Source organism: Chrysoperla carnea, chromosome X (genome assembly GCF_905475395.1).
Source record: "Chrysoperla carnea chromosome X, inChrCarn1.1, whole genome shotgun sequence".
Classification (NCBI taxonomy): Eukaryota; Metazoa; Arthropoda; class Insecta; order Neuroptera; family Chrysopidae; genus Chrysoperla; species Chrysoperla carnea.
In genome coordinates, this window is record NC_058342.1 from 27,505,793 (window position 1) to 27,649,971 (window position 144,179).

Here is a 144,179-nt window from a genome sequence, read left to right on the forward strand (position 1 = left end):
GTGAGTTCGATTCTCACAGGGGGCAAATTTTTTTTCATTGTATTTTTTTTACAATATTTTCTTTTATTTGAACAATTCATTCTATTGGTTGTTATAATATTGTTTTTGTGTTTATGTAATTTTATACAAGATATCCAATCTAAGTAATTGACATTCTTCTCAATTTAAATCAAACGCTTGTGTATGTAAGTATGTTTTAATAACACCTGTATGCAGTGGCGGCTTAAGCATTAGGCAGAAAACTGCATAAGTGCCCCGAATGGGGGCTAGGCTGTCCCCGAAGAAAAGTAAAAAAAAATAATTTTTTTTAAGTCGAAAAAAAGGATGGCCCGATAATTGTTAATACCTGGATGGCAGAGCTTTACTCTATATTTTTGAGTTAAAAAAGCACAAATTTTATCACTAATATAAGAACCATTTATTTCGTCGCCAACAGATGTCAGGAAGAGTCATATTTTGCAGTCAATATTTCAGTTTTTCCTGAAAACACGAATAAAAAGGCATTTTTAAAAAATGAAACCTAGCTAGATCGATTTTTCACCCCATAACCTCCTGCATACTAATTTTCATGAAAATCGTTGGAGCTGTTTCCGAGTTTGCTGATATATATATATATACATATGTACCTATACAAGAATTGCTCGTTTAAATATATAAGATTGCCAATGGGCCTCGGCAAGGGTTAATCCAGCTCTGCCTTTTTGGTATGAATTATTCACTTAAAAACATATGAACTTTTAACCATATTTACAAAATTCAAATTTTAATATTATTAATACATAAATGTAGAGTAATAATTAGCTAACAAAAATAAAAGAAATATAGCATCATAAATCAAATGTCAAGGTTCTATCTACTACAAACACGTATTTGATCTATTGCTAGCTGTTTTAACTTCTATTCCCGTTTTTGCAAAAAACGATGTAACTAGAAGTTATTGTAATCGAGGCAGGTAAAAAAATGTTTAACTTCCTCAAGCTTTGGGGTTTTACGTTTCAGCAGTGCGTAGATTACGAAAACGTAAAAAAAATTAGATTTTCTCCGAAAGAGATAGAAAGTTGAAAATTGGTATGTCGCTTTGAGTTTATTGGTGCCTTATTTCAGGTCAATACCATCTGATAATATTAAGCATTCGTCCATTGCGTGAAATTTCCGAACAGAGTTGGTCGCGTCACTGGGACCGCAATTCTTCTCTTATAATTTCGGGGTAAATCTCTGGAAACCTCAAGGCCTTAAATTGCATAACTAAGTTTCCAGAAGGTTTCTGGAAACTTAGTTTTATGCCAACTCTTTTTGATATCATTTAAGGGAGTGATTTTTCCAAGTTTAGTTTCCAGAGTTTTTTACGAAACTATGAAAAATAGGAGTTTGAAAATTTGTGTGAAGTTTTGGATAGTAGGCTTATTGGTCGTAATATTATAGTAACCATCTGATAGAAGAAATAAAAAATTGATATGTTTTAGAAGTTTGTGTGGAATTATTTGCAGTGTTTTTTTCTTCACTTCAATTTATTTATAAGCTTTTTGAAGGTGTTATAAAAATTAAGTGAAAGCAAAATATTAACTAACTAATTTTTTTCAGCTAAAATCCTGAGATATGTTCAGGCGTAATTAAATATTTTGGATTTTAATTAAACTAGCTTATAGATACTTCCCTGGACAATTTATGGTAAAGAAATATAGTTGAAACTAACCACGTTTACTATTGCAAGGAATTTGCAAAATTTACATTTCAATTGACGATTTTTTTTGTTTTGAGAACTCATGGAAAATTCCTCTAATAAATGCAATTTATCCTTATTTTCACTTCATAATCCCTTTCTCATTATTTTAGGTATGTGGAAAATAAGAGGTAAAGTTTAGATTTTGCATCGGAATGGAATGAACACGGTACATGATTCTAATTAGCACAAAAGCTTTAGTAGCCACGAAGGATTCCTACAAGTGTAAACTTGCTTAACTAATTACTACAATAAAACGAATTAAACAATTAGAAAATAATTTCAAATGATTGATTTAAAATTGGTACTCAAATGATTAGTTTAAATTTTGAATGTAAACATTATGATGTCGCCACAGTCAATGTACATTTTAAAAACAGTATGATTTATATACAAGTTATTAAAAAGAGAAAACCATATGCACATCAACATAAAAAAGATTTAGTATTTCATTTTATTTATACAAAATTGATCAAACTGTATTTCTGTCTGTTGACAGTCCCGAAAAAATTTTGGAAGAAAAACGGAAAAAACATTTCTGTTTATAAAAATGAAAAATCTATCTATAATTTATTTATGTTATTCATTAAGAACATTTTAAATGATTCCTTAAAAGAGTTGTGATTTTTTTTTTACAAATAATAATATGGGGTTGAAATTATGGTGGAGTTTATTTAGTTTAAGTCAAATTGTTTATATTGTTACGGCGAGTTTAAATATTTATTTAGATCAAAATGAAGTGAAACGACTCTTTGGTAAGTTTTTTAGTAATACTAATTTTTTTGACCTAGCTTTAAAACTTTATTTAGAGACAATGTTAAAATTTAAACCACGGGTTTGATTTAAGTTATAATTGTTCAATTTTCATACGTTATGAAGAAAAAGTTCGTAGAACATTGAGATTTTAACATTATAACGAGCTCCTGTAATCTCCACAGATGTTGTAATCTATCAAAAATTGGCGTAAATCATTTTTTTAATCAGTAATTTTATTTTCTAGGTTTGCCAGCGGAACTTTTCTATGTTCGAGAAGGTGTTTTGAACGAGTATGCTTTGAAATATATTGTACCGGTTTCAGCACAAATCGATGCGGTTTTCTTCAGTTGGCAAAGTTTAACTGGTCGAACAGTGAGTAATTTTCGTAGTTAATTTTTTTCAGCCACTAAATCATCGGATGAACATAATTCTTGTCTGGAATAATTAGAGGAAAGACATTTTTTGTCGTATTAATGTGAGGTCAGTCAATTGCCTATACAGGCTGTTCTATTTCGATGTTATTTTTTAATGTACTCTATTTTGGGGTACACTACGCATATGAACATTTTTATTCTACAGGTAAAAAGCTAAAAATTGGCATGGGTGGCATTGCTGTACACAACTTCAGTAAATCATGAAATTTTATCTAATTTGATGAGATTAAATTGGCTTTTATAGAGTCTTCCTAAACAATAAATTATTAATATCTCGGAAACGGTGATGGGATTACTAGTAAAAAATAGTTTTATATCTTTTAAAAGCCTCTAAAATCATAGAATTTCAGCACACCCGGAATTCTGTTAACTTTTCAAAACTTACCATCGGATAGAATATCTTCACTTAGTTCAGATTGTTATTCTAAAGTGTTCTTTATATCTTCTAAAATACAATTTCTTTTTCAGCTTCCCTACGAAATTACTATCGAAACATCCAACAATATAATCCTAAACGAACCCCAGTTAAATATTTCAACAGTTGGACAAATTCCTATTGAACCCGAAACATTCAGCGTATTTCTACCATGTTCCGGTCAAGCTGCAGGCGATGTCAACATCACACTCAACATAAACGTAACATTTAATCGTGCCACAAACAACGTAACATCCTTACATATTCTACGCCGTAAATCTTGCCTAAAACCCGACACGTTCCTAACCCAACAAAATAATCAAGTATTTATCGATGTTGCCCCAAATGAAACACTATCAACAAATATTTTTTATATGGCTGACGCATGTGCGATAGCACTGATATTAGTCACAAGTATATTTGTATGTGCGTATTATATGCGTAATAAAAAGAGTCAAAATATGAATCGACCTGGTGGGATTACACAGGAATCGATGGCTGTGGTACAAAATTGTTCGTCGGTGAATTCAGCTAGTGGATTAAATCGTCAAAATTTACATCAAACTACGTTCATGTCGACAGTAACACCGTTACCACAAAATTTGTTTACTGGGACATCGCCATTTTCGCATAAATCTGGTAAGTGTATACATATTTAGTCCATTAAAAATGCTAAATGCCAATAGTTTTACAGATTGATCCATCTAGGTGAATTTAGCTCCCCTAAAATACAATTTTTTATAATTTTTTCAGGTAGTAGTTATACAAGCTTCCGTCGTGTACCTGCATATACTCTCACCGATGAAGAATCAAAAGATCTTCAACAAAAAATCACTGAAATGACTGTACAACGTTGCCGTGTCCGATTACGTAGCGTAGTACTCGAAGGTACATTCGGTCGTGTGTACCATGGATCCTACACCAAGGAAGACGGTCAAGAAGAAGATGTGTTAGTGAAGACAGTCACAGACCATGCATCACAAACACAAATTTCCTTGCTCCTACAAGAAGGCATCACCATGTATGGATTGAATCACGATAATGTTTTAACGATATTAGGTGTGTCCGTAGTAAATCATGCAGCACCATTTTTAATATATCCATATAACGGATATACGAATTTGAAACGATTCTTACAAAAATGTAAATTGTGTGCGGAAGGTGTAGCGCGTACGTTAACCACACAGGAAGTTATTGATATGGTTTTGCAAGTTGTGCAAGGTATGCAATATCTTCATTCGACTTTGTTGAAGCATAAGGATTTAGCAGCTAGAAATTGCGTGTAAGTATTGTTATTAACCTCCGACGCAAAAAGATGGGTGTTATAAGTTTGACCGCTATATGTGTGTGTCTGTCTGTCTGTGGGATCGTAGCTCCTAAACGAAAGAAACGATTTTAATTTTTTGAAAGGTAATTTAATTGACAGTGCTCTTAGATATGTTTCGTGAAAATCGGTTCAAAAAATTCTACGAAAAAGGTCTTTCAAATATTGCTTAAACCTTTTCTTGTTGTACTGGGTGTTCCAAAAGTCAGCGAACCTTGAAATTGACTTTTATTGAAATATATGTCCACTCTTTTACGCTAAGCGACCAGAACTATGGCTTTTGATGCATGATATCTTTAATTGATCCAAGGTTTTCAAATAATCGGTTCACACAGTGGCTTTCAGATAGCCCTTATTAAAAAGAACTACATATGTTAAATTGAACAGTCCTCCGGACACTGGTGCCCGTTAAATAATCTTTCTAAACTGTAGCCCCAGTTCGCTAGTAATTCTGTCAGTGACCCACAATCGTAAAAGATATTTTATTTTTCGCACATTTTGTACATTTCTCATGCACATAACGGGTAGTGTCTGTTTAACCTTAAATTCATAAAATTATTTTATTTGTTTCAGTGTTGATGATAAACTACATGTCAAAATTACTGATAATGCATTATCACGTGACTTATTTCCAGCTGATTATCATTGTTTGGGTGATAATGAGAATCGTCCAATTAAGTGGCTGGCAATTGAAAGTTTACAATATAATTTGTTCCTATTTCAATCGGATGTATGGTCATTTGGAGTTTTGCTATGGGAATTTATGACTTTGGCTCAACAACCGTATGTGGAAATTGATCCATTCGAGATGGAAGCGTATTTAAAGGATGGATATCGTTTGGCACAACCTGTTAATTGTCCTGATGAATTGTAAGTACCGATAACATTGACTTTTTAAAATTATACCATACAAAAAACCCACCAGAATGAAATTATTGACGGGTATACCCAAGTATTATTGATGAAAGACATCGGGGATAATTTCTGTACTATTATCTCCAGTTTAATTTTTTCTTCTTTGGGCATTGTATCGAAAATCAATGGGGAAGGATGGGGATGTGACTTAAATCCATTTCATGTTCTCCAGAATGTATGGGTGTTTAGAGATACCTAATTTTATTTCCTCTTATAGCCCTATTTTAGATCAAATGAGCTGAAATTCGGTCTCTAAGGGGACAACCATTGTTTTCGACATTTTTAAGACTAGAATCATCAGTATAGCCTCTCAAAATTGAGTTAGAAAGTTGAAAATCGGTACATAGATTAGGTTAATGTCGAGGATTTGCTTCCCTTCCCCCTTTTTTAAGTCGTAATATTATGTTTTTTCGTGGGTTTTATGACTTTGAACATCTGTACAGCCTCTCTAAGTTAAGCTAGAGGGTTGAAAGTGTGTTTGTAAGTTGGATCAATGTTAATCATGTACCTTTTCGAGGTGTCCACTTTCCAGAACCCCCCCCCTTTCCGCTCAGATATTCATGACAGCCACATTACTGGAAAACCTAAAAATTTCAGGGAATTCAAATTCTACTGAAAAAGTCAAGGAATTTTATTAGTTTCGTTAAAAAAATTTTTTAGAATTTTTCTATTTAAAACCTGGAAAAGTCAGACAATTTATTTTGGGAAAAGAGTGCTCACCATGATATTTTAACAGTCATTATTTATTGTAGAGGGGTGTATTTCCTCGTGTCGTTTGAGCATCGGTAATATCGATAAATAGATTTTCACTTATTGTTTTGTTACAGATTTGCAGTAATGGCATATTGTTGGGCCATGCGTACTGAAGAGAGGCCTTCATTTAAACAATTACAAGTCTGTTTACAAGAATTTTATATGCAACTTACGAAATATGTTTGAAATCAAATCAATTTATGGATCTCATGTTTACAATATTTATATTAAAACAAAATGATATTAATTATTATAGAGAATATTAATTATTATATAAAAGAGATATATTTACACTGTAGCTCGAGTTAATTTAGCTAGCTAGATTAAAAGCATACGTTTAAACGTTATCTCTTATCAGGGTGATGATCGATGTGGAAATGTCAGGGAATTTAAGTATAGTTCAGGAAAAATGAAATATTGAGTCTCTAGTTTAATTTTAAAGACCTCATTCTCCATAGATTTCTTGGAATTTAGTGTTTAGTTTGGCTGCCATCTCGTTGGCCATTTATAGTATATGAAGTAAGAAGAGTTTTTATGGATGTTCTTATGCATAAAACGAAGAAAACAACACAGTAGTGCTGTATAGCAAGCACATAGCCAAGCAGGTTTGGTGTGTCTATTGATAGCGATCATACCTCATAGGAGATAGTGCCTTGAAGAAAGCATGACCATTGTGAATACACACCAAACCTGTGCTTGCTATGCAAGACTACTGTATTGTTTTCTTTATTTTATACATAAGAACATCTATAAAAAGTCTTCTAACTTCATATACTTTAAATGTCAAAATCTCACAAGAGCTTCATAGACCTGTCTAAAGCTCTATGAATCTTACTTATCTAGATTAACTCTAACTACAGTTTAAATATACCTTAAAAACGCCATAATGGAAGAAACTTTTTGATGAAATGATGTTTTTTGAATTATTTATATTTAAAAAAGAAAATATTGATGCTGCGCTGTGTATATATTATATATTTAAAAAAAACAATTTTTTGTAGCTTTTTAATTTATTTTGTAGTTTTTAAAATATCGAAAACAAATTAAAGTTAAACTTTAATAAAAATTTTAAATGAGCTCAGATTGAATTTTTATTAAATTTTCAGAAAGTACGTAGGTTAAGGATTTCAGGTTAATTCTTACTACACGTATATTGGCAAGACTGAAGCTGATACTTGTAAGATGCAAAATACTCAACTCAAATATGTAATACTTCTATACACTGAAATATAGAGAGAGTGGAACGCTCTCTGGCCTGCTGGCAGCGAGGAGACAGAGAAAGAAAATGACGGGTATACATGTTTTTCTCGTACAACAGTCTTTTTTGAAAGTGACTGACTATAAAGTTGTATGATTGTACAGACATGTGACAGATGAGCATGAGTAAAAGAGTTAGAAAGAAACACCTATACCCGCCCGAATCATGCTTCAAGGTCCTCACTTACCGCTCGTTGGGCGCTATAGGCAATGAGCGTTCCAGTCTCTCTATATTTCAATGCTTCTATATGGTCAGCCGAGAGCATAGAGATAATACCATAAAGCAGCAAAGTAGTCGCCAAACGGTTAATCGCAATAGAAAGAGAACAGATAATCGAAAGGTTCAGGATCCAAAAAAGCTGACCCTGATGTCCTGCAGGTTTCTGCAGATGCAAATAACATGATTGGAGGTTTCGTCATCCCCCGTACAGGCCGTACAAGTGAGATCATCAGAGATTCCCATGTTATGAAGGTGGTAGTTCAATCGACAGGGGCCTAGATGTGGTTATACGCAGTTTTAACTCCCGTATTGCCTGCGCAACGTCTCAGTAATCAAGATGGGCTTGTCGTAGCCTTTCCTTGATTCAGTAAATTACGGAATATTTTGTGAAAGTGGCGTTTGAGACAATCCCTCCCATACGAGTCCTCTGCTTCATTCCCTTTAACGTCAGAGTGGCTCGATATCCATATCAGACTGACTATGTTATTCAGTGCAAGACGATTCAGTTCGTCGAAGCATTCATTGACTATCCTCGACTGGAATCATGACACCTCAAGGGTCCGAAGAGCGGCCTGACGATCTGAGAAGATGTTGATATGTGCCCCATTGTAACCTTTCGTGTTACAGATGTGAGCATCTCTCAGCATGACGAATATTTCTGCTTGAAAAACTGGTTATGTAGGTAAATTCAAAGAATAAACAACTTTTGAAAACGCTTTAAAAAATTTGTATTTCAATAAAACAATACACTCTTTTGAAAAATATGTAACTTCAAAATATAAACTATATAACTATCAGACTTTTCCATAAACAGTTGCAGTTCGGCAAGGGATGTATACCTACGACAAAAAAAAGACCATGGACAATCTTCCAGAACCAAAAAAAGTTTTAATATTTTACTTACCAACATTCTATTTCTACGTCCTGCATAACCATCAGGAATAGTGAAATGCGGCACTTTATGATCAATACGATCGTATCCACCAAATTGTGAATCATCTGACGATAATACAACCTTGTATTCACCAGGTTCCTCAACACCCACTGCATAGTCGGAGAAACTTTGATTTGGATGGAAATTAAATACAAATACTAAACCGGCACGTTCAAATGCAATTACTTTATCTGATTCATGTTTCATTGAAACGTAACCCTAAAAAATATAGGACCATTTGATTATATTTACTCTAAAATTTTGGGTTTGTGTTAGGAGAAATTTTGGCAAAGTAATTTTTTAACGCTTTGTCACCTTGATCAGAAACTCAGAAAGCACATCTAAATGCTAGAGACCCGGTTATGGTACCTTCAATGCTCTCTCATTGTTTATTATTGGACCAAATTAAACCATAATTCATTTTTTCCCTAATTTTTTATAGTTAATTTTTTTCTCAATACAAGGTGGTCCAAAAAATGTTTATACTGACGAAGTTTCCAAGTATCAACGCGACTCACAATTACTCGTTTGCGGGGTAAGTTAGAAAAAAAAAGGAATTATTCAGAATGTTCTGAAAAACCATTGCGGAGAATACTTACTGGATTCGAATGAAGCCACCCATATTTCTCCTCCAAATGATTCATAGCTGCATCGAAGGAATTCAAATATTTATATTTGAGAAGTGGATCATCGGCTAAATTAAACTGACGTCGCGCATAATGATATGAATTATTATTGCCTTGTCGTGGAAAATCTAACCATTCAGGATGTCCAAATTCATTACCCATAAAATTTAGGTAACCTTCACCACCCAAACCATGTGTGATTAATCGTATTAATTTATGGAGAGCGATTCCACGATCAATGATATCCGATGGAGGTGATAATGTGGACATGTGTGTGTACATTTCTTTGTCCATTAACCAAAATGCTAAAGTTTTATCTCCAACAAGTGCCTGTAATTCAATAAATTTGAGGAATTAAATCTCACGCAATATTCTCGAGAAGATAATAATCTGTAGAGAAAAAGCAATAGTAATATGCACCAGGGAGGGGGGGTAGAATTTTTAATCATCATGTTAGGTCATAAAGTCAATTAACTTCGTCGATCCAGATGTCACTGAATTCATCGTGCAAAGTTTAAGTTAGAGGGGCGTTTAAGTTTGAACCGACAGACATGACGAAATTATCCCTTCCGTTTTTGGAATTTCAGCAAGGAAACACTAAAAATTAAATATTTTAAATAGGGGAAAATTTCCTTGCAATTTTCGACCATTTGAAGAATGTTAAAATTTATGATATTATTCAGTTTTTTTAGTTTTCCTGGATCACGTGCTGTCTTGTGAAGCTTCAACTTACTTGGTCATGAGATTCAGCATACGCAATAGTTTTCTCTTCCCATCGACGATTTGACAAAGTATGTACAATATTTCCCATATTCCATGCTTCATCTGTATACTCCTTAACCAATTCAATCCATTTATCAGGAATAGCCATTCCTAAACGATAATCAAATCCTAAACTTCCTTCGCTCACTGGTCTACATGTACCTGGCATTCCAGACACATCCTAAAAATATTAAAATTCATAGAATTCTGAATACTTGCAAAAATTGTCCAAAAATTACCTCAGCAATTGTAATCATGTTTGGGAATAGGTAATGTAAGATGTGATTGGCTAACATCAAATAAATAACAGCTTCTGTATCCACATTCAAGCCAAAATATTCATCATAGTTGCCACTGAATCCTTGGCCAATACCACGTGAATGATATAACATGGATGTGACACCATCGAAACGGAATCCATCGAAACCATACTCATCGGCATACCAACGTAAATTCGATAACAAGAAACGCATAACTTCCAATCTAAGAGATAAAAACAATTAGCTCAAAGATCTTTCGCCATCTATCGAAATTCGAGGTAAGCTTTTTAACTATATCTAAATAAATATAAATAACTAAATAACTAGTTTTTGAGCCATCGCCTGAAATGGCATCGAGAAAACGCTTTTTGAGCGGGCAAAATTACTTTAGAAACTACGTTTTTAAATCGATATTTTCTTAAATAAATTGATTATTTTCCTTTAGTAAATTCGAGAAAATCACAAGAAAAAAATCGCGGACGGAATTGGTTACGCAGTACGCTTAGACCAACTGAGTTACGAGAATTGACAAGGATACACATAAGTTTAGATAATTTCCACTCATTTAAAACAATAAACACGTTCACAGCACTTACTCGGAATAATTGAACAGACGACTGTCCCATAAAGAGTGTTCCCCTCGTGCTCCATCATGAAAATAACAGGAATTAGTTCCATCAAATTGATTTAATCCATCAGCGACATTCTTACTGGCATGCGAGTGAACAATATCTAACAATACAAATAAACCAGCTGCGTGGGCTGTGTCAACTAATTCTTTTAATTCTTCTGGTGTTCCATAACGACTAGATGCAGCGAAAAAACTGGTAACTTGATATCCAAAACTTGCGTAATATGCATGTTCCATTATGGCCATTAATTGAATTGCATTGTATCCTATATCAAACAAAAAATATCAAAAACACTGTCTTTCCGCCCTAGAAGCCCTAAGCATACCTAGGACTGGGCAGATTTGGATATCTACCCTCTCTGGGGCTGTTTTTACGAACGATTGATTTGTCTAAATTAGTGTTTATATAAAAATTATGTTGAATTTATGAAATTTAACCTCCTTGGAGGTCCCGGGGCCTATTCAGCTCTAATTTCGGCCCTGACTGGGATCAATCTCGGTAGAGAGACTGTGACCATTCCACGTTGCCTTTGTCTACATCCAGTTGACGAGAATTTCTCTTGAAAAGCAGATAGGTGCTAAGGACACGATAATCAATTAAACTTACCTTGTTTTACTATTCTGGGTACCACATTCTGTGCAAATTCCTTGTAAGTTCCAATCTTTGGATCAGGTGTTCCAATTCCTACATGGCACTCATATATTCTCAAACTTTTTGGACGTTGTGCTTTTGGATGTTTAAAGGTGTATCTCTAGAAATTTGGAAAATTCTTAAAATACATCGAATTTTCGTATATAAATTTTTCATACTTCAGATTTGGGTGGATTCCATAGCCGTTGTTTGAATGTGAGACTCTCGTGAAGTGGGGGTTGTAGCACGTATGATGCCCATGGTGATAGACGGTCGAGTAATGTACCGTCTGGTTTTTGAACAACAAGCTAGAAAAGAAATCCAGTAAATTTAAAATGATTTTGAAAACATTTTATGGAAATTTACTTTGACTTCTGATAAATGATTTATTGGACACGATCCATCTTCTTTGGCAGCGATATGTAATTCCCATTTACCAAATTCCAGTCTTTTATAGGGATGACTAGTGCGATTCCAATCATCTATTTAGAAAAAAAACAGAAATTATTTAAAATAATCAACTATTGTAAAGAAATAATTACAGCCGCATATAATATACACAGATGCAACACATATTGCCTAAGCTGTTTGGGGAAATAGCCACATTTAGGTTACTTTCTGTGGTTATATTGTCAATGTCACTAAATATAACTTCTTGATATTGAATTGATGAAAAGAAATTTAAAAAACATCTCGATATCTTCAATGGTTTTTACAAACAGGTCACATTTTATTAATATACAATTAACGTTTCGGTTTATAGATGGTGCAAACCTTAAATTTAAGCTCAATTAACCCGTTATTATATCTATAAAATATTTTTTTCACTTGTTTTATGAATTTTCAGTATTTAATAAATTAAAATAAAAAGTTTTTGCATAAACAATTCTTAATAATTACTTAAAACTAACGATAAAAGTGGTTAAGAGTTTTCATTCAAAAAACAAAAATCAAAATTTCTTAAGAAAATTTAAAACTCCCGGTATTTTCAACTTACCAATCACAAACCGCTGCGAGCATTGCAGAAAAAAAAAGACAATTGAAAATATTTAAAAAACAAAAGAAAACACAGTAAAATATTATAGAAAACAAAAGAAAAACATACTGAAATCTCCTGTTAAAAACAATTGTTGAGCGCCAGGAGCCCATTCCCGGCATGTCACTGAATTATCTTCATTAACATTCATACCGAAATATCGATAACCTCTCGTAAATTCTTGTACACCCCCATCTTGCGATTCAATTTTCTCAATTGAGTCCTTAAAACATGCATACCTTAAAAGAAAATAAATTTTTGGAGTTATTTATTCTTGGAGTTATGACATAATAATGTCCATACCTGCGTCGTATTTCTTTTTCATATGGACGTAAATAGCCATCACGTTCAAATAATTTATTTATTTCAGGTACTTCCACATCCATTGGGTCCATACTACTGTATTTTCCACCCATTTTTTTATGTAAATTTTTCTAACTATTGTTTAAAAATGGATTTATGTGATTTGATTTTTAAAAACAACTAAGCATTGTCCATTTTAGAACAGTGATAAAAAATTATAAGATCACTAACAAACTCGTTCTTGACATGTACTTGAATTATCTACATGACATAGGTCATACGACAGGGCTGTATTTTAATTATTCTTGTTTTTAATTAAACTTTTTTTAAAAATATTTTGAGTTGAAATATTATGCTTGCTTAATGATAATTTACGAAAAATTTTGCCAAGATTTTCAATTTCGTAAGAGATTTCGAATTAAAATACACATTTTGACTATCGTTGTAAAAAAAAGCATTTTGAAAAGTCAATAAAATAAAAAAACATTGTTAACGTCAAGAAATAGACAACTACTTCTGGATGGGAATCGAACATATGATTTCTAATATTGGTAGCCAACATTTTTCCTGCGCGCCTAATGGTGTAGTTACAGTGTGTATATTTCGACATTATCTGATGTCTGGCATTTATAAATTTGTTTTCAGTTATTTAGTTCTAAATTTCACCCAAAAAATTTGCCACCCAAAAAAAAGAAAAAAAGAATTTCGTAATTGCACTGCTTGCAAAATCTTATTGTACGTTTGATACAAACTTGGCAAACTTAAAATGACGATTTCGAAGATCAATTGTTAGATTATTTGAGCAAGTACAGTCAGCTAATATTGATGGAATTTGAAAGGAATTTTTGCCTTTTAAAGACAAACATCGGCTCCTTTTACCGCTTGAAGTAATCTCATTTCTTGACGAATCTTTTTTTTTTAAATGTATGCAATCATGATTACATCAATAATTTTGCTGTTGCTGTCATATATCGATGAATTTTAAAAAAAATTACATTCAGGGAAGTTGCGGACAAAAACTAAATTGCTATGATTGAAAAATTTTACTATCCTTTTATCTTTTCGAAAAAAAATTATTTATTTTTTTAAATAAAATATCTTTTTGAAAAATACTGCAGTTTTGTTAAATACGATCCTAGAAATTATTAGAATATATTTTATTGATAAAAAAAATAGTGGCTATTATCCAATAATAACTAGAGCTCAGGTATTAAGATATTATTTTGAAATAATATTTTATCAGCATTCTCATTTTATACAGATTCTTAAAAATCAAATATTATTACATTGATTGCAGGTCGTACTGGCGTAGGAGTGTGGAAAATTTTAGGAACAAAATTTTTTTTCTTAAAGAGTCAATGAAGATTCAGAAAACACATGCAAAGTTGCAAATTGGTCAAGTAACCTTCACCACTTTTTGATTGAATGGAAATACACTTTGTGCCCGACCGACCTGAAATTCGGTATATGTAATCTCTATTACTTAGGATTTTTTTTATTGAATAAAAAAAAGGTAGATGGCGCTAGGCTGTATTGCCTATTCCGCCAGTATTACTTAGGATATATTGCGAACTATAGTCTCGCCATCTGTGAGTGAATTAAACAAGTTATCAGAAATCTTATGAAAATCGAATGGAAAACAAGAAAATCACATTTTGATTGGAGTGAAATCATAGAAATGTGAAGATAGAGAACCCTAGCCTGTATTAAGTGGATGCAATATGCGAAGACTGCCAGTAAGTTCCTCTGTGTCCTTGTCTAATACATATACTTATTAATACATGTAATAAGTATATATGTACATATGATTATGACAAGGACACAGGGAAACTCACTGACAGTCTTCCCTCTCATTCATCATATCGCATCCACTTACAGGGTAGCAGATCCCTCACGTTCTCTATGTATAATTTTCTATGGGTTAAACAGAGATTCTAGACTAAATCCATGATTGAATCCCGCTTGAGTTGACTCAGTTACTTAAACTCGGTTTTTTTTATGGAGAAAAAAATGTCCAGATATCTACGGCCATCTATTCTTAGTCAAATTTTATTTGTTTTGAAACTTTGTAGAAAACTTTTTAGGTTCCAAATTTTAGATGTATGACTCTGTACTCCATTTAAAAAGGCATACAATTTAGAGATTCATACACGCCCCATTAATTTAAGAACAGTCTAAAAGTAGATCTTCTTTTATCAATTGAAATTGTAATCAGCCAAGGCTATTCAAAAATTGTTTTTGATATCTTAAAATAGATAAAATAATCGCTCTAATATATATAATTAGAATCAATATATTAATTCTGTATACAGGATGTTTTTTTTAACCAGAACCTCATGTGGTAATTTCTCTATTTTTTTAACCTTTCGTTTGCTGGATAGGGTTTAAACAGGACCGTTTTTAACATAGCAGGGATTAATAGGAAGAATTTGTGAGGACTCATACTTAAAGGCAGCGTTTTACGGTAAAACCAAAAACGGAATAATTTAAGGTGAAATTTTAGCACTGTAAATCCTTATTAATGTGAAATCAAGACGAAATACAGAGCACAGTTGAGATGGGTGGTGAGACTTTTGATAGGACACTGTCAACTGAACTACCACCTTTAGAACATGGGAATTTCTGATGGTCCCACTTGTAGGGCTTGTATGGAGGACGATGAATCCTCCATACATGTTATTTGCACTTGAGGAAACCTGCAGGGTTTCAAATTTAGAATATTTGGGTTCGAAACCTTGGATCTCGGTGGAGAAGCTGTGAGATTTATGCCTCGACAGAATCCTATAACTTCATCTGCTTAAAATAACACTTTTTACCCGGAGACATCTCAGTTTGGGGTACAAGTTGTTCTCAACGAGAGCAAACTACTTGGCCTAGGTGCTAGGGACAGTTTTTTTTTTACAGATTGGCAACGGAACCCTTAAAAATTAACATTAATGTTTGAATCTAAAATATTTATTTGAAAATATAGCAAGGTACATTTTATTTCTTTGAAAAGTACAAAATAAAAAAAAAACATAATTGAAAAATATACCAAAATTTTTCTACAAAAATATCACGATAAAAATATTTTCTTTACTCATTTTACAAAAATATTTTTCATTTTTTTTCTTCTCTAACAAAAAACTCTCTAAAAGATCAATTCACACAAACACATAATTATCCGGGTAGTGTGAAATAACCTCTATAAAAACATTATACTTTGTTCAAATTTGTTATTTACAAATTTTTTTAAATCACATTTTAAGACACGTTCAGTACACGATTTACCGATTTATAGGTGGTTTTTTTTTACTCTGATTTGTATGAAATATATATAATTCTGAGGGTAATTCGTGTAACCACGTAACGATTTTTGTTTGTTTTTATTGTAACTACCAAATCAAATATATACGATTTTTATATGTCACGATTTTTATAATTAAAATTACAGATAAATTACGCAATTTTTTTTTTGTCGAATTGAGTAAATTATCTGGATAAAAACATGGTTTACTAATATATAAAGAAAAAAGCTCAGAATAGCAATGTTTTAAATCCATAATTTAATTTGTTCAATTAATAAAAGTCAACAAGTGAAATTTACAAAATTTAAAAAACTCCCGACAAATTTTTCGGGTACGGAACCCTAAACTTGCACTTGAAACATATCTAAGAACTCTCTCCATTAAATTACTCTTTTCCTTAAAGCCTTTTTCAAACTGAGCCGAATTTTTTTTTCCTCGGGTACGAAATCTTAAACTCGCACTTGAAACATACCTAAGAACACTCTCCATTAAATTATCTTTCGTGCGAAACAGAAAAAATCAAAATAGATTCATCCTTTTGGACCCCACGATGCTACATACAGACAGAGAGACACATACACATAGCGATTAAATAATATCCCTTATTTTAGTTCAGGTTAAAAATAAGTATACAAAGGAGACTCCCTTCTAAATTTACAAAAAGTGGAAATCGAATTGGTCATTCAAAATTCCCTAACTTTTCCATGATGATAGCTAATATTCCCTGACCATTTTTAAGGTATCATAGTTGGAAATTTTTCTATTCGAAAACTACAAAAAATTCTCTTTACCTTGCATTTTGATACAAAAACATTCACTAAGATAAATGGAACCCAAAACAAAGTTGGCGGATCTTATGTTTTTAGACTTGCCTACCTCATTTTGCCTGCCATTAGAAAGATATTTTATTTTATTCTTTATCATTTTCCCTGACTTAGGCTATTTCAGATTTTTCAATTTCTCTGATATTTTCTACCTCATTTTCTAAGTTCTGCAGTTCTGCTACTAAGATCGTATTTATATTTTTCATATTAAAAGTGAGATAAAAAGTTGAAATTCCCAAAAGGCACTTATCTAACATTAACTCAATTCACAAAGGAATTTTCAACCTTTTAACATTAGCTCAATTTAAAAGAGCTTTAGAAATGCGTAAATTCTAAAAAACCGCCAAAATCATGTAATTTCTACACACTAAATCGTAGAGGTAGGAGAAAACAATTGACGGACTTAAAAGGAAGTTATCTAACACTGAGAACTCAAGTCACATAGGATTTTTTTTTTAGAGGAATATTAGAGATGCGCAAAATCTAAATAAAAACGATAAACAAACTCATTTAAAATACATTTCCTTAACTTCTCTAACTCATATTTATAAAGATAATTAACAAAAAATGAATTAAGCTCTCAGTTTTGGTCGAAAAAGAATTTCTAGCAATTTTTTCAGTTGACTTTTATTGACTGGTGGATTTAAGGAATATAAAATTTGCTGTTCTGAATTTTTATGTATAATCACAAGCGAAAACTGAATCGGTTTCTAATCACCAAATCTTTTTCATTAAGCCAACGAAATTCATCGTTTACTCGCATTAAATCCAGCTTAAACTGGAGCTATCTATAAAATACATGTCAATTTAGAATCACACATTAAAAAAATCATTTTCCCAATTCCCTGATTCGTCTCGTTTTTCTATTCCCCTTACTATAATTACGACATACAAATGCAATTCCCTTCCCTTAAAATTATATACAATTTTTAAAACATATGCCAAGACAAAAAAAAAATTGAAATTTCCCCGTCGATTTGTTAACTTGTAGATAGCTCCGTTGAATTTTCTAATATTTAACCAGTTCAAATTTTGATTGATTAAATCTAAAATTAACTCAAATTTACAACTATTATTAGTATAAGGCACTTTTATCTTCAAAATTCGAACACATCGAATAGGCCTGATAAGATCTATTTTTCTTCCCAAAAACCCCCTGCATACTAATTTTCATGAAAATTGTTGAAGCCGTTTCCGAGATTGTTGATATATACATACAAAAATTGCTCGTTTAAATATATAAGATAAGATAACAATTTAGTTGTGTAGTTTTTTATACAGAGCCTGAAGAAGCTATGAATTAAATAGTGAAACGTTGTAATTAAAAGTTTTCTGATTATTGCTTATTTCTTTGATCCAGAATACCTCTTATCCTGATAATAAAATTAATTTTTCGGATTTGGAATGGAAAGTAAAATCAATTGATAAACATGAAAGATATAAACGTCACATAAACAAGTTATGACGTCACAATGTGCTATTTTCCTCTGCTTCTATTTGTAAATTTAAATCCTTCATAATTTTAAAAGTTATCCAAAAATTGATTTCACACGATTTGGCTCGATAACGACTCGTTGATTGAAACAAAAAAAATAATTTTAGGATACAGGCCTATTCTAATTCTCTTTTCAATCAAAAACTAATTATCACAAAAATTTAAGTCATTATTAAGTATAACCAATCAAAATTAGAAAATGTTTTACAAAATTATTATTTTTTTAATTGTTTTATCGAAATTTATCATGTAATTTTGTTGTATTTTTTATTCCGATTTTTTATTCAAGTGAGAAAGAAGAACCTCTATAAGAGAAAGTCGTTTTCCCCTCGTAGACCACCATTATTGAGCTTACTACGTGCCTGTACCTTTACAGGCAACAGTCGAGCGTATTTAACATATGCTATTTTTTAATGATCCATTCTTTAATTTCGTGGAACTAATTGTCATTGTTTTTGTCTAACATAAGTGAGAAAAACTAAACTGGTTAAGTGAAAATCTCCATCAGCGAAAAAGAAATTACGATTCATTAAACTTTCGCTTATCCAGATTCGATTGTACATAAAAAAAATTTGCATCGAAGATCATTTTATCGATTTTGCTCGTAATTATACGATTTTTTTTAACAATGTTTTGCTAAATTTAATAAATTTTCTTCTTTTTTAAAAAACTTCATAATTAATATATACACAAAAATATAAACTTCCAAAGAAAACGTATAATTAATTAATTATCATTAATCAGGTTCAAGAATAATTGCATTTTAAAGTTGAATAAGGTAGTACGATCACGAAACCTTTAGAATTTAACACAAACAATAATGTTATTTTAATTAACTTTTATTTCTCTGAAATTCTTCGGTTGCTTTTATTTTTCATCTTCCATATTTTCACTTTGATGGAAATCATCAAAAATTGAGGCCGTGGTGAATCACGTTTTTATTTTTGTGAATTGTATTTTTATTTAGATACCGTGATCGTACTTCCTTAAATTATTTTATATTCAACTTGTATAGAAAGGCGTACGTTTATTTATTTTTTTTTTAAATACTTAAATATTTATACTATGATCAATAAATATATTAATTAATGGATATAGAAGAGAGAGATAATTATATTAATCGATATCATTAGAACAGTTTTATTTGGGATTTGGATCAAACTTTATTTACCGTGAGTTTTTATAAATTAATAGGAATTTAATAAGCTGGCATTCGTTTATGTTCAAATTTTATATATAGCATCGGGCATGATACCAAGGTGAAGATCGATTATACGTAAACTCTTACACGTAAACTTTATCCAGCTTAAAATATCTCTATTTACTTTTTTCTATTAAATTTATCCATAAAATAATAAGTTGTGACCAGCACACTAATTGTGAGTTATTGAATGAAGGACGGAATATTGAGATCTAACCTAAATAATTTGATCCAAATCACCAAATCAAAAAGAACAATTGCAAGAACAGACTTTTGTCATATATGATAAAATTTAAACTAGTGTTGACGTAGGCATTGAATTATTATTTTTAAGGTTAGAGGAGGACGCAGACGTTGATGACGTATTTATATGATTATTATTATTATTATTATTAAAATTAACTACTAATTGTTGTTGTCCATATGCAGCACTATTTGAATGTAGTTGATGACTAGTTTTATCAACAGGCACTAATGGTGAACTTGTAGAATATACTTTTTTATGTAATGTTGCTTTGTTGTTTGAACTTTGATCATTGTTATTGTTGTTTGAGTTGGGTGGAGTTACGACTTCAACGATGGAGTTCATCATACTTGATGGGGATGATGTCATGGTACGGTGGTTTGATAATCCATTGGGACTGCAAAAAAAAAAGGTTTGTTTTATAAGGATAATTAATTTGTGAGTTATTTAGAAATTAAATGAAAAATATAATTCCCAAAAATTTGATATCGATACGTTGACGATGTTTTCGTCGTTTATGATAGTTCCAAATTAAATATATCAGAATTCAAGGAACACATCAACGGAATTGGAGTCAAACACAACTTACTTGAGCCAGCCTCTCTTTGACGACCTCTCCGACCTAAAGTCAGTCGACGTCAAAGCCCTCCTGCTGTTCTTAAACAGCTCCAAATGGTTCATGGAAGCTTGGAAAATTATTAACTACGCTTTGTAAGTTGAGTGCGCGATTAGGAAGAATGAAACAGTTTAAATAAATGTGAAAACTTACTTATTATTATGATGGAATGGTTGACACTTCATTGGTTGCAACGGCTGATAAATCCCCTTGTGATAAACAACATTATTTACAGAATCTGTGGTATCAAAACCATTTTCTACACTATTTTCCACTATTTTATCCTCGTTCGTTTTATGAGTTTCGTTATCATTCTGCGTTGTCTGATTATTATTATTATTACGATTACGAAATTTCGTTGAATACTTATAAAAATCAGACATTTCAAATGGCTTTGTAACCTCACGATACGGTTTCCATTGACCCGGTTGTATCACCGTACAATTCTTTGGTGATTGTAACAATGGAACCGTGTTATTATTATTTGGAAATGTTGTAGAAGATGGTTCAACGGATAATTCTAAAGAAGGTACGCGAGCAGGAGGTGTTGGAGGTGGCGGATGCGGAGAAGGAGTTTTCGGGGACATCACCGAAGATTTCGTTGGAGTTGTTAGTGGTGAATGATGATACGGAGAATGTGGGGGTAACATACTTTCTAGGCTTCCACTATGATGTTGAGTATTCGAAGATGTTGACGCTCCAGAATTATCCAGCAATGGTGGAGCATCTAATGACGTTTCATACCACTTTTTCTGTTTGTATTTTCGATTACCCGTTGCCATTCGATCGCGATACGGGATAACACTGGCTGAATCCACTTGGGATGCTACATTCCCAAGAGAATGCGCTTGTAATACATTCCAGTTTTCGCTTAATTTACTTGCCGTATCCACAAACATCTCTTGTTGTAATCGCGAATGTTTTCCCAAATCTGGTAGGGTTTTTATGTGGGTGGGATTCACGTGATGTCGATACGTTTCATCGGAATCGATTGTCGATGGGGTACTCCATTTATGTTGTAACGGTCGTGTTTTCGATCGATCTAAACTACCAAATCGAGTCTCTCGTTGCCAATAGTTAGGTTCAACGGAACACCAAACTGTTTCTCCGGTATCTAGACACATCCAATAGCCACCTAAACCGGTATCGTATTGTTGATGGGGAGCTAATTGCACTTGTTGCGGTCTAGGGGGGTGTATCGCGGATGTGGTTCGTTCTAAGCGTTCGTGATGAATTATTCGTGGATTATGATCCCCAGCGTTCATGCTATGCGTCGAGTACAGCGTATTCGAATTACTGTGATGTAAAGCACGATTGTGATGATCTTTATCCAAATCGATGGTAGCCGGTCGCGGTTTTTTCTTATACTTCGTCGGTTGATTCGTCGATGATGTTGATGGCGGATTTAATGTTGGGTAATGTTGTTGACGTGCCTGTAATTGAGGTGATTGCATCTGTGATGGAGGTGTTTGTTGAGCTAATAATTGTGGCGAGTATTGCGGATGAATTTGTTGTTGCGGTGAAGAATTCGGTTGTTGGGTATTTGGTGATGGATATTTGTTTGGTTGAGATTGTGATGATTGCGGTTTTTGATCATTTCTTGCTGCCATTAAATATCCAAGTCGTTCATCCAACTCGGTTAATCGTTTTTGACTTTGTTGGTACACTAAACGATTTTTTCTTCGAGCAGCCTGTAAAGAAAAATTTTGTAGTAATAAAAATCTATACAACTGACAAAAAAACAACTACAGTAAAACCTTGTTTATCGGAATAAATGAAACTTTTAAATCGAAAACTTAAAAATTTTTCAAAATCTAAAATTCAACGCGGCTAAGTCGTGAGTAAAAGCTAGTTTTATATAAATTGAAGATGAAAGTTCAATCGACAATATCTTCAAGAAGAAATAGTTGATTTATTCAAGTTAAGTCTCACAGATAGCTCTGATACAAGATTCCTTCAAGTATTGCGCTTCGGGGAGACGAATCAACTAGAATTAAATAGCCCGACTGATCTGCGTACGAAGAATACGTACGTCTCCTGAGAAATTTTTTCTGAGTAAATTAGAAAACGGTGATAAATTACAAATAATTTTAATTACCTTGCTTGCAGCGCCATTATGGACTAAACCCAGCGCAGCTTCTGATATCCCAACTTGTACTTGTTTCTCCAATTCTAAGGCGGCAATCGATTCAACCTCATTCGTTTTTATTTTATTTATTAAATTCTGTGGATAAGCGTAACCAGTGCCAACCATTCGACGAAATGGTGGCGGCGATTCGCCTGGTTCTAATGGAACTTCTGGTGGCATTGAACCTGTTAATTCGGCTTCTTGTATACATAATCGTCGAAGTTCTTCGTTTCGTGCAGCTAATTCTTCTTGTAAGGCTTGTTTCCTGGCTTGTAAAGTGGCCATACGACCACTTGATCCTTCTGAGCATCGTTTTACGTTTACAGTATCCACTAAAACAGAAACAAAAAATCACAAATAAATTTTTTATTTCGAAATTTGAAAAATTCGTGGACAATTCCCTAATTTTTAATCCAATAACAGATAAAATTGCATTTGAAGGCGATTACAGTTTTTTGAGCGACAAAAAATTTCATAATGCTTATTTTCTAAGAAATCAAAACTTGTAAAACGGAGATTTTGAAGTTAAAATTGATACAAGATATGATAATTCCGAGATGAAGAATTGGGTCTTCAGAATTTAATTTTAAGGATTCATAGCATTATTTATTTATTTTTTATTATTATTTCCACCGATCAATCTCCTTACTATTCTCCGATTTTTATAGAATTCAAACTTCCGTGACATTTCCAGTTCGATCGTCACATTATTCTATTAACAGAATATATGAACTTAGTCGAAAATTTCTCGAAAATCGACAATTTCTAAGAACTTTCCACAATTTTTGCACTGTTTTTGTCATTTGATATCGCGGTAATTGACGAATTGGAAAAATTTGTGTTATACTAGAAATATGCACTTCACATTGGAAATATTATCATTTCTTCAAATTTTGAACATCAAAGAATTGACATTATTTCCAAAGAAATTCAAAAAAAATTAAAATAAACGACATCATACCACTCCTATGTTTTCTTAGATCAAAACTTCTAAGCATTTCTCATTACATTACAGAATTACAAAATATTAAAAAAACAAAGTTGATTTTAAAATTTCCTAGAATTCGTTTATCAGCAAACATTAATTTGTAAATATTGGCGAATTTAATACGTTTTGCAATAAGATTAGCCCTTAATTCAATTAGTTCAAATTCAATTAATTAAATTAAAAATAACTCGACTACATACCCATTTATATAAAAAAACCAAAATGAAAATTGTTAATTCACTTCAAAAAATTTAAAAAAACATTATTTATATGAAATTTTAAAAATTTCTTGAGCACTTCTTTTCGCATGTAAACACATCATTTAAAAATTTCTTTTAAATCCACAATCACGATATCAGGTTAACAAACAAACTACGATTAAATCGGTTAATTAATAAAATTATATGTTTTAAATGAAATGAAATGTGTTTAAAAAAAAATAAATAAATTACTTAAAAAAAATTATAAAATACTTTTATTATGACGCCTATATTAATGACATTTTGGACAATTGTACATTTTTAGTAAAATTTTTATTATTTCATTAATTTTTTTATAATAGAAAAATTCCCTAACATTTTAAATGAATAGTTCTATCAAACCAAAGTGGCACTGAGCAAGAGAGAGTGTAGATATGAAATCACATACATATATATCTCTTTTGCAGTGTCACTTTGGTTTGATAGAACTCTAAGTACAGTTATTTTAATACAAATTACTGTACATTCATACACAGGGTGTCCCACTTCTAAAAGTGTATGATTTTTTCTAATACAAAACTTTTGTACTTACTCTTTAAGTTATATTTTTCAGTAATAATCAAATTCTTGAATATCGTATTATAGGCTAAGCAAAAAATCAACACAGATTATAAATATTTTTCTGTTGTTCTCTTGTTGAAAGGTTGCCCTTGTGGAAATATTTCATACTTAAAAAACTTAGAAAAGAACGAAAGTTGATATAATAGGGAAAATAGGTAGCCTTGAAACAATATTACTATCGAGAATTGTCTTTGAGTGCATCTCCAGGAGCCGAACCTCCTAGATTTATATAGCCCGACTGATCTGCGTACGAAGAAATGTGATATGAATGACGCAACACATTCATTAACCTTCACGCCAGAATTTCAGTGTATGTGGACAAAATCGCAAAAATCTTGAATTTTCGATTCTGTTAGAGAGGATAATCGAAAATAAACAGGAAAATTCATTTAATTTGCAATTTAGCATCATATTTTATTGGAAAATAGTTAAACTTTCCCTTTAAAGCTTATAAATTTCACTTTGTTGTTGAAATACGTATTTTTAATTCACAATTTTTTGTGTATACCTATTTTATGTTTTTTTTAAATAGAATTAAAAGTTTAGATACCACCCTGTAGAGCTTTAACATGTACACATGGATGCGTTCTATGTGAACACTTAATCGAATAAAGGAGTAATTCTACGTTCTTTTACAAAATACCAATCTTATGTTTTATAATGATTGTACCAGATTAAATAATGGTCAATTCGACACGGTATGCAAAACTTTTTAAGTCCGTTGCTCTTAAGGCGAACGTTTCCAGTTACATTCCTTATACCAAAATGCTTATTCTGCTATACCTTATTATCCCTTATATTGTAGATCATTTATTAGTTGAAGCTACCTTTAAATTTTCAACTCCCTATCTTTTATAGTTTTAGAGAAAATGGACACCAAAATTTTGACCTAATTTGCGCCCTCACGGGTAAACAGTGATGTTATTGAAAAAATATTTCAAACAAAAGTTGTTAATTTTTTATAAGGAACATTTTTTGCATTTAAACTTTTGTTCTATCTCTAACGGTTTACGAGACCCAATTGACCTATGTTGTTCATTTACGAACTTAGACTCACTTTTTACGTCCTGGACACACTATAAAATTTTAGCTTGATAAATATTTTCGTTTTTGAGTTATTGTGTTAACAGACGGACAGGCAGACAACCGGAAATGGACTCTTTAGGTGATTTTATCAACACCTATACCAAAATTTTATTCGTAGCATCAATATTTTGAAATGTTACAAACTTGGGACTAAACTTAGTATACCTTGACATATATATATCATATATACAGGGTATAACCAAAGTATCGCAATAAGAAACTTCGTGTAAATCATTGCAAGTGATAAAAAACCACCGATCGAATTCGCCGTTTTCGAGACAGCACAAACGCAGATATCCAATATAATACCACTTCAAACCATATTTTTATCTGAAACTTATTATTTTGAGAATTCGTAAGCCGCTCTGAAATGTGTGTAAAAAATATTTGTAAAAATAAATAAATAAACCATTTTCTTTATTTTTAGTGAATTATTATTTTTAAATTAATAAATTGCACATTTCCGTAGAAATTTTATTAGCCAGTATAAAAATTTTCTTATCTCTAAATATTTAGAGTCTAAAACAACTAAAAAACTCCATAACCAGCCAATAAATATTTTGTCAAAAAAACACTTTTTCCAAAATTATAACAATAACTTTTTTTTTTTTTTTTTTTTTTTTTAAATATTTTTTATTATTTAAACTTTTTTTAAATATATTTTTTTTGTTATATTTTTTAATATTATTAATAAGGCACCCATTAATCTTTACTTTACGTTTTATTTTAAAATATTTGGGGTCTGTTAGGTTCCTGTCACACAAGCTTGATTTAAACGCAAGTTTTATGGACGTTTGTTAAAATTTAAGTGTTAAATAGAGCTGTAACTTAAGTTGAAATGGACGTTCGTGTGCATTAGTTCTCTTGTGTGATGGAAGCATTAAGCAGATTATACGCAATTAATGTGCTGGTAAAGGCAGACTACGAAACAATAAACTATATATATAAGTGGTATGTAAGTCGCCGTGTTTATTTCTTAAAAAATGCTTGCTAGTGTATGTTAAATAAAGCTATGCTCAAAATATTTAGAAATAAACCATAAGCGCCTTATATGCCCGTCAATGCATTTATAATCTACTCGACAGAACCTTTTTTGAGAAAATAATTGTAGTTCTTAATTGAAGATAAAATCAGAGAACCGTGACGTAAAGAAAATCAGATGTGACCGACTGACCCAGTACGCGGCAACATTCTACGACGTAAGGTGTCTATCGCTTGACTGACCTTATTTTCTTTACGTCATAAACAAAATGAAGTTTTTAGAACTACTTTTGGCGTACTTGCTGGATTAAAGCAATAAATTTCGAACAAGTATACTCAAAGATGGAAGCCCGATTTTCAGTTCTCTTATCTTGAGATATCAAGTTTAAATTCTCAAGATATTTGAAATTTATAAAATTCTAAAAATTGTACGAAATCTATCGTTTTTATCCATCAAGTTAGAATATTTGTTTTTGCTAGTCTTATTAAATGGAATTCGAATTTTCTTAAAAAAAAGAAATTTCTATGTATGAAATAATTTTTTCACTGAAATATATACCTTCTCTTAGCTGCCTAATTTCAAATTGGGAAACTTGCAACTATTTTTCTTTTTAAATTTTCTTTATACAGATTAATTTGTTATCTCATAAAAAAATTTATATAATTTTCAGACTAATTTATACACAGCCATTTTGATTTATCTTCATTATCTTTCTTAGAAATCGAAGTTCAAATGATAATTTAAAATTCAGGTTAATATTCTGCTAAAATCCAATTTTCATTTAAAATCAGAAACAGATATTAACGACTTCATCTCTGTTTTATTTTTATACGCTTCTCCAGCTAAAAATACGTCACAGTATTATAATTGCTCCTCACTTCTATAAATTTTATAATTTTTGGTTTATCAATTTCAATTCGTACGAGTTTTTGACGTTGAAGGTTAATTTCATGCCAAAAACAATTTTAATTTCCTTATTTTAGGAAATATCGTATGAAATTGTATACTAAAATAGAATATCTCAGAAACTATTTATTGAACACCAAATTTGTCTGCATGAAATAATTTTTGGTATCAAAAAAGCTCATATTTAACGGTTACAAGTTTCCCATTTTAGGACATCTATCAAACACATAATTAATACAATACCCATTTTTTTTTCAATTTTCTTTGGAAGTTAATGAAGTTTAAAAATATCAAAGTTCAATGACGATTAATGATATAAATGTCACAATAGACCTTTGTCCTGATGTCGATTTCAATTTGATTTTATTTTGAGTCGATTGGTGAAAATCCCATCTTTCTAGCATGTATAGAGGAAAAGAGAGCAAATTTTTTTTTCGCGCTCTCGTAACAATTAACTATCAAGCACTAAAAATTAAATTAAGCCAAATATTTTTGCTTAAAAGTTATCCAAATGTTATCCAAAAATTGATTTCACACGATGTTTTGTCTCGATAACGTCTTTTGAAGCAATAAAAAATTTCTAGGACAAAGACCCATTGATTTCAATTGAGAATTAAAATTTTTATGATTTATAAACTTCATTGATCCTCACACCAGGATAAAAGTAGACGAACGACAAATAGCGCAAACAGTTAAATCAGGACTTTTTGAATTAAAATTTCTCAAGAATATCGTCGAAGAAGAATGACATGATTTAAGGAATTTGACGAAAAAAATTCGTTTCGATATTTTTGAATTCGATGTACCATTAACGAGAAAAGCCTTTGCTAAGTGGATAAATTGTAATATATTTTATTTTCGATAGCTTTGCTTGTTTTACTTATCGGCATAGAATTTCATCCAAATAGAATTATCAAGACAATTATTGTAATTTCCGGAATCTGTATATTCGCGAAAAATGATCCTATCTTAATCGTCCAGGTCAATTGGAATCATGCAATTTCGACTTGTGGAAAATAAAGCTCAAAAGTTATTATCATCTTCTAACGTTTTGCCCTCGATGCAATGTAACAAAGGATGATAAAAACTTTTGAGCTAGATTTTTAAAAAGTTGAAAGTGTATACTTTCAATTGAGCTCTAAACTATCAAGATCGAATCATTTTTCGCGGAGATACAAATATCTGAAATTAAGTAAGCAATTGCCAATTCTTACTTAGCGATTTTTGTCGTTCGTCTACCCTTATTCTTAATTTTTCTTTGTAATATTAAACAATAAACATAATTAATAAATCTATTAATAATAAAAATATGAATTTGTATTGTAAATAAAATTTGTTTTGTAAGCGATTTTCCATTTTAAAAGACAATCGAAATCGATTATAAGAACAAATTAATTTTGCGTCGTATGATCACGTACACACACTCAGGGCTAACTGTTGTAAATGACAGTTATTCATTTTTTTGTAGGGAAAAATTATCCTTCGAAAGCAAATGAAAGCCCGGACGTCAAAAGACAAGCGTCCCAAATGGCATTCTAGCTTTTTAACGATCGGACTTTCATTTTTACTCAGGGAAGGATAGTTTTTAGTGAAAAAGTTATCAAATTAGATCATAATGGCATAGATTCAGAGATAAAATGTAAACTCGGATATAGCGACTATGGTTGAACATCTATGCAAATTCGTTTTTAATCGATTTTGACTATGACAATTTCAAATTATACTACAATTTTTTTTAAAATTTTTATACACTAAAACCTTAAAATCAATTTTAAAAAATCTTTAATATATCTACAATATTTTATTAAAAGATACTTTTGCACCTAAATAGTCTTTTGAATCATAATTTGAGCATAAAAATCCCTTCATTATATTTTGTCCGGAAATTTGGTGTCAATTCCGTAAATCGTAAATTTAAATATAAAAAAAAACACTAATATCAAAAAATGTTCATTTAAAAACTCTCATTGAAATTTTAATCGGTATGCAAGAACTTTTAACTAAATTTCTAGGAAATTCGATCGAAAAAATTTTTATATTTGAATTGTGCAGGATCCAATTCAGTTGAAAAGTTACATCGCAAAAATAAAAACGCGATACTTTTTGCTTCGTTAAAAATTACACAATATTTGCACTTTGCAGGCATGTATCTTTTGAGATCTACCAGAGCTTATTTAGATTACAGAAGTGAACTTCAATATGCTTCAAAATTGTCACGTTATTATTTTTGTGAAGTGTAATTTACAAAAGTCACATGATCGAATTTTATTTTTTTTTAAAAGTCGTTAAATGAAGAACATCCTAAATAAATATAAAAATTTTATGTACAATACAATTCAATAAAAATGAACTTACAATAATAAACAATCTTTGTAATTATAATATAACATTAGATATAAGATATATAAATATTTACTAATATCACATATCAAAAAGACACAACACAAAAAAAAAACATATATATATCGCAAAAATCTTACGCCATCCTATCCTACAGAATGATTCACAAAAAATCGGCAACCTTTACAGCAAGAACATATATAATAAGGACATGAAACCTGCTATTGCTTATTCAAAAAAATGATAGGTTGAAGCGTTTTTCGATCCAACTATTGTTATAAAAAAATATTTTTCTTATAAAGGGTGTCTCAAAATTAACGCAAACGACGTAAGTAATAGTGTGGTAATTTTTAAAGTTTTTAAAAATGGAAAGATACTTGAAAAAAACAATGCGTTTTCACTGATTACCGACCGATATTTAAAATATAATAAAGGTTTAGCAGGTTGAAATTTTCATACTACTCGTCAGAAAAGTAATTTAACTTACATCAAATTTGGAAAAAATCAACTGTTTTAAATTGACTGTTCAAATCATGACATTTAAAAATGGTAAATTTTTACTTTGAGATTTTTGAACTCGAATCGTTTGTTGAAAACTAGTGATTCATTTCAGAGAGGCTGAGAATTTTATAGGTATTAGCCAGCACTGCAGCTTTCTACCCCCTCCTCTTCTCGCACTGAGTCCTCGAGGTTCAAAATCTGAGCAAATCTTAATTAACCATCCCTGAACAGGAGGCCAAAGATTTATTAACTTCCATTAACTGTCGACTGGACTATAATGATAATTGAATTCCACTGCGTAAGAATACATTTAAAAACAAGTGAAAACAAACAATTGATTGAGTTACTTAGGTAAATACAAGACAAGTCTAATTAAGTGAATTTATGAATACCAATACCAAAATTTTGTTCGTAACATCAATATTTTTAAGCGTTACAAACTTGTGACTAAACTTAGTATCCCTTGATATATTTCATATATATATATATTTTTGAACATAGTGGCTTCGTTTTTTGTGAACCATTCTATACATTTTGGCAACAAACAAAAAAAAAAAAAGAAAATCAAAATAAATAATCTGAAAATTATTATGAAAAGAAACTCGCAAAAAATTGAGATCATTATATTCCTGATAACTTTTTAGCTCAGTAATTAAAGCATAAAAATGAACTTTAGCTTGTAAAAAAAGTAAATACTGGAAAGTTTCCCACTATCGTTTTTTTTTTTACAATTTCTTTTGCTTTAATTACTGAGCTTTTAAAAAAAACTTCTTTGATAGAAAAAAAACTAACAAATTATTATTTTTTTATGGATAAGCGTCAAATATAGGTGCAACCCTGTATTTTTGGAACAAGCAATGGTAGTTGGAACGAATGTTCTACATCAATTGGAGAGATGCCCTCACCTCGGCACCCTTTACAGCAAGAACATATAATAAGGACATGATACCTCCTATTGCTTATTCAAAAAAATGATAGGTTGAAGCGCTTTTCGATCCAACTATTGTTATAAAAAATATTTTTCTTATAAACGGTGTCTCAAAATTAACGCGAACGACGTAAGTAACAGTGTGGCAATTTTTAAAGTTTTTAAAAATGGAAAGATACTTAAAAAAAAAAAAAAAAAACAAAGCGTTTTCACTGTTTCTCTATTGTTTGTGCTACCGTGTTTTCTTTCAAAATTACTTCTCTTGCATTAATTTTGAGACATTCTGTTTTAATTAGAAAAATTTTCAATAATACATAATACAAAAAGATGTATTTATAAAAGTATACACAGAATTGCCAAATATGGCTTATAACAAAAATTATTTTGTAAATAATTATCTTAAATTCGAAATTTGTATATAATTATTAATATAAAAAAATATTTTTCTTATAAAGGTTGTCTCGTCTGAAAATTAACGCAAACGACGTAAGAAACAGTGTGACAATTTTTAAAGTTTTTAAAACTGGAAAGATACTTGGAAAAAACAATGCATTTTCACTGATTACCGACCGATATTTAAAATATAATAAAGGTCTGGCAGGTTGAAATTTTCATACTACTCGTCAGAAAAGTAATTTAACTTCCATCAAATTTGAAAAAAATGAACTGTTTAAAACAGCGATATTCCTTAAATTTTGAGGACAGAGTTAGTTTTTATTCTCTATTGTTTGTGCTATCGTGTTTTCTTTCAAAATTACTTCTCTTGCGTTAATTTTGAGAAAATTTATTAATTTCTAAATTAATTAGAAAAATTTTCAATACATAATACAAAAAGATGTATACAGATGTATAAATAAATGTATATACAAAATTGCCAAAAATATGACTTATTAATAACAAAAAATTATTTTGTAAATAATTATCTTTAACTTATATTTTTGTATAAAAAAAAAATGAAAGAAGTAAAAATTGAAATTCAAAAATTAATTTTGCAGAATTTCAATTTTAGCCCCTGATATACAGACTAGGCCATTTCAAGCTATGCATTTGAATATTTCGCCAGAGGCGCCACCTATTAAAAAAATGATCTAAACAAAAATTGTACGCTTCGATGGTGGACATCATGTTCTGACATCAGATTGCTTTAATATCCAATTTAGATTCTAAAAGGAAAGAGAGAATAACACTTTAAATTAGAAAGTTGATCCTCATGCAGAAAACTAACAATTTTTATTTAAAACATTATTTCGAAAAACGTTAGCTTTCGGAGGAAATGCGACATAAAAGTATGTCATTATTACATTTAATGGAAAGAAAATACGCTTAAGGTTTATAGATAATTGTAGGTCAAAGTCATGGACAAAGGCGAATGCCCTCTATTGTCCATGACTACTTTTTTCTACAATGAAAAAAATGTTAGTTTTTTTTTAATGAGGATTAAAATGTCATTCTATCTTTTACCGTTTAGGATCTAAATTGGCTATTAAAGAAATTCGAAGAAGTAGATCAAATCTGTCAGAACATGATGTTCCCATCAAACTATACAATTTTTGTTCAGGTCATTTTTTAATAGGTAGACCCTCTGACGCGATATTCAGATGCTTAGATTAAAATGGCTCACCCTGTATATAATATATTTACCTTTTATTATATATAAATTCTATTACAGTCAAAACCGATTATATCGTTTATAGTATGCAACGCAATCAATTTTGGTAGGAATTAATCATCAGTAATTATTATGTCACTATGGGTTAAGTTGGTAGCTTTTTTACTAAATTCACCCTTTTTCGTGAAACAAATATACTAAGTCATACCCTGCCATATCACAGGGTACTACAGCGCCATCAGGCGACATTGGTATAACGCCAAACGAATCAGAGCGGATGTTCTACGAACAGTCAGATGGATTGGCCAGTATTATTTGACCACTGATAGGACGAGGCACGATGCGATTTAAACAGCTTGATACCGGTACACACATCGACCCGGTCAAGACTTTTTAACGCCAGCGCCAATAATATCTGCATCTTGTAGGTGGTTTCGATGCGGTCTTTGATAAAACGCCGCAAATTGGCCACTAACTGGTTAATAAGATAATGTCTACAAAAGACAACTTTTGGTGTTACAACTTGTTTAGAGACATAAAATTGATTCTGTAAGATAATTATTATTCCATGTAGATAAAACAATCGCTTGGAGTTTGTTTAAACCAATGGGGCACTAAACAAGAGAGAGAATATGAATATTGTTAATATGAACACATACATATACATCATACAAACTATCTTGCTTGATGCCTCTTTGGTTTGAACGAACTCTATCATCGGATGTAAAGACCAGATTTCTACGATTCTTTCAAAGCAGGTATATCCGGTTTTGACTATAACTGTGTAAAAAAACCTGTAAAAAAAATTCTTAAAACAGACGTCTTCTTCCAAGAGCCGTCGTATAAAGACGTGTTTTATTGTAAACACTCTTTGGAGTTGTTGTAATCACGAACTCTTTTTTATCTTGTGTCTTCTTCCTTCGAGTAACTTGGCGATCCCAAGGGTGTGCTTGTACATCTGCATCGCTAAATAAGAAACGAAGAAAATATACTTTACTTAAAAACAACTTAATGAGTGGAGCAAGTTATTGTCGAATCTTGTTCTTATGTGGACGTATGGAAAAAACCCAAAAATTAAATTTTGGTTTTTTTTTTCAAAGATTGTAAAGAATAAAAGTTGTTTAGAATAACCATTTGCATAATACAAGGATGTCGGCAAGTAGGCAGCTGGCCTCTCTCCTAAATCTTCGAAAAATCGAATTTCGTAAATTTGTGACATTCTGCTTCTGATTTTTTCGCAAATCCTTCGAAAAGATAAATTTTTCGATATCGACTCAAAATAATGTCAAATTAGAATAATTTTTTGAAAAATTTTATTTCCCGCATTCTAATCCCCCGGAAAATCGGAAAAACTTCCCAAAATTACTTTTTTAAGTTCTAGAAACATGCAGTTTTTTTAAATTTACCCGAAATTGTTCGAAACTCACGGGGAAAATTAGAAAACATTAATTTTTTCTTTATAAGCTTCCGGCAAATCGGAATGTTTCAAACAAAAGTTGTTTATTTTTTATAAGGAAGATATTTTACAGTTAAACTTTTGTGCTAATTCTAACGGTTTACAAGATGGGTCCTACGGGCACAAGACCTTAACCTATGTTGATCATTTACGAACTCGATCTCACTTTTTACGTCCTGAACACGCTATAAATTTTCAGGTTGATATCTTTTTGCGTTTTTGAGCAATTTTTTTTAGCTCATTATTTTTATTTGACCGTACTTTATTCCCTGAAGAATAAGAAATTCCAAAAACATACCTTGTTATAGGTGAGAAATTAATGTTGATACTCAATGTACTTGAATGTCCAATACCGGCTGGAGTTGACGTACACGCCACCATCTCCTCTATTCCTGACGAGCTAGGAATCTGCAAATTAAATAACGAAAATTAAGTTTAATGAGTCTCTTTTCAATTTTTGGAGTAAAATTTTCATTATTAACGAGCACCAAGGCAATTTTAAACTTATGGTTGAAATTATTTGTATCTTATTTTCAACTTTAATGATGAATTTTGTTATAATTTCATGAATGTAGACGATAAAATAAGAAAAAAAATTTCGATATATGCCTTGGTTTTCCGCTAAATAATTAAACAAAATTTTCGATATTTTTTGAATTTCGTTTTATTACTTACTTGAATGTCATTGGATATGTCGTCGCTAATTTCCACCTGTACATTAAATAACAAAAGTTAAGTTTAATGACTTATATTTAATCTCTTTTAACCGAGTAGCAGCTAAGCTTATTAAGGCGTCTTAACTTGCTTTTACTACTGGCTGGGAAGTTGCGGGTTCGAATCCAGGCAGCAACAGTGTGAACAAAGAAAGTTAAGAGGGTGGTAAATTAATCACACTGTCGTTCGGATGTAATTTAAGAAATAAATAAAGATTAAAAATAATGATGTGTGTGGCATCTGTTATAGACGTGGTCTGAGAAACGGAGATTAAACCCCACTATTATTATTATTATTTAAATGTGAAATATTAACGAATTCAAGCCTGCCAAGGGGGGAGGGAGGATACAGGGTTTACACTCCACAGCCACCCATCTCTTTGAGATATATAAATCTTCAGGAGCCAGCTACGTCTTTTAAAGAGAATTCACTGACTTGTGGCCGTGTAGTTTGTACGTCCGTAAGTCCACGCGACGTACGAAGATCCGTCTATCTTACGAGTCAGGGGTAAGTTAGTCTATCTATACTTAGTCTTGGATGAGATATCCTGGAGTACTAAATCAGGCTTAGTAGCGGAGAGCTGCCTGGTAGTTGAGAACGAGAAATTCTCTTTACATTTTTTCGCGTAAAATTTTCATTATTAAGGTGGATTCACGCTTACAAATAAATGAGAAATTATTTTTGAAGATGAATAAGTTTGACGAAAATATTTGTAAATGTGGGTCCATCATTACTACAATTTTATAAATTATTATTAAGAATTTTGTTAATTACTTACGTTTATGACATCGGTGGAATGTTGATTTGTATCCGACGTAGACTCGCATGTGTCACATAAATTTATGATGTCCCGCTAAAAGCATTCACAAAAAATTAAAAAATAAAGAACTATAATTTTGAACTAATATTGTTAATTTTCACAATCCCTCTTTGAAGCCTTTATTTATATGACTTAACAGGATGAAAATCAAATTGTCCAGCTGAGACAGCTGGATAATTCGATTGGCAGTTTTCTACAAAATAAAGAACTATAATTTTGTACTAATATTGTTAATTTTCACAATCTCTCTTTGAACTCAGCTGGACAATTCGATTGTCATCCCGTTAAGTCATATAAATAAAGGCTTCAAAGAGGGATTGTGAAAATTAACAATATTAGTACAAAATTATAGTTCTTTATTTTGTGGGAAACTGCCAATCGAGAAAGAGTAGCGAGTAGGCAGAGTGTAGCTGTCGTAGTTCTTGTAGGAGATCAAGATATTTAATCCGTTTTTGCTCCTCCTTCAAGACTATGCCCGTTTCTGCGTCCGCAGAGAATTCAATGACATACATAGTCTTGAATGAGATATCCTGGAGTACTATATCAGGTTTAGTAGCGAAGAGCTGCCTGGTAATTGAGAACGAGAAATTCTCTTTACATTTTTTCGCGTAAAATTTTCATTATTAAGGTGGATTCACGCTTACAAATAAACGAGAAATTATTTTTGAAGATGAATAAGTTTGACGAAAGTATTTGTAAATGTGAATCTATTATTACTACAATTTTATAAATTATTAAAAATTTTGTTAATTACTTACGTTTATGAAATCGGTGGAATGTTGACTTGTTCCCGACGTAGACCCGCATGTGTCACATAAATCGATCACCTCTCGCTAAAAACATTCACAAAAAATTAGAAAATAAAGAACTATTATTTTGTACTAATATTGTGAAATTTTCACAATCCTTCTTTGAAGCCTTTCAGATTCTAATTAAAAATATTTACTACGATCAATTGAATCCAAAAAAAACAAAAAAAAAAAAGATTTTTTTTGGTTATAATTGATACAGAATATTTACATTTCGAGATATTGATGAAGAATTAGCTCTTCGTAAACAGAATTCAATTTTAGAGACTTAGAATATTTTTGAAATTCGTTTTCCTTAACCGATATTAAAATTATCTGACTTTTCTAGGATTTTCAGGGCGATAAGCCGTTAATACAACGGCTGATTAAGCTAGTGATCGAAAGTGTGTAGATACTTACTCGTTTAGTTTTTGAATCCTTAATCCTTTCCAAATTCAGTAAGTCATCGACCGTTGGTCGATTAAGATAGTTACTTGCCATCATTTTTTTAATAATTCCCATAAGTTCCTTTGGTACGTCTATAAAAATATTACACAAAAGTTTATTATTTCTGTTTCATGTCTAACAAGATTTTCTTCTACGAAAGGTTTCCTAATCCGGGATATCTCTTTCAGAAGATCCGGAAAATTTTCAATTCATTAAGAATAAGATAAATGCATTCATTTAAAGAAAACCACTTACTTTTAGTTGTTTCCGGGAATTTGTCATTCCTAAGTTCTTGCCATAAATCCCCATTTGATGGCAGGAGTAAATCGCACGATAATTCTAACATAACAATACCAAGACTAAATATGTCAGCAGCTTTGGTAAAATGACCACTTAAAAGTTCGGGAGCCAAATACTTTTGGTCTCCCTCAACGGTGTCAGGTTTGATCTAGAAAAAAGCAAACAATAAAAATTAAAAGGGAATTCGGTAAATCTACCCTAAAGGGACTATTAAAAAATACATCACGCAAAATACGTTACTTTTTAATATCCCCTATCTGCTTTTGTTACGATGCGACAGATTTACAGGAACTTCCTAATAAAAATGTGTACAAAGGCATTCCCGTATGACCTTTTTTGATCGAGTTAAATATTATAAAAGCAAAATAGAAATTTTTTACTTAAATCTTCTGTATCTCTAAAATAATTATCACACAGAAATCTTTCTGCTCGCCTCCTTGATTTTGTATCAAACATTTTTTTTCCTCTTTCAATTTTAGATTATAAAAAATCCCATTACTGTATTAAAAAATCCCATTACTGTATTAAAGCCAAATTTTTGCATCTTTAATTAGGAGATTTTATGAATAGCTATACCAAAATTTTGTTTGTAACATCAATATTTCTAAGCTCTATTTGTATATTTTATAAATTAACCCAGAGCCTAAATGGCCGAGCGGTCTAAGGCGTTAGACTAGGACCGTTCGTCTATTTAGATTTAGGTTGCGGGTTCGAATCCACACAGCGGCAATGTGAACAATTAAATTAATAGGGGCGGTAGAATTGATCACATTGTCGTCGCTTGAATAAGAACGAAGTAACCGAATCCACCCACATCAAAATGTAATTGTAAATATGTATGTAGTTAAATAAATAAAGATTATCAAATAATGATGTGGATGGCCTCTGTTATAGGCGTATATGTCAGGAAAACGGAGATTAAAACCCATTATTATTATTAAATTAACCCAGAGTAAAAACAAAGTAATAGTTTCAAAATTTCTTACCATATTTACGTCTGAAACCAATCCAAAATCAGCAAGCTTGCATGTTCCATCAGAGCACATTAATATATTTTCTAATTTGATGTCCAAATGAATTAAATTATTGTCATGGAGGTTTTTCACCGCCTAGAAAAGAAATTATAGTATTTAGTATGATTCTTAGCTAAAAATACCCGTTTATTTTATTTATTATCTCTTTAAAGTAGTCCGGTTGTTTGAGCAAACTCGGTGAATGTTAATTTTTTTACGGTAAATAATTTAAAGTCTCTTGATCACAATAAACTGTTTTGGGGCCTTTTACGGAGCTAAATTGTGAATTATTTCATTCTAAAATTGTGATTTTTAACACATTACCTTATGGATGAACTCACGATAATGTTAATTGTACAAAAAATAATCGGTGATTGAGCTACAAAAAAGTTTTCATCATGAAGAAAATTTATTACAGATTCTGTTTATGCAAAAAACATTATCTTATGGCGCTTTTCAAAAAAAAAAAAGCAAATTTTGAATAGGCATATTGAATTTATTGGGTTATTACAGGCTCCTCGTTTCAGGGTTATTGAGAAAATTGTTCTGGTTTAACGCTCTTTGCCTCAAAGGATCTCAAGAAATTCCATGATAAGTCTACCATCTTATTTTATTATCAATCCTTTGATCCAATCCCTCTTTTATGGTTTTTCTGATTGTCAATTTAAAATGGCGAAGAATTTACTTACCGATAACATGTCAGCTAAAATGTTCCATAACATTTCCTCGGAAATATTATGATTTCGGGATGCAAAATGCTCTAGTGAGGTGTTACAAAGCTCCAATTGTAAATATAAAAACCCATCCTCAACCCAAGATCTATACAGCTGCACACAGTTTGGATGTTTCGGTATCATTTCATGTTTTCGCACTTCTTCTAATTTCAATCGTTTATCGTTTTTGCCGTAAAACTTAGATTTGGATTTCTTGATGGCGTACAATTGACCATCTTCACGAAACCTAACACGATATACAACGCCAAAGGAACCTTGTCCGATTGTCTTGACGTCGTAGAAACATTGGTTGAAATAGGTTTTGCCGCAAGTTGGATCATAAACTATACTTAAATCTAAATTTGATTTTGTTAAGGAAAAAATTAATATCATTTTTCTCGAATTGGACATTCGAGATTTCAAAAAGATCTAATATGAATCTTAAATTTAAAATTTGTACTCCTTTTACGATTCCGTAATTATAAAAGATGCTCCTTTTAAGTAAATTTTCCACTTAAAATAACACACGTTTATATTGTATCGAGAGACAATGGAGACCAGAAGGGCGTTCAACGATCCCCTTTCGTTCAATTTTTCAAATGAGTTGGAATAAGGTATGTAGAGTATACTAGACGGAACAAAAGTGGAAATAGATTCCAGTAATTTGGAAGGGATTCCCAGAGGAAATTTCGCATTTGAGAGGACTTTCTCATTAAAAAAATTTCAAATAATCAATTTTTTTCATAAAAATGTTCTTTAGTGTCATAGAAATACATTTAGTGCAGTAAATCCGGAAAAAAATACCTCAATTCAAAAAAATAATTAACTTGTCCGGTTAATTAGGCGAAATGAAAATTTTGTGTAAATCTCGTTTTCTTCTATAAACCTTCGATGAATATCTGTTATTAAAAAGGATACTACTTTCTGAGGGTTCGATGAATGAAACACTCTCTGCTCCGGAATCATCAGGAACGATTAGACTTTTCTTAACAGGAGACTTTGGAACGACACTGGCTTTCAAAGGCAATCCTGCTTCAATACATTCCTGAAAAAAATTAACATATGATTAACAATTTCACAGTTAGAAACGTTTTAAAATTTACCTTTTTTGTAAGATAGACACTTGGTTGATTATTAATTAATGGAATCGGAGTTTTCGGCATTGTCAAGTTCTTCGTTATTTAAAATTGAATTGAGTTTAAAAAAATATTTCAGTTCGTATTTACAACAACGTATCTCTTTGCGAAGAAAGACTTGTAATGAATTAATAATATTCTAAATTTGTCCATAGCAACTAATTTTTTATAAACAAATTGTTTATAATATTCATTTATTTTTATTCTATTTAAATTATAAATAAAATATTCCAATTGTCACTTTGCAACATTTAGCAAAATAATATACAAGCCTTTCATTTTGTAACACATGCCACCTGCTATCGTTATTTTGTACTAATATTTGTGAACTTGACATATTCGTCTAGGGTTGCCAAATTTTGATATAAAAATCGGTGCTATGAATCATTTTACCTTACACTCGAAAAAACGAAATATCTGTCATCCGCTACCATAAAAATTACAATTTCCAAGATTTTGGATAGCATAAAATGAATTTGTTTTCTTTATTCAATTCTTATTTGAACATCCTCAATAAGTATGAGTTAGTTTTAAGCTGGCCAAGTAATTAAAAATTTCCCAGGTCCCTGATGATAGAAATTTTGTACAGGGAAAAGTTCTTAGAAACGTCTTTGAGAACAGTATATCAAATTTCAAGCCATTCAGCTAAAAAATAAAAGTGAACTACTTTTGACACTTTCTTTTATCTTCCTTCGTTAAAAGGACTCAAAATGGAGAATTAGCAAAATAAAAATATTTGACAACCCCCGTATTTACTCATTCGAAATTCATAAATTGGCCACGTGGTAATCTTTTTTTCTTGTTAAATTATTTCATATTATAAATTATAACTAAATAAAATATGATTTTATAAAATTTTACAAGATAATAAAAATATAGAATTGGAAAAGACTATTTTGGAAAAAAATCTTCATTTAGATTTGTAATTATTTGGACATGACTATATTAGGAGAAGGAGTAAGCTATTATATTTTTCAATAGAGGAAGCGTTAACTTTATATGATCCGAATTTGTAATAAGATAAATGAACCAAAATGTACCGTTAATTTTGTTTACAGTTCACGTAAACAAAAATATTTATTTATATTTAATAATAGCCGTTCATATAATATTTTATATAAAATTAGTACTTTCATTACTTCGTAAAAATAAAAGCGTTATGCCATCTGTTGATTTGTTGAATAAAAATGGCATGATTACTCTGAATGGTCTGTATATTTTGCAGTAATAACTGTTCCTGTTCTTGTTGACTTTTAATTAACCATATACCAATCGAATTGAATCTGTTCTATTTCGTAAGCCCTCTTGACCAAGTGCGGATTTAACGGGTGACTAACTGCCAAGAATTTCACTTTCCGAGATGAGATTTTAATTGAATTACCCAAAATGAAAACAAACAATTGACTGAGCAAATTGTTGAAATACTCTGTATAAACAATGTTGAATACAGAGTTTATATACACTCTATGATTGAATATGAGCATATATTATGAATAGTTTCAGCTTACTTAACTTATATATAAGAATATGAAATCTACATTATATATATTTGAATATTTGCCGCTTATCAATTGAAGTGAAGTTTGAAGTAGTTGATTGATACAGCAAACGCTAGAGGCGCTAAATATAAATTTAAATTTAATCTACAGTATCGATAATAAATAAATTTGAGCGCCAAAATAAATAATTTTTAAAAATTATTAACAAGAAAAATTTTACTGCTTCGGTTGCCTTTTGTGGTTTCGTGCCAACGTGTGCCATTGATTCGCCTTTCCGGTTTTGAATGTAAGTACAGATATGTAATAAAAATGCCTAACAAAAATAAAGTATTCTTCAATATCACTGTCCATTTCAATTCTCATGAAGCAAACCTCTTTGAATCATTGTAAAACAAAAGTAGCTTAGAAAAAATCTTAATTATTCAATTTTCTCATTTAATTTATGCATGAAAAAGCTTCAAAATAAGCGTAAATTTTTGAGTGAATACTTTATACTTTACTGCAATTTTCAGAAATGTATTACAAATTGCCGAACTAAAAAAATAGTATATTCTCGATAAAGGCAAATAAAATTTTATATAACAAATTTTACCGAAAAAATTTAACGACGAGAATAAACCAACAGGAGTGAGAGGGTAGGTGAATAAAAAAACAAATTTATTTAATATTTAATATCTATATTTTTGATTTGAATTGTAAATTTATAAATATCGGCATTGACTGCTCGCATTTTGTTCATTTTTTTTTTGTGGTTTTTTGTTCTTTTCTGAATACAATTTACATATTTATCTGAAAACATTAACATTTAAAAATTTTACAATAATAATAATATGAATAATACTGTTTTTCCTTAAAATTTTTCTTTTTTTCTTTTTTTTTTTTTTTTTTTAATTTTTTTGCTTAGACTAGGATGTAGTGGCACATAGATTAGAAAAAATTTAAAGTTGATTTTTTAAATGCAATTTTCTCCATTCTTCCGTACCGATTTTCGAATTGATGTGAAAAGTGGGATTTTCGGAAAAAAACTATCTGTTAACATATTTACCCCTTTTTTGGGTATGCTTAATTTAAGGTTAGTTGGAATTGACCATTGGTCACTGATTCTGTGGATCAAACGGGATTTCATCATATTTTGAGTTTAAAATTGTTAAGGCAATTCAAAGAATCGCATCTTTCGAGATATTAGCTAGAGCTGTTAGGAAATGCGCATCTTAGCTGATAATAGGTGCTGAATAAATTAATTATCATATTTTTTATTGGAAATTGGATGAACTATGAAAAGTCTTTTCATTTACTTAGCTGGCCGGATCAGGCATTGCCAAGCACATTAAAACGGACTCTATATTGTAGTCTATTTCAGCAAGTTTGCTGCCACATTCTCTTAAACGGCAGTATGATCTGGTATTCAGTTCAGATCAACTTGATTGTAGTTATCGATGCTCTAAAATACACTTTTGACTTTCGAATTGTTGTTAAAGGTTGAATGGTGAATTTTTTTCATCATGAATACGAGCTTAGAAGAAGCAAAAAGTCTCAAAAGTCAAAGTTGTCCAATATTCGAGATTAAGTTAACCAATAAAGAAGCTTTTTCAAGTGCAAATCCATCAAAAACGGGAAAAATTGTGAAATATAAATTCATAGAAGCGTGAAGCAAATATTCTTCTAGAATTACTCCAACCTGTCCCGTTTTGAGTAGAATAAATTTTAATAGTGGGTTATGTTTTGGCTGTTTTTAAAAATTATCGGTAGTTTTTTGGAAGACCGGTATTTCTTGAAGGATGGTTTGAAAGTTGGTCTTACACTTTGGAATAATATGCCGGTAAAAAAATATTTGTAGCACATATTTAACATGTAAAATTACGTAAAGCAGAAGGTGATTATTTTGTAGTAGGTAGAAATTGGTTAGTAAAAAATTTAAGTTATAAAATATTGTCTGAGTCAGTTTATATGTTATTTAAAAATAAAAACACCTTTTCTTTCAGGTTTTCCTACATATAAATACCCAGTAATGTTCATATATTCTCCAAGGCTCGCCTCACACAGTCAATATTATTGAGTTAGTCGATATTGATCAATAAATTGATCGGCTGAGATATCAATCAATATATTCATCAAATTAATATTGAAGAAATCGTCAATATACTTATATTGTCTTTGTTCAAATCACGATTTAAATCGGTCAATATTATTGACTTGCGTGAGAGCACTCGAATTCTATTATACATTAAGTCAATAAAATTGTGAGGTTAGGTGTGTATACTTAGTATTGAAGAGAAATAATTATGCAAACAATTTTTCGGAAGCCATAAGCCAATACTTCCTAGTCTAACCTTTATATTTCCATATAAGTTGATTTTAAGGTACTATGATAAAGGAGTTCAACTTATATGAAATTAACAATAGATTATTATATTTTTTAAACTTAAGATGACATATAATAAATTTTCGACTCTTTTTTTCAATAAATTTTCTTTATTTTAACAATCATAAAATTTTTCTAGTTTTATTTTGAAAAAATAATTTAATTAAAAAACTAATACGGTCGTCATTATGTGACCGTGAAAATGAAAAATGCCTGGTCCCTGAAACAAACTACAGAAAAATGAAGCACCATATTTTTTTATTGGAAAATTTTTTTTTTTGTCTCGTTATAAGAAATTTTTACAAAACACAAATAGAAAAGCGTTTTTTTTCTTCGTATAAATTTTGAGACCCTATTTATTTAGTTTTTTCTTTTTTGGAAATTTTCTTTTTTTACCTAATATTACATTATAAAAATTTAGCAAACCATTCTCAATAATGGGATTCGGACCCTGTTTTGATATTTAAGTCTAAAAAAAGCAACATAAAATTTCTTAAATCTATATAATTTTCAATTATCTATAGGTACAATATACGGAATTTAGGCCCAATTTTTGTTTCTTGAAACTATGAATTTGATTTATATATTTTTCTTTTTGGCACAGATACATTTTGAGCGAATTTTTTCGCCCGATAAGGACATGGGCGTAACTATATAAGGATTCTAAGGAGGCTTAAACTCCTTGGTCATTGATTTTTTAAAAATGTTTTGAAGACTAAATCACACAATACTCAATAATAGTTGGCTTCATAAATTAGTAATATTTTTGGGATCTACAAAAATCTGTCGAACATGTTAAGAGTATCTTTCTGCCTCTCGGTAATAAAATACAAGCCTAAGCATTTTACGCGATGATTTTGTAAATGTGTCCTTGCAAGATCAAGAGTATTTTTGCAAGGACGTGTTTACTTCATTAGATTTTCTTCAAAAAATTACTTTATACGTATTATAAAATTATTTTGTAGGCTAATCAAATATAATACATAAAAAGTGATTTGAGGAATTAATTTCCAGTAAGCTGGAAGTCGGTTTAATATCTTCACTTGATCCTAAATGCGTATAATTAGAGTTTGCAAATAACTAAGAAATTTTTACCCAATTTCCAGTTTTTTGCTTGCAGCACAAAAACGGTACGTTGGACGGAAAGTGTCATTCCATTCAGTAATAACGGATTCAATTCTAGGTCGAATAAATATCTAAAACTTAAAATTTAATTCAGTGGTTTAGTCGAAATTAAATGTTTGAAATCGGGAAAATTGCTGATTTAGGTGGAAACTTTACATTTTATAACTAAACACACCTCATATTTATGAAAATTGTGAAACTGAGAAAGAAAAAAAACCGATTTTGAATTAGGTTAGGTTTTGAAAAAGACTCAATTTGAAAATTGAGATGCCTATAACACGTTAAATTTTATTAAAATCGAACCGAATTTGAAGTTTTAGATACTCACTTGACACAGAATTTAGCCCTTTTGAATGGAATAAAATTTTTCATGGAACGTACCGTTTTCGAGCTACAAAAAAAAAAAAATTGAAAAAGGGCAAAAATTTCTTAGTTTTTGGGCTCCCAAAAGTTATACACACCTCCTGGAATTGCGTAAACTCAGATTGCATGCATTTAGGACTAAATGAAGATATTGAAACGATTTCCAGCTTGCTGGAAAAATTTTAATTTCATTGATCTATCAATAAAATATCAAAATTTAGATTTTTATCTATACATTGTCTAGTTGTCCGATCGATCCCTTGGCTCTTGAAAAATTACATGTTCTACTGTACCCATATATTACTTGATAAAATTTGGTCATGGTTTTTATGTCGCCGCTTTATACGAACAGAGTCGTGATTTAAGTGTCCTGCAATGAAGTCTTCCTGACTGGGATTCTGCTAAGTGTTGAAAAAATATCGAATATATTTTATTTTTAAAAGGATGGGAAAATCTCCTCAGTTACGCTCATGTACCCTATGACAATAAAATATTTACGGAAAATTTTTTTTCAAAAGGGATTAACAATTACTATAAATTTTTCTATATATATTTATATATAAATTTTTGCCATTCATTGTAAACATTTTTTAGGCATTATGGGTACGAAAAATTTGGCACACGTTTTTCACTACAAATTTTTTTTGGGATATACATTGTACATAAAATTTTTTGTTCTTTTTATAAAAAACAGGATATGACGACAGATTAAAATGGAAGATTTTTTTCATGAATCAGGATTTTTAGGGTTTTCGTGGATGGGGTCGGGAAAATGGTGCACTACTATGAAAAAATAGAATAAGTATAACTTAGCCGATTCAATTTGCCGATATAACACATATTTTTTTCTAACCGATTGTTATTTTTAAGAATTTGACTCGCAAAAATTTTGTTAATCATAACTTAAGCCCTGGGTAGGATGTGTATCCCTCTAAGGGGGGAAGGTTGTACTTCTAACAGTTAAAAATAAATGAAAATGATTCTTTGAGCATGCATTTTTTAAAGCCATATTTGAACATTTTTATGAGCATTCCCAGAAAAGAGGGATAACCTACCATAAGTTATAATTAAAAGAAATTTCACAATTCAAGTTAGACCATTAGAAAGAAACAGGTCAAAATATGGGCAAATTTACTACGCTTAAGTTTGCTTTATTTATTTTCGAGAGCTCAACAGTGGTTCACTGGCTGACATCTCGTCAACATTGTTATAAAATCGGACAGTGGGTGTTGCAATTCCACTATCGCGTTTTGGAGCCTTCGTTCCACCAGTTCCACGAACCAATGCCGGCTTTGGAATGGTTGGTAATTTTGGTTCAATCATTTTTGGCTCTTTGATTTCTGGATTTGTTTGGGTCATTTTATTATTTTCAATTGGTGGTTTTTCTCCGATTAACCAATAAGTGACCATTTTTCCTTTACCTTTCATTTCAACTTCTCCACGTCGTTCTAATATGAACGTACCAAATGTGTCTAAAATATCTTTTGTGGCTTGACTTACATGAATTCGAAGTGCTTCTCCGTTCGATTCCATGCGTGATGCTGTATTTACGGTATCACCAAACAAGCAATACCTCGGCATTTTTAGACCAACCACCCCAGCTACGCAAGGACCGGTGTGCATGCCAATACGCAGTTTGAGTTGTTCTTTGGGGCGATGTGGGATGACAAATTTGTGAACTGCGTTTAATAATGCCAACGACATTAGAGCGATTTCTTTAGCATGCCGATTTCCGTTACGTTCTGGTAGACCAGATGCCACCATATATGCGTCTCCAATTGTTTCAACCTGTTTTGGATAACGCAATTAAAATCTAATAAAAGACTTATTATTACTATATGCAAATAATTTCCAAATTATACTTGAGTTTGGCATAAGAGTTCCAGCCAAGTCAAATAGTACGAGCAAGTATAATACCACTTAAAAAAAATAGGCTAGAGAAATAATAATATGATTTAATTTTGTTCGTTATGCAATTTGCATATCGTATCTGTTATAAAAATGCCTATAAAGTAGCAAGAATTTTTTTCAAAATAAAAGATATTTTTATATTTTTTGACCAGTTTTAAGTAAAAAAGTACTCATGTGATTTTTTCTCTAAACGTTTAGTTTTCGAAATAAAAATTCTTGAAAAATAAAAAATGCAATATTCGATTTTAAGAAAAATGTGTTATTTTTTCCATTTTCTCTGAAGGAATTCGCTTAGCAAACGTAGCTCCTGATTTTTATGACTTTAGAATAAAAATTCAAATAATTCGTTTACTAACCTTGTAGACGTCGTAATTTTCGACAATCGCATCAAAGCATGTGTACAACTTATTGAGCAAATTTACAACTTGTAGTGGAGTACTTTCGGCTGATAACGAAGTGAAGCCCACAATATCACTGAAATAAATGGTGACTTGATCGAATGTTTCGGCGATTACTGGTAATCCTTTGATTAATTGATTGGCAACAGATCTAAGAGATAGAAAAAAAACAAAAATTAGTCGAGGTAATAAAGCAATATTTTTTCCAAATTTGAATTTTATTGGGATTTTTATATTGGACAATTCGAATAAATTTCTTTAAAGGATGTCTAAGCATGACAACATTTTTCGATTTAAAGGCTAAAAATTTTTGTGTAGGTAGACTTTTACTCAAAATGTTTCCAAAAAAAAAACAAAGTTTTCCCATCCATATAAAGGATGTATGAATTGTCTAGATTTAAGGTTGAAATTATTTTTATCTTATTTTCAACTTTGTTGATGAATTTTTAACTTCATGAATGTAGACGAAAAATAAGGATACAAAATTTCGAAGTCTGAATAATTAAAGAAAATTTTCAATTTTTAATATTTTGAAAATTATTCCACAAATTTGTATTTTTACTTTTTGCCTTTACCAAAAATTGAAACAAAAAATTTTTTTATACGAAAAATTTTTACGTACCGTGGCAAAACTTGATGTAACAAATCCTCGCATCGACGTTTTTCATCTAAATAATCCTTTGTACGTTCTTCCACCAAACTTTCTAAATTATTCGCATATTGTTCCATGCGGGACAACAAATTATCCAAAATATTTCCACTTTCATAATCTCTGTAAATTGTGTTAAAAATTAATAAAAATAGAACAAATTAAATTACGAAAAAATTGTTTTACTTGTTTAATTCACGTATTGTAGTTTTTAATGTATGAAAATCGGGACGATCCGCTGGATCTTCAGACCAACATTTCTTCATTAAGTTTGCAACTTCTTCTTTGCAAACATCAATGGTTGGCCGTAATGGAATTGGTGAATGTCCTTTTGCGACAGTATCCACAATTTCTAGATAAAAGAACAACATAATTAATTTTTATGGAAAATAATTTGGCGGTAATTTTTTTGATTTTTTGAAGCTTACTCATATATTTAAATCTATCCTCCAAAATTGTATTACAATGTTCACAATTTAACGTACAATGTGGTCGTCTTACTTCCAACAATGGACTCACAACACGTCTTGGAGGCTGTGGAGAATCACCGTCCGTTGGATACCCATCAGCCGAGGGTATTGTTAACGACATTGCCATTAAATTTAAATGAAAATTGTTATACACTTTAAAATATTTTCATGATAATAAAAATTTTACCGACTCCAAAAAAACTTTTCGGTAAAATTTTTTCGTTTAGTTTTACATGTTTTGACTATTGATAAATGCGTTTGGGACAATCATCATATCCCAATGGGGTAATAAAAATAAAAAGGAAATCTAATGAAAAATCAGGAAAGTTGAATGTAATTTTAAAAACGTTTATTAAAAAAAAAACGTTACGGAATAACTCGCAAACACTTGAATGCAAAAATATTCGAGCTGTCATTAAAATAGTTAAAAACACGTTTATTTTATAGCGTATAACAAGACATCCGATTATATTGACACAAGTTTTCACATTGAAAATTCTGTTTTCATGTTAACATGTATATGATAAAGATTATCCCGACATCAATACTCGGGAATATTCGTTCATAGTATTTTGTGTGCGGTTCCTGGAGTCGGGAGAGAAAGGCGCACGCGGAGAAGCGCATATACGAATACATACTGTCTACTTCGAAAAGGAAAATCATGTTTCCCAACTTGACGCCTACTTGGGGGTATGTTATTGTATAATATTCAACATACTTATATATACATATAATATACTACACGTAATAATTAAACATGTTTATACGATTTTCTGAAATGTTTCCTGTACAATGTCTGATATACCCACATATTATACAAATATTTCAGCCAATGAAATGTTCAAAAGCACAAAATATACTTGGCATCAGAAAAATCGCCCCTTTTAAAAAATTTTTAAAAATAAATAAATAAATAAAATAGTCTAATGGGGATCATTTTTTACTCATTCGAATGCTTCCATGTACCTCCTTTGTAATTTATGAATGCAGAGCTGAATATTTTTTTATCGCTTTCGACCGCCTTGTTTCGAGGGATAGAAAAATGAAAAAAGCTTTCTTATAATTTGCGTGCACGGGACGCAGAAATTATTTTGCAAGTGTATTTTTTTCGATTCTCTTTAATTAACCCTTCCTTACCATACCTCCCTGGAGTAAACACGCATACCACACCCGGGTCCTTAGGACCCGAACGGGGCAAATCGTCATATAAAAGAAACTATGGCACAGATTTAGATCAATTTTTTGAGACTTCTATAATACTTACTTAAAAAGACTATATAAGTTTAATAGCTTTCAATTAAATTTAAATATATGGTTAAAAAATTACCAAAGTTGAAAAATTGAGAAAAATGACTCTTTTTATTGAAAACTTTTTTAATTCTAAATATTAAGGCCTAAAATTTAACTCAGTTTTTACTAGGGAGCAAGTACAAGAAAAGAAGAAGGAGTTTAGTGGATCTTTCAAAAAGTATGTTTATTTTGGAGAAAGATGAAAAAATGAAATACTCGTTGTCTTCAAAATACTCCATTATATCAGTATTATAATTATTCAAATTCTTATTATTTTATTACATTTATAAGAAGTTAATATAAAAAAACAAATAAAAACAATCAATTGACTGAGTTAATTGTTGAAATACCATGTATAGACAGTGTTGATTACTCTGTCACATTACACATACATACATGTCACACATATATAACTGATATAGCCATAACATACATACTATACAATTTGAGCCTTATTTGCGACCTCACAGGTAAACAATGATGTTTACAAAAAAATGTTTCAAACAAAAGTTGTTTGAATAGAACAAAAACTTTTGTTCTATCTCTAACGGTTTACAAGATGGGTCCCACGGATCCAAGACCCAATTGACCTATGTTGCTGATTTACGAACTCGACCTCACTTTTTACTACTTGAGCACTCTGTAAAAATTTCAGCTTGATATCTCTTTTCGTTTTTGAGTTATCGTGATGACAGACGGACAGAAGACATCAACTTTAAAACAAAAAACAATTTTATAAATTGTTATCAGTCAATGGTCATACCTACACTTAGGCAACAAAACAATAAACATTAAAAATAATAACTCTAGAGTATAATCAGTCTTTTAATTATAAATCAGTCATCAGTCATTTGTACCTAATAAACTGTTAATTATCAAAAAAAAAAAAAAAAATGTCGTTTCATAATTGTGCTTGGTTTGACTGCAAGGAAGATAAAGCTAGATCATCTTCCGATTCTGAATCTTACTTAAAGTTACTCTTTAGTAACGAACTTTTTCTGACACGACACGATTTGAGGTTAGTATTAGTAGGTTTTAACTCTACTCCAATGCCATCAAAATTTGGGAAGTAGAAATCATTTTTGTATTGATATATATCATAAAAATTCACGTGATATATATCGGATATATATCGGATATATATCATGATATATATCCTCGAACCCTGGTAAATATCGGATTAAATTTTATTTTTTTAAATATATCTTTATAATTTATAGCTCATGTGTTATTCTGATGTATGCGTAACAAACAAACATCCTTACTTTCGCATTTATAATATATAGAGATAGTAGACTGAATTTCACAACTATGAATGTACAAAAAATTTCGAGCCGTACCCTTATCCGAACAAACCCTTATCCGATATGATTGCGCCGTTAATTTTTCCACGGATTTCACTTTCGGTACGTGTTAATACCTCTCATTTTAATTGAAACTTTATTCATCAAGTGTTGTGTAGATACGGTTTTAGTTGCAATCGATTACGTAATAAACAATTTTTCATATCCATAATCTCCTACGCTTGTTGGATAAATTTCATAATTGATTTCATTTATTTAAATAAAAGGCTACACAGAGATATTTTTATTAAATGTCTTCTCAATTGTGTGGATCTATTTTTTCCTTCATTGTATATTTTTATTAATAAAATAACATCTTTTGACATGTTTGACGTTGTAGAGAAGAAATTTATTTAGACTGTGCATTGAATCACCTTAAAGGTTCGAAGGTGAAAGAATATGTTTCTTCTTCAAGGTTCAGATAGATAAGAGGTTTCCCACTTGTTGATTTGTATGAGTATTCTGTACAGTCCGATAACTTTAAATTACAAAATTGATCCCGGAAGTCTATTTCCATTATTTATAATTTTAATTAAACGGCGGGAATTTTTTGGGTCATTTTCAGATTGTTGTTAACTCGTAACGTGAAAACTGTGCATATCAAGAGAGGTGGAGGCTATAAAGCGGTGTTTTTTACTTTTAATTCCTATGAAACAGGCGGGTATCACGCTAGTTATAAATAATAGAGAGACACTTTTGGGAGTGGGAATTTTTTATTGGAAATTTCCACTTCTAAAATATTAATATTTTTGAAATATTGGCGTAAAATGAAGTAAATTTTTTTTCATCTTTAATTGTTTATAACTTTAGTAATTTAAGATTTGCTGAAAAAAGCTTCACGCACATTTTTCTAAACATCATTCCGAATTCAACAAGCTTTCACACGTAATTTTACGACCATTATTTCTATATTTCACCATTTTGAGCTTTTTTACTGGACTACACACTCTCGTCTTGCTTTGCAAGTATATCATTGCTATGACTGACAAGTGTTATGAGTTGCTGCGGTAAATTAAAGCCACAATATCTACTTAAGTGCCCAAATAATCTCATGAATGTCGACGTATATACTCACGTACAAGCTCGGATACAAAAAAAGAACGCTTTTTTAGCGAAGTCGGGCAAAGCGAGGTGAAGACAGGTGAGACACCACAACTATTATCTTCACATTCTCGTTGCTCGCTACTTTTATTTTAGCGACGGAGCCGTGCTCCTCTGAAGTTTTTTTTTACTGTATGCTTAAAGTTTATTTATTTTCCGTTGTTACGTGGGCATTGTAGAGACGCGTTTTGTTTTTAACAAAGTTGTTTTCGTATAAATTTTTTGCTTCGATCGTGCTATGACATAGTTTTTCATGGTAAGTCTAAATGAATTTTCTTTCCTAGAAAATTTAGAATTTTATTTGTTATCATGAATAGTGTATCAATTGTGACAAAAAAGCGTGCACGTAGGCGTGAATTATCATAAAAAATCGTTCTAATCGTTCTCCTTAAGATAAACGCTTATGTACCGAATACGGCGAGGTCAGATAGGTAAAAAATTTTTACAGTCAAAGTGCTAGAATGATTCAAATTATAATATCATACGGTTTCCAAAAAAAAAAAAAAATTTTAACCGGAACCACAAAGTTAATCTTTCGTTTCGAATTTTCGGGAATAAACCTTATATATTGAAAACGGTAAAGTTTGGTAGAAATTGTCAATATCCAAAAAATGCTCGGAATCGTCCAAAAAATAATATCTAAAACGCTTTCAAAGTAAATTTTTGACCGAAACAACAAAATAATCTTTATTTTCGTTAATAATGAGTTTTGTCAAAAACCGGGTTCTTTTTGTCAAATGCTTATATCTCGAAAAGGGTGAGGTTAGGTAAAAATTTTCAATGATCAAAAAATGCTTAAAATCGGCAAAAATATATAACTCAATAGTCCTTTTAAATTTTGAATAAAAAAATGTGGTGTCTGGAAATAGAAAAACCTTTAGTTGGCAATTCGCATGAATATGATTTTATTGAGTCAGTGCCGGACCAAGGGTGGATCAACTAAAGCGTGTGCTCCAAGCCAAAGGTTGCAAGGGACGTCAAAATTCAAATGCGAAAACCAATTTCACATTTTAAATGTTGATTATTGAAATACAAGTTAATTTTTGAGAAAAAAAGCGCCCAAAGATGATCTCAATCTACCTTGAATTGCGGGTAGAACCAGGGCTGTATTGAGGACACACAGGTATCTGGGTCATATTGCTTTTTCAGTTTTATTTCCTCGATTAATAGACATAATTGTGCTGGAAGAGAATTAAAATAATCAACAGTACTGGAAGAGAAATTATTAAGTTATAATTACGAAATCTTTATAAACAAAATCGTTCTTGCCAACTTTGTTGGTACATGTGTGAAAAAGAAATTCAATGCTGTGAAGCGCTAATTAAACACTTTTCTTTTGTTGCGCTTAATATTACATTGAATATTCAATTTTTAATAATTAATTAGCAAGATATTTATAAAAAATATAATTTAATGTATTAAAAATTTATTAACAATGTATTAAAAACTTTTTCTAAAAGCCGAACAACCTTGAGAGTTAGAGCACTCACAATCAACGGACATCAAACGTTCAAAGAAAAGCTGTTCAACTTTCAGACGTATTAATTTTATAAAAATAAATTCCGTAGGCAATATAAACCGCTTAAGAATACAGGTAGTACTTTACAATAAGTGTTACAAAATAGAAAGCCATAGATCGGAAGATCATTTTTTCAATACAATACACGTGACAGTGCACAAATTCGGCATCCAATTAAGACTCGAGGTCTGAGAAGTAATCATTTCTTAAGCGTTTAAATCGTCTAAGAATGTCAGTGATAACCAAAAACCATTTTCTTCGCAATTCAGAATCTATATTGTCATGACATTGGAAGTATTAACTTTGAAATGGTCCCGACCTGACAGTTTTTTTTGCACTCTCCGAATTTTGCCACCTGATAGCCCCTCGTGCCCCTGGTATAGATCCAGCGCTGCTTATTTTGTATATAAAGGCATGTTTCCCAATTTTGGAGGGCCATAGATTCATAAGTACCTACCCTCTTATCTACCATTCTGACCACTTACTTCTGAAAAATATTTGTCTATTTTGCTGGCACTTATGGTACTGTGATCATCAATTTTAATTCGAGCCAATGCCTTTAATTATGAAAGTAACAAAACTCATACAGCATCATTTCGCATCGGATAAAACAAAAATCACCGTCAATAAACAAATATAATACACAACAGGTCTTTGTAAAATTAGTTCCATTACTTTTGTATTTAATTCTATTAGACCGGAAGATAATGACAGAAAACGTTCTCCCATTTTCTACTGCATGCCTTTTTAAGAATTAATAATTGACCCTAAAATATGAAAGAGGGTTTATTGACAGCTGCTAGCTTGCACGTCATAAGGCCTTTTTGAAAAAAATTTTAGTGGTTTTTAGTGATATTATATTGCCTGCCTTTGTAACATAAGGTAGTGCAAATAAAGTCATGCTAAAATAATTGATGGCATGCATTTTGAAAACACGGAAATGTCCTATTTTTTTCTCATTTTTACGTAACCTTTTGATTCCATTCGGCCGTTGTAAATTGCTTGCCATCAATTATTTTAGCTTGACTTTGTTTGCACTACCTTATGTTACAAGGGCAGGCAATATAATTACACGAAAAACCACTAAATTTCTTGACAAAAAGAAAAGCCATTTTCCTTGCTGCCAATAATTTCTCCATCTTTGATATTTCAGGGTTAATTATTAATTCTTAAAAAGACATGCAGTAGAAAATGGGAGAACGTTTTATGTCATCATCTCCCGGTCTATATCTACGTGTATTAGAATGTCAAGAGATATGTAGAAGAGTATTAGCAGTTGTTACTACTTATATGTAATAATAGTTGCATATATTACAAAACATTTTCAATATTATCAACAAAGATTATATATATATTTTTATTTATTTATATTTTATAATACGTATTACTAGCTGTACCCTGCAACGTTTCGCTATACGTACGTTTTATAGTTGAATTTTGCTTGTGGGTATACAATATTTTTTAAACGACATAATTCTAAAAATGATTCTTAAGATTAACTTTGAGCTTTATTGATTGTGCTTGTGAACGTCAATTGAATTGGGATTTGCAAATCTTTTAAATTAAAGTGGTGTATCAGTCGGGAATTCGAGGAATGATGACATTAGGTAGCAGTTTTCTCTAAGTAATGACAATGTTAACTCAGGATTATTCATTCAAAATAAAATAAGGGTGAGGCACCCCCGTTATTTGCTACCCTTAAAAACCATTCCTTTATATGCGGTCTCAAGAAAGTATATTTTAAAAATTTGTAGTTTCTCAAAATAACCTTTCCGGGACATAATTCTGAAAATGATTCTTAAGATTAACTTTGAGCTTTATTGATTGTGCTTGTGAAAGTCAATTGAATTGGGATTTGCAAATTTTTTAAATTAAAGTGGTGTATCAGTCGGGACTATGGGAATTCGAGGAATGATGACATTAGGTAGCAGTTTTCTCGAAGTAATGACAATGTTAACTCAGGATTATTCATTCAAAATAAAATAAGGGTGAGGCACCCCCGTTATTTGCTACCCGTAAAAACCATTCCTTTATATGCGGTCTCAAGAAAGTATATTTTAAAAATTTGTAGTTTCTCAAAATAACCTTTCCGGGACCAGTTTTCTAAAATATTGTAATGATAATCGGAAAATTTGAAAATCCTTTGAAAATTGTATAAATTTTTTGGAAAATATGGAAAAATTCAAATTTTAATGGCTTAACTGTGTGATATATCATTTTCATAGTTTCTTTCATTTCTGACCTTGAATTTGATTTGTAAAATGAGATACAAATAATTGTACAAGAAAATTTTGGGAAATTGGTGAAAAATGAGGGAAAATTAAAAAAAAAATTAATTCACTTCTACCTTTCTCAGTGTTACAAATTCTAATTTCCCTTTCCTAATTATATGTCCCAAAAATTGTCTTTTGTGAACACTATTTAATAATTGTTTTTTTAGTCCAACCTTTCTCCACACTTTATCATTCGAGGTATAAGTCCATTCAACACCGACCATAAGTTAACACTGACCATAAGACCACACACACGATTGTAGAAGTTTTTGTTTAGTGTTTAAACTTATCACTTTATCACAAAAAATTGGTTGTAATTTGTTGAAAGTTATTTTCGCTTGAGAAATGCGTCTTTTTATTTCGTTTGCACACCTTCTATCATTGGTTATCACAGTTCCAAGATAGATGTGTTTATCAACCATATTTAATTCTTCGTTGATTATCTTTGCACTAATTTGTATTATTTTAAGTTTTTAAAATTTTTTTAAAATCAAAATAGGAATTTTTGTTCTTATATTATTTAAATTTATGCTATCTAGGTGCGTTATAAATTTATAAACGAATTAAAAAAATTACACAAATATTTTTACAAAAATAAGTTTTATATTAAATAAAATATTATGAGGTTTTGTGATTGTTATTAATTAATTAGTCTCGTAATCGTTCTTATTTAGTAAATTGTTACGTGATGGCCTATAATTGTTATTATTTATTTAATATTATTTTTTTAATTATTAGATACTTTTTTATTTATGCTTAGACAATGTTATTATTATATCGGAGATGCCCGATGATTGTTGTTATACTTATTTTATTTTTAGTTCTAATTGTTATTAATTTTTTATTTATACTCAGGCAACTCCTCAGACTTTTGACCATTGAGTATTATCTTTTATTCTGTTCTGTTATTCTATTAAAATATTACATTAGCACTCAAGAAATCCGATTCATCAGATTTCCCAAAATTTTCTAGTACAATTACTTTTATCTCATTTTCCAAATCAAATTCAAAGTCAGAGACCAAAGAAACTATTATAAATTATATATCACAGATTAAACTTTGAATTTTTCCGAATTTTCCACAATTTTCAAAGGATTATCAATTTTTCCCGTTTTTAAGGTCATTTTCGTGACGAGAGGGTTAAAAAAACATAGAAAACGACATGTGTCTCGTAATAATAAAATTTTCTCGATTTTGCGCTTTTTATAACATTAATTTGGAAAACTTTGGCCCCGGATTTGTGTTCATCAACGTCTCAAAAAATCTATGGAAACCCATTTTCAGGCCAAAAAAAGGTTTTTTGAGAAACTAAAAATTAAAAAACAATTACGGAGATTCCCCCCCCCTTATTATACCATGTATATGAAATATACCAAGGTATACTAAGTTTAGTCCTAAGTTTGTAACGCTTAAAAATATTGCTACTATGAACAAAATTTTGATATAGGTGCTCATAAAAACATTTAATTAGTCCATTTCCGGTAGTCTGTTTGTCTGTCGTCTATCGTCTGTCCGTCTGTCATCACGATTACACAAAAACGAAAAGAGGGCGTAAAAAGTGAGGCCGAGTTCGTAAATGAGCAACATAGGTCAAATGGGTCTTGGGTCCGTAGGACCCATTTTTTAAACCGCTAGAGATAGAACAAAAGTTTAAATAAAAAATGTTTCTTATAAAAAAAGAAACAACTTTTGTTTGAAACATTTTTTCGTAAATATCACTGTTTACCCGTGAGAGCGCAAATTATGTGCAAATTGTATAGCGTGTATTATATGAGAATATCAGTTATATATGTGTGACATTGTTTTTTTTTTTATTAACGGGTTCTTCCCCCTCCTTTTATTGGCCTAGTATTTAAATTCTAGATTATTAAAAGCAAAAGAATGTTATATGTCAAAATACATTTTAAATTCATTCCTTAAAAATGCTCGCAATATTGTGACAACGTATAAAAATGGTACAGTTAAATAATTTGATTAAAGTGTAAATAAAATATTGGATTATTTTTTACTATTCGTTATTCCTTCCTACATTCCTTCCAGGTCAAATCAAAAAGATAATAAATTAAAAAAAAAAAAAAAAATGCGTCAACATATATTTGTGATGTTTTAAAAATAAAATTTTTAATAGAATTTAACATAATCTGTATATGGATAATTAAGTTCGTATGGAAAAAAGTTTTTCCTCGCTGATAAATGAAATAAACAACAAAAATAATCATAATAATATTAAATACAGTATATATAAACAAAAATAGCAACACAACAATTCGTAGCGCAGGAGTTGAGAAAACTAAACGAATTCTCATAAGATTATTATTAATAAAAAACTTAACACTTTTTACTTTCAAATAAGTGAAAACAAACAATTGACTGAGTTATTTGTTGAAATACCATGTATAGATTGTGTTGATTACACTGTCACATTACACACACATACATGTCACACATACATAACTGATATTTCCATATAATACATACTATATAATTTGCATCCTCACGAGTAAACAGTGATATTTACGAAAAAAAGTTTCAAACAAAAGTTGTTTATTATATCATAAGGAACATTTTTATATTTAAACTTTTGTTCGAATCCTACGGACCCAAGACCCAATTGACCTATGTTGCTCATTTACGAACTTGACCTCACTTTTTACTACTTGAGCACTCTGTAAAAATTTCAGCTTGATATCTATTTTCGTTTTTGAGTTATCGTGATGATAGACGGACAGAAGACAGACGACAGACAGACAGACAACTGGAAATGGAATATTTAGGTGATTTTATGAACATCTATACCAAAATTTTGTTCATAGCATCAATATTTTTAAGCGTTACAAACTTGGGACTAAACTTAGTATGTCTTGGTATATTTCATATACACATGGTATAAAAATTAGTTAAGTATATTTAATTGATACTTCGTGAAAAAGCTGCAGTTTTTATCGTTAAAATAGACACTATTTCCAGGCATGTTACTTTGTTATACTTAGTCCTTTTAGGTTCCACGCTAGCTCTTTTTAAAAAAAGTAAAATGTAAAAGGAAGAAAAGTTCAATATTTTCAATATATATTGTATGGATTGCATTTATGACTTACATTGAAAATTTAATATTATTGTCTCACAAATTTAAATAAATAATTATGATAATTTATATTTGAAAAATAATATTTGTACAATTTGATTTCTTATTTTCACAATTTTTAATGCATTAAGTTTAATTAATTCGTGTTTTTCAATAATTTTAATTTGACATTTTCTATAACATTAACATGTAAAGAACTGCAAATTAGTCATAACAGCCTCCTTTAACACCAAAACTTTTCACTGGAAGCGCTGGCATCGATTTTATTGCCCCTACCATGACTACGCACACAACGAATAAAGATTTTTAAAAATTTTTATCATAAGCGATATCTTCATTTCCTTAGAAGGAAATTCACTAATAATATGATCATGTACTGATAAACAATGATTTTCATGTGGGTGTTGTCGACATGACCTATGCCTCTATGGCTGGTATTATGATAGATATTATTCTATTGTCGTTCGTGATTATATTTAGGGTACTGTAACTTGAGAAGGAAATATGATACGGTTACTAAACATTTGCATGTCAGTGTTTAATTTCATCATCCTAATAGTACGACAGCAGACCGTTGTCTTGTCTTGCTTTTTGCCTGCCATTAGTAAAAAGTGGCGTAAAATAAATTGATCAACCATGCCTAGTTTTGAAGTATAAATTTTGTATTCTTAGGGTTTTGAAAATGCCTAATGAGATCATACACTATTATACTCAAATGATTTGGATCTCGTGATAATTGAGATTCGCAAATAATTCTTCTTTAGTGATATTTCCTACCCAATATCGAGCAAAAACAGCTAAGCGTGTATGCTTTAGTGACGTCAGTGCTTTCTTCAAGACATCGCATAATATAAACGATGCAGAGTTAAGGTCAATTTTTTGACCTCTTAAGTTTTCGAAAAGTATTAAATTCTTTCTTTTATTGTGTTTCTAACTATGTCGAGCAATGACATTTGCAGCTGAGTAACTTATCACGCTCGTATGACAACTTTTGCAAATATATTTAATCGTAGACTGTTTATTTCCGGCTTCCATTTCATTTGCAATTAATTCATTGTGCCCTGATTTGCTTTTTTTTCGGATTTATTATTTGTTTCAAAATACCAGTTGTAGTCCATAATGTAACTATAATAACAAACAAGTGCGCGTTCGTAGATTCGTAGGTGCCATTGGCTCGCCATCCCTGCTCTAGTTCATTTTGGGAGAGGGGGCTTTACAGACATGTAAATGTGTTTTTCTTCTGGAAATCTCTTCCAAATGGCTGATACGAACTCCTATTTTTATAAAATAGATTTAGCTAGGATACAATTCTACACAACGAATTTCCGTGGAAATGGAACCGCTGAAAATGTGCAACAGTAGCGAGACATCCCCAAATTCCCATAAATCGTGTACTAGGAGTTATGAACGATTCATATGACATCCATACGGCTCGACATTGACCTTGATTAAAACTACCTTTTTTGTTTAAAACTTGGTCGTAAAAGATTTTTAAGGGTCAACGTATCTCCGAGTCATAAAATCTGCACAAGTTGATTATCCATAATTATTAAATTAGTAAAAATTCTAAGGTTTTGTTGATAAATATATCACATGTATATCACCAAATATACTTTAGAGAAAAAAGCATGGTACCTTTTTTACATTTTTTCAGTGCAGATTTTGTGACGTGAGTCACAATCTATCTGTATGTACGGAACCATTAATGTATGAGCAGGTTGTACTGTAAAACAAGCTTGTATAGTTTTGTTTTGTTTATTTTTATTTTTTTTTTCAGTCACACTGTTATATGCGTTTCTGTGTTTTGTTTTGTTCATGACTTTTCGACGCTTTTCATCCAGGGATATATTCAACACGTATGTATACATTGTAGACCTTTATAATGTTAAACGCCCCACTGTGTACAAAACACAGCTACTAAAATACTAAAATAAAAATAGTTTTTGAAGTTTTTAACTTACGAAAAACCTACGGAGGAGGTTGTAAATTCGACGATATTTGTAGCTCTCGACCAATAAAAGGAGGGCGTATACCAATAAAAGGAGGTTATAAGTTTACCGTGTGTATCTGTGTTACTGTCTGTGGCATCGTAGCTCCAAGACGGATGAACCGATTTTGATTTTGTTTGAAAGGTGACGTGATCAAGAGTGTCAGTTTGGAGAGATTCTCAGGGAAAAAACCGCAAGTTTCGACGCTTTAAGAGCCTTGCTCGTCTCTTTAGCCCACCCCAAATTGAAATGAAATGCTACATCCATGAGTGTAAGAAAGTACATAAACATTAAGCAATGTGTATAAGAAAGATACTATTATATATATATTGTAAGCTTCCTTGAATATGTTTGTAGCTTTGCTCGGTCGCAGTTGTATGGCAAGCAATCCTATATCAAACATATAATAGTATCTTTCTTATACACATTGCTTAATGTGTAGTTTTTTGCCGGAATTCAAAACAAAAATTTAGTTAGATTCTTGCACGGTAATTTTTTTTATATAGATTTTTATATTTTAAATTGCTATTTCAGTAAAATAAACAAACAAAAAAATTATTTTTTATTTTACAAAAGAATTTCGCTTAAGGCTAAAAACTACGAACGTAGAGCGTAATAAAAATGACATTTTTTGTTTGTAATGTCAATAACCCCTTATTTAAAAGCATTGTTCGAAACGTCTATATAACATAAAAACGTATAACCTAAATTAAATGAACAAATATCGCAAAGTAAATAATATTTGAAAAAAATATTTTTCAAGTTCTTTTGTTTTTCTTTTATTTTGACGAAAATCAATTACTAAATTATTTATGAGAGTCAACTTTATTTTAGGATGTATTTTCAGGTTAGCAGTTTTGATGTATTTGAGGGACTTTACCGATTAGTTAAATAAATCATAGTCCTCAAAAGTAGGCATAAAGTAAGTTCAAGTATAAATATTAGAAAAAAATTATACATATTTTCAATTTTGATGAATTATAACTTGACGAAAATTGGCAAAAAGTACCAAAGACTACCGAACTACAGAACAATTTCATGCGAATCCTGAATCACTGAAAAAAAAATTAAAATAATGACAACCTCACAAGTTGGCCGTTTCATATTGAAATAAAGTAAAAATACTTTTAAACAATTGCCTAACGATTGGAACAAGTACAGCTAAATATTTGTATTTACAATAGAATGGGATTGAATTTAAAATATGAAATCATTGATACAAAATCACTGAAGTTAAATAAACAAAATCATTACTTCTATGAAAGAGAATGATTTTGGTTTAAAGTCATGCATTTAATTGATTGAAAATAAAATTGTACTTAGTTGGAATATATGTATAATCGTGTAAATAAAGCGAATATACAAATTAAAATAACATATTTTTACGTTTGTTTTAAATATAGAATAAGGTTAGTACGAAAACATATTTATCATGTCTAGACCATATGTGATTGAGACAACTTCATGAAGATTGTTGTTACCAGTTAACAGAGATTTTGAAATAAATTTGGTATATATGTAACAAGCGCAGTTGGTTAAGTTGTAGACTTAGAACACTAAAATCAATAGTAATCCATATGTCGCTGATTCAATTGAAATTTATTTTTTGTTTAAATAAACCTATTAGGAAGTATAAACCTATTTTTTTACCTGCTCGTGTAGTTGTGACAATCACATCAGTATTTTGTTATGATATTAATATAATTCAAAACAACAATATTTGAAATTTATTAGACAATATACTACTTTCATACAAACAACTCATACGTTTGTGTCAACTTCACCACTTAACTCTGTATGGTAGTTGGTATTAAGAATTTTTTTTCAGTGCAGATTTTCATACACCGCTCGTCTCCTTTAATCGGGTTGGGCTTGAGAGTTAATATTTTAATAACATCTCAGATCTACCAAATATACAAAAGTATTTTATTAAAATTGGTCAAGCCGTTTTGGAAGATTGCGACTACAAACACCGTGACACGAGATTTTTATATATGTAAGATTATTTCAAAAGCACAGTTTGTTTTTAAAAAAGTTCATAACATTTTTTAAATGTTTTTCACTGATAAAAATTTGTTATCAAAGCTGTTCCAATATATAAGCACAACTTCATAAGATTACTTATTCAATTTAAAAGTACGTGATTTTTTCCCTATTTATTCTTGAATTAAATAGTCCAGGCAAATTAGGAATTTGGTTCGTGAAAATCTGAAACGAGTATTTTCTCAACGTAAAGTTTTAAGTTTATAATTTTTTTTAAATAATTTTCGTGACCCATACACGTAAGTTTTTAAATATAGGCAATTTTTTCACACAAATATGTTGAAAGTAAACTAAAATTTTTAGAAAACTATATATAACCTGCAAGAAAGGTTTAAGAAACAAAGTTTTCTGAGTAATTTGTGGTTGAAATAATCCTTGACCTACAAATTTGTATCACTTTCCTTCCACAATTTCATTTTTTATATAGCCATTTGCGATATAGTTTAAGTTTGGTTAGGCTATTTTGGCTGTCCACGAAGGACGCACTGAGGCTATAGAGCCCATTGTGATACCATATATGTGTTTTATCACCTTTCCGCTGATAATTTCATTTATCAGCTCCTCAATTTCAAAGGTTGAGTGCACCTCCTTCATGCATAAACTTTAAGTTGAGAAACAGCTCATTTTAGAATTTAACGAAAATCAAATAATAAATAATTAATTTGCTCGGTCTAAAAGGTACACTTGCAATGAGAATGCGTTCGAGTTGCCTGTTATATATAAGTATAATTATGTTTCTTAATACATTTATATGAAAATATATAAAAAAAAGTTTTCTTCAATTTTCCACTAGATATAATATTAAATCTAGTACCTACTCTCTTATGATGAAGGTATTTTCTTTTTATAAATATTTCAATTTTCTTTTTATTATTTTATTCAACCCTATCGCATGAACATTTTCCCTCAATTGAAAATCAAAGCTTAGATGTATAACTACTAAATTATTTTACTCGATCTTAAACTTAAGATTTCGTAAGACTTTTTTTTTTTGGATAATTTTAGATACATATGATTTTGGATAATTATGTCTTGTCAGACGGACAGACGTGGTATCGCTTTAAGCATGATGATTCTCCTGAGGGCCCGTCCTGCCCAGGAGTTACTGAAGATGCATAGCACTTTTGCATTGTGTGCCCTCGTTTTAGCCTTCAGCGTGACGAATTAGAGACAGTCCTGACTAGGAAAATTCAACCAGAGACAACAGTAGAAGCAATGCTGTCATTAAAGGCGGCCTGGAACGCAATAAACACTTTTGCCATAGTAGAAATTACAAAGTTGCGGTCCATAAAGAAAAGAAGAGCGAATGACGCCAGTTAGAAGAGTAAGAAGAGTAACATCTTAGCTACCAGAAGGAAGAGCAGTAGTTAGATCCTCCCCATGAAGTAATGCCTAACGGCGGTTTCCGTGGGGATCAAAGGTTGGAGGATAGCGGAGGTTTTTAGTCGGTATTAGCATTGACAGATCTGCCATTCAATGTTCGAGTCCGACATATAAAGGCGAAACACCTAAGCCTGGAATACGTAAATGTATTTTCCTCCGCTACAAACAAAAAACAGACTGACAGACAGACAGACAGGCAAGCAGGCAGGCAGACAGACAGAACAGACAGACGGAAGGACAACCGAAAATGGACTAATTAGGTGATTTTATGAACACATATTTCAAAATTTTGTTGGCAGCATCAATATGAGTTACAAATTGGGAATTAAACTTAGTATACCTTGATATATTACTTATATACATGGTATAAAAATGAATGATTAAAAAAATAATTCTTGGAAGCTTAACCGTTTCCTGTTGAAATTAACAACGACGCAGAATTTATATATTTAGAAAAATAAAATTGTTGATATCGAATTTTCATATTATTCGATTATTTATAATTAAATCAAGAGCTCCCTACAATTTTCAATGAAACCTAATTGCTTCCGGTTGGATATCGGTATGTCAAAAATATTTATTATTTAAACTATTTTAAGCTATATTACCTAAATAAAATGAATGGCAGTCTTATTTAAATACTTCCTTTTCATTTGCTTCTATTTTTATAAATTTGATAAATTATTATTATCTTCTTAAAATTTGTTGTATGTGTATTATATACAGGAAGTTCAAGACCTCCCCCCTAAAGTTTTAGAAAATAATGACTGAAAATGGTAGTTTTGGATTTGAGCTTAACTTTGACCATAAAGACCACTTCAAAGCCAAGTGAATTTCAGCAATTTTATTCTAATACTTTTATACATATAGTAAATTCATTAAAGTTAGTGTGGCAAATGATGGCCTGGGTCCTATCATAGCCCACTTTTAAAAAATAAGTATGTAATCACTAATTCATTTCATATTTCATGGGTATCAGTAAAAACTATCACATTCAAAAAGGTAATCCCACCTAGACACAAGTATACCGCCATTTTAACGTTGACGCAGTACATTTTCATACCAACACGTTTGCACATTGAATGAAAGTAAAGTTTCTGTTTTTATTTGATAATTACTTTTTACCAGGAATTTATTACAATTGTTTACGGTTTCGTATGATGTCCCGGTAATGGAGGTCAACCCTGTAAATGGACAAACGTGGCTTAGAGAAGTCCCTCAGTCCCTCAGACTTCTGTATCTACAATACGAGTAAGACTGAGACAACCTAACCAGTGACAACCAAAAATACGAGTTACACAGAGAGACAACCCTTTTTTTTCTACCTATCTCATTACTATAACAGAAACTGAGATAGGTAGAAGAGTCGTATACCAGTCTCGCTTCCTCTTCTATGAGCAATGCGAACTTAGATAAAGAGACACACAATAAAGTTTATGGCACACAATAAAGTTATAACAATGGTGACTTCGACTTAAAATAACTCGTCCATGCTTGCTGTAAAACAACATCTATAAAAAAAAGTAAATACAATGCAATCTTTAAATAACGTATCTCAATATAACGAATTCCTCGATTTAACGAATTTTTCGTGATATCCTTGAATTGTTAAGAGTCAATCTAAAATATACCTTCATATTGTTTTTTTTTTTTGCAAATAACCTCTTTATAACGAATTTTCAACTATCAAAAACAAAAGGTAAATATTTTTAACCACCAAAAACAATTCCTGCCAATAAATGACCGTTAACCCCATAGTATATGATTCATGTCGCGACAGGTTCCAACCCGTTTTTTTCGTAAAACAATCATTGTTTTTTGATAGAAAGTAATATAAACACTACTGCTTGTCACTATTGTTAAAGATTCAAGTTGCAATGGCTCAGAAACGTAAAAGGTGTTCCTTATCAGTTGCAGAAAATCGAAACATCATTAATTACCTCTTAATAACCAATTTAGACTAATTTAACCTCAATATAATAAATTTCACCTTAACGAATTATTTTATATAACGAATGTTTGTTATTTCGAGGTTGCACTGTAATTAGCATACATACAATAACCTCAAGAGAGAGAAATGTGGTAAACGTTGATTAAATTCCCATAGCTTGAAGAGAAACGTACTATAACTTGCTGTTTTCGTGTTATCCTCCAAAACTCCGGAAACAATTTGTAAGTAAGAATATCTTCCAGGAAAGAAAATAACTTGGTGGAGCCAAATGGTAAGCAAAATAAACGTTATTATCTCCAACTCCGGAAGCAATTTCTCAGTAAGAATACCTTCCAGGAAAGAAAGAAACTTGTTGGAGCCAAAAGATAAGCAAAATAAACGTTATCATCTGCTAACTCCGGAAACAATTTCCCAGTAAGAATACCTTCCAAGAAAGAAAGGAACTTGGTGGAGCCAAGAGGTATAAAATAAACTTCTGTAAACAAATTAAACTAGTGACCCTTGAACTATATACCTATTAAAATCTGACTCTTGTATAAAAACTTGTTTACAAGTTGATATTGTTTCTTTGAACTATTTTTATCACGTAGATAATTTTCTTTGGAAAGAAATCATGAAAACAGATGAATAGTTGTATACCTAACATAGGTAATGAATACAAAATAGATGTATCAAAAACATTAACTGAAGCGCGAAATCATTGAATCAAGAATGCATTTTTCTTTGAATTTCACTATAATTAATGTTTAAACATTCCAAATGATTCCACAAGTTCTATTCCCGTTTTGCATTATTTTAAATTTGTAAACAATTTTCGGTTTTAGAAAAGGTATTCGTTGTGTGCGTAGTCATGGTGGGGATAATAAAATCGATGCCAGCGCTTTAAGTGAAAAATTTTGGAGATAAAGTGGGCTGTTATGACTAATTTGCAATTCTTTACATGTTAATGATATAGAAACTGTCAAATTAAAATGATTGAAAAACACTAATTAATTAAACTTAATGCATTAAAAATTGTGAAAATAAGAAATCAAATTGTACAAATATTATTTTTCAAATGTTAATTATCGTAATTATTTATTTAAATTTGTGAAACAAGAATATTAAATTTTAAATGTAAGTTTTCAATGCAATCCACACAATTATATATGCATCCATTAATTCTATAATTAAAGTAGTGTATCGTTGTCATGGAAACGAAATTCACGCTCGGAGCGAATATGCATTTACAAAAAACATATCGACTTTATTTTTTTTGTACCATGTATATATGTAATATATATATCAAGGTATACTAAGTTTAGTCCCAAGTTTGTAACGCTTAAAAATATTGATGCTATGAACAAAACTTTGGTATAGGTGGTCATAAACTCACCTAATTAGTCCATTTTCGATTGTCTGTTCGCTTGACAACACGATAACTCAAAAACGAAAAGAGATATCAAGCTGAAATTTTACAGCGTGCTAAGGACATAAAAAATGAGGTAGAGATGGATCCGTAGAACCCATCTTGTAGACCGTTAGAGATAGAACAAAAGTTAAAGTGTAAAAAATAAAAAACTTTTGGTTGAAACAATCAAATCAAATTTTATAATATATATTATATGGGAATATCAGTTATGTATACTCTATGTCAAAAAAAATGCTCGTTTTAAAACATTCTAAGTGTTACTATTATAACATAACATTTGATGAGTACGCTTAGAATGTTTTAACTGTGCGATTTTTATGGAATCAAGTATATGTGTAATGTGACAGGGTAATCAACACTGCCTACACATGGTATTTCAACAATTAACTCAATCAATTGTTTGTTTTCACTTGTTATATTTATTCCCTGTAAATTTTTTTGTTCCTAGGGATTGTTTTTTAATCTCTATGTTTTAAAACTAATTTCAGGACACATTTGCGCGATCTAAAACGAATGGAAAAAAAAAACAAAATTTTTGCTATAAAACAAAATTCAATTTTGCTATAAAGCAATAATTCGAAGCTCTCCACAAAATTGTAACCAATACTTTTGAAAAAGACCCTCCGAAATTAATCTAGGAAAAATAACACACTTACACCGTCTTAATATTTTCAGAAAGCTACATAGGTACTGACTATCAACCGTCTTTCATAGTTTCGGAGAAACTCTTTCGAAACCAAATAACCAAATTTCGCAATTGAGTACCTTGAGGTTTCCAGAACTCTTATCGAAAACTATAAAAATTCCCCATTAATAGAGAAGTATAAATTGGCTTTTAATTGTGTTTAATTTCATACCAACAACTTTTGTGAGAAATCGAATTTCATCTTTCAGCCCTTTAATATCATCAGATGTAATTGGCATAAAATTATGCACAATAGATGAACAAATTAAAGACGCGAAAAAATTTCTGTGTACGCTGGAGAGAAATTTCGTTACGTTTTCGTAATCTACGTGCTTTGAAAAATGACGCAGTTAAAATTTTTGATTCTTGTCTCGATTACAATAACTTCTATTTATCGATTTTTGTTTTTTTTTTCAGAAACGGAAATACAAGTTCAAAACTAACAAGCAACATATTTCTCTATCTAAATAAGATAATTTTTCATTTTCCTTGAATTTTATTTTATATGTACAAATGCTTACAAAAAATGCACATACTCTTTTTAATCAAATAATGTGAATAAATGTAGAAACCAACCATTTATCGAAATTTTTCAGATTGTTAGAGACATTGTCACTCAGAGTGAAAACAAAATAATTCAACATATAGCATAGGTCTAATAGATGCAGTGAACAATCTATGGACCATTTTGGCCAGTAAGCCGCACTGTTTTCCAACTCTTTTGCAGTTATAAAATGTCCAGTTGCATCCCTTCTTTCGAAAACGACTTCACTCATTTCGTAAATCATTTACTCGCTGACAAAAGAGATAAGATTAAAAAGTGTTCCACAGAACGGTCCTTCAACTAATCAATTGTTTTGTCAGCGAATAAATGAGTGACCTTTCGCTTTGCATATACAGAAAAACTGATAAAATTTGTTTTTTACTTTTTACATATAACCCTTTTTTGGCAGGACAATTTATGTATTAAATTTTTATTAGCCTCAGGCGTCGGTAAACGGCGTTGACACGGAGTGCACTTTCGCTCTCCTGACATAAAAGAAAGCACAAATAAAAAGAGAGAATTCTTTTTTTTAATATTAAGCTACGTTTGGGTCCAATGTTTTTCGACACCTTGTCAAATATATCATCATATCAGTGTCTTCTCGTTATAAAATAATGTCTTGCAGATGAATTCATCCCTCCAAAAGTTATAGGGAAGATGAGTAAAAGAGTCACAGTCCTTGACTTGTTAAAAATAGATAAATAATATACATAATTTCTATAAATATAGTTTTTATAGAAAATGAATTGAATTTGTATGTACCAAAATTATTTTTTCTTGGCCCATGCTGAAGTGAAAATTTTCGGACAGAAAATACATACACATTCTCACCCTTATACCGATTTTCAAACCCCCGGATAAGTCCAAAAGTAGCGATATGTAATACAAACCATACCTCCCTGTTGATTTTCGATGAAGTGCCATAATCTTATGGAAAATATGACTAAAAGTCTAAAAAAAAAGTATAAACCCATCATTTTTTTCAATTACATAAATTAAAGTTAAATAAAAAATTTTTTATTTTTTCTTCAAGTCGTATTCTTCTTATTAAATTTTTAACAGTTGAAAGAATTTTAAATATTATATAAATATTATTTTTAAAGAAAAATTTAATTATAAGAAAATTTATGATTAGAGAAGTGAGTTTTCAGTTTACATCATCGCGATGACGTACCTAAAGATGTGAGGTAGTTACTTCGTAATATCTTCGTAACAAGCCAAGGTTCTAGTTGGAGTTGAGTAAGCAAAGCACTGAGGTATTTACATTTTTTATTTAATTTCATATCATTTTCAGGCAGTTTGAGACATCGATGAACGAAAACAGAGTTTATGAAACGCGTTGCGGTCAAAAAGCTACTATTGCCGAGTCATCCTCTGAATAGTCGGACTTAAAATTGCTGGGGAAAATGTATAATTATACGGTAAAATCTGTGAAATCATTCAAAGAAATATTTTTCCTCGGAGAGTAGGGGGGCTTAAGCAGTTACTTACATTGCCTAATAGATAATTCGCCCCTGCCTAAGAATACCGTTGTAACGCCCTCTAATGAATTCGACTACTGAATTTTTGGTACAGTAGGTAAACCATACCTGATTTGTTTCCTCTAGCCTTCAATTCTATTCGCACTTTCCTTCAACCCCATGAGGGATAGTTATCTGTGAGATAAAGAAGTCACTGCAGTAACGGTTAAGCATTCTAAGAAGGAAGTTTATTTCTTTACAGTTCTTTCCAACAAGGAAGAGCCTTGTACCACTCTTATTAGTTATAATTGACTTGGTTTATGCGTGGCCAACTCCAGTAATTAATTTCCCATGCAAGGACTAATCCACTCAGTTCATTTCAGGTAGTTGGCTTGGTTTGGGGATAGAGTTAGAATCTCAGAATATTTTAAATATTTGTGTAATTATTAAGGATATCATAATACAAATTCCATCAAAATTTTAAGTCGATTGACCGTCTCTAACTTGAGATAAACCTAATAAAATTTTGGATCAATAACATGAAGAGCATTGGAGAGGTTGTGTTTTTAAAAACTTTTTAATTCTAGACAAAAAAGGATTTATGCGTAGAATATGATGAGGTTTACCACGCCATTCGTAGCAACAAATATATAATTACCCTTTTATTTTAGTTTGCTCAATTCCAGTCAGTGTCTAGTAAAATTTGTAGTATACCGGATGTAATAAATTATGTAAGGAACGGCAACTTGAAAAGAGTTAATATTATTTAATATTTTTACGATGAAATCGATTTGATAATTTTTCATATATAGCCATGGAAATAAAATTTACTCTGAAATAAAATTAACTGTATATTTTTATAACTTTTAGATATGCAGAAAAATGCAATTATAGGAGTAAAATGACCTTTGACATAATTTTTGTAGCACAGAAAATAAAGTCAAATATTGACGGTCAGATAAATAATTAAGAGAAGAAAATGAAAATTTGGTTATAGATAGTTGATAGGATAGTTCCTTTTAAGAATTTTTTTGTTGGTTTTGGTTAAGACTGTTTAGGTAGTATCATTCAATTCGCAGGGTTTATACTGCCTAGAATTAATAAGCGTTTTCTTTTTTGAATTTCGGGGAGCGATATATCAAAAACGGTTTGAAGTATGGGTGAAGTATGTTTTTGCAATAATCAAAAGAACCGATGGGGAAAACTGGCCAGGCGGACGAGTTCTACGACCAAAAACATAGGAAAACTCTTACACCTCTAAACACCAACTAAATATTTAGAGTTCCATTGTCAAACAGTAAAAACAAAGAAGACGTCCTGGGATCCCGCTCGCCACTTGGAGTTTCAGGTTTAAACCTTATTATCTTTTGCATAGAACCGCTCCTGATTAGTTCTACAAACGCGAGCGCCTGTATTTTTCTAATATGTAATGGAAAATCTATTATAATTTCTAATTAACATCTATTCAAAGCTGAGCTTTGTGTTTGGTTTTAGTTATACATATTTTAAGGTATAAACTAGAATACATATCAAAATCACCAAGGAATATGGCCGTGGGCCATTTAAATTGTGGTGTTTACATTATTATATTTCCAAATAATTTAACAGATTATGAAATATGTGATTTTATAGGGAGAGTGTCTCGGTTGCCAACGCTTGTAATGAAAATTGTCACTCAATTTTTGCAAGTATCTAATAAATTTTTGACGATCAATCAGCTTCGATTTCTATTCGACCAATGAACTAGAATCACGTTATCTTTTTTGGCTAATGATATTAGAATGTTTTATCAAATGATTTTGACACTTAAAATAAAAGTTAAAACTTAAAACTATAATTATAAGTTTAAAATAAATTACTAAACTTAATAATTTTTCAAAGTTTATCATTAATTCTCGATTTATTATTAAATAAAACCCTGCATCCTTAGGTACGTGCCTAGTTCACCTTTTATTATCCACCTTTGGTAATATGATTGATTCATTGTTGTGATTTTAAAAATAGAGCCTCATCACAATAACACGTGATTAATGCTGTGTATACAGTCTCACTTAAATACATACATTCCAATGTCAATTCCATTCCAAATTCAGACGTCGGAACATCGCTGGTTTTTATTGAGTCACGATTAACGAGACTTCTGTATTTATAACCCTAAAGCGCCCCACACAAATTCAACCTGATTGACAAAATAGTTGACAATATGTAATATTGACAACCAAGTTGAACGTGTGTGGATGGGTTGATGGTTGAAATTTCATGTTGTCAACTATGTTGGATAAATTCAAAAAGTTTTGGTGTTTTATGGAAGTGACTTTAAATTGACAACCATGTTGATGCGTCTGTGACTAGGTTGACAACTTTGATGCAAACATCAGTTATAAAGTGTATTGTAAAGTCAATAATTTTAATTTGACATTTTCTATAACATTAACATGTAAAGAATTGCAACTTAGTCATAACAGCCTCCTTTATCGCCAAAATTTTTTACTGGAAGCGCTGGCATCGATTTTATTGTCCCTACCATGACTACGCGAACAACGAATAATAATTAAAGTAATCAACACTAAAGAGAGTGTTGGATGTTTAAGTTATAATTACGAAGTATTTGTAAAAACTAATGTTAATATTAAAATTGTTAAGTTGGTTGATACGTGAAAAAGAAATTCAACTTGGTTGTCAACTATGTTGTCAACCAAGTGGAATGTGTATGACGTAAATATGTGGCAATAGAATCACTTCCGTTATTATTTTATGTATCTAGTATTGTATTACAAGTTGTCTAACCAACAATAGTGTCAAATCAGACAGTATTTGGTATAATCATATTATTGAATTATTTATTTAAATAAACATATAATAGCCCTTATCTGCCCGCTTTACTGGACAATTCTAACATGATAAACATTGCTACTATGGTTTGGCTCACTTGATAAGGCAAAATTAAATTGTTTAATTTCTGATGACGTCATAAAGGTAAAAAATTCGATTGTTTTGATATCACAGGCAAATTTGATTTGATCTTATTGGAATTTTTTTTGAAAGCCACTAATTTTAGTTGCATTTTTTTCAGCTGTGACACCAGTTTTTTGCTAGCTATCATTTTTGTGCTTAATTCCGGGACCAGGACTCCACATTCTTAAAACCTATTAGACCTAGGTTTATTTTGATCACAAAGGTGAAAAGTATGACCCAAATTTAGTAGGATTACACACTTGGTTTGTCAAAATTGGATAAAATTTGGATGTAATAGAGCAAAATTATATTTTTTGGATTCTGATGACGTCATAAAGTTAAAAAATTCGATTTTTTTGATAACACAGGCAAATTTAATCTGATCTTATTGGAATTTTTTTTGAAACCCACTAACTTTGGGACATTCTTTTCAGCTGTGATGTCAGTTTTTCGCTAGCTATCACTTATTTCGGAATATCGATATATCGATATTGAATTTATCTTTTGTTATCCCTATTTGTAACTCTCTGTTTAAAGAACTTTTATTTACTCGAAATAGTTACATGTGGGTTTGTGCTGAGATAAGGTCAGCAAGGTAAATAAACAAATCAAAATTGAAATTCACGTTGCTGAAACCGCGGACAAAAATTAATTAAATAATATACAGAAATATTCAGAACAAATTGAGTTTTAAAACCTTTAAATGAATTATGCATTATTCATGATTTTATGACTGTAAAATTTATATACCCTCTGTACATGTAATAGGGAATATACATGATTTTTAGTTGCAATAATAAAAGCTCATTCATGTAACAAATAACAGAGAACAATTATTTTAAAGATATAGATTCTAAGTTAAATTTAAGACCGAAATCACGCCGATTCGTTAACGTCTCACAAAACGCGGTACAGCAGAGTTTTTTTCATCTAAGGTGGTTCATCTCATTAGATGGAATTTAGGGAAAAAATAGACCGAAAAAAATTTCTTCTAATAGTGTCCTGTTTTTGAACCCAGGGGCTAAAAAATTTCAGAACCCAATCAACTCCTCTATAGTCGACAAACCCAACAAACTCGTAATTACAATAATACTCCTGGTCTGTACTATTTTTTCCGGGTCTATTTTTTTCGAGTCGATTTTTTCCGATTACCTGATATTTTGATTACACGGAAGCTTAGTTCTGCTTAATTTTTATTAAATGTTTTAAATCGATGTTTTAAGACCATGTATATATGAAATATATCAAGTTTAAACTAAGTTTAGTTCCAAGTTTATAACGCTTAAAAATATTGATGCTACGAACAACATTTTGGTATAAGTGTTCATAAAATCACTTAATTAGTCCATTTCCGGTTGTCCGTCTGTCGCCATGATAACTCAAAAACGAAAAGAGATATCAAGCTGAAATTTTTATAGCTTGCTTAGGACGTAAAAAGTGAGGTCGAGTTTGAAAATGAGCAACATAGGTTAATTGGGACATGGGATCGTAGGATCCATCTTGTAAACTATTAGAGATAGAACAAAAGTATAAAAAAAATGTTGTTTTTAAAGAAATAAACAATTTTTGTTTGAAACATTTTTTCGTAAATATCACTGTTTACCCATGATAACGCAAATTATATATGGGAATATCAGTTATATGTGTGTGACATGTATGTATGTGTGACTATCTAAGAGTGGTTTATTTATATTACGTAAAAAAAACGATTGCGTGATCAACACTCTATTCATGGTATTTCAACAATTAACTCAATCAATTGTTCGTTTTTACTTGTTTTTTTATTATAAAAAAATATTTTGAATTTTTCAGAATAAGTCACACAGGGTATGAACGAAAGTAATTGACTGGAGAAAATCATGTTATCCTGAACTTGTTTTGTATAATTCAAGAAAATATATGTATATGACAGACATTAAGTAGGTGGATCTTGTGAAACGAATCGATTAAAATGTTAAGGTTTTAATCAGACAAGGACATCTTAAATAAATAACCTAGCTTTTTTTTTTAAATCTATCATTACGTAAAATTTTACGTAATTACGTTATTAAAATATACTGAGCGGTCTCAAAAACGAGATAAAAAAATTTAAATATCCTAGAAAATTTTTTGAACTATATTTCTTATCGCACGTTATAATTTGCTTGCTGGTTGACAGGTAAAATAAAAAAATGTGTAACAATTTAAAACGACCCTAAAATCCAAGCATGGGTTACCTAAAGTAAACTAAAACTTAATTGATTCAAGCTCATGAATTTTGAGAATATTTTGAAAATAATTTACAATCTGTTAATTTATATTTTTTGACCAAAGTTTAGATTTATTTTTTGTTTATAGGAGCTATCAGAAGAAGTTAAATATCTTGATCAAGCCAAATTAAAGTAATATACGCACATAATAAGTTGACTACTAAATCAGAAGTATGTCTTTTTTAAACTAGTATTTGACTTCATAAATTAATACTTTAAATTATCAGAATTACCAATGCACAGATATGCAAACAGTATCGTGAGAGAAAAAAACCATTTACAAGAAACTAATTACAGATCAATTTTTGTGTAACATAAATACATATTTCGACTACCATGAAGTCATCATCTGAGTATGAATTAACTAATCTTAAAGACTCTAACATTGTATGTTACTCGTTGATAGTTTGGCGACGGTCTGCAGACTGAAGTTTTGTGTGTGTTTGTGTCACCAAATTAGTAACGTCACTAAATTAGCAACTAGTAACATAAATAGCAATGATGACTACATGTTAGTTGAAATTCGTATTTATACAGGGTGTTCTATAATTGACTGCAGATATCCAGTTTCCCAAAATAAGCTCATCAAGAGCAACGAAAAAACTCTTTTCCAAAATTGGATCTGAGGTCTAATTTGGGAGATATGAGTATGGAAAAGATTGAAAACTTGGTTCATTCACTGATTATCATTCACCAATGATAATCAGTAGACTTTAGTAGGTGTCATTTAATAATTTAAAACTATGAAAGGGATTTAAAAAAATTATAATATGATTTAATTGATTTAGTTATCCCACTTTTTAGATTATTATTATATTATTGTGAGAAAACAAATATTGTTATAAACTTAAACTATAAACCTCGCCTTTCATATACCAGGAACCGGATGTATTTGATTTTGCAAAATATGTGTCCCGCATTTTATAAATTGTTTCATGTATACAGAAAATCTTAAAGATTTATATTCCGGATGTTACCAGAAACCCTATTACTCTAATTTATGTATACCCCTCCCCGTCCACAGAAACAGTCAAATATCTATGTTTTGACCCAAGAAAAGCAATATTATTGACACTTCAAAGTTTGAAAAAACTCCAAAAAAGTATTTTGAAAGCTGAAAAACAATGCTAAAAAATAAAATTTTTGAACTTATCGAAATTCTAAAATGATCTTTGAACATATTTTATAAAGTTCTGTTGGAGTAAATTGTTTAATTCTAAAGTTATTTTTGATAGGGTACATAAAAATCAATATTTGATTTTAAATTTCTTTCAGAGGAAATAAATTATGTAACGTTCGAATTTATTCGTCTTCAGACAAAAATAAATGTTAGATGACCTTATTTTAAACTAGGTTGCACTGTATTGGAGTTTCATTCAATAATATTAAACGATATATTGAATTGAATGTGCATAAAGCTCATAGAGATGTAACCAGGATAAGTGGACTTGGATAGGATAGTTCATTGAGGTTATGAAAATTAAATTTCGTGGAATTGCTATATTGAAGTAAAGATATATAGGTATTTGTTTAGGGGAGAGTAACCTATTGCGTAACGGTGCTTAATTCGTACCGCGTGATTTGCTCATATAACTCGTGATTTTTATGTGAAATCAGACGATCAATTCATAAAACTAAATTATAAATGGGTTGTTAAAAAATGGGAAGCTTTTAACTATATTCCCATCTGTTAGTTTTTTTTAGCAAGTAATATACGAGCAGGGTAAATTAAGGGTTGAAAATATTTCAATCAAAATTTTTAACTGTTTTGAATTTTGTTATAACTTGATTAATTTTGATGAAAAATAAGAATGAGATGTTTCTGTATCTGGCTTAATTTTCGAAATACCCTAGATTAACATTTAAATAAAAATCAACCTCAGATATTTCGAAAACTATAACAGATAGGTTTGCGTAAAGGTTAATATCGGAAAAGTCCCTAACTAAGCCAGCCATAGCTGCATACCAATAACCTTTTCAAATATGTCTTTTTTATGACATGTTCTGTACAATGATTGTATTGCTTAAAAAAAACTTATAAAAATTGAATTGAATGTAGATAAAAGAATGATTTTTTATGTGGGGAATATGACGGTTCTTGGTAAAAAATTTATTATCAAATAAAAAACAGAAACTTATCTTTCTAACAATGTCCAAACGATTTTGTATGAAACTGAACTGCTTATAATAAAATAATTTGTTTTTAACTTATAATTTATAATTATTTTAACTAATAATTAACTATTTTTTTAAAAATAATTTCCCATTCACATTCACAAATTATAAAACAAGCTCTGACTTCGTTATCTCAATGAAAATTAACGTGAAAATGGCGTCATATTTGTGTTCGGGTGGGATTGCCTCTTTGTCTGTGGTAGTTTTTTAGGGCCTTATTACCCATTATTTTAGGTATTTGTATTTATATGTACAAAAAAATCTTGGAACAACCAAAAATATATATAAGAACGTCCTTTTTTATTCGGTCAATTTAAACATGCGAAGGTACTGATCAAAACACCATTATAAATGAAATCTAAAAAGCCCTCATCACTTCGAGATGTAGGAAAAGTTCACGCGGGGTCAAAGGTCACAAAACGGGTTTTTTACGATCTTCAGCGAAACGGTTAGTTTTATCATAAAATTAGTTCAGACGAAAATTGTAAATCAGATAATTAAATATACAAAATGTTTAAATACTTTTTTTCCTCACCGTTTCTGAGATATAACGATTCAAAAAGTTGAAAGAGTTGTAATTGTCATATGATTTTATGGATGGACATATAATTCTATGGTTTACATTGAATTTGATCATATTTTCTAACAAATTTAAATCAGTAATTGTGTGAATTTACATAAAATATTATTTATACAATTTCGTATCTTATTTTCACAATTCCAATGTAACAAGTTTAATTAATTGCTATAATTTTAACTGGACATTTACTATATCATTTACATGTAAAGAATTGAAAATTAGTCATAACAGCCACTTTTACGCCAAAATTATCTACTGCAAGAGCTGGCGTCGATTTGACTTTCTCTGCTATGACTACGCACCCCACAGATATATGTAAGTTACACTGACCGATAGAAAAATATTTTTACTTGTATTACAGCTTTAGTGATGTACGTGGCATTCTTATACATATTATGACGATTGCAACTCTTCAAACTTTTTGAACCGTTATATCTCAGAAACGATGGTTCTCATGGTCATCTCATGGCTCAAACGGTGGCTGGAAGAAAAGTATTGAGACATTTTTATATTTAATTATCTGATCTACAATTTTCGTCTGACCTAATTTTATGATAAAACTTACCGTTTTGCTGAAAATCACGAAAAACCCGTTTTTATGATCTTTAATCCCGAGTAAATTTTTTTCACATCTCGAAAGCGATGAACACTTTTTAGATTTCATTTGTGATCGTGACCACACCTTCACTCATGTTTTTTTATTTAATTTGACCGAATAATTTAGGAACTAAAAGTTTCTATAGAAATTGGAATATCGAAACATGCCACATATTTTTATAGGCCAGTCTTCAAATACAAAACAGAATAAAATTGTTTACTACTTTACCTTTTGCAGTTAACTCTTCATAATTGCGTATGTAGAATGCACCTTGTCGAAATATGATCTCGTGTACAATAATAGCAAACGAATATACATCCCCTTTTTGAGTGCCTTGCGGTGGTGGTTTCTCCATACGTAATAATTCTGGGGCTGTCCATAATTTACCTAACACAGAGCAAACAGAATACAGTTTAAATAATAGATGAAAGTTGTTTAAATATTTAACCAAGGAAATTGTTTTAAATTTCAACATAATTCTAATTAAATATTTAATAATATTTTCTCGAATTCTACACCGAAAGTATTACAATCTAGAAAGTGTTTGTGAAATTTTAAATAATCATATAAATACTTATAAGTGAAAAGTGTGGTGGAATGAACGATTATGATTCAGGTATTTTCAAATCCAACGAAATGGATATCAAATAAAAGCTATTTGTTGAAGCTAGTCCGTAAGAGTTGCTGGTTGGAAAAATTGAAGAATGAAAAAAATCATTTATGCAAAGCGAGCATGTCGAATCATTTATCACACTAAATCGAGCTTCTCAAATTTTTTTTTAAATCGAAAAAATCGGTTAAAATTTGTTATTTCGGAATTCGATCAAAATCAGTTTATAAGGTAAATTTGCCCCAAAAAATTAAAAAATACACTTAATTTGGTGATTAGATGAATGGTTTCGGAGATATGGACGAAAATTGGGTTGATTATGGCTTTATATCAGAAACTATTAGTCCAATCGCCAAATGAACGTGATTTTTGAATTTTTTGGGTCAAAATTACCTTAAATAATGAGTTTTGTCCAAATCAGAAAGAAAATTTATTTTTCGATTTTTTGGAAATTTTTTAAGGGGTACCCCTTTGTAAAAATCGAAAAAATCGGGAAAAATTTGTTGTTTCAGAATTCGATCAAAATCAGTTTATAAGGTAAATTTGACCCAAAAAATTCAAAAATACACTTAATTTGGTGATTAGATGAATAGTTTCGGAGATATGGGCGAAAATCAGGTTGATTATGGCTTTATATCAGAAAATATTAGTCCAATCGTTAAATGAACCTGATTTTTGAATTTTTTGGGTCAAAATTACCTTAAATAATGAGTTTTGTCCAAATCAGAAAGAAAATTTATTTTTCGATTTTTTGGAAATTTTTTAAGGGGTACCCCTTTGTAAAAATCGAAAAAATCGGGAAAAATTTGTTGTTTCAGAATTCGATCAAAATCAGTTTATAAGGTAAATTTGACCCAAAAAATTCAAAAATACACTTAATTTGGTGATTAGATGAATAGTTTCGGAGATATGGACGAAAATCCGGTTCATTATGGCTTTATATCAAAAACTATTAGTCCAATCGTCAAATGAACGTGATTTTTGAACTTTTTGGGTCAAAATTACCTTATATAATGAGTTTTATCAAAATCAGAAAGAACTTTTTTTTTTCGATTTTTTGCAAATTTTTTAAGGGGTACCCCTTTGTAAAAATCGAAAAAATCGGGAAAAATTTGTTGTTTCGGAATTTGATCAAAATCCGTTTATAAGGTAAATTTGACCCAAAAAATTCAAAAATACTGTTTATTTGGTGATTAGATGAATGGTTTCTGAGATATGGACGAAAATCGGGTTGATTATGGCTTTATATCAGAAACTATTAATCCAATCGTCAAATGAATGTGATTTTTGAATTTTTTGGGTCAAAATTACCTTTAATAACGAGTTTTATCAAAATCAGAAAGAAAATTTTTTTTTCGATTTTTTGCAAATTTTTTAAGGGGTACCCCTTTGAAAAAATCGAAAAAATCGGAAAAAATTTTTTATTTCGGAATTCGATCAAATTCAGTTTATAAAGTAAATTTGACCCAAAAAATTGAAAAATACAGTTTATTTGGTGATTAGATAAATGGTTTCGGAGATATGGACGTAAATCGGGTTGATTATGGCTTTATATCAGAAACTGTTAGTCCAATCGTTAAATGAACCTGATTTTTGAATTTTTGGGGCCAAAATTACCTTAAATAATGAGTTTTATCAAAATCAGAAAGAAAACATTTTCTTAGATTTTGTGCAAATTTTTTAAGGGGTAGGGTTACTCTTTTGAATGTAGAAATCAGAAATAGCCGTTCCATCATTATGAAGAAAATCCTTACTTAATGTCATAAATGCGAAAGTAACTCTGTCCATATATCTGTCTGTTTGTCTTTTACGGCTAAATGTTTGACTTTCACGAGCATGCTGTTATGAATCTATTTAAATGAAATTTGGTACAGAAAATGTCAAGTGCCTGAGAAAGGGCATAGCCTACTTTTATATGCGAAAAAAAGGCTGTAGAGGGGATGCAAGTTTGTATGAAAATTACGTCATTTTAAAGCGTTCCGTACCAAAATAATAAAATCGATGAAATTGTGAACAAAAGAAGGATAAGTTACCCAACGAAGCGGCTAGTTTACAGCTAGTTTGAAATATATTTTATTTATGAATAATTCCATCTCTAAATTTTTTATTAAGTTTGAAAACATTTTCATAACAAAGCGTGGGGATAAAAATTGATTTAAATTCACCTTATCATCACTCTATGAAGATAATACTATCAAGATAATTAACGAAGAAGTAAATGCGTTAACGAAAAAATGTTTCAACCAAAAGTTGTTAATTTTTTTATAAGGAACATTTTTTACGTTTAAACTTTTGTTTTATCTCTAACGGTTTACAAGATGGGTCCTACGGACCTAAGCCCCAATTGACTTATGTGGCTCATTTACGAACTCGACCAAACTTTTTACGCCCTGAGTACGCTGTAAAAATTTCAGCGTGATATCTTTTTTCGTTTTTAAGTTATTGTGTTCACAAACGGACAACCGAAAATGGACTAAGTAGGTGATGAACACCCATACCAAAATTTTGTTCGTCAAATTTTTAAGCGTTACAAACTGGGGACTAAACTTAGTATACCTTGATATTATATTACATATCTACATGGTATAGGAATCGTCGTGTATATGTCTTTATTAAACTTATTACTGTCTGACCGAAAATGAAAATCGAAGAAAAATTGATGTGAAAAGCTTATATACGTATATAAATAAATTTACGTCAATTGTATTTCTCAACTTGTTAATTTTCTATTATAAATGTTTTTGACACACAGTTTTTCTAAATTGCCATGATAAACTGTATGTTTCAAGAGGTATGGCAAATTTTTTGAAAATTTTGGGTTTTATTTAATACTATCACGGGTAAACAGTGATGTTTACGAAAAAATACTTCAAACAAAAGTTGTTTATTTTTTTATAAGGAACATTTTTTACGTTTAAACTTTTGGTCTATCTATTTTGATGGGTCCATAGGATCCAAGACCCAATTGACCTATGTTGCTCATTTACGAACTCGACTACACTTTTTACATTCTAAACACGCTATAAAAATTTCAGCTTGATATCTTTTTTTTTTTGAGTTATCGTGTCCATAGACGGACGGACGGACAACCGAAAATGGACTAATTAGGTGATTTTATGAACACCTATACCAAAATTTTGTTACATCAATATTTTTAAGTTCTACAAACTTGGGACTACACTTAGTATACCTTGCATATTAAATATGGTATAAAAATATTCAAAATTAATTAAGGTTCATGAAATCACCAGACAAAATTCTAGATTCCATAGACAGGCAGGCAAACAGAGTTACTTTCGCTTTTAGTTTTGATTAAAATTGATCGGAAAAAAAATTTGCACCCTATAACTTTGGACTGATCTATTTTTTTAAATGTATTTTTTTTCTACGGGTAAAAAGCTGGAAGTAAAAAAACCTTTATAAAATTTTCGTATGTGCCACTAGATATTTTTACAGTTTCAAAAAAATTTTATAAAGAATTTCTATCTGTAACTAACGTCCTTAAAATATGCACCAAACCTCTTAAAACATTCTGTACACTGTCAAAAATAATTTGTAAACGAACGAATTAATAAAAAAAAACATAAAGAGTACTTACGCCACCAGTATTCATCCCCAAGTCTTTCAATGTCATCAACATCTTCACGATTACGCAATTGATGTAAACCAAAATCAGTGATTTTCAATACAAAACGACTGTCTACAACACAATTGGTTGATCGCAGTGAACCATGTGATTTGATGTCACTGTTCTGTAGATAACACATTCCCTGAAACATTTAATTAATTTATTAGTTATTGTTAATTGTTGACCCACCAGAAGTTTACGAGTAAATAAATTTTTGTTTTCAATAACAATATTTTGTACTCTAAAATGCGCGATTTGATTGATGTCATTGCGCTTACGTGGTATATCGATTGTCGAAAAAAAAAAATAATTGGGTAACCAAAGTCAAATGTAGGGAAAATAAATTTAAAATAATTAAAAAAAATAATAGTTTTTAAGGAACAAGCTTTTATTGTAAATACTTAAAAGTAGAAAATAATTATTCTTTTACTAGCTGTACCCTTTCACGCTTCGCTGTGACACTTATGATTGCATGAAAATAGATGAGAAGTTTAACAGCTTGTAAATTTTATAAAATTTGACAACCTCCCGATAAAAGAGTTCAGATTGTTCATCCCCACTTCCATTCTACTCCCATATCTCCTTGCGTCGGGGGTTATGTACACGTCATGCTCTTTTATTTGATACCTTTCTTGGGTATATTTGAAAATAATTGATTGTTCATTCCCACTTCCCCCTCCATAACCCACTGGCGCCGAGAGTAATAATAGATAAAAACCTTCCTCTAAGCGGGTTGTGTATCGTGTAAAAATTTGAGCTGAATCGATGCGGAACTTTTTAAGTTTTTGAAGCGCACACAGACCAACATAACTTTTATATATATAAATAGATTAAGTCACGCATAAATGACGACTATTTGTAAAAGCTGAAGCGCTTAATTGAAAATATCAATGATGATTCGGAGCGCCTCAAGCTTTTGCCAACAGTAATGTATGAGTGACTTATAGGAAAAATTATTTTTTACTTTTTTTAGTACAATAAAAGATTGTACTAAAAAGAAAAGTTTAAATAAAACAAATACAATTATAGTGGACTTTCTGTCGCCATTTGTTTTGGTTTTCGAAAATTTCTAATTCTTTCGAAAACTTTCACTTTGCGGCAATATTTTACAAAACTATTAGTTGAAGGTACTTGCAAATTTTCAACTCCCTATCTTTTTTAGTTTTGGAGTAAATGGACATTAAAGTTCCGTTCTAATTTGCGCCCAAACAGTGATGTTTACGCAAAAATGTTTCAAACAAAAGTTGTTTATCTTAAGGAACATTTTTTATAACGGTTTACAAGATATGTATCTACGAACACAAGTCCCAGCCCAATTGACCTACGCTGCTCATTTGCGAATTCAAACTCACTTTTTAGTCTTGAGCATGCTATATGAATTTCAACTTGATATCTCTTTTCGTTTTTGAGTTATCGTGACCACAGGCGAAAAGACGGACAGACAGATAGATAGAAAGACAGACGGGCAACCGGAAATGGACTACTTACGTGATTTTATGAACACCTATATCAAAAGTTTGTAGCATTAATATTTCTAAGCGTTACAAACTTAGGATTAAAATTAGTATACCTTGATATATATTTGATATGTACAGGGTATAAAAACGTATGTATATCAAATATGCTGGAAGCGATGGATCAGTTCATATTTACCATAAAAATGCATTGTTATCAGAATGATTAAAATTTCAGCTCAATCGGAAATCGAGATGTGGGTCAAAGTTTACTTGCAAGATTTGATTACAAGCAACGAGCTGAGCTGGGCTGTTGAAACTAGGTTAAAGCTTAAATAAATTATAACTCCATTTTATCGAAGTAGAGAGAGAGTATTTTTCTCGATTTGAGTTTTTCTCGGTACCTCGATCCGATATCAGATGGTCTCTTTGAAATCACTTTGAAAATTTTTCAACCGAAAAATGTAAATTAGTTATGTGTTTTTCATGTGAAAATTACCTTATTTACAGAATTTTATCGAAATCATAAATATAAATTTTTTTACAATCAAACTCGATTATATTCACGTCGTATCATCAATTACATATGCAAATTATATGTCATTGATGTAATGCACGATGCCTATATTATACGATAAAAAATATTCACTTACTAATGTAATATCTTGTATGAGCGACAGTTGCACCATCCAATCATTTTTAAAACGATTTTTTTTCAATAAATCAAATAAGCTCCCACGTGGACAATATTCAGTTAATAAACATAAATTTGGATATTCTAAACATGCACCATAGAATTTCGCTAAATGATAATGTTGTAAATCTTTCATCTAAAAAAATATATTTCGAAATATTATTCCCTTGTGTAAAAATGTTTCTGAATGAAATGCGAAGTTAGAAGAATTCTTTATGAATAGTTTTATTTATTGACATTTGACATCATATTTTTGTCACAAAAAATTACTTCACTTTGACATAAATCTCTTCTAATTAAATGCGCCATCTTAGCAGTGCCGGATTAAGCCAGCTCGGCGCCTGTAGCAAATTCTGTCAAGGGGCCCTTCGTTTGCTTTAGGTTCTCAAGGGTGTTTAATAAAACACAACTGTTTCTGGATTCTAGTGGTTCTGGATTTAATATGGGCAAATTTAGAGATAACACTTTCAATATCGCTAAATAAAGCTCTGTACGCAGCAAAGTGAGTTAATTAAGACGTGCTTGGCCCATCGTGTTCCATAATTCAGTTTTAATATGTTTTAATGTTGAAAAAGAACATTCTGCGCAAGGCAATTTCTAAGTTTAGTAAACACGATTCTATAGAATTATTTAATAAAAGTTTATAAAATTGCTGCAGCTTTGCGAACTGCACTAATTCGCCACCTAGGCTATTCTCCAAATACAATTCATCTGTCTGTAGCATTTGCTTCTCTTGCAACGTGGCTAATCCGGCACTGCATCTTATATGAAAATAACTCTTCTGTACTGCTTTTTGTGAGAAAAGTTCACGTACCGGCGTGATTTAATTTATAGCTTCTTCAGGCTACTTTAGATCTTCTTCAGGCTCAGACTCTTCAGGTTCAGAATATCTCTAATCCTGATAATAGAATTGCAATTTTTTCGAACCGGTTGTTGTGAAATTTTGGACAACGTGCAACAATTTATGGGATTTAAAATATCTTATAATTTAACTCGTAATATTTGAAATTAATTAAAAATACTTAACTCTTTTCAACTCTAATAACAGCGATCGTGTTAATTCTGGTTTAGGCCCGGTTAAATATTTGATTGCAACTGGACTTCCACGATATTTACCTAAATGTACACGATTGTTAAAATCCAAACTCAATTCACCAGCCGAAAATAAAGTCTGAAATTAATCAAGAAAATATTTATTACATTTTGAATTAAAAGAGTTTATTCTTATTTTTCGTTCAAACTCATCAAGTTATAAGAAAATTTATTGTCAAAGTTGGATAATAATATCGCTTATTTAATCTACTTTGCTCGTACTTTCCTAAAATGTTTTAAAAATTATCAAAAATTGTATCAAAACTCGTTGATTTCGGACTTTGAAGAATAATTTTTAAAAACAAATTAAAAGTGTAAATTCCTGGTATTAAACATTTAATGACATTAAATAATTACGTATATTGCAAATATAATCGGACACAAACGATAATTGATTGAATTGGGACAAATGGAATAATAGGATTCCATTTCATGTCATGTAAAGATTAGGAGTAAATTGTGTACCTTTGGACATGTAAGAAAAAATTGAAACTTATTTTGCGTTGGAACCAAAAGCTTTAGATATTTGAAGTTTAGTGTTAATTTCAGTGGAACTTGGTTAGGTGGGACCTGGATCAGTCAGAAACATCCATCGTTATCAGAAGGGTCAAATTGTTATCAGTACGTGAAAAATTAAAGTTAATATCCGTTTATTAAAGTAGGAAGACAGGCGATGAAGTCTATGTCAAATTTAATGTGATTTAAATCTACTCTTTGTAGAATAATTCAGAATAAAGATAAAATTCAATCACAATGTTCTGACGGACAAAGAAAACTAAAATGTGTACGTTTCTCAGAATATCCTGAACTTGAACAGTGTTTGCTAACATGGGTCAGGCAACTTCGTGACAAAAAACGTTCCGATAAGTGGTTCGATGATTAAAGAAAAGGCACAAGATGTCACGCGAAGGCGATTGATCATACGTTACTTTAATTTTATAATCGCACCTCTATAACTAAAATAACCTGTATTCTGAGCTCTATTAATGGAACCCTCTGTAAATGAGACAGATACTTATTTATACTTCGATTTCTGAGACACTGTGTAAGTGGAATACTTCTATAAGTGAAGCAAATTTGCAGGTTCCTTGATTTCTCACTTAACCAGGTTCCACTGCATTAATCTGTTTTTAGAATAATTCGAACAAATTAGCTATTTATTATTAATTGATTTTCTTTAAATTCTGAAACGAGCAGTTTCTCATCGTAAAGTTGTAGGTTTTTAATTTTTTTAAAGGATTTTCGAGATTCTTATTCCCACGGCACTTTTCTTTATCACAGAGACTTACCAATTTTAAGGATACTGTCCGCAGGTACACGACTTACACCTACATGCAAAAATTAATTTAGAAATTTAAATAATCAAGATTAGTTTTTCGTTTTTATTATTTGCTTTTTTTTTCCTTACAAAATGTATTAAAAAAGATTCTGATCAAAAGCACTCACGGGTTCCCGTAGCTTGAAAACTACTCGATAAAAATTTTTGTGCTCATGAGAGCTTTTGATCAGAATGATCCAAAGAAAATTTTAGGGGGGGTTAGGAAAAGTTTCACAGAAAGTCACTTTCCTATCTTATATTGCGGGGTGCTTTTAATGGTCTAAAAAGTAGAAAATGGATTTGTTCCTGAATCAGTTTTACGAAAATAATCCTACAAAAAAACTGGTAGCTATTACAGAATTGTACCTACAAATCTTGTTTTGTCCTAATAATGAATTGTTTTTATACCCTATGTATGAAATATATCATGGTATATTAAATTTACTCTCAAGTTTGTATCACTTAGAAATACTAATTCTACAAACAAAATTTTGGTATAGGTGTTTATAAAATCACCGAATTAGAGCAATCCCTCCTGCTCGCTCTGCATAAGCAAGTAAGAAAAGGAAAATAATTTTCGGGCTGAAATTTTACAGCGTGTGGCGTAAAAAAGGTGTTCTTAAAGGAACAATATAGTTCTATTGGGTATACGTAGGACCCATTCTTCAAATCGCATCAGATTGAATAAAAATTTAAAAGCAAAAACTTTCCCTCATTTAAAAATTAAAAAGTTTTGTTTGAATTATATTTTCCTAAATCTCTTTGTATTTCCGTAAGGGCCCAAATTAAGATTCCATTTTCTCAAAAACTATAAAATATAGATTGTTAAAAATTCGTAGGTTGTTTCAAATACAGAGTCTATAGGGGGCGACAGCCTACATTGATCTTTTTGTTTTTTAAATTAATCCTTTTTATAAAAATAATAAAAGTACTGTGCCCAAAAAATAAGGTGACATTGTATTTATTTTGAAAATTCTTAATTTATTCTTCTAAATCAATTTTATCCCCTTCAAAATAATCCCTTGCCGATGAAATGCACTTATGCCAACGGATTTTTCAACCTTCGAAACACTGGTTGTAACACTTCAGTTCCGTCTTCGCTGGGAATTGAATCTCCTCTATCGTATCAAAACGGTGTCCTTGGACCGATCTTTTGAGCTTGCTGAACAGCCAGAGCTTGCTGAACAGCACAGCACCAGACCAGGTGAATACTGTGGTTGCGGAACGATATGGGTTGGGTTTTTGACGAAATGATCATGAATTATGAGTGTAGTATGGGATGATACATTTTCGTGGTGTAAAAACCATGAATTGTCTTTCCACAATTCCGGTCTTTTTAGGCAGATAGTTTTACGCAAATGCGTATAACGTTCAAATAACATTCCTTGTTGAATGTTTGGCCGGGCGCAAGGAATTCATAATGCACAAACGCGTGCAGTTTAAATTCAAATGTCACCTTATTTTTTAGATACAGTATGTACACATATTCAACACTATCTACATAGGGTATTTCAACAATTAACTCAGTTAATTATATATTTTCGCTTGTTTAGTTTAAGTGTTTGTTTCTCGATTCTTGTATATTTCGAAGTGGATAGGAGGACGTACAATTATATCCATATAATGTCATAAAATCAATTAAAAGTTTTTGAAATGAAATTATTTATTAAAAAGTTAATAGATTTCAAATGTTTCTTCACCCATTTACGGAGTTTATTGTACACTCGACACTAAAATTAACGCAACAAAAAATTAACGTTACGAAAACTTATCGCATTTCAAAAATTTTAATATTCATCACTTTTGTTTTTTTTTCGGTTTTTGATTAATATGAATGTTTAAGATACAAGTTTAGGATAGGTTATGTTATCTTGGCTACGAAGGACACACTTCGGCCTAAGGGACCGAGCGGTCTAAGATGATAGAATTTAACCGTTTATTTACCTAGGCTAAGGTTGCGGGGTCGAATCCAGGCAGCGGTAGTGAGTGCAATTAAAAATTAAATTAATAAAGCGGTAGAATTGATCACTTTATCGTTGATTGGATATGAACAAAGTAACCGACTCCACACACATCATAAATGTAATTGTATATATGAATGTAGTTTAATAAATAAAGATGTGGGTGGCCTCTGTTATAGGCATATATGTCAGAGAAACGGAGGTTAACTCGATTACTATTATTATTATTCTAAAATTATCCATCACAACTATTAATTAAATTGTTTTTTTTTTGCCACGGCGGAAATCGAATCCGCTATGCATTCCGCGAACGGAATTGGTTACGCTAAACCAACTGAGAGAACTAGAGTTAACAGGGATGATACACGTTTACTTTATGGTGGATTTTAGGACGTCCTTCCTCTTAAACAGAAAACGAAAAGGAAAAATGATAAATTCAAATGCCTTGTTTTCAAATCAGAGGCGGATTAAGAAATTTATCCCCCCGTATTTGTAAAATCTATCAATAAAGACCTTTTTTTAGTTTTTTAGTTTTAAAATCTTTATTTCTTAGGACCTGTTAAATTGCATTAATTGTTCGGGGTAGTTCTCGGGCTCGAACTATCGTTCTCAGTGTTCAAATTGGTTTAATTGCTTTCATTTTACAAGCTTTTATTTAGTTTCACCTGTCCCGTTGTCTGTCTGTAATCAAATCTTGCAAGTAAAAATTTGATCCACTTCCCGGTTTCCGATTGAACTGAAATTTTACATGCATATTTAGTTTAGATGACATGGTAAGGTTGTGGCGTCCTGATTTTCCCATCGCTTCCACAATATTTGATATATAAACATTTTTTTAGTCTTAAATTAAAAATTTCAATAAAAAATACTTTTTAAGGGACAAGCTTTTATTGTACTAAAAAGTAGAAAATAATTTTGTCTATGAGTCATTCAAACCCGACTATTTGTAAAAGCTTGAGACGCTTAATATCAAGAATGAATCGAAAAATAATTAGGTATGTGGAGTAGATGAGGCATTCCGATTCATTTTTGATATTTTAAATTGAGCGCCTCAAGCTTTTACAAATAATCGGGTATGAGTGACTCATAGATAAAATTATTTTTTACTTTTTTGCACAATAAAAGCTTGTCCCTTAAAAAGTATTTTTAATTAAAAGTTCAAACACAAGTCTGTCTATAATAGGCTTGTGTCCCAAAATTTTTCACGAATCTGTTTCAAATGATCATAAGAGTTTTCTGAGTGAAAATTCGATTGAGAATCTGAGTGAAAATTTGATAAACACTTTCATTCCGTTAAATTTGCCGTCGACTGTATTTCATTGTTTCAGAAATTTCTGTATAAAAATCAATTAAAGTTTTAATTTTTTTATATTTATTTTGGAAAATTAATTACTGATTGTGAAATTACATAAAGTTAAAAACGGTTATACCGACGTTGACATGCATATCATGTGGCATACATATAACTACAAAGCAAAGACCAGTTTTCGTTCAGCTGGATGTTAACAGCTTTTTACCTTTACCAACGAAAAAATGTAAAAAAAATATGTTATACTGTTGTTTACAACATTTGTACATAAATGTATGTTACTTTGTGAATAAATTTTATTTCAAGTTTAAGTTCAAGGTTCTCGTCCGATGTTCAAAGCACCGTTATGCAATTTTGGTTATTTATACGAAAAAACAAAGCAAAAAAAATGATTCAAGTGAGAAAAATTTGAGTAGTAAGTCAGATTTGAATGTGGTTTTCGGTATTTGATTCGTTAGGACGTCAGGAAATTTTGTGACCTAGTCTGATTTATAAGAAATTAAAAATATGCAATTAGCAGAATTAATATGCTTTTTATAACTGCATTTTAAATTAACCGTAAATATTAAATTCACAATTTTGTTAATTGTGATGAAAATGATTTCAAACTTGATAGACGGGGGTTTTTGGGGTCGCTGAAGAATATCGGAAGAATATCGTGACGAATACTCCAAGAGGCAACGGCGATACCGTTGCATCAGGTATCTCTGAGACCAATGTTGTCACGATATTAGTGTTCAGCGATCCCAAAAACTCCCTAGTAACGAGTTGGGACTGATTATATGACGAATTTCTCTAAAACTCCTAGAGCCGACGGGGATACCGTTGCACCAGGTACCTCGGAGACCAATGCTGTCTCGATATTCGTGTTCAGGGATCCCAAAAGCGACTTAGTAACGAGTTCGGAGTGATTATTTGAAGTTTTCCTCGAAAACTCCAAAGGGCGACGGGGATACCGTTGCACCAGGTTCTACTGATATCAATTCTGTCATAATATTCGTGTTGAGCGACCCCAAAGATCCCCGTGTAACGAGTTTGGACTGATTATATGACGAATTTCTCGAAACCTTCAGGAGACGACGGGGATACCATTGCACCAGGTACCTCTGAGACTAATTCTGTCACGATATTTGTGTTCAGCAATCCCAAAAAACCCCCGTCTATTAATTATGCTAATTGCATATTTTTAATTTCTTATAAATCAGACTAGATCACAAAATTTCGTGACGCTCTAACGAAACGAAAGCCGAAAACCACATTCAAATCCGATTTACTGCTCGGATTCTCAAATCGGGATCAAATTTTTCGAAATTTGAGCATTTTTTGTTCTTCCTTTGTAAATACAATTGGTTCAAAAGTGTATAACACTTATTATTCTAATGCCTCTACATATGCAACCACAAATGGGGTAAATTATAGTGTTAGTATTATCTTTCACATCATATCCTTCAAACTAGGTAAAAATTTTCAATATTAGGATTCAATTAAAAACCACGTTAAAAAAATTTAATTTGCATAGAAATCTCAATTGCTCTGAGCGCTAATTTTTAATTAGTATTAAATGACTATTTAATTTTAATAATAGTATTATTATTAATTAAATTGTGGTTATACGGTAACAATAAGCTTGTAACGTGACGTGGGTAGGTTGCGTTACAATTTTCAGTGCTTTTAATTTGAAAATATAATTTGTCCAAAAATATAAACATTTGTGGTGTTTATTTATACAGAGTGTATCATGAATAATATTGCAAAAATATTTAAGGTGATTGTAAACCTACGGTATTTTAAAAAAAATTTCGGTTTGTTGCACACTACATGCATATAACCCAAATAGATGCTTTGTAGTCAAGTAAGGAGTTATTTTTAGCTTTACAATACCACGCAACTACAAAAATATATAATATATTGTGTGCAAGTCATGCTTATAAATTTGATAATATAGATATCTCTCTTCAATCATTAATAAACTAACTATAGTCGTCTCTGTTCATCAAATGATGGATCTTCGATGAACTCATAATTAAATTAAAATTTTGTTTTGATATCATCGACAACCTTATATTTTGATGGTATTATTATAAACTACAAGACTGTTTAAATGTTTTAGATAGTTTTTTATCACACTCTCTTGATTTTTTTATATAGAAATATCCAATGGAAAAGGATAACCTATATGATTCATCATTTTTATACCATGTATATATGAAATATACATAGTATATTAAGTTTAGTCCCAAGTTTGTAACGCTTAAAAATAATGATGCTAAGAAAAAAAATTTGTCATAGGTGTTCACAAAATCACCTAATTAGTCCATTTCCGGTCTGTGGACACGATAACTCAAAAACGAAAAAAGATATCAAGCTGAAATTTTTACAGCGTACTCAGGATGTAAAAAGTGAGGTTAAGTTCGTAAATGAGCATCATAGGTCAATTGGTTCTTGGATCCGTAGGACCTATCTTGTAAACCGTTAGATATAGAACAAAAGTTTAAATGTAAAAAATGTTCTTCTCAAAAATTAAACAACTTTTGTTTGAAACATTTTTTCGTAAACATCACTGTTTACCCATGAGGGCGCCAATTAGGCGGAAATTTTATAATATGTACTATACTTGATTCTCATATATCTATGTGTCACATGCTTGTATGTGTAATGTGATAAAGAAATCAACACTGACTATGCATGGTATTTCAACAATTAACTCAGTCAATTGTTTGTTTTCACTTGTTTTAGCCAACTTTGAACGATAAAATAATAATAAAAAGCTCGATGACCTAGGAATTTTTTGTGATTTTTGGAAACTTTGTTAATAAAAAAAATGCTATACCTTATGGTACACCCTGTATATAATTGTATAACCACACATATTGTGTAGATACGCGGGAAACCCTTAAAAGGACAATTAATTGATTGTCAATGTCATGTATAAGCTGCATCGCATATGTGAAGATTTAAGATTCAGGACCGGATTATCTATTAGGCCGTAATGGAATACCAACTATAGTTTTTGCTTAGTAGTTCAAGCAAATTAAACATTTGGTGCCATAAATTCTGAAACGAGCAGTTTCCAAACGTGAAGTTACAAATTTTTAATTTTTTTAAATGATTTTCGGGACCTACCAGCGTTGAATCACATCGAAAACAAAAATGAAATTATGGATAGAAAATGATATAAATACGTAACTCAATATTATTTTCCATACACATAATTTTGTTCGTTCAAAAAGGCTTTAAATATAGGCAATTTTTTTACACAAATTTGTTCAAAATAGTTTAAAAATATAATTATTTAGTCATAAAGAAATCTAAATAAGTTGCAATAAGGGTTCAAAAAAACTTTTTGGCGATTTTTCGGGCTATTTGTGGTTAAAAAAGAAATTAATTTTTTCTGTGAGCCACTCATTCATGATTATTTGTAAAAGCTTGAAGCGATTCGAATCATCCTTGATATTTTAAATTGCGCATCGTCAACTTGTACAAACAATAGCTTGTCCCTTAAAAATTGTTTTTATACCATGCATATATGTAATATGCAAGATATACTAAGTTTAGTCCCAAGTTTGTAACGCTTAAGAATATTGATGCTACCAACAAAATTTTGGTATGAGTGTTTATGAAATCATCTAATTAGTCCATTTCCGGTTGTCCGTCCGTCCGTCTGTGAACACGATAACTCAAAAAGAAAAAAAGATATCAAACTGAAATTTTTACTGATACCAAACTGAGGTCGAGTTATTAAATGAGCAACATAGGTCATTTGGGGCTTGGGTCCATAGGACCCATCTTGTAAACCGTTAGAGATAGAGCAAAAGTTTTCCTTATAAAAAAAAAATGTTCCTTATAAAAAAATAAACAACTTTTGTTTGAAACATGTTTTCATAAACATCACTATTTACCCGTGAGGGCGTAAATTAGGCGTAAATTGTATAGTATGTATTATATGGGAATATCAGCTTTGTATGTGTGATATGTATGTATCTGTAATGTGTTAGAGTAATCAACACTGTCTATGCATGGTATTTCAACAATTAACTCAGTCAATTCTTTGTTTTCACTTGTTTATTTCCATTTTTGAATATATTTGAATTTTTATTTACTAAAATTTTCAATAGTTTTTTACTTGGAAAAATAAAAGATAAAAACAAAAAAGAGATTGAAAATTGAAATTATATAAATAGGTAACAGATGATATGTTCATGATATTTACGTAATATGTATATAATAGGAGGAATTAAAATTATAATTGAGCGTTTACTAAATTTTAATTTTGATTCTCGTTTTTGCTAAAAACGATAAATAGAAGTTATTATAATCGCCTAAGGGAAAAAATATGCCCCTGAAATTTTTACGATTCACGTCTTCAGAGTACCTTTATTACGAAAAATTCTGTCTGCCGTATGGCATATGCAAAAATATCTAAAGCTTTTCTCCGAAACTGTAAAAGATAGACAGTTTAAATTGGTATGTTCCTTTGAGTTGTTTGTCTATAGTACCTAATTGCCAAACCCATCTGAAAAGGTTAGAGAGATGAAATTAGATTTTCCAAAAAAACATAAACTCCGTTTCCACCGATTTAATCAATCTCGGATTGGCATTAAATAAGATATAAAAAAATAATAACTTGTACTTTCCTAATAAACGTAATTGACTTGCATCTTATATTTGACAAGAAATAAAAAATTGACATTTTGTCGATTTGCAAAAAGTGTAAATGAGATAGAAGTTTGTGTGGAATCAATAGCAGTGATTTTTAGTTTTTACGTTTATGAGGGAAGGGGATTAATAATAAACTGTTATGTTCGTATTATCAATTTGCAATATTTGTTTTAAAATATTTTAAAACGTCATAAAAACACACTATTTTATTAAATCTTTATTTATAAAACTAACTATCCGTTGCTCGCGTCTGCTTCGCTGGAAGGGCGTCCTTTCACCGACAATGTTAATTACAAAATATTAAATTGCGAGGAAAAATAATTTTTTTACAAATTTTTATTTAGAATATTTAATAAAATAATTAAATCAAACTTAATTTTCCCATCGTTTCCACCATATTTTATATACATGCCTTTTTTAGTATTTAATTAAAAATTGGATAATCGACTAGCCGGAACATCACTACATATTATCCAAGCTTATTATATAATATACATGAATTAAATGACGGCTTACAAATTAATTTAATTTTTTTATATTAAATCAGCAACTTGGTCTTATTATATTATTAATACAATCGCTGTGGATAATTTAAAGAAAATAAGAAAAACCCATCTCGATAGCTTCAGCCGTTTCCTATGATGCACGCACATAGCAAAAGTTGTTATCATTTATAATATTATAGATACAGAAATAAAACTATCATTGTCGATATAAAGATCATTGATTTTTATTATAAAAGTGTTCATAATTCTAAACTACATGCCCACGTAAATTCTTAAAATATCGGAGTCTCGTCTAATCATCCGACTACAATACACCGGATGAGAATACACCCGATGAGAATTCACTCGATGAAATTACACCCGTAAACGAAATTATCCGAAGACAATACGCATTTATTGGGGTCATGTTAGCACAGTGTAGCAGGATTTTTGGTATTTGCAATAATCTTGCCTCTCTCTCTGATCTACGGATAAGCAATGTCTATAATGGGATAAAATTAGCACGGATTTGCGGATGTTTTTGGTCCTTGCGTTAATACTGTGTTTACTCTGAGTAATATTCAGAGGTGTTCTGTTGGTTACCCATGCGTCTAATGGTGTCAAGTTAGTACGAGCTCGCGGATTTTTTTACCCTTGCGTTAGCTGTGTGATTACGCCAACTCTCTGAACCACGGATTAGCTATACCTATAACTGGGTCCATACTTGATTTGAAGGTATATTGTCGCGAATGATTTGATCTGCTGGTAAATTGATTACGATATCCTTATTATGAAAAATGAGACTAAAATGCTTACTTTTAAAGTAAATTTTTGAATAGCAGTAAATAAAAAGAATATTTGAAATTCCTGAAATATCACTGATATTGAATAGTTTGTAGGCGTTTAGGAAATTGAGATTGTCGGTTTCAGGAAAATGGGTTCAGGCTATTGAGATCGTCGATTTCAGTTATTTTATTGGACTTTCCATTAAGAGTCTCCGAATTTTAAAGTTAAATTCAACAAGCTTAATACTAGTGAAATGGAAACTGTTTCTGTGGTTTCCTTGCATCTCTTCTTCTCTTCGTGTCTCTTCCCCAAGGAGTCTTTTAATTATCCAATGGTTAAGTCCTAAAGCATGCCACCCAGAAGAGGGCTGGAACAGAATGTAACCCTAAAAATTGGAAAAGGGTTTTTTGCTTTTTCTCCTATACTCTCCATGTTAATTATCTGAATTTTAATTAAATTTATCTCGAGTTAGATACGGTCAATCGACTTCATGGTAATTGTATTAGAATATCCACAAGTATAAAAATATTTAGACTTTTCTGTCAGAGTGCCCATAACGAGACAACAGCCTTGAGATATCTCATACACAACTTGTTTAATCTAAGTTTTAAGTTCAGACATTCTTTATGGAAAACCTGCCATTTAATTTTTGTAGTTATACCCTTAAGCTTTTCTTTATATAGTAATGCGAAAATATGAATGAAAATATGTGGGTTTAAAAAGAATTGTATAAACGTATATAGAAATTGACACACACAAAATGTGGAAAAAATAATTTTCCAATGAAACAAGAAAGTTTTTTGTGAAAAGTTCACTGAACATGAAAAAGAAACAATAAATAAGTTTTTAAAAGAAAAATCAAAGCTCACATCTTATATACCGGATGTTAAAAGAATATCAGCACCCCAAAATTAATCAGAAGGTAATGGTTTTAGAAAAAAAAAATTAAATACAAAAGTTGAAGGGTTCAAAGATTCGTATATAATAATCACCTTAAACTTGGTCTTGAAGTCAATTTTTAAGGATATTTTATACCTAAATTGAGAATTTAAAATGGAAACACAGTTTTGACATTGAAAATGAATTGATCAAAAAATTTTACGCCGAAACATATATAGGGTAACATATATATAGGTCTGGAAAATCTTCAAAACTGCTCCAGTGCGCAAGAGCCTGCTTGCAGTTAATTTTTACCACCTTCTTTACACTGAATGCTATTTCGGGACATGTTGACATACAAAATTTTGTGTTCGATTTATGTCCGTTGTCTAAGTGTTTCCATTTGAAATATTCTCAGGCAATTTACAGAAATAAGGTACAAAATTATCTTAAAAATAATTTTCATAAATAATACTTTTTGAGGAACAAGCTTTTATTGTACTAAACAGAGAAAATAATTTTATCTATAAGTCACTCATAACCGACTATATGTAAAAGCTTGAGGCACTCAATTTAAAATATCAAAAATGAATCGGAACGCTTCACCTACTCCACATGCCTAATTATTTTTCGATTCATTCATGATATTAAGCGCCTCAAGCTTTTAAAAATAGTCGGGTATGAGTGACTCATAGATAAAATTATTTTCTACTTTTTATTACAATAAAAGCTTGTGGCTTAAAAAGTATTTTTTTATTAAAATTTTTAATTTAAGACTAAAAAAAATGTACATATTTCAAATATGGTGGAAGCGATGGGAAAATCAAGACGTCACAACCTTACCATGCGTTGTCATCCAAACTAAATGTGCAAGCAAAATGTCAGCTTGTAATAAAATAGACTTCAAAGTCAAGTTCAACATTTACAACTTACACAACTCTTTGATCTCTTTTAGTTGTTTTTTTACGAAAACCACAGTTAGTTGTTTTTTCAATAAACATATCCTTTTTACACCCTGTACATGAAAAATATGTAGGCATAGATTTTTTGTACATGAATAGACAAATAGACGAAAAGAAAGTTTTTCTCTTATTATAAAACTAACATCAAATAATAAATCAAAATTTATATTATTTTTCTTTTTTGCAAAATACAATAATTTTTGTGTTTCGTGGATAATTCAATATGGATTTGTCACTATTAGTTTATAACAAATATGAAATTTAAATTTTACTAATAGAGTGCAACTAAACTAATTTTCAATAATATAATCATTGATTTGCCGTGTAATTTTATCATTAAACATTGTTTTTTGAAAATTCAAACGTCAGTGACGTCACTATATCTGTTTAGTAACATCACTGAATGGAAAGATGATAAAATATTATGGAAATGATAATTTTTTTTTCCGGATAGATTTTGATATGTTGCTTTTGTAAATCATACTGACTGCATCAACCATATTTCAATTTTAGTTTTGATTATATTGCATAAATTTTAAAAGAAATTATTATCTTTTATTTTGCGTGACATCACGAAATTTTTTTAGGTTAGTTCGACAGGTGTTGGTCTGAATCATGAAGGTTATAGAACAGGAGAAAGATCGTTATGCACTAAAGCATTAGCGTACCTGTCCCTAAAAATTTGTAGAATTTATAGTTCATTTTTAAGCCACCAGCCGCGCTGTCATCAAGAAGTAGTATCTGTGAAGTTAGCTGTTGTTGTTAGCATAATGTACAAATTGATATATCATTTGAAATTAGCGCACAACAGCCCGCTTTTATTGATTCTACGTATTGATCGCAGCGCCTCTCTTATTTTATCCATATTTCGGGGACAATATTTTCTATAGCGATCGTTCTCCTGCCTATATGCTTCATGATCTGAATGTAGAAGACACAAGCGAATAGCGTAATTCCGATTGATTCTCAGCTTCAGTCAATCATAGCTCGTCACAACTATTCATTAGCCGTTTTTTTTTCCGCCAAAATCAATTTAATTACAAAGAAAGAAAAAAAAAAAATTAATTTTTGAAATATCCTGTATAGAAAGTGTTGAATGTCAGTGCTTGTATTTTTTTTTTTATAAATTAAAAAACCAACAAAACTATGGCGGCCTATTTTGGCGGAAAATTTTTGAAGAATATTTTCTAGAATTATTTTCGTTTTTCGAGAATGTTTCACAGTTTCACTAGTTGAAGCTACCTGCAAATTTTCAAAGATTTGGCCTTATTTGCTCCCTCGCGGATAAACAGTGATGTTTACGAAAAAATGTTTTGAAGTTGTTTAGTATTTTATAGCTTTATACATTTTTTAAATTTAAACTTTCGTTTTGTCTCTTAAAGTTTACTGAGCACGCTATGAAAATTTCAGTTGCATATCTCTTTTCGGCCGACAGAGGGACAGACAGACAACCGAAAATGGACCTTTAGGTGATTTTATAAACACCTATACCATAATTTTATTCGAAACATCAATATTTTTAAGCGTTACAAGCTTAGGACTAAACTAAGTATACTTTGATATATATTACAAGCATATATAGTGATAGCTCTTAAAGGGGATGCGAAAAGAAATCGACTCTAGCCTCACTTTCAGTAATCAGAGACAAAAAAACCAAACAAAGTTATGTTGGCAATCAATAATCAACACTTAGAAATGCGAAATTGTTTTTCGCATTTGGCATTTTGGATTGCTCCCCTCCCCCCACTTGCCCACTTGCTCTACCCTTGTTCCAGCGCTGACTTGGCTCCAGTATTGAGGGAATAGTAACATTAACAAGAGTTATGGCGGACGAGTCAATGCAGTATGGACGTTAGGCCCATATTGGTTGGCGATATCCACAATAATTCTTGTGGAAAGCCCTACTCAGTTGTTATATTACTTATGGTAACATAGATAATATATGTAGGTGACTTTATACTATAGCAGCATTATAGTAAACGCCATGCATTTCTTACCGTGTACTCATTATTACCGCGGAACATCAATACATAGTATACAACAAAGTCGCTTTCTCTGTCCCTATGTCCCTATGTCCCTTTGTATGCTTAAATCTTTGAAACTACGCAACGGATTTTGATGCGGTTTTTTTAATAGATAGAGTGATTCAAGAGGAAGGTTTTTATGTATAATACATCCATATTATAGTAGAGTAAGGGGTTGAAATAGGGGTTGAAAGGGATATGCTTCAAAAACTAAAAACGTTGTGCATCGATTAAGCTCAAATATTGACACGATATACAACCAGCTTCAAAGATCTATTGTTTTTATCTACTTTTAACCTTCGGAGGGTAGAAAGGTGTAGCGAGAAAGTGGGAAGAAATTATCGAATATTTACAAATATACCTAAGTGGGGTATCAAATAAAAGAGCATGACGTGTACATTACAAAACTGTTATCCCACGCAAGGAAATGTGGAGGGAGGGGTGCAAGTGGAGATGTTGCCCAGCAAAGCGGGTAGTTCACAGCTAGTTACTAGATAAAATAAATAATTAATACTTACAATATCACTTTTGCTTCGCTTAAACATTGTATAGTCGCTACCACTATCCATTGTATCATAAATCGAAACGCCTTGAATACTCTCCCAACGAACTTTCCACGTCATGGATGCAATTGATGCTTCAATTTTATAATGCCTATTATGAGATAAAAATTATATTTTTTACTTTGTAAAATATCATATTAAAAATTGTTCCTCTAATTTAAAAATGTATTTTCATTTTAAAATTGAAAATGTTTTTTTACAGGATGGACGCTTGTAATCTATGAAGGCCAATAGTTCGTTTTTGAAGTTAACCAAACAAAAAATAATTTAAACATAAGTTGTAGAGTTTGATGGGGGCATCATGTTATGATATCAGATTGTATTTAGGTTCTCCAGATTGCTTGAATAGTCAATTTAGATAATAAAAGATAAGAGATTGAATAACACTTTAAATTAGAAAGTTGATTCCTTCGAAAATCGTTAGCTTTCGGAGGAAATGCGACTTAAAAATATGTTATTATTGAATTTAGTCGAAAGAATAGCTACTAATACGATAGCTTTAGAAAAATGTTTTGGGCAAAAGACAAGGACAATAAAGGTCGTTCGTCTGTGTTAATAACTTTTAAGCCTAGGCACTTTTCAAGATCATTTGAAGATCAAGAATAAATGACCTTGAAACTAGAAATTCAGCTCAAAGTGATGGGCATACGCGAATTTCCCCTTTTGCTCTTGGGAAGGTTTGGATAAAGCATTTTAATTTAAAGTGTTATTCTATCTTTTACCTTTTAGGATCTAAATTTTCTATTAAAGCAACCGGGACAACTAGGTCCAATCTGACGTTAAACTAGGAGCCTAAGTGACCGAGCTGTTTGAGGTGATAGACTTTTGTTTGTCTACTTAGACTTAGGTTGCGGGTTCGAATCCAGGCAGCGGCAATGTGAGCAATTATAATTAATGGGGGCGATAGAATTGATCACATTGTCGTCGTTTGGATCAGAACGATGTAACCAATTCCACCCACATCAAAATGTAATTGTTAATATGAATGTAGTTAAATAAATGTGGGTGGCTTCTGTTATAGGCGTATATGTCAGAGAAAGGGAGGTTAAACCCCATTATTATTATTAATAGTATTATTCCATCAAACTTTTGTTTCAGCTATTATATTAAAAAGGTCCACCCTGTAATATTAATAATTGTATGGAATACATGCAATAAATATGCATGAATAAATAACTGCATTGAATAAACGGGTAGAACGTCCCATTTTATGGATGTGATTGATACTGCAATTTTATAATGCCAATTATAAGATAAAAGTGATTTTTTAGCTTTGTGAAAAATCAAAGGAAAAATCGTTCTTTTAATTAGAACATTCATTTTCCACATGAAAAATTGAAAATGTTTTTTGAAAAAATATTGTATATTAATTTATAATTTATTATTATTTTATTATTGTTAATATTATAGTACAAGAAATATATGTTTTGATATCAAAACTTTAGCAATTCGCTGAAAGCTTGATTTTAGATATTTGAAAGCTTGTAAAATAATATGTCAACGAACTTTTAGAAAATTGCGAAATGAAAACATTAAAAAACAGTTTCCCATAAGCACATAAAAATGAAAAAAGCTCATTAACTGAAAAGAGATAAAATTTGTATTTTTTATTGGACTTTTTAGCAGCAAAATTGACTGAGTCTGAGAATTTTTTAACAAATAGCTCTGTTTTTTAACTATTTCCGAAAAACTAATAAAATTTAAAATTTGGGATGTCTGTCTCTATATATGCTTAGCTCTTTAAATCTACGCAACGGATTTTGATGCGGGTTTTTAATAGGTATAATGATTCAAGAGGAAGGTTTATATGTATAATACATGTATGATATAGTATACTTTGTATCAGCATTGCACCCATACGAGATCGGGGCGGGTCGCTAGTTTTTTATAATAACATGAGAAAAGAAGCTATCGTAAAAAGTCTCTCAATCTCAAATAATCTGGGTAAAATTAGTCAAATAAAAGATAAAATTGTGCAGAATTAAAATTAATTAAAAAAGTGGGTTTAACCTCCGTTTAAAGGCTACCCACATCATTATTTTTAATCTCTCTTTATTTCTTAAACTAAATTCGATTATACAATTCATTATATGATGTGGTCGGAGTTGGTCACTTCGTTCTTGTCCAAGCGAAGACAGTGTGATCAATTTATCGCCCATAAAATTTTTTGTTTACACTGCCGCACCCTGGATTCGAACTCACAACCTTCCAGCCAGTACAACTTTTACACTTTTATTAGTTAATGCACAGTTTTCAAGTTTCTTTTATTCATTTTCGATTTCCCCTTCTTTGTAAAAGTTCCACATGACAACTTTGGCATGTTTTTTTCATTCGTTCTAATTCCTTTAACCAGTTAGATATCTTTAAAACGGAGGTTAAACCCCATTATGGTTATTATTATTATTATATATAATTTCTTTAACCAAACTTTCAGGGAGTGCCTAAAATTTTTGAGAGAGTTCCCTATTGCTTGTGCTATATTAGCCTTGAACTTTTCTAGTTTTCTTGTTAGTATAACAATTCACTTGTTAAAATTAATCATTAAAAATATTTTAACGAATGCATTCTTTGGTTCTGATCACAATTCACTTGTTAAAATTAATCATTAAAATATTTTAACGAATGCACTCTTTCGTTCTGATCAAGGTCCCAAAGCAAATCTATTGGTTCATTTTGCGATTGAACGATCCGTTTCTGAAGAAGAAACTACTGTCTAATTATAAACGAATTTTTGTATTTTTTAGATCATAAAAGAGAAGTTTCATGCAATTTGTATTGCTACAAATTTATATGAACCAAATAGAATAACTTTATTTGAAGTCTCTTTGATAATTTTTTTTATTAAAAATTTTATTTTTTATAAATTAATGATAAAAATAAATTTATTTTATTTTAAAATAACCACTTATGATTGGTTGTGACGTCACTATATCCATTGAGACTGAGAGCCAATCGGAATCACGTTATACACTTCTATCTTCTAATTTCAAATCATCATTTTTTTTGTAACAAATGGCATAGGGAATGGATTGAGCGTTCCCTATTTAGTTGTAAAGTAATGAGTGAGAAAAGTAAAGAGACCGTCAGTACTTGCCCAATAGTGTCGCCAGAGCCATAGACCGAAGGTCCCTTTCTAGAAAGTGGTTAATTTCAAGTATACTGTGTCCATTCTCTATGACTATGGTCTGGTTATAACAAAATAATTCAACTTAACCTTATAAGTGTTGTCAAGCAATATGAGAGGTTATGAATCTTTTAAAATAGGGAAGGGACTGAGCGTTCCCTATTTAGTTGTAAGGTAATGAGTGAGAAAGTAAAGCGACGTTCGGCCAATAGTGTCGCCAGAACCATAGACCGCACGGTCTGTTTTTCCCTTTCTAGAAAATGGTCAATTTCATGAAGGTATACTGTATCCATTCTCTATGACTATGTTTTGGTCATAACAAAATAATTCAACTTAACTTTAAAAAATAAGTGTTGTTCAGCAATATGAGAGGTTCTGAGAGGCTATGATTCTTTTAAAATTTATGAAATATAATCTCATAATCTCATAATCTACCCAAAGCTGGTTTTGTTTTGTTTTTTAAAATATATTTTTGTAAATCCATGATATAATATAGTGGAAACAAGTGGAGAAAAAAAACTTTTACTAACTCTCCATGCTATTTTGTCATATCTTAATACGATGGCGTTATTAAACCGATATAATGACGTCAGTGTCTGAAAGTCTTTTTAAAAAAAATCGATTGGTGTCTTTATAAATTACGCAATTTTATTAGCAAAAAAAACGTCAATTATAATCGGAAGATTTTGAAGTTTGTATATTAAGTAATCAATTAGACCCGGTGAAATCCGTCATTGGGCATGCATAATTTTCGCATGAAAAGAAAACGGTTTTTCCGTTTTTCCGGAGGGCTGCGTTGTGGAAAAAGTTTTTCGAACTTTTCTGTTAATTTGACTTTATTTCGAGTCGATTGGTGAAAATCCCATCTCCTAAGCAAGTACGTAATAAGTAGTTTACACTACAAATAAAAATTTTATACATTTAAAAATCTTTTCATCATTTTTTTTTGTCCCTATTAGCTAAGTTGGTTAAAGCGTAACCAATTCCGTTCTCGGTATGCTTAAAGTAGCGGTAGTGCATGATATATGCATGAAGGAGATGCACTCAGCCTCTTAAATTAAGGAGCTGATAAATGAATTTATCAGCGGAAAGGTGGTAAAACACATATATGGTATCACAATGGGCTCTATAACCTAAGTGTGCCCTTCGTGGACAGAAAATATAATCTAATCTAACCTATCATCACTTTTTGAGGGATAAAAATTAAGGGTTTAGAACACTTTTTGTTCATTTTGACCCCAATTTTTGAAGCGATTCGGTCTATATTATTTATTTGTTTAAAAAAATTAGTTTAAACAATATCCTACCGGGTTGCCAACCGGCAACCTGCAGTTTTACGTTCAGGAGCAATAAACGGGATTCTACAAAAATTTTTCCATGTGAAAATTATTCATGCTCAATAACGGATTTTACCGGGTCTAAAATAAAAATAATAAATGAATTTGTCGTAGAAAGAATTTTTTCACATCGATATCGATATAAATATTTTAATTTAATACTTAGCATAATATTGTTTATTATAAACATCCTCAAAGTTAATTTTACAGTAATAAAAATTAATAATATTGATAATAATTATTAATTATAAATAAAATACCTTTTGTTAATATAATATAATAATAATATTTATAAAACCATATCATACGATTAATATTTGTGGATGTTTAAATTTTCGGAATTTAAACATTCAATGTATTATTTATTACACTATTGTAAATAATATCGGTCGATTATTCTAGGAAAATGTTTGTTTTGTGAAAAGTTCGTTACACTCTGGTTTATTATTCGTTTATTATATTAAACTATTAGCATACAGTCAAACCTGGGTAAGTGAGAACTGGATAAATGAGAAAAATAAGTGAGAGTAATAGCTAGGACCCGTAATTTTATGCTCCCGAAACCTCTATTAGCGAGAAACAGAAACCTCTGTAAGAGAGAGTTGTTTTTCCCTCATGGACCTCCGTAAGTGAGACTGCTACTTATCTATACCTCTATAAGCGACAGTCGAGCTTTATTTATATATATATATATATTATTTAAGAGGAACTAAAGCTATAATAAAAAAATTTTCGTACTTGCTGTGACTTGTTATTGCAGCGTACCTCTATAAGAGAGAAACGCTACCCATGTACCTGCATTAGCAAGAAACTCGAGTTAGTGAGAAACCTCTAAAAAATGAGATTATGCTCCCTTGAACTCTCGCTTATCCAGGTTTGACTGTATATCACATAAATGCAATTTAGGAAATGGAGACAAAGGAAGATTTAATTTCAGTTTATGATAATTAAATTTCGTGGAAATGTTTATTACAGTTAATAGATGCATATAATATTAAAGCTTTTCGATCACGATACCTTACTAAGAGGTTACAGTTGATAAATAGTTCAGGCGGTATGCTGTAAATAAATGACTCACTTTTTATACCATGTATATGTGTAATATATATCAAGGTATACTAAGTTTAGTCCCAAGTTTGTAACGCTTAAGAATAATGATGCTACGAACAAAATTTTGGTATAGGTATTCATAAAATCACCTAATTAGCCCATTTCCGGTTGTCTGTACGTCTGCCTGTGGACACGATAACTCAAAAACGAAAAGAGATATCGAGCTGAAATTGAGTTCGTAAATGAGCCACATAGGTTAATCCATCTTGTAAACCGTTAGAGATAGAACAAAAGTTTAAATGTTCTTTATAAAAAAATAAACAACTTTTGTGTGAAACATTTTTTTGTAAACATCACTGTTTACCCACGAGGACGCAAATTGTATAGTATGTATTATATGGGAATATCAGTTATGAATGTGTGGCTTTCAAAGAGTGGATATCTTTCTTTACGTACGCGACGTCAAAAAACAAACGATTGCCTCATCAACACTGTCTATACATGTATTTCAACAAATAAATCAGTCAATTGTTTGTTTTCACTTCTTTTATTAGGGGTTATAGTAAAATAAAGCATAAATGTTTCTACGGCTAGCCTAGCATGGTCAATATTATTCACTCAATATAAATAGACTTCGTTTATTCTTTCTTGGGCCTCCAAAATTCGTGTTTTACTGCGCAGACCAGTCTATATAAATTTTAAGCTAAGGTCAGAAGCAATAAAATCAGAGCCCGTCCAATTATAAATTGTATTCCTCATTTATAATATATAAACTTATTGCAAGCAGTGGCTCTCAAACAAGTACGCTTGATATTTTTATTATTATAAAATTAGAAAGTATTTTGTGTTGGATTTACTTTAATTTGCTTTCCTTTTTGCTTGATTTTCTTTTGATTTTTTTATTTTGATTTAAACATTGAATGTTACACAAGAGGATTGCTAAAGCAATCGATCAGTCTAGCTAATTAATTTTTTGTAAGTGTGAAGCAGTTACCTTAATAGGTACATTTGAATTACGAAATTCTACTAAATTCTAAATAAATATCTAGAGTTATCATTTCATTTAAAGTAACCACGTCTTATATATGTTAGTTTGGTTATTTCCAATACAGTTTTTTGGCCACTGGATTGACGTAGGTGTATGTCAAACTAATCATAAGTATTTTAAACTAATCATGAATATTTTATCCTTTTCCTAAACATAATAAAATGATACTGTCAATTTTTGATGCTATATTATTGATATAATATATAGCTTTTTGACGCTTTATTATTGATATAATATAGCTAAATATTGATAAGATCGGATAATCTCATTCCAATCAATAATTTTGTCAATTAATACCGTGAACAAAGGTGAGTATAGGGACACGAGTATTGGTGGTAGTCCGCCACCAAATTAGCAACGAGTTACATAAGAGAAATTACGATTAGCTTATTCATACTGATGATGACTACTTGGTAGTTGAAATACGTTTTTTTAAAAATACAAAAAACTGATCTAGGAAATTAGGGTAAAAAAAACGAAATTTATATCAATATTATTGTTTCAATATACTTTTTAAACGATCAATATGTTGATAATGTTTTAATATACTCCTCAGACGATCAATACGTTGATATTGGTTCAATAATATGGATCGTGAGTGGCTAACCTTAAGAACTAAACTTTGTAAATATTTCCAAAATATAAAAAAATGGTATTCGGTTCTCGAACAAAAGTTTCAAACAAAATTTGTTGGGATTTTTAGAAGAAAAACTCGACAAGGAAGCCTTCCTCAAGAACTAAACTTTATAAATATTTCTAAAATATAAAAAAATGGTATTTGGTTTTCGAAGTATATAGTAATACTTCTCGAACAAAATTTTAGAAGAATAAACTTTACAATAACCGATGGTCGATGAATCAATTTCGGTAATATTAATCAACCAAACCATTATTTACTATTTCAGGAAATCTGAAACCAGTTCAGTATTTCTTTTATTTTTAATTGTGGAAATAAAAATATTTTAATGATAAACTTTTTAGTAACTATTTATTTACAATTTAATACAAACAATAATAAAAAAAATTCGTAGGAAAGGAGCTGTGTAAGCTAAACAAATTCCCTCTTAAGATTATTGAAAAATACTGTATGTCTTTCATTCAAATTGAACTTGAGGTCAAGGGACCTAGTAAATCAGTAATAGATATTTACATTTTATCGAAGACCATCTTTAATATCTAGGATAGCAGGTTAGACGGGCGTTTGAAGATATCAATAGCTTCATTTCCTTAAAGAGGGAATTCACGCGATGTATTATTTACAAAAATTTTACATCGTTATTTATATGAAAATACACACAACACCAAAATTAACGTATCCAAAATGTTTATCGTTACTTCACTCAACTTCAAATAAGCTTCAATTTTCGAAAATCTTTCGTATTTATAAATTATTACACTCTGTACATATGAAATATATAAGATATACACATTTTAAAATTATGAAGGATAGGATTTTTTTCCTGAAAAATCCTGAAAGCTAAATCTTTAACATTTTTTAAGACAAAACACATCGATACTTATAAAGCGATGTGGTAAACGGAAAAAGAGAAATTTTAAAAGTAGGCACTTAACGTTTTTAGACGAATATAAAAATTTCGAAAATACGATGGAATTTCGCCAGGTTTCGATTATTTTAAGTTGATTGAAATTTTGATAGTAAAATTTGTTGCGCCAATTTTAGCATCGAGTGTATTTCATAAAATTTTGTATATTTGAGAGAATATTTAAACAACAAAATTGGTTTTCAATTATTTATTTTTTAATTTGAAAGCTAAATTATTTAAGTGACCTAAAAATATAGTTTTCATATGGTCTAGATTTATGAATAATTAATAATATAAGTATCTAGGCATTATCAAATATAATAAATGAGAAATATGGGATTTTTCAAATTATAATTCAATTTTTATCCTAATTCCCTAGATAAATTATTGTTTACCACCCCCGAACTTAAAAAAGGGGTGTTATAAGTTTGACCGCTATGTGTGTGTGTGTGTTTGTCTGCCTGTGCTTTTTTTTTTGGTTTCGTTTGAAAAGTAATTTAATGGAGAGTGTTTTTAGCTACGTTTTATATACGATTTTAGGGTTCAGTACTCGAAAAAACTAAAAAATTGGCGATGATCTTCAAAATCGACTGAATTTTGAAAAATTTTTAAGGAAAAAGGTAATTTAATGGCGGTGTTCTTAGATGTGTTTCAATTACGAGTTTAGGGTCCCGTACCCGAAAAATTTGTCGGTACGGGATTTTGTAATTTGTTCTTTGGTATTGAATGGAATAAAATTTATAACTTTCAATTTTTCGTTATCAATTAGTTTTGGCAAATTCCTACTTTCAAAATTAAATTAAATTTAGTGGGTTACCAGCGCGTTTACATTTTTATGACTGGACACAATCAATAGAGGCCTTGACTCTCTTATTCAGATTTGTATGTTGACAAATAACTCATTTTTTTTCACGTTCAAATCATATTGAGTATAGCCACTTTTAAAATGATTTTATTTAAAATTTATCCACATTTAGTATCGTGATCGAATAACCTTACAAAACCAAATCAAAGCCAAATTCAAAGAATTGTTACCTGTACATAAACAGCATAAATATTGAAATAATGATAATTATAGTTGACAGTATTATACTCAGAAACGATGTTGTTGATAAAGCTGCAAATAAATATATTAAATTTAATTAACAATTTGTCCATTAGATCACATCGACTGTAATTTATATTATACTGTTTATATGGTTTGTAGCAGTTAAATAACATTTGTAAATGTCTAAAAGCGATTTGTGAAATTCCGAAAATAATTATTTTTTTTTTCTATAATAAGGGTTGCCACCTCGGTCAGGTCTCTCGCCCGGCACATTATGAAGGTGGTGTTTAGGGGGGAGAAGATTGCAGTGCGAAGCGGAAAATTCAATAAAGTCCAATTTCGTCATATTTAATTTATTTCAACTGGATCAAAAATATTATATAAAGTAATATAAATATATTATAAATTTGTACATTTTGTCCAGAATTGCACGAAAACTATCAGCCAGTTTGGAAATAATCCTTAAGTATCTATCAACACTTAATTATAAGGTACAGACATAAAGATTTTACACAAGCATGACTCGAACAAAACGAAAAACTGACTTCTTATCGTGATACCAACAAAATAAGCTGAAAAGTCCTATAAACACTAAAATCATGAACAAAATCAATTCTCACTACTCTATTAAAATCCATGGAGATGGCGACTCAGTAATCATAATGATAATTTTTGCTTTTTCGACCCTGACCACGCGGTCAGAATCGCGGTTAGCCGCCCAGCAAAACCTTCTAAGCCCGTCATGCCGGGTGAGGATCGAGCAGGTGGCAATCCTATCTAAAATTTTATCTGAAATTCCATTTCACGTTGTTATTCATAACCTCTAATTTAACCTCATATCATTTGGAATGTTTTACATAACCTCTTACCGTTAGAGTACAAAAAGAAACTGATTAGAGTCAAAAAATAAATGATCTTCCAAAAGAATGGATAATTTGAGTTTATGATCAATATTCGCTTCTGACTGGATAGGGTTTCAAAAAGAAATAAGATGGCTGATTCTTATTAGTCCTTAATTGCGTACTCCTTTAATACAGGTAGCTCAGCCCAGTAAAAAACAGTCAAAATCGGTTATAACAACATTGAAGATGTGTGCAATTATTATTATCTTTAAATCCGACAGTCATTATAAGCGATATGTTCATTTTATATCTCAGAAAAAATTATCTCCCAGCGTCGAATATCACCAGAAGCTAATCTGGTGATAAGGTAATCCGGCGTTAGGTATTCCAGCTTGTCTTTTAGCCACCAGACATTCATTTTTTTAAAAATTGAAAGAACTTCCCACTAAGTCCCAATGGGTTCCCTACATTGCATCTTAGCTACAGATTTGGATTGTCCAGCCCCAACGGGCATTGAAATTTGCAAAGTTGCCTTTCCTTGCCCTCACGAATATTGCATTTTTTGGTGCAGAACCTTTTTTTTTTAAAACTAAAATGCAGCCCATGTTCTTGCTGCCAATGTTGCATTCTATAGGTGAAATAATTTTTAAAATCGGTTAAGTAGTGGACTCAAAAATGACGGATTTTCATACAACTCATACAACGACGTTATAAGCGATATCGTTAAACCAATTTTGACTGCAGGTTTACACAGAATATTTCCCAAATATAGTAAAAAATTTCGTTTACCTACATTTATCAGGACATTTGGAACGATCATATCCACATTTTGGAGTATCGGATGGTGGAGTTAATGCTCCGCCAGGCCAATAGATTGTTTGATTTTCGATAAAAAATAATTTTGATAAGCGTGGAGAGTATTTAGCAACAACCTGTAACAAGAATAATATATTTCAATCAGTATGCTTATCTAATCAAGAATATTTTACGTAATTTTAGTTGATGCTCCTTAAATCTGTTTACAAACCTCGTTAGTATTTGTATATGGATTAACATTCCATAAATTATAGTTGGCATTAATGCGATCACCATTTGAATCTATTTCTACAAAGCCGGTAATACCTACAAAATTATGTTCAAAAATTTCTTGCATTAGTTTTTTGGAATCCATTACTGGTCAATATATTAACAATTATTCGAATTTTAATAGACATATGTTTATCTGGTTTGATTTTTCGCAGATTTTTATTGGCAAGAGATTTAATGGAATGATGAAAGATATCGATATCGTTATACAGTAGAGTCTCGATAACGATAATCGGGACTCTATAAAAACCGGGTGTGTTCCGATTAGTGGGATTGCATAAAAAAATTTATTATAAATAAAATAAACCAGTGTAAAACAGCAATGGAATGTGGTAATCGGAAAAAATAGACCGAAAATTTTATAGACCTCGAGTATTGTTGTAATTACGAGTTGATTAGGTTGAGTTTGTCGGCTATAGAGGAGCTGGCTAGGTGGAAGTTTTGAGCCATTTTGTCTTCGAAAAGTGGACACTATTACAAAAAATTTTACGGTCCATTTCTTCCGGGTCTATTCTGTCTGGTCTATTTTTCCTAAATCCATGGAATGTATGCATTTAAGGGAGACAGTATAAACAGCTTAAACACGTGTTTTTGTGATGCTATTGTGTTTTTGGAATCATAAAATCGAATCGTATTAGATGTATATACAAATAAACAATATCATTTTTGAGTAATTGGTATAGAGCAGTGTGTTCCGAAACTCCATCGCATCAACAATTAATCCGTCAGCACTGGCTGACGAGATTCGGGTAACAAAATTATCACTTTATGAGCTTAAAGTAGTCCAGTCGTTTGAGCAACTACCATGAATGTTCATTCTTTTGCGGTAGATGATAGTTCAAAGTTCCTTGAACACAATAAACACAGTTTCGGTCCTCTTGTGGGGTAAAATTTTGAATTATTTCTTTTTAAACTTGTAATTTTGAACACAGTGCCTCATGGAAAAACTCACAATAATGATAATTGTACAAAAATTAATCGGTGATTGAGCTTCAAAAAAGTTTTCATCATGAAGAAAATTTATCACAGATTCTGTTTTTGCAAGAAAAAAAAAAACATTACCTTACGGCGGTTTTCAAAAAGAAAACCTAACAAAACTTTGTTTTTTGACGCTTTTATGAAATTTTATTACGTTTACGTCATACAAATTGCCTAGCTTACGATGTTTTTAGAGAATTTTATTTCATTTATGTCATACAAATGGCCTAGTTGAATACACAGTTGACTACACGACAGCCAGGCTGCTCTAGGCCTTTAATTAGACTTAGACTTAGGTTGCGGGTTCGAACCCAGGCAGCGGCAGTGTGAACAATTATAATTAATGGGGGCGGTAGAATTAAGTAACCGACTCCACCCACATCAAATTGTAATTGTCAAATTACAATTGTAATTGTAATTAACAAATAATGATGTGGGTGGCCGCTCTTATAGACGTATATGTCATAATAACGGAGGTTAAACTCCATTATTATTTTTATAATTAATGTATGTGAATAAAATAAAAAAAATAGTCTGTAATTACCTTGAAAAGATTCATCACACATTAATTTCGAAATATGCGATCCTTTTAACGTAAAATTTCCCCATAATCGGATATCATTACCCAACGTTTTATTTAGAGCTTTCGCAAACAGTAATACACCATCATAAAACGAAGCCTCTGTAATTGTGACCAAATCATTTTTAGGCCGATAATATCCTAGTCCCATTTCCGTAGCTACATTGTACACTCGTTTCGAGAAACTTCTCATCTTATGTCCATTCGGCACATCACCTTTCACCGTCATTAAAGCTGTAAAGGCGTTCCGAGCTTTTATGTTATTCTCTTCGGAGTCGGACGCATTATACCACCCTGGTATGGTTTTATACTTAAAACTGAATCATCATTAAAATATTTTGGCAAAATGGGTCCAAATAATTTCGTAACCCATGTTAAATTTTTGTTTCGAAGATAGCATAGAATTTTAACACTTACCTATTATCTAAATCTAAATTGAAAAATATATATTCGCCAGAACTTGTCATGTTTAATTCACCTGCGGATAACATTATGTTTCGGACCATGTACATATCCGCACACATTATGATTACTGAAAAAATTTGAATTTTATTAACATTTTTTGGAAAATCTGTTATCTAAGCGATTATCTGTTTCTAATTCCCCCAGAATTTGAAAAAATAACACATTTACTTAAAATCGAATCATGTATTTTTAATTTTTCAAGAATTTTAATTTTTCTAGATAAAAAATCACAAGAATACTTTTTTGCTTGAAATTCGCTAAAAATTTATATTATTTGCGAACAAAGGTGGAAATAATTTCACATGTTTAGGAGCTTATAGAAAGTTTTCGTCAAAAAGTCATTTCTCAATAAAATAATTAAAATGAAAAAGTAAAATCGCATAGATTGTCTTGAATCCCATAATTATAGCTCGAGAATAATTGGTGTAGCTAGGGTGAAGCAACGGTGAGCAATAGCCATCCCACGAAGTTCATTGCCTTCCCTCCAAATTTGATTTTTGATTTATTGATTTATCGAATCTATGAAAAATACAAGTAATTGAAAAGCAAATATTTAATAGAGAATGTTGGTAATAATTTGAAATTAAAATCCATAAAAGATATATTTCCCATAGGTACTGTGGCAATAGTTTGGGGGGGGGGGGGATTGATCGGTTGTCTTTCAGGAAAAATCTTTAGTTATGCCCCAATACATAGAAGGATAAAACTAAGCAATAGGGAATATTTATGAAGTTTGAATTTGGCTCAAATACATTTTTTCCGTAACTTTATTGGTTGGACATTTCAACTAAACCATTATTTTAGTAATTAATAACTTTTAAATTACAATTCAGTGAGAGGAATTCAAATTTCTAAAACGAAAATTCAAATTTTAAAACATAGGCGACGTCATAGTGTGTGACTTGTCAGATTTGTTGACATACTGTATGGTATTAATTACCTACATTTTGTATGGTATTACATTGAGTTATATTATTCTACGGCTTTTTATTAGAAAACTTAATAATGACGTGTGTAAATTCTGTGATGTAAATTCATTTATTTTAAAGTGTAAATTATACATTGAATTGTCACCAACTGACAGGTCATATATTAATACGTAATTTACACTTAATTACAGTATTTATATTTTTTACTATGTTATAACGGTGTAAACAATGAATTAAAAATATGAAAAAATACATGAATATTCCCTATTGTTAGCAACATTCCAATAGCAATAAAGAAAAATCATAAAACAAAATAGTTACCTCCATAAGTATTACCAATTTCTCGTTCTAAAATATCTGTCATATTACTAGTTTTCGACGCTGCTTTTAAATCCACATTATGTCGATAAAATTCTGGTATAGTTTTCAGATCTTCCAGAAAGGTTTTCATCATTAAATAACACGTAAACATGCCAGCGACTTCTGCATGGCCATCCGTTTCATACAATAATACTAATTTATTCCACTCAAATCTAAAAATTAAAAATCCGAATTATTCCAGTTCGTTTTTGAAAGTAACGGGTTTCAAGTCATACCGTTTTATTAAAGCTAACAAAAAGCGTGAGACATCTTTAAATGCTAATGTACCCACACGGATATTCATGTAATATTCTTCGTCGCATGTTAATTTTGGTTTTTGAAAATCGAATGATAATCCACCAACGGTTATTAATGGTGTGCCAGAAAAGCCAAAATATTTTGCAATTCGACCAACCGCAGCTAAAATAAAAATTTAGTTAATAATTTGGAATATGCATTCTTCAAAAATTTTTCGCTCGCTAAGTAAATGACCGATCAAATATGATATGCTCAGAGCTGAGAATCGGCTGTAGTAGTTTGACAATTGTAATTACGGAAGTCATAATTTATTTTGATGCTTATTCGTATAAGGTTTTCTGAAGTTTTTTTAAAATACGCACAGTTTCTAAACATTTCGCACATTAGAACCGCTTAACTTAATAAGTAAAATATATTCTAACCCAAACCATATTCGCAAATAGGTCCAAACATTACATGACTACAATTATCGTAACCATCAATCGCAGCAATTGTAGCCCAACTTGCATGGCAATGATCATCTCTTGGATACCATTTGAAATTTAACCATTTGGGTATTAAGTTTGATTTCTTAATATCTCTACGTGCAAGCTCCATAACTGGTAGAACCTAAAAAAATTATCCAAAATTATTAGATTCCGAGCAGAAATAAGGAACAAAAAAATTGAATAAAATATTTTTTGTTTAGTATCAAATGAAGTGTAATGAATGGCAGGCATGCCGAACGCCTGGGCCTGGCAGTGTATCACGACTACTGCAGGAGCTGTCACAGTGGTGAGGAGGAGGGGATAATGTCTCATATTCTCTATCATTGCCCAGCTCTTTCCATGAGGAGATGGACTACTCGAGCTAGCCTCTCTTTGACGACCTCTTCGACCTAAAGTCCGTCGACGTCAAAGCACTCCTGCTGTTCTTAAACAGCTCCAAATGGTTGATAGTGGCCCGGCATGGGTCAACCCTTTTTCGGTATCGCAACGGACCCTATGCTCTAAGTGTGTTCCACCCCAGGATAGCCACTCTAACCTAACCTAATCTATCAAATAAAGTGTCTTGAAGAGCATAATGTTACTATTTCCAAAAATAAATGGTGCCTGTGATAAGTTATAACGTTAAGGATTAAAAAAAATTCAAGATATCTGCTTAGTATCCAACTTAAGGTATTTTAAAGTTACGAAACAAGGTACTTTAGGGCATTATAGTGTAAGTAGTAAGACCTGAAGATGTTGATGAGTTGAAATTTTTCAATATATTGGTTTTTCTCCAAACTAAAGAAGTAAATATTGCGAATATTCAGTCTATTATGAAGAACACAACGGCCTTTAGTATATGTTAAGGTCGTTCAGTTTCAAATTTTTACAGCGCTCTCAGGAAGTAAAAAGCGAGGTTGAGTTCGTAAATGAGCAACAAAGGTCTATTGGGTCTTGGGTTCGTAGAGATAGAACAAAAGTTTAAATATAAAAAATGTTCCTTATCAAAAGATAAACAACTTTTGTTTGAAACATTTTCTTGTAAACATCACTGTTTACATACGAAGTCACACATTAGATGCAAATTTTATATTATGTATTAATATGGGATTATCAGTTATATATGTATGACATATATGTATGTGTATTGTGACAGAGTAATCAACACTGTATATACATGGTATTTCAACAATTAAATCAGTCAATTGTTTGTTTTCACTTGTTAAATTTAAAATTCAACGAAATTAATTCTATAACAGTATAGTTTTTCTTTCTTAAATCATTCAAAATCATTTAAACTTTTATATTATCATAATTTTTTTTTGTTTCTTCAACCAACCAGCTTTCTGACCTAGAGTCGTAATATACTATTAATTCTAAACTATTTTGGAGATCAACTATAGAAATAGGTAAAAATAACAGTAATGTTTAGAAAAAAAATACATTTTTCATGATATCGTAACTTTTAAAATTCCAGAGTTTGTCTAACTAGCCTAATACATTATCTACGTACTATCTACATTAGTAGAATTATGTGCATACATAGAGCTTTTCTAAACAGCTTAAAATATAATGGATTTAAAAATAGTTGTTTTACTATTTTTAATCCAAAACCTTTTAAATAGAATACGGATTTTAATGCGCCTCTATTCTATGATTATTTTCATTTTTGTGTAGGTGACTTTTAGTTTTTTAACTTTTATTTTATTAATGGACGGAGAAACGAAGTATTAAAAATGATCAAGGATCGGAAAAATTGAGCAGTAAGTCAGATTTGAATCCGATTTTTGGAATTTGAAGGAAATTTTGTGACCTATTTTGATTTATAAGAAATTAAATATATGCAATTAGCATAATAATTATGCATTTTAAATTGAACGTTTATATAAAATTCACAATTCGGTTAATAGTGATAAAAATGATTTCAAATTTGTTAGACGGGGGTTTTTGGGATCGCTGAACACGAAAACACAAGGAGGCGACGGGGATACCGTTGCATCAGGTACCTCTGAGACTAATTCCGCCACGATGTTTTTGTTCAGCGATCCCAAAAACCTTCGTGTACCAAGTCTGAAATCATTTTCATCACTATTAACCAAATTATAAATGCATATTAATTATGCTAATTGTATATTTTTAATCAATACATAGTATAAAACAAAGCCGCTTTTTCTGTCCCTATGTCCCTATATCCCTTTGTATGCTTAAATGTTTGAAACTACGCAACGGATTTGGATGCGGTTTTTTTTAATAGATAGAGTGATTCAAGAGGAAGGTTTTTATGTATAATAAATCCATATTATAGTAGAGTAAGGGGTTTAAATAGGGGTTGAAAGGGATATGCTTCAAAAACTAAAAAAGTTGTGCATCGATTAAGCTCAAATATTGACAAGATATACAACCAGCTTCAAAGATCTATTGTTTTTATCTACTTTTAACCTTCGGAGGGTAGAAAAGTGTAGCGAGAAAGTGGGAAGGAATTATCGGATATTTACAAATATACCTAAGTGGGGTATCAAATAAAAGAGCATGACGTGTACATTACAAAACTGTTATCCCACGCAAGGAAATGTGGAGGGAGGGGTGCAAGTGGGGATGTTGCCCAGCAAAGCGGGTAGTTCACAGCTAGTTTCTTATAAATCATCATCAGACTAGGTCACATAATTTCCTGACTCTTTAACGAATCGAATGCTAAAAACCGCATTCAAATCCGACTTAATGCTTAATTTTTTCGAACTTTATTCCTTCGTTTCTTCGTCTATTGGCATATTTCTATGTGCATTACAGAAAATTCTAAATTTTTTTTATACTAATTAATAATATTATTATTTTTATACTAATTTATAATATGTATAAAAAGGTGTATACAATTTTCATAGTATGCTCAAGACGTGAACCGTGAGTTTGAGTTCGTAAAGAAGTCAATTGGATCTTGGGGCAGTAGGACGCATCTTGTAAACCGTTAGTGACAGAACAAAAGTATAATTGTAGAAATGTTTCTCATAAAAAATAAACAGCTGTTATTGAAATGTTTTTTCGTAAACATCTCTGTTTAAACGTGAAGGCGAAAGTTTTGACTTTGGTGTTCAATTTCTTCAAAACTATAAAAGATAGGGAGAACTAGTGGTCATGTGAACGGTTTTCGAAAAACGAAAAAAATTTATAGAAGATTTCTAAAAGGGTATTTTAACAATGAAATCAGTCAATTGTTTGTTTTCAGTTGCTTTTTAATAAAATAGCATAAATAATAAGTATATCAGGCAAACATATTAATTTTTACAGATGCGCTCCTAATGCTTTAGACACATAATTCTCAAAGCATTATTAGGCAAACATGTTAGTTTTTACATGTTCTCCTAATATTAATTTAAGAATTTATGATATTTATCACCATTTTTCTACGAAATTTGTTGATTGTTGTTTTTAGCCACAGAGTAGCCGCGGGTTACGGTAACTACGGGAGCGTAATTCCTTACGAGTCGAGCTAATTTTTACTTAATTATTTACACATATACACATCAGACTTTCATCAACAGAAAAATTTATGTTTTGTTTTCCCTATTGATTAAAATCATATGAAAAAATCATGCTGTAATCAACATAACCTTTAAAAAATCCTTTATTACCCGTTGCAACGTTGCATGTATTTTCGATGCAATTGGATTGGTTGTTGCGTTCGTTGTATTTGGCAAAATAATAACAGCACGAATTTCACATGTTCCATTATGACACAATTGTTCACAATCGCGTGGTTCCACATTATCACGACATCCGACCGGTGGTAACTTAGCACTTTTATATGTAGTCCGTTGTAGTTTCAATTCATCTTCATCGGATGATTCATTGTCGAATTCATTGTCATTGATCATTGATTTGTTCTTGGTATGACATAAAATGACATTCGTTACACAAATAATTAATAAAATTTCTTTCAACATTGCGTTTTTCAAAATTGTTTTTGCCTCATGATTGATTTATGCTGGATTTTTTTTTTTTTTGATTGTTTTCAATACATAATTGGGTTTTAGGACTGTACGTATACAGTTGAAGAATCAACTAATTGATAATAATAATTTACATGCTGATAATACCGTTTAATAAAGTAGAAAAATTTTTTTTGTTGATAAAAATTATTAACTCTTGATATTGGAAACACTTCAGATTCACTTATATAGTAGAACCTCTTTAAATGTGGAATATGTATGAGTACCTATTTTAACAGCTCATTTATGTAACAAACACCAGCAAGAAAGTATTCGAATAACTATAATAACAATCATCAACCAAGATAAAAGCCATCAAGATAACAGCAAGATTTGATCAAGATTGGAGTTCTTATGGCAAACATAGCATATAAATACATACCGTGAAGTACTATGTCTGACCTGGAAAAATAGATTCGAAAATAGACCGTAAAAATAGACTAAAAATTTTATAGTCCCGGAGTATTGTTGTAAGTACTGTATTAGTTGCTTGGGTTGAGTTTGTCGACTATAGAGGTGTTGGTTTGGTTCTGAAGTTTTTATACCATGCATGTATGTAATATGCAAGGTATATTAAGTTTAGTTCCAAGTTTGTAACGCTTAAAAATATTGATGCTACGCACAAAATTTTGGGTATAGGTGTTCATAAAATCACTTAATTAGTTCATTTCCGGTTGTCCGTCCGTCCGTCCGTCCGCCTGTCAACCCGATAATTTAAAAAGGAAAAAATATATCAAACTGAAATTTTTACAGCTTACTCAGGACGAAATTTTTTAAATTATAATCCATTTTTAACTCGAGAAATGAGTAGTTATAAATTAAAAAAATTATTAAACTCAGTTAATACAGGAAATTTAAACAGTTAACTCTCGGTTAGTTGTTACTATAGTGTTATTGATCTAAAATTTATTGATCTTTAAAAGAATATTTTATCTTTTATGTTATTTATTCGAAATTTTCAGAGCTCAAAAATTTTTCTACCTCGTAAACTTTGTCTTATGATGTTTTGTATATGAAAAACTAAAAACAAACACGGCTAAAGATCAATAAAGAATCCATCAACTTCACTTCAGCACTAACACATTAATTTAAAATAAATTTAGTTTTCACTAACGTCTGAATGAGATCCGTCGTAACGAGGTTTTACTGTATAAATTTAGAAATGCCATGTATTGTATAAATGAAAATAATATCTCTCCCGTTGACAATACATTAATTAATTGAATTTTACAATTATTATGTGCGTACTTTATAAATTTTCACTTAATACCGCACTGTATTTATATTTTATTTTTTTTATATTTTAAACGGTACTTGGCCATCTTATTAGTGTATTAGTTGCTTTTATATATACCTATAAATAAAATTATTTATCAATTTCGAGTAAATAGTTTTTATGCTATACAAACTTATTTTATAAAATCATATGAAAAATTATCTATTTTTAGAAAATGTTTTTTATTTCAAAAAAGATGCTCCTAGTTTATTACCTCTAAAATATTTACGTTTTGATACCGAAAATATCATTTTTATTCATTGGTGCATCTAGATCAGGCATGGGCGAGCTATTTTAACTCGAAGTCACCATTGTTATAACTTTATTGTGTGCCATAAACTTTAGTGTGTGTCTCTTTATCCAAGTCCGCATTGCTCATAGAGGTGGAAGCGAGACGGGTGTACAACTCTTCTACTTATCTCAGTTTCGCTTATAGTGATGAGATAGGTAGAAAAAAGATCTTGTCTCTCTGTCTTACTCGTATTTTTGGTTGACAATCGTTAGGTTGACACTGTCTTACTCGTATTTTAGATACAGAAGTATGAAGGACTTCCCTAAGCCACGTTTGCCCATGCCTGACCTAGACGTATTTTTCAACTCCCGGACCAAAAAAAGGTGTTATAAGTTTGACTACTATGTGTGTCTGTCTGTGGCATCGTAGCGCCTGAACGGATGAACCAATTGTTTTGTTTGAAAGGTAATTTAATGGAGAGTGTTCTTAGCTATGTTTCAAATATGAGTTTAGAGTTCCGCACCTGGAATATTTAAAAAATAGCCGATGATCCTCAAAATCGGTTCAGGTTGGAGAAGGCTCTAGGGAAAAAGGTTTTAATTTGACGGATAGTGTTCTTAGATACGTTTCAAGTGCAAGTTTAGGGTCCAGTATCCAAAAAATTTCTCGGGGTTTTTAAAAATGTTTTTTTAACATTTGAAATTTGAATAGTATTAAATAATTTTTTCTTATGTATGTAGGTAGCTCCCTTGTCCTCTTGTCCTAATAAATGCGAGGGCCTCATATCCTTGCTGCCTCTGATATAGTGGTTTCTATGCACCCTTTTTTTGGTTCCAACTGAAAATGGCACTTAAATTTTCAAGGTTGATCTGTTTTGTAATATAATTCTAATCTTTGGGCTAAGAATTTTATTATGATTCTAATTTGGGATTGTGAATAGACGATATATAAAATTAGAAATCTCTAGTGTTATAAATTTTAATCCTAATCAGTATTAAAAAATTAATTATCAGATCATGTAATTAGTAGCAAATATCTATTAACAACATTTAATATACACCTAATTCAATAAAATATTTATTGTGAAATTATTAATAACTTCAGCAAGTTAGTTGAATCGACAGATATAGCTGAGAAAATTTGCAATGAAACCCAGAACTATCATTTTTATACCATACATGTATGTAATATGCAAGGTATACTAAGTTTAGTCCCAAGTTTGTAACGCTTAAAAATATTGATGCTATGAACAAAATTTTGGTATAGGTGTTTATAAAATCACCTAATTAGCCCATTTTCGGTTGTCTGGTCGTCTGTCTGTCAACACGATAACTCAAAAAACGAAAAAAGATGTCAAGATGAAATTTTTACAGAATACTCAGGACGTTAAAAGTGAGGTCGAGTTCGTAAATGAGCATCATAGGTCAATTGGGTCTTGGTCCGTAGGACCCATCTTGTAAACCGTTAGAGATAGAACAAAAATTTAAAGTTCACTGTTTACCCGTGAGGGTGCAAATTAGGCGTAAATTGTATAGTGTGTATTATATAGGAATATTAGTTCTGTATGTGTGGCATGTATGTATGTGTAATGTGATAGAGTAATCAACACTGTTTATACATAGTATTTCAACAATTAACTCAGTCAATTGTTTTTTTTTTTCACTTGTTTAATTTATTTTGTACTTTTGAGCATTCAAAAAAAAAATTCCAGTGTTTCAATTTACTAGTTTCAGGCGCCTCCTTCTTAAGTTCTTAAGCTCTCCTTCTCCAAATTCCCGAAAAAAAGTATGGTTGTGTTCTTTGTACCAAATCATACAAATTTTGCTCGCTTGGCATAACCTCAAAAATACCATAGAAGTAGAACCTTACGAAAAATTTGACTCAGCTACAATTGTTGCGTGAAAAGGGCGCATTTTACAGAGCATGTGGTGAGGGCAACAATTGATTTTCTGCCTTATAAGTACATCGGAACATTTTTCAAAGCTGTATGCGAATAAATATAATATTTGAATATTTTTCACGCTTATTTAACCGTCTCTAGGTCTAAGGAATTGTTATTGAAGAGGTCAAAAAATCAGAAGGACAAAAATTGTTTGTTTTGGTCCAAAGCACACAATTGTTTGCATTCCATATTAAAAATTTTTTTTTCAAAGCTTTAAAGAGGGGGTCTAGTAATTATCGAAACTTATGCATAAGAAAGTCCTGGATTTATGTCAAAATCAAGAGAATTTGAATCGGTTAACATATATATTTAATATACACCAGATTTAATAAAAAATTTATCGTGAAATAAATTTATTATTTCATTAATGATGATCAATCAAGTTAGTTAAATCAATAGTATTTTGAAATCCTTGGAAAATATGTCTTTACGATGTTTAGAAATTTTTTAATTTGTTTAACTTTTGATAATTTTTTAAATCCGATTACAAATTGTGTATGTCTGATGATGACTAATGAATTTTGTAATCATGACGAGGAAATAATGTTATAATGTTGTTCGATTTATGAAACGTTACATATATGGGTAGTTTATTGGTTGGTAATTTTCGGCGTCTCAGGTAATATCATGAAAAATGTGTAACAAACTAATAGTAAATAGTAAACGAACCTTTTTTCTTCGGAAAAAGTTGTTTGCTGGGTGAATTGACTTCCGAAAGATTTTACATTGGCGATTGCTTACATTGGCTTCAGAAAATTATCCTTAAAAAATCTTTATGGTTTAAAGCGGAACTATTTAGTTTTAACCACATTGGGGTGAAGGGGGCTTATACCGTACAGTGAATCAGATAACTTTTAAAAGATTTGAAAAAGGTCAAATTGCTAAAGTAACCCGAAATTTCGTTACGTCTTTGGTGCGCAACCTATCATGCGCTCTTTTCACTTCTTAGACATCATCACATACAATAAGTAAAATATATGTATATCATTTACAAAGCATCTATTGTTTGAAAATGACAATAATCTGACGAACACAAACACTATAGAATCTGCATGCTCAAAAAAACGATCGCTATTAAGGAGTAAACTCTAGCCGTGCGTCGGAGCTGACACTCACTTTTTTGTAGTAAATAAAGAGTTTTGAGTTGATGTTTTTCACCACTTTTCTACGAAATTTGTTTTTTTTTTAGCCACAGGGTAACCACGGGTTACGATAACTACGGGAGCAGAATCCCGGGTCTAGCTAGTTTTATTTAGTAAAACTAAACTATATTTAGCATAAAAAAGTTCATAATCTGGCCCCCAAACATCATATTTATTAAAGCTTGTTTTTTCATCCATATTAAAGTTAAACAAGTGAAAACAAACAATTGACTTAGTTAATTGTTGAAATACCATGCATAGACAGTGTTAATTACTCTATCACATTACACATACATACATGTCACACATACGATATCCCCATATAGTACATGCTATACAATTTACGCCTAATTTGCTCCCTCACGGGTAAACAGTGATGTTTACGAAAAAATGTTTCAAACAAAAGTTGTTTATTTTTTGATAAGGAACATTTTATATACTTAAACTATTGTTCTATCTCTAACGGTTTACAATATAAGTCCTACGGACCCAAGACCCAATTGACCTATGTTGCTCATTTACGAACTCGACCTCACTTTTTACGTCCTGAGTACGCTGTAAAAATTTCAGTTTGATATCTTTTTTCGTTTTTGAGTTATGGACGGACAACCGGAATTGGACTAATTAGGTGATTTTATGAACATCTATACCAAAATTTTGTGCGTAGCATCAATATTTTTAAGCGTTACAAACTTGGGACTAAACTTAGTATACCTTGCATATAACATATATGCATGGCATAAAAAATGTAATAATGTTACGATACTCGTTGGTACAACAAAAATTAAATTCACCGTTATCGCTTCAATACACCCCCGTGTAAGTAATTTAACACATTATGTTGCTATGACAACGGTAACGATAGTTAATATAAACAAATATTTTTCTTGAAGCGAAATAAAAATTGTACATTTTTTAAACGATATTAAAAAGGTTAATGAAACTTGATTTTCGATAGTTTTACATTTTTTAAATCATTTACAAAATATTATCGAAAATTAGGTAATAAAAAAAAAACTGGAAAAAATGTCACGAAAAGTGAAAAATGAACGGTATTATGTGCAAGAGATACATAAACACACTGATAAAATTAATAAAGAGTTAAAAAGAATTCGTGGTGAAATAAGTGAATTGAAATCTACGTCAAGTTTAAAGGATAAGGTTTCACAGGAATTAGCAAAATTGGAAGAAGAAAAACAAGGTACGAAATATAAGGATGAATTTTTGTTGACTTCGAGTTGAGACATAGTTATTAAAATAAATACTACGATACTCGAAATAAAATTGTATATTAAGACATTCTATTTAAAAAATTTAATTAAAAAAGAAAACATACTAAAGACCTACATTTCGCTATTACGCGCTAGTCATCTGTCCGTCTGTCTGACCGTCTGTACATCTGTGTACACGATAACTCAAAAACGAAAAAAGATATCAAACTGAAATTTTTATAGCGTGCTAGGTCGAGTTCGTAAATGAGCAACATAGGTCAATCTTGAAAATTGTTAGAGATAGAACAAAGTTTTAAATGTAAAAAAAGTTCCTTATATAAAAATAAACAACTTTTGTTTGAAGCATTTTTTTTGTAAACATCACGGTTTCCCTGTGAGGGCGCAAATTATGCACAAAGTGTATAGTATGTAGGGAATATCAGTTATGTATGTGTGACATGTATGTATGTGTAATGTGAGAGTGTAATCAACACTGTCTATACATGGTATTTCAACAATAAACTCAGTCAATTGTTTATTTTCACTTGTTTTTAAATAGAATTTCTTAATATACAAATTTATTTCGAGTATCGTGGTATTTATTTCGGTAACTACGGTACAAAATGTTATAAACATTTACTTTTTATTTTGGTCGCGAAACTCACGGCCCCTGTTTTAATCATGAAGGAATGAAACTTATTATCTGATGTAGTTTTGGTATGAAAAGGTCAAGGCTAAAGTTCGCTATTTCTTCAAGGACCCTGGTTAAAAAAGCATTTATAATATCCAAAATTCTAAAAAATAAATTTTGCTTCAATCGATCGTTGGTACATTGTGATTAGTCTATGATTTGCTATACGAATCCTGCCGTGAATAGTTATTTCGTGATTTACTTGTAGGAGCTAAATTTTGCAATTCTAAGGCCTTCTCCACACTCTCGAGCAGTAATGTGTGATACTTTTGGTGTTCTCAGCCTTGCTTCACTTTGCCCGACTTCGCTACAAAAGCGATCTTTTTTACCCAAGGGCGGGCATTTATTTACCGATCTAAGAAATTATAAAAAAAGTTATTAATGGCAAAAAATTAATTTTTTTAAATGTAAATATTAAAAACCGGTCCTGGCTATTTTACACTAAAAACTAATTAGAATATGAATACTCGAAGAAGCCATAAATACTTAGTAACAACATCGGAGCTTGGGCAAACATCAAATATGTTGTGGCTAATTATAAATGATTGAAATAGAGATGAGTTTTCAATTTAGATGAAGTAATGACTTTATAGACTTCACCTAGACCGCTAAATTGATTTCAGTTCAGAAGCAATAGAAATAGATAGTTGAGCTGTTTTTGGCTTTTATGGTTATAGTTCTAATAAAGGACTAATAAAATTGATATATGGCTAGTACTACAAGTCGAGTTTACGCTGAGTATTGAGATTGAATAAAAAGTTTGAATTTCAATTTGAAGCTTTGGAAAATGAATCACAAAAACTACGATTTATCATAAATATTTGCAACAACAAAGCACGTTTGGATGATGTACAAAAGGAAATTCAAGAAAAACAAAATGAAAATCGTGATTTATTGATACGTTTAGAAGATATCTATATTAGTCGTAAAAATAAGGAACGTAATATTGAAGCCATTAAAACTGCAATTAGTGAGGTTTGTTAATAATATATAATTGAAACACATTTTAAATGATTGCACAACGGTTTGTAGAGTTTTCTTCCCCTGATTTGGAAAATTAGGAAATTTCCAGGAGATTTTTAGAAATCTTAATGTATTTCAATAAAATTTTTGAAAATATTGTATCCGGATCATCACAATGTCGTTACATTTAGACTCTAAGCTACAGAAAAAATTTTGATGAAATTGACATTTTACATTAAATAATTTTATTTAGGTGTTTACTCAAATAACAAATTCAAGCTTTGTGTTTTATTTTTGCGAAAGCGTTGATATAATGTCATCGATATCCATATGTTTGGGAGAGCAATCCCAAATAACCTTTCCTGTCCCATTGAGGCACGCAACCAAGATTTTACCCCGCCAAGTATAAAAAACGATCTCTCTGCGAAAGTTAGGCTCGCCGATAGAGTTGTCAGTATTTGTAAAAACATTTTTATATTGGAGTACAAATTTTGGTCGCATGCTTCGATGAGATATGCTACCGACTCTGTTATAGCGGAATTGTTTTCGCATTCAATTTTCCATTTGGCCATCCCGAGTCGGTATTCAGTTATAACAGTTCATTTACTATCATTAACGAACCGCCGGTACATCTGAACCACTTTTTTCACTGCCTGGATATCGATATTCAAGCCTTTGACACCAACATTTGGTACAGGTAGTAAAAGTCCGTACTGGAATTCTTCGAGTACCCCCGGAGACAATCTCTGCCCCAAATTATTGATAACGGAATCTAACAGGGGGATGTAAATTGATTTCCGAAATTTTTTCGCTGAAGCGAATTTTTAAACAAAATAAATGTTTCTCCCAAAAATTATCAGATGGGGGCTTAATATAAAAATTTGGAAGAATAGACTAACTCTTTGAAGAGATTCATTGTTTTCTTTAAATTTTATTAAATCATTAGTCTATTTAGGTGATGGGTATGTCAATCATGCGCATATGGATGAATCCGCTACTGACTGTGCAGGACTTTTTAATTACTTCTTATATATTTTTGTTTATTGAAACTTGGTAACATACTTATAAACTTCACGTCAAGTTTTCAAATTTTATGCAAAAAAATTTTTACCATGAAAATTCACCCTTTTGATTCCCGTAATATCATCGGATGCATTCAATGTGAAATTAGAATTTATAGACAAATTATTTAAAGCTAATACAAAAATATTTACGAAAAAAATTTTAAGACGTTAGTTGCTTATTTTTAAATAATGAAAATTTTTTATACGTCCTGAGCTTAAGTAAAAATTTCAGCTCGTTTTTCTTTTGAGTTTTGATGGAAAGTAGGCTAATTTATCGATAATTTTATGAATTTTTAAATAAAAATTTTATAGCATCAATATTTCTAAGAGTTACAAACTTGAGACTATTGATAACATACTCACATATATTTCATATATAAAATATAAATTTTTTTTTATAAAAGTAGAAAAGAATTTTTACTGGAAAAATTCATTATAAGCTTTTTCATATGTCTATCGGTTATGAAAGAACAATTTGTATTTATGTTACCATTTTTATTAAATTTCATAGAAATTGCTATTAGTGAAATCAATTCAATCGAATGAAATGTGAGATTCATTTATTCTGCGTAAATACCTTAATGAATTAGAAAATTCGTAGAACTATCTAAGGTCTTAATAAATAGAAAATAGGTCATACAGTGAATAATTTACACAGTGTTCGGGAATCGAACCTGAATTATAAGATATCCGGTATGATGCTCTAATCAAAGAGCATAAGATAGAAAGAAGACTTCAATTTTAAAAAAAGAGTATTGGGTGTGTGCGTAGTCATGGTCGGGACAATAAAACCGATGCCAGCGCTTCCAGTGAAATTTTGGCGATAAAGGAGGCTGTTATCTCTAATTTGCAATTCTTTACATGTAAATGTTCTAGTGAATATCAAATTAAAATTATTGAAAAACACTAATTAATTAAACTGAATGCATTAAAAATTGTGAAAATAAGAAATCAAATTGCATAAATATTATTTTTCAAATGTAAATTATCATAATTATTTGTTTAAATTTGTAAGACAATAATATTAAATTTTCAATGTTAGTCATAAATGCAATCCATACAATTATATATACATTCATACAATTCTATAATTAAAGTAGTGTATCGTTACCATGGAAACGCCTCCAATAAAACTCACACTCTGTTCACCTCCATAATTTCGTTTAAAAAAATTATGTTAATTGAGCGCAGTTTCGATCTACGGGCCTCAAAGTCAAGACCAGGACCTCACATTCTTAAAACTTTGGTCAAATATAACCTCTTATGGTGAGGTTATATTTGACCAAAAATTTTAAAAGTGTGACTGAAATTTAGTTGTTATTAGTTTTACCTTTTCGCTACAATTCACCTTTGTGCTGAAAGTCGGGACCAAGGCCCCACATTTTTGAAACCTTTTGCACTGAGGTTAAATTTGACCAGAAATTTGAAAATTATAACCCAAATTTAGTTGCATTAAATACTAGGTTTATCAAAATTGAATATAATTTGGAAGTTATAGAGTCAAATTTATTTTTTTGGATTTTGATGACGTCATAAAGTTCAAAAAATCGATTTTTTGGATAACACAGCCCAATTTTATCCAATTTGTATGGAATTTTTTTTGAAACCAACAAACTTTGGGTTACTCTTTTCAGTTGTGATGTTACTTTTTCGCTACATTTCACCTTTGTGCTAAAAGTCGGGACCAAGGCCCCACTTTTTGAAACCTACTAAGCTGAGGTTAAATTTGACTAGAAATTTGAAAAGTGTGACCTAAATTTAGTTGGATTACATACTTGGTTTATCAAAATTGAATATAATTTGGAGGTTATAGAGCCAAATTAAATTTTTTGGATTTTGATGACGTCATAAAGATCAAAAAATCAATTTTATATAACACAGCCAAATTTTATCCAATTTCTACAATTCACCTTTGTGCTATAATTTAAATATATAATAGTTTAAGCCTCTATTAAATTTTAAATTTTTGAATTATTTATTTTTATTTCTATTCTCGTTTATTAAATTAAAAATTGATACTGACATTGAAATGTAGTAAATTTTAACTTTTTAACTATAATTTATGATTGACGTTGACGTTTTATTTCACATGTTTATGTTAAAATTCAATTATAAAATATTGAATTTTAATAATAATTAGGCTACTCGTTTAATTTTAATTTTTGTATAGTAAATAAGCAAAATGTTCGTTATTAGGAAGCCAAAAACATCCGAGAGTATATAATTAGGGAGTTGAAAACAATCAGGAAACATTCGAGAATTTTCGTTTTAATGTTTTGATCCTTTGTTATAAAAAAATATTGGCTTGGAATTTTACAAGAAATCAAAAAGTCTACTCACGATAAAATTGTTTTAAATCCTCCTCATATACTTTCGATAGTTCGAATATATTCGGAGAATATACTTTGAACAAATAAATATAATTTTGCTAAATATTGAATAACTTTTTTAAATTTATTTCAAAAATGTGACAAAGGTGAATTGTTTCGAAAAATTAAAATCACAACTAGAAAGAGTAACCCAAAATTAGTGGGTTTCAAAAAAAATCCCATACCAATTGGTTAAAATTTGGCCTTGTTATCCAAAAAATCGATTTTTTGACCTTTATGACGTCATCAAAATCCAAAAAAATAAATTTGGCTCTATTACCTCCAAATTATATTCAATTTTGATAAACCATGTATGTAATCCAACTAAATTTGGGTCATACTTTTCAAATTTCTTGTCAAATTTAACCTCAGTGTAATAGGTTTAAAGAATGTGGGGCCCTGATCCCGACTTTTAGCACAAAGGTGAATTGTAGCGAAAAAGTAACATCACAACTGAAAAAAGTAATCCAAAGTTTGTGGGTTTCAAAAAAAGTTCCATACAAATTGTATAAAATTTTTCTGTATTATCCAAAAAATCGATTTTTTGAACTTTATGATGTCATCAAAATAAAAAAAAAAAAAAAAAAAATTGGCTCTATAACCTCCAAATAATATTCAATTTTGATAAACCAAATATGTAATCCAAATAAATTTGAGTCATATTTTTCATACTTTCTCACGTTAAAAAATCCATGAACCCTAACTTTCTGCTGCGTAGAAAATAAGCTCCTGAGTGCATGTGGAGCATTTTCTCGCATAGGACATTTATATAACAGAGTGGTCATTTTCGAGATAAAGCATAAAGGGGGAAATAAAATGAGTAAAATTTGAAAAAACTTTCTGCTCCTTGCCAAATAAATTCCCTAACGACCGCACAAATATTATGTAATGCTAGCAGACATATCCTCCCTTCTCCTTCCGATTAATATCAATCAAACAATGTTACCCTTTTTCGGGGGGTTTGGTTGATTGATGCGACAGTTGTAAAAAATAAGAAAAATGATATTTTTGTTTAGGAAAATGCGATACTTGAACGTGAGTTAGATAAATTATCACGAAATGATCGCATCGAATATTTACGCATGAAACAAGATTTGGAATCCGTTCAAAAAGAAATCAAAGACTATGAAAATACCTTAGGAGAAAATAATGAGAAAATGGAGTTCTATATGAATAAAATTGATCATCCTGTAAGTAAAAAAAGTCATCTTTAAGAAAATTTATAAAATTATAGTAAAACCTCGTTGAGTTGGATCAATTTTAGGCGAAAAGGAACTGTAAATAGGAAAAATAAACAACAGGAACTTTGAAAATTACATTTTTTGGGAAACTTATTTGAGATGCGAAGGGGGTAACTTTTATTTCTTATGTTTTTTGTTTTTTGGAATGGAGTTACATTTGTTTTGATACGAGGCTATGATATTCAATGAAGTGTACACTGTGCTTTGTAGAATAATGTCGTTACTTCTTTGGCTACGTTTCAGTTTTGATTGGCATTAACTGTACTATGTAAAAGACTTCGAAATTTGTTTAGTTCGAGCTATTTTGAAGTTCGATTGACGAGGTTCTACTATAGAATAAATTAATCATTGCTTTGTTATTTTCTAGATAAAAAAGTCATTATTCAATTTGATCTCTGAATATGAGACGTTACGTGAGGAGCATGAAAATTTATCACAAATAATTCGAAACAAAGGTTCAGTGAAACATGAGGAAGAACAGCTGTTGACATCGATTCGTGATACTCGAATACAAGTACAAAGTATAGAAGCTGAAACTAAGAATTATCAACAAAAATTGGAAAGTGTTCAAGAAATTATTGATGGGCTGGACAAAGTGAGTTTTATTTTTCAATTTCTAACAAATTTAGCCATTAGAGCAAAAAATTCAATAAAAAAATTCAAATATTTTCAAAATTTCGAACAGTTGTATCTCCGGGTAAAATGGTATAATCGGGATCATTTATAACTCATTCGAAAGTTTGGACTTTATAGTTTTTAATACGAAATTGAAAATTATTTGTCACTTCTCAGCGCTTTGTGTCGAGGGTTGAAAGGATGAGAAAATATATCTTATATTTTTCTAAGAACTTTGAATACGTACAGAGGGAGCAAAAATGTATTGGAAGAGAGCTTATGCATTCGTCTGCAGAATTTGTGTTAAGATATTCACTGCAAACGACAAAGTTTAGATAAAGCACAGTCAAACCAAAATTGGACACTTCAGAGTTTAAACTTTTTCCTTTAAAAACTTTAACAAAACTGTTTAGAATGTACTTTTATAGACTTTAAATTTTTAAACACAAATTCGAAACTTTTACATTTGACAAAAGCCTTTTACGGAAGTGCGCATAAATACGCGTTCTACAGAGAAATAAAGCTTTCGAAACAATAAAGTTTTAATAAAATGTTTTAAGAAGTTTCAGTAGTGTCAGTGTAGAATTTACTTTGACAGTGCGTACTTCGAATTAGAATCTGTAAAAACTCATTCTTAACTTTTTTAACTAAGGGTACACGGTAAGAAATGTATGGCGTTTACTACAATGCTGGTATGGTATAGAGACAGATACCATAGTATCTATGTTAGCATAAGTAATATTACAGTATTGAATAAGGCTGTCTACCAGAAGTATTGTGATATCACAATAGAAGTATCGCAATCACTTCCTTATGGGCGTCAGGCCCATACTGAATTTGATCAAATTACAACGTTCAAAATAGCGATTTTTTTGTACAGGATTTAAAAGAAGGTTACAGCGCACGTCACGGAAAATATTTAGAACTTATGAAACGTGAGGAAAAAATGAATCAATTTATCGAATCGGCAGTGGAGAAAATTGATAATATTAAAAAAATGTCAGATGCAGCAGATGACTCGATTGTAGAAGGGTTAAATTTCTGGTCTTTACATTTAGATGAACTGGATGATGGGGAATTTGATACTGATGATGTTAATACTGCAAAACAGGAGTATCAAATGCAACTCACTCGCTTGCATAATGTTGGTATTTTTTACTTCGGAAGTGTGTTCGGCTTTGATCCAGGAATTCACGAAATTAAGTCAAGCCTGTCAAGCACGAATACATATTTTCTGGATACGACGATTACTGCAAGAAGGCTTTATTTAAATGACTGAATACCTGGATTCTTTTCAGAAGAATAAATTAAATTTTCTATTAAATATTGCAGATTACAGAAAGGATATCACAAATTAAAACAGAAATAAATGAGTTACGTGATAAGAAAATGGACATAGAAAAACAATTACTGGAACAAGATGACCCAGAAGAAGTCAAAGAGGTGATACAAGGCTCAATTGAAACTTTTACAGCGGAAAAGGATGTTTTATCGAAGAAGATTAGTGCCACCGTCTCAGCTATTGAAGTTGCTATCAAAACGAATAAGGAATTAACGGTGTGTAATAATCATAGAAAGTTTTTGTTCTTATTCTTGATATTCTTGAAAGCTTTTGTATACCTAGTCCAGTATTTTCATACCATGTATATATGAAATATACATAGTATATTAAGTTTAGTCCCAAGTATGTAACGCTTAACAATAATCCGTCCGCCCGTCCGTCTGTGAACACAATAAATCAAAAACGAAAAAAGATATCAAGCTAAAATTCTTACAGCGCACTCCAGACGTAAAAAGTGAGGTCAAGTTCGTAAATGAGCAACATAGCTCAATTGGGTCTTGGGCTCGTAGGACCCATTTTGTAAACCGTTAGAGACAAAACAAAAGTTTAAATGTAAAAAATGTTTCTTATTAAAAAATAGACAACTTTTGTTTGAAACATTTTTTTGTAAACATCACTGTTTACTCACGAGGGCACACATTAGATGCAAATTTTATAAGTATGTACTAATATGGGATTATCAGTTATGTATGTGTGACATGTATAGGTTATATGTGTAATGTGATAGAGTAATAAACACTGTCAATACATGGTATTTCAATTAACTCAGTCAATTGTTTGTTTTCACTTGTTTCATTTTTCTAATGATTTATACAAAAATAAAACCAATTCAGGTGATTTTTGCCGTTTTCACGCTGAGTATGTGAAAACAATTTACCAAATTTCAGTAATCAACATGTCATCCTTGTAGAAGCCGTAACTTCTAATTAATTTTAAAAATTAAAATTTTCACTTTATTTTCAGGAAAAGTTAGCAAAAAATCAGTCATATGCTGAGATTAAACAATTTGAGGAAAAAATTGATGATTTACAAAAAATGAAAAATGAATTTCTTGGGCGAATTAATGTTTTAAACGAAAGTACAAATACGGAAAAAATAGCCGAGGAAACGTTAGCGTTAATAAACACCTACAATAAAATGCTAACTCAGAGTGGTTAAGGATGAAATCTGCATTGTCAACATTGAAAACAAGAAAATCAATATTTTCATTAGATTGTTTACCATGAGGTTTATATATTTAGTTAAATAAAAAAATTGCACATAGATGTCGTTTATTCAATGAAAAACCACCTTTTTCATGCAATTAACCGATTTTGTATTTCAATTTTTATCATCGTTTAGGACTTACCTGAGAAGTGAATTTATCCTAAGGATGATCGATTTTTAAAAATAAATTTTTCGGGGTTCAAAAATGTTCATTGATAAAATGCATTGAACAATTTTAGAATATTCAAAACATTTGCTGAATGCGACCAAGCTGATTTATTTTGCTCAAGAATTCACTGGCCGTTTGCAACTAATTTGTAAAAAGATCGAATTTCTACATGAAAAGTACACAGTAAGATTTTAGGAGCTTGTTTTCCTTACTTCTCAAAGAGTGAATGCGTGAATAAAATATCAAAAAATTCGATTTTAACTTTTAAATCAAGATTTTATTTAAAAATATTAAGAATCGGGCCTATTTGTCAATTTTTAGTAGGCTTAAAGGAGTTTGAATTTGGAGTTTAAAGTTCAGATTTTGGTAAAGTATCTTAAAAAATGTGATCCATAACCCTGTAAGACTGTGCAAAACTTCCAATCGATATTCCTCTAAATAACGGAAATATGATGGGTGCCTTCATCTTGAATGCGATACACTGTATAAAATGTATATTCGAAATTTTGCCAAATCATAAAGCGTTGCTTTATCGAATTAAAAACTTTCATATTCTGTAAGCTTTTCTCAAACAGATGGCTTACCAAACGAAGAAAAAGCGCTCTAAAATTATGAGAGTTGAATTTTCGTCTGTTTCGACTTTCTCGGATATAGATGGCTCACTAATCGAATAAAAAAGACATGAATTTTCACCGATTTTCACATAAAACGTAAACTATTATATTATAATGAAATGCAAACAGATGTCATTTGAACCACTGATTAAAAAATAATTTTAAAAGAATTGTAATTTAAGTAGATGTCGCATAACATGTCATATTAATTTTTATGGTCGAAATTATTATTCTATTTTAATTAATGATTCTAGTTAATTATTAATTAAAATATTTGTATTTTAATAAATATTAAATTTAATATGAATATTAAAAATTTATTAAACAATATGCTTTTGTAATATAATGGGCTTAGGGATACGAAATAATTAGGTGTACTGTACAAATAAAAAATATATAGTTCTGTTCACTAAAATTGAAGCAAGATGGTCTGAAAATAATGTTACTAGAAAATTCCCCACTACCTGAAAATTATTTGAACAGGGCTGTTTTTTTTATGCAAAAATCAGTCTTTGCCCTCTTTATCATTCGTTCGATATTCAATCGATTTTTTTAAGGACTTTCATTCATCAACCTGTTTTGCTGTCTGATAATTTTAAATGAATAAAAAATTGAAAGTTTCTTTGAAATTCTGTTAAAACTTTAAATAATTATTTGCTGGTAAAAGTTTCAAGTATAGCTATCGATATTATTTTTGAGAAATATCTATTGATATTTTTCCATTTAGTCCCACGTTAAACCTTACTTTTTGTCACTTTTTATACCCTGAAATATATATCAAGATATACTAAGTTTAGTCCCAAGTTTCTACGCTTGAAATAAATTGATGCCACGAACAAAATTTTGGCATAGGTGTTCATAAAATTACCTAATAAATATACAACTCGATTAACGTAATAATGATTAAAATCGGTTCACGCGTTTGGTCTCTAGAACGCTCCAAAGAACCAAACATACATTGGCTGAAAATGAAAGTCCACAAACTATGGCAAGTTGGGCGTTGAATATACCATGCATATATGAAATATACATAGTATATTAAGTTTAGTTCCAAATTTGTAACGCTTAAAAATAATGATGCTAGGAAAAAAATTTTGTCATAGGTGTTCATAGAATCTCCTAATTAGTCCATTTCCGGTTGTCCGTCCGTCCGTCAGTCTGTGGACACGATAACTCAAAAACGAAAAAAGATATCGAGCTGAAATTTTTACAGCGTACTCAGGACGTAAAAAGTGAGCACCATAGGTCAATTGGGTCTTGGGTCCGCAGGACTCATCTTGTAAACCGTTAGAGATAGAACAAAAGTTTAAATGTAAAAAAATGTTCCTTATCAAAAATTAAACAACTTTTGTTTGAAACATTTTTTCGTAAACATCACTGTTTACCCGTGAGGGCGCCAATTAGGCGGAAATTTTATAATATGTACTATACTTGATTATCAGTTATGTATGTGTCACATGTTTGTATGTGTAATGTGATAAAGAAATCAACACTGACTATGCATGGTATTTCAACAATTATCTCAGTCAATTGTTTGTTTTCACTTGTTTCTTTTCAGTTTATATTTAACTCTTTTTGGACTTTTTAAATAATATTTTTAATTGAATTCGAGTGTACCCATACGTTAATTACAATTTTGACGTAAATTATACTAATTATAACATTGTTGTATAGATATACATTAAAAGTATATTAATAAAGACACATTTAACCAGATAGTTTTAGGATACCGTTGGATAATGCGGACGGACTTAAGTGTCATATATAAATTAAAAATTTACAATTTTTATCGAGCCTCTTGGATGAATTAATAATTTTTCAAGTTATAGCCCTCACTTATCCTCTCTTTTGTTCACAATTTTATGGATTTTAATTTTTTGGTGGGGAACTCTGAAAATGAAGTCTTGTCCATGATACTAGCTGACATTGTAACTTTCTATAGGTCCAATCATTAAATTAACCAGATTTTTATACTTTTTGGATCAAAATTACCCCATATACCGAGTTTCATCAAAATCCAAAACAAAATTTTTTTTGCATTTTTCTCAATTTTTTCAAAGGGGTACCCCTTAAAAAAATTGGAAAAAATCGAGAAATTTTTTTTATCTCCAATTTCGATAAAACTCAGTTTATAGGGCAACTTTGACCCAAAAAGTACAAAAATCGGGTACATTTTATGACTGGTCGAATAGTTTTTGAGATACGGACCAAAATCGATCCAAATATTGCGATATCTCGGAAACTTTGCGTCCAATCATTAAATTAACCAGATTTTTATACTTTTTGGATCAAAATTACCCCATATACCGAGTTTCATCAAAATCCAAAACAAAATTTTTTTTGCATTTTTCTCAATTTTTTCAAAGGGGTACCCCTTAAAAAAATTGGAAAAAATCGAGAAATTTTTTTTATCTCCAATTTCGATAAAACTCAGTTTATAGGGCAACTTTGACCCAAAAAGTACAAAAATCGGGTGCATTTTATGACTGGTCGAATAGTTTTTGAGATACGGATCAAAATCGATACAAATATTGCGATATCTCAGAAACTTTGCGTCCAATCATTAAATTAACCAGATTTTTATACTTTTTGGATCAAAATTACCCCATATACCGAGTTTCATCAAATTCCAAAACAAAAAATTTTTTTGCATTTTTCTCGATTTTTTCAAAGGGGTAAAAAATCGACAAAATTTTTTTATCTACAATTTCAAAAGTACAAAAATTGGGTGCATATAATGACTGGTCGAATAGTTTTTGAGATACGGACTAAAATCGATCCAAATATTGAGATATCAATCCCAGTTTTCGGAATAACGTTTTTTATTGAGTTCCGATTATCAAGTTTACGGTATATCATATTTTAAGGATCGATGCCTGCAGCCTAACTGTATAGCAAGTGAATAATTTCTCGAAACAATAATATATTTACTACTGCCATGTTAAGAACTACAAAGAACTGCAACTTTCACATTCTAAGACCAATCTTAATTAAGGTACATACCTACGCCTAAAATGGACCTATTCCTAAGATTTCCAACTTCCAAATGTAATACTTGTAAGCGTTCGAATAACTTCTCGCTCATATTCGGTTAGAGCTCTAGATAAAAGTAAAAAAGTATTATGTAAGAATTCAATATTTCAAAAAATTGGCCTTAAAAGGCACACGTACCTTAAAGCACATTTGCAAGCTCATGAGCTCATGCAAATTCAAATTTCCATTGTGAACAATTGTGATGAATAACCTTTAAAAGTTTTCTCATGCAAAAGTTGATTTTAAAATAACTTTTTTTTCAAAAAAAGATTCTCTTTAAAAACAATAAATCAGAAAACTTCATTTATTGAAGAACAAAAGCTTTTTATTGAATATTCCACGAAAAAGAAAATTTTTAAATTTAATTTTTTAGTTTTTATTATTTGAATATATAGACGAATCATTTTAGATCAAAAAAGGCTAAAGTGAAGAATTTTTATGGTACCTCAACCTATCGGGTCAGTTTTTTTTTTTTTTAAATGTTCAGGAAGATCCATATATCAAAATCTACATCTAACTTCTTGCCGCTAAAAAGTTTGGCCATTGCTATGGGAAAAAATCCCATTATTATAATCCATTTTTGAGGTGATTTTTGAAAATTATAAAACCTTGAAAATATGCAACAAAATAGGCCAGAAACAAACATTTGGAGGGTCTTCAGGATCACTAATCACTATTCTAAAGTCAGAATTTCGATTTACTCCCCCCCTCCTGGGATAATTCACCCCGCTGGTCCAAATTGAATAACAGAAATTGCTGTTTTGGACTAGCGAGGGCGAATAACCCCAGAAGGGAGGAGTACATCTTCATTTTAACATCGGAATCGTGATCAATGACCCCAAAAACCCCTGAATGTATTTTTTTGATCCATTTGGTTGAATATTTACAGAATATTGCAATTTTGGACCAGCGAGGTAGATTACCCCATGAGGGGGAGATTATATCGAAATTCTGATTTCGGAATAGTGATCAGAGACCCCGAAAATCCCCGAGTATACGTTTCTGGTCCATATTTTCAAAGTTTTAAAATTTTCAAAAATCACCTCATAAACAGATTCTTATGATTGGCCTATTCGGCCCATAGCAAAAATCAAAACTTTCTAGCGGCAAAAAGTTGGATTATGATACATGGACCTTCCTGATCATTAAGAAAAAAAAAAAAAACTGGCTCGATAGGTTGAGGTACAAAAAAATGCTCTATGATATGCTAAAATGACACGACTAATAAGAGAGATGGAAAATGGAAAAACTTTTCATAAATTATAGTGAAAAATTATAGAAATTTATCAAAACATTTTTTTTTTAATATATGTATTAGAAAGTTTTCTTTTTTTTTTTATGGTGTGAAAAAAGTTAAGTAATAGGCTTTTCAATTTAGCTGCTTTTGTATACACGTTGTGTTTATACAAAATTTGTATACGTATTATTGGAAGAGTGACTAATTTTCTTTCTAAGTTTCTTTTGTCAAACTTCCCCTCATTTTCCTGTATTTGCAACGTGTGTGAGTTTTTTTGGAGGCGTTTCCATGGTAACGATACACTACTTTAATTATAGAATTGCATGGATGCTTATATAAAGCAAAAAGTTTAAATTTATGTAAAAATATACTTAAATATTCTGATTTCGAGTCATAAAAGCAAATTTTTCTTCTATAATATTAAAATTTTAAAACTGTATATCACGTGACCTAAAACGCGGGCCCTGCTGTGATGTCATATCGGTATGAACCATAGACCATCAGTTAGTTCAGTGTAGACAGCTGTAATATAATAAGTATTTATATTTATTATAATCAGTTGTCTATGAATATATCTGTCAAACTTATTTGTGTTATTTCGTGTAATGATACCGATATTACGTCATCAAATTGGTTGCCCGCGTTTTTGGTAAGAAAGCGTGTGTATTTTTCCGAAATAAAATTTTGGTGGCTTTTTATTAGCAAAATCAACATTTTGAAGTAGTTTTTCAAAAATAGTAGAATACCGTATTGTATGGATTGCATTTATGACTTACATTGAAAATTTAATATTATTGTCTAACAAATTTAAATAAATAATTATGATAATTAACATTTCAAAAATAATATTTGTACAATTTGATTTCTTATTTTCGCAATTTTTAATGCATTAAGTTTAATTAATTAGTGTTTTTCAATAATTTTAATTTGACATTTTTTATAACATGAACAGGTAAAGAATTGCAAATTAGTTATAACAGCCTTTTTTATCGCCAAAATTTTTCACTGGAATCGCTGACATCGTTTTTATTGTCCCTACCATGATTACGCACACAACGAATAGGCTCCTTAATGTTATTTTAAGCAATAAAAACATTCTTTTAAAAAATAAAATTTGATAAAAAGTTTTTATCTTCAATTTCTACGAAAGTTTTGATTCAAAAAGATTAATTTTTGTTTTCCCGTAGTCTGCATATACATATAAATATTTGTTCTTCCCTTCGGGTGGAAAGTGTCAACTTTCATCCCGCTATGTTAAACGAAGTTGTCGCTTTCCGACTCCGTCAAACAAAAAAATAATATACACATCACAGAGCAAGTAAAGAATGTCTCAGATCTCATATTTTACACCCTCGGCTTAAGAGATCTGATACATTCTTTACTTTTTCTCTCTAGATGGGTCGCTCTATTAGCTCAGTTGGTTAAGGCGTAACCAATTCCGTCCGCGGTATGCTACTCGGTCTCTGAAATTGAGGAGCTAATAAATGAAATTATCAGCGGAAAGGTGGTAAACACATGTATGGTATCACAATGGGCTCTATAGCCTAAGTGTGTCCTTCGTGGACAGCCAATATAACATAACCTAACCTAGATGGGTAATATACTATTAATATGGCGAGATGGAGTTCGTCGGGTTCTTTCAATCTGAATCGAATGTTTGTTTGAACCAAACCGCTAATCTTAGGATTAGGAATCTTAGGAAAATATTTATCGAGAAAGGCTATAGGGTGTATAACATCAAGCGCCAGCAGTTAACCGTCCGATTCCCTGGACGATTTCGAAACTTACTGAATGGATTTTAAAAAAACTTTACTATAACGTAGCTCATACGTCAAAATAAAATATAGGCTATTATTTATTAAGAAACTATCTGACCGCTTTTCTGCACAATTTTAAGAACTACTGAATGGATTTAAATGAAACTGTAATAAAAAAAAAAAATTAAAAAATATTATCTCATACATCAGAATGGGCTATAATTTATAAAGACAGAACACATGGGCTATAATTTATAAAGACAGCAGTTACTCGAGCGCTTCGATGAGTAATTTTAAAAGCAAAAGAATTTGAATTCATTCATGAAATTTTTTTCAGACAATAGCGTTGTTTGCGGCTAATTACATTCTGTGTCACAAAAAATGCACGTGTTTTACCATTCTAAGTGATATAGCTATAACAATATATATGAATTACATGTACTGCACTTCGAATGATTTGACTAAGAGTGTACAAAATAATGAGCAGTTAAAGAAAGTTCTATATTATGTGAACTATATTAAAATCACTTCGTGCGACTTTAGCCTAAAAGCCCATTATTACTTAAACACAAGGTATATATGCTTTGTATGAGATTACCGTTAACTAAAAATGCCTTGCGACATTTTCAATATAAAGTATTTCCATTTTGTGTTCATGGCAATTTGTTTATGTTATTAAAATAAAAAAAACTTTTATATGAGTAAACTACGATATTTTGCAATTTAATTTAATTGTATACAAAAATAATTTAAAGTTGTACTGTCCAAGTAGCAACCAGCACCTCCAGCTATCAAATATTTATTTTAGTTTTCAAACTTGTAAA

At 30.6% G+C, this 144,179-nt stretch overlaps 7 protein-coding genes and 1 non-coding gene across 8 annotated transcripts in view; 3 read left to right on the forward strand and 5 right to left on the reverse strand.

The window, feature by feature from the left end:
• The window catches only part of Trnat-ugu, a 72-nt gene extending 47 nt beyond the window's left edge, over nucleotides 1–25 (forward strand). Inside the window, exon 1 of the tRNA in view lies at nucleotides 1–25. This exon is cut by the window's left edge and continues 47 nt beyond it. This is a non-coding gene — a tRNA (tRNA-Thr).
• A 2,320-nt stretch (nucleotides 26–2,345) lies between these two features.
• LOC123302087 (tyrosine-protein kinase Drl-like) lies at nucleotides 2,346–7,274 on the forward strand. Its single transcript, XM_044884872.1, has 6 exons — nucleotides 2,346–2,475; nucleotides 2,721–2,848; nucleotides 3,379–3,964; nucleotides 4,079–4,607; nucleotides 5,223–5,519; nucleotides 6,392–7,274. Exons 1-6 carry the CDS (start codon nucleotides 2,367–2,369, stop codon nucleotides 6,501–6,503), a joined length of 1,761 nt encoding a protein of 586 aa, XP_044740807.1. The 5' UTR covers nucleotides 2,346–2,366; the 3' UTR covers nucleotides 6,504–7,274.
• A 1,224-nt stretch (nucleotides 7,275–8,498) lies between these two features.
• Nucleotides 8,499–13,223, reverse strand: LOC123302086 (1,4-alpha-glucan-branching enzyme). Its single transcript, XM_044884870.1, has 11 exons — nucleotides 12,978–13,223; nucleotides 12,744–12,913; nucleotides 12,005–12,120; nucleotides 11,818–11,946; nucleotides 11,615–11,759; nucleotides 10,973–11,273; nucleotides 10,356–10,599; nucleotides 10,088–10,297; nucleotides 9,328–9,684; nucleotides 8,699–8,947; nucleotides 8,499–8,633 (listed from the first exon to the last, which is right to left on the reverse strand). Exons 1-11 carry the CDS (start codon nucleotides 13,088–13,090, stop codon nucleotides 8,589–8,591), a joined length of 2,079 nt encoding a protein of 692 aa, XP_044740805.1. The 5' UTR covers nucleotides 13,091–13,223; the 3' UTR covers nucleotides 8,499–8,588.
• A 6,462-nt stretch (nucleotides 13,224–19,685) lies between these two features.
• LOC123302241 (GATA zinc finger domain-containing protein 7) lies at nucleotides 19,686–24,169 on the reverse strand. The gene is made up of 4 exons (XM_044885094.1): nucleotides 23,961–24,169; nucleotides 22,743–23,104; nucleotides 20,798–22,335; nucleotides 19,686–20,425 (listed from the first exon to the last, which is right to left on the reverse strand). Exons 1-4 carry the CDS (start codon nucleotides 23,962–23,964, stop codon nucleotides 20,077–20,079), a joined length of 2,253 nt encoding a protein of 750 aa, XP_044741029.1. The 5' UTR covers nucleotides 23,965–24,169; the 3' UTR covers nucleotides 19,686–20,076.
• An 8,608-nt stretch (nucleotides 24,170–32,777) lies between these two features.
• LOC123302233 (membrane-associated tyrosine- and threonine-specific cdc2-inhibitory kinase) lies at nucleotides 32,778–40,417 on the reverse strand. The gene is made up of 11 exons (XM_044885080.1): nucleotides 40,288–40,417; nucleotides 40,103–40,229; nucleotides 39,161–39,540; nucleotides 38,445–38,567; nucleotides 37,414–37,606; nucleotides 37,132–37,250; nucleotides 36,682–36,756; nucleotides 35,882–35,956; nucleotides 35,065–35,100; nucleotides 34,688–34,797; nucleotides 32,778–33,899 (listed from the first exon to the last, which is right to left on the reverse strand). The coding sequence occupies exons 1-11, from the start codon at nucleotides 40,345–40,347 to the stop codon at nucleotides 33,743–33,745; spliced, it is 1,455 nt and encodes a 484-aa protein (XP_044741015.1). The 5' UTR covers nucleotides 40,348–40,417; the 3' UTR covers nucleotides 32,778–33,742.
• A 5,144-nt stretch (nucleotides 40,418–45,561) lies between these two features.
• Nucleotides 45,562–115,087, reverse strand: LOC123302169 (atrial natriuretic peptide receptor 1). The gene is made up of 14 exons (XM_044884996.1): nucleotides 114,754–115,087; nucleotides 113,173–113,267; nucleotides 112,939–113,077; nucleotides 111,291–111,372; nucleotides 102,108–102,243; nucleotides 87,142–87,285; nucleotides 86,074–86,250; nucleotides 83,937–84,108; nucleotides 79,978–80,115; nucleotides 55,748–55,771; nucleotides 48,814–48,979; nucleotides 48,601–48,750; nucleotides 47,937–48,129; nucleotides 45,562–47,457 (listed from the first exon to the last, which is right to left on the reverse strand). The coding sequence occupies exons 1-14, from the start codon at nucleotides 115,016–115,018 to the stop codon at nucleotides 46,825–46,827; spliced, it is 2,514 nt and encodes an 837-aa protein (XP_044740931.1). The 5' UTR covers nucleotides 115,019–115,087; the 3' UTR covers nucleotides 45,562–46,824.
• A 115-nt stretch (nucleotides 115,088–115,202) lies between these two features.
• Nucleotides 115,203–121,161, reverse strand: LOC123303036 (receptor-type guanylate cyclase gcy-28). Its single transcript, XM_044886132.1, has 5 exons — nucleotides 120,895–121,161; nucleotides 117,224–117,410; nucleotides 116,780–116,963; nucleotides 116,505–116,716; nucleotides 115,203–115,321 (listed from the first exon to the last, which is right to left on the reverse strand). The coding sequence occupies exons 1-5, from the start codon at nucleotides 121,135–121,137 to the stop codon at nucleotides 115,203–115,205; spliced, it is 945 nt and encodes a 314-aa protein (XP_044742067.1). The 5' UTR covers nucleotides 121,138–121,161.
• A 5,708-nt stretch (nucleotides 121,162–126,869) lies between these two features.
• Nucleotides 126,870–136,497, forward strand: LOC123303037 (lamin-like protein). Its single transcript, XM_044886134.1, has 7 exons — nucleotides 126,870–127,044; nucleotides 128,524–128,720; nucleotides 133,158–133,331; nucleotides 133,750–133,977; nucleotides 134,878–135,141; nucleotides 135,330–135,554; nucleotides 136,303–136,497. Exons 1-7 carry the CDS (start codon nucleotides 126,870–126,872, stop codon nucleotides 136,495–136,497), a joined length of 1,458 nt encoding a protein of 485 aa, XP_044742069.1.
• The last annotated feature ends 7,682 nt before the right edge of the window (nucleotides 136,498–144,179 follow it).

Coding starts and splice junctions, on each gene's coding strand:
- LOC123302087 (XM_044884872.1), top strand. CDS start 2,367: ATGGGGTTGAAATTATGGTGGAGTTTATTTAGTTTAAGTCAAATTGTT. Junction 2,476..2,720: donor TGAAGTGAAACGACTCTTTG/GTAAGTTTTTTA, acceptor TTTATTTTCTAG/GTTTGCCAGCGGAACTTTTC. Junction 2,849..3,378: donor AAAGTTTAACTGGTCGAACA/GTGAGTAATTTT, acceptor TTTCTTTTTCAG/CTTCCCTACGAAATTACTAT.
- LOC123302086 (XM_044884870.1), bottom strand. CDS start 13,090: ATGGGTGGAAAATACAGTAGTATGGACCCAATGGATGTGGAAGTACCT. Junction 12,914..12,977: donor GAAAAAGAAATACGACGCAG/GTATGGACATTA, acceptor TTTTCTTTTAAG/GTATGCATGTTTTAAGGACT. Junction 11,760..11,817: donor GGAATCCACCCAAATCTGAA/GTATGAAAAATT, acceptor CCAAATTTCTAG/AGATACACCTTTAAACATCC.
- LOC123302241 (XM_044885094.1), bottom strand. Junction 22,336..22,742: donor ATAATGGCGCTGCAAGCAAG/GTAATTAAAATT, acceptor TTTTCTTTACAG/GCTGCTCGAAGAAAAAATCG. Junction 20,426..20,797: donor CCATTCCATCATAATAATAA/GTAAGTTTTCAC, acceptor TTTTTTTTGCAG/TCCCAATGGATTATCAAACC.
- LOC123302233 (XM_044885080.1), bottom strand. CDS start 40,347: ATGCCGAAAACTCCGATTCCATTAATTAATAATCAACCAAGTGTCTAT. Junction 40,230..40,287: donor GTGTCTATCTTACAAAAAAG/GTAAATTTTAAA, acceptor AATTTTTTTCAG/GAATGTATTGAAGCAGGATT. Junction 37,607..38,444: donor TGGTTTCAGACGTAAATATG/GTAAGAAATTTT, acceptor GCTTTTTTCTAG/ATCAAACCTGACACCGTTGA.
- LOC123302169 (XM_044884996.1), bottom strand. CDS start 115,018: ATGACGGTGAAAGGTGATGTGCCGAATGGACATAAGATGAGAAGTTTC. Junction 113,268..114,753: donor GTGTGATGAATCTTTTCAAG/GTAATTACAGAC, acceptor ATAATTTTGTAG/GTATTACCGGCTTTGTAGAA. Junction 84,109..86,073: donor TCATACAAGATATTACATTA/GTAAGTGAATAT, acceptor TAAATGTTTCAG/GGAATGTGTTATCTACAGAA.
- LOC123303036 (XM_044886132.1), bottom strand. CDS start 121,137: ATGATCAATGACAATGAATTCGACAATGAATCATCCGATGAAGATGAA. Junction 116,964..117,223: donor TATTTGCGAATATGGTTTGG/GTTAGAATATAT, acceptor TTTTTATTTTAG/CTGCGGTTGGTCGAATTGCA. Junction 116,717..116,779: donor TTGTTAGCTTTAATAAAACG/GTATGACTTGAA, acceptor TTTAATTTTTAG/ATTTGAGTGGAATAAATTAG.
- LOC123303037 (XM_044886134.1), top strand. CDS start 126,870: ATGTCACGAAAAGTGAAAAATGAACGGTATTATGTGCAAGAGATACAT. Junction 127,045..128,523: donor ATTGGAAGAAGAAAAACAAG/GTACGAAATATA, acceptor TTCAATTTGAAG/CTTTGGAAAATGAATCACAA. Junction 133,332..133,749: donor TGAATAAAATTGATCATCCT/GTAAGTAAAAAA, acceptor GTTATTTTCTAG/ATAAAAAAGTCATTATTCAA.